The 101,568-nt window shown below is 41.0% G+C and overlaps 8 protein-coding genes across 13 annotated transcripts in view; 4 read left to right on the top strand and 4 right to left on the bottom strand.

Annotated features, from left to right (window-relative positions):
- Positions 1–10,317: 10,317 nt before the first annotated feature.
- Positions 10,318–15,850, bottom strand: LOC119723552 (E3 ubiquitin-protein ligase TRIM56-like). Its single transcript, XM_038194261.1, has 6 exons — positions 15,356–15,850; positions 13,779–14,899; positions 13,320–13,408; positions 12,280–12,774; positions 11,806–11,956; positions 10,318–10,845 (listed from the first exon to the last, which is right to left on the bottom strand). The coding sequence occupies exons 2-6, from the start codon at positions 14,884–14,886 to the stop codon at positions 10,673–10,675; spliced, it is 2,016 nt and encodes a 671-aa protein (XP_038050189.1). The 5' UTR covers positions 14,887–14,899; positions 15,356–15,850; the 3' UTR covers positions 10,318–10,672.
- A 3,691-nt stretch (positions 15,851–19,541) lies between these two features.
- LOC119723551 (E3 SUMO-protein ligase RanBP2-like) lies at positions 19,542–39,268 on the bottom strand. The gene is made up of 21 exons (XM_038194260.1): positions 39,028–39,268; positions 38,863–38,907; positions 37,876–37,926; positions 37,584–37,655; positions 36,441–36,620; positions 35,190–35,275; positions 34,560–34,712; positions 33,263–33,499; positions 32,585–32,776; positions 31,857–32,072; positions 30,923–30,989; positions 29,239–29,424; positions 28,555–28,716; positions 28,020–28,127; positions 27,610–27,695; positions 27,285–27,458; positions 26,289–26,630; positions 23,097–25,731; positions 21,623–21,867; positions 20,953–21,132; positions 19,542–20,297 (listed from the first exon to the last, which is right to left on the bottom strand). The coding sequence occupies exons 1-21, from the start codon at positions 39,263–39,265 to the stop codon at positions 20,082–20,084; spliced, it is 5,871 nt and encodes a 1,956-aa protein (XP_038050188.1). The 5' UTR covers positions 39,266–39,268; the 3' UTR covers positions 19,542–20,081.
- A 6,325-nt stretch (positions 39,269–45,593) lies between these two features.
- Positions 45,594–51,542, bottom strand: LOC119723549 (mucin-19-like). Of its 3 annotated transcripts, XM_038194257.1 has the most exons (4): positions 51,328–51,542; positions 49,615–49,682; positions 47,924–49,118; positions 45,594–47,742 (listed from the first exon to the last, which is right to left on the bottom strand). In XM_038194257.1, the coding sequence occupies exons 3-4, from the start codon at positions 49,092–49,094 to the stop codon at positions 45,767–45,769; spliced, it is 3,147 nt and encodes a 1,048-aa protein (XP_038050185.1). In that variant the 5' UTR covers positions 49,095–49,118; positions 49,615–49,682; positions 51,328–51,542; the 3' UTR covers positions 45,594–45,766. The 3 variants fall into 3 exon arrangements, with proteins under 3 accessions (XP_038050185.1, XP_038050187.1, XP_038050186.1); XM_038194259.1 differs by lacking the exon at positions 49,615–49,682; XM_038194258.1 differs by lacking the exon at positions 51,328–51,542 and having other exon boundaries at positions 49,610–49,620.
- A 2,158-nt stretch (positions 51,543–53,700) lies between these two features.
- LOC119723548 (monocarboxylate transporter 12-like) lies at positions 53,701–59,326 on the top strand. The gene is made up of 5 exons (XM_038194256.1): positions 53,701–53,817; positions 54,061–54,296; positions 55,289–55,429; positions 56,240–57,232; positions 58,161–59,326. Exons 2-5 carry the CDS (start codon positions 54,071–54,073, stop codon positions 58,319–58,321), a joined length of 1,521 nt encoding a protein of 506 aa, XP_038050184.1. The 5' UTR covers positions 53,701–53,817; positions 54,061–54,070; the 3' UTR covers positions 58,322–59,326.
- Positions 59,327–59,410: 84 nt separating this feature from the next.
- LOC119723547 (monocarboxylate transporter 13-like) lies at positions 59,411–65,795 on the top strand. The gene is made up of 4 exons (XM_038194255.1): positions 59,411–60,287; positions 61,011–61,151; positions 62,166–63,125; positions 64,686–65,795. The coding sequence occupies exons 1-4, from the start codon at positions 60,065–60,067 to the stop codon at positions 64,835–64,837; spliced, it is 1,476 nt and encodes a 491-aa protein (XP_038050183.1). The 5' UTR covers positions 59,411–60,064; the 3' UTR covers positions 64,838–65,795.
- A 50-nt stretch (positions 65,796–65,845) lies between these two features.
- Positions 65,846–70,996, top strand: LOC119723546 (monocarboxylate transporter 12-like). Its single transcript, XM_038194254.1, has 4 exons — positions 65,846–66,595; positions 66,957–67,097; positions 67,675–68,643; positions 69,473–70,996. The coding sequence occupies exons 1-4, from the start codon at positions 66,373–66,375 to the stop codon at positions 69,622–69,624; spliced, it is 1,485 nt and encodes a 494-aa protein (XP_038050182.1). The 5' UTR covers positions 65,846–66,372; the 3' UTR covers positions 69,625–70,996.
- A 1,848-nt stretch (positions 70,997–72,844) lies between these two features.
- LOC119723545 lies at positions 72,845–94,572 on the top strand. Of its 4 annotated transcripts, none has more exons than XM_038194251.1 (15): positions 72,847–73,161; positions 81,776–81,964; positions 83,039–83,191; positions 85,166–85,220; positions 85,678–85,816; positions 86,149–86,302; positions 86,555–86,621; positions 86,857–86,992; positions 87,448–87,601; positions 88,211–88,251; positions 88,383–89,101; positions 90,603–90,656; positions 91,440–91,525; positions 92,255–92,380; positions 92,988–94,572. In XM_038194251.1, exons 2-15 carry the CDS (start codon positions 81,794–81,796, stop codon positions 93,153–93,155), a joined length of 2,223 nt encoding a protein of 740 aa, XP_038050179.1. In that variant the 5' UTR covers positions 72,847–73,161; positions 81,776–81,793; the 3' UTR covers positions 93,156–94,572. The 4 variants fall into 4 exon arrangements, with proteins under 4 accessions (XP_038050181.1, XP_038050179.1, XP_038050177.1 ...); XM_038194249.1 differs by lacking the exon at positions 72,847–73,161 and adding an exon at positions 77,136–77,305 and having other exon boundaries at positions 92,988–93,181; XM_038194252.1 differs by lacking the exon at positions 72,847–73,161 and adding an exon at positions 78,751–78,814 and having other exon boundaries at positions 92,988–93,181.
- Positions 94,573–97,701: 3,129 nt separating this feature from the next.
- The window catches only part of LOC119723544, a 5,560-nt gene continuing 1,693 nt past the window's right edge, over positions 97,702–101,568 (bottom strand). Inside the window, exons 2-3 of the mRNA XM_038194248.1 lie at positions 98,917–99,251; positions 97,702–98,224 (exon numbers count right to left, since the gene is read on the bottom strand). Of these exons, the coding sequence (XP_038050176.1) occupies positions 97,934–98,224; positions 98,917–99,249 (624 nt within the window). The 5' untranslated portion in view covers positions 99,250–99,251 and the 3' untranslated portion in view covers positions 97,702–97,933. The remainder of the gene's footprint in view (positions 98,225–98,916; positions 99,252–101,568) is intronic.

Raw genomic sequence — 101,568 nt, 5'->3', positions numbered from 1 at the left:
GATAAAAAAAAAAAGTACAAGATATTTTTTATGGCAGAACAGAACTGTTATGATAATGATTATATTATTAATAATAATAAAGTATCTATTTTTGTTATATGTCTTTTTCTTGTATATTGATCATCTGCAAGGCAGAGTGGTAATTTGGAAATCAGTGTATCTTGATGTAGAATGCCTGTATTTACTTTTAGTGGGTAAAAACAAAATTAACACGTATGCTAATATACCCTGTAATTAAAGTGGAATTTTGGATTTGATCCATTCTCTGCACGGCCCGTTAAGGGTGCCTTTTTCTGTTAATGGTAGAATGGACCATTTGTCATCTGTGCATTTTTGTTTCTCGTTTGAAGCAACAAAAGTGCTCAAAATCTAAAGAGGGACCTTTAACAAGTAACCTGATGAAGTTTCAGCTCTGTGAATGCTGTGTATTTCGAGAAAACACCATATTCTGGATTGTGATTTCAGTTCAAAAGTTGCCATGTCATATTTTGAATTGCATCCTGTTGTGACACAATCCCAAAATCAGCATTCGGGACAGGATTCTCAATCAGCCGATTGTAGCTACTTGATGTCGCACACTGAAGCGACGAATAATATTCGAAAGAGGAATAATGTTGCATGTTTGTTTAACATACCAAACTGTTTGGCAGTACTAATATTGTCAGCAACTGCGCACGGCGTATTTTTGTAATTTTCAAACCCACACATATAACCACAAGCATCATCCAATGAAATGTGCTCTTATAATCATGTTCCTAAACTAATAGTACTGTTATAAACAACAACAGGCCTGATTGGACAAACTAAAAAAGGACCATTCCATCAAACATGAAGGGTAGACAGTGAACAGGACAGACAGTTGCAGAACAACTACATGTAGTTGCAAAGTTTGGTCCTAGTGTAAATAATGTTCTTGTAAAAAAAAAAAGTTTTACTGCATTGTAACTATAACCTATTATATAACATTCTTGCTATTTTTGTATTAACAATGCATTAACATACATACCTCCCTTCTCCCTCCTTAGGTGTACAGACTTTTTTTAATATTATTTTTTCTGGCACTGCTTAATAAGTTATCTGTTGTATGATTGGACGTTCAGACTGGTATATATGTTTTGATATGCCTTAATATGTGTCATGTTGAGAAAGCAGTGCAGAGCACACAAAAAAGCAGCTCCATTTTTAAAATACGTAGTGTTGGCTGGTGTGCAGAGTTTTGCATACTTGCAGTTTATATTTACAAATGCTCTTTGTTTACAAAGCGAACAAAAATTGAAATAAATGAATAAAATATAAAAAATGAATAAATAGTGTAACAGCTCAGTGTTATGGCATAGGTGCACATGCAGAATCTATTACATGTACATGTATTGTGACCCTGAGCAAGGCATTTTACCACGATCACTTGTTCCTGTAGGCCATGAGCAAGTGGGACAATAGGTGGCTACTTATTTATGTAGTATTGAATTTAATAATTCTATGCTGGGTTCTTAGAGAAAGGGTGCCTATGTGTGAAGAAAGAAAGAATGATTTCTTTCTGCGTCTTTTATCTTGTAATATACATGTAATATCCAGCTACTTTTTGTTCCAATGTATGATTTTTAATTCCATGAACAGTGTCTTACCATTTATTTTATGTATATTAGTGAGGAGCTGCACAGCATATTTTTTTTTGTCAAACTGTATGTTTGCTTTGTATCAGAAGTACTGGTTTTAAACTACTGGTTTTAGAGTAACCCCTTGATAAGATTATCAATGGATAATTGCTACTGTAGAGATTGTGTCACGACAAATCAGCCTTTGTTGTCACATGTGGTTTTTCACTACACTTTACTTCAAAGGATGTTACGTTGTAAAACATTGCACGTCTTTCATTTTGAAAAATCACACTTGTGTGCAAATACCTTGTCATAAACACAACTCTGGCAAGTTCTTTTCCTTTTTAGCCTATTTGTTTGCGTGAAGATCATTATGAAGTAGTTAACAGTAATTTCTTACATCATTATGGTGACTCTGTGGAAAGTAACATATACCTGTAACGGCCAGTTTTGCCATTAAGTATCGCACGTAATCCAAGGGTTGTAATTATCAATTGGTCTGTGGGTACCAGACCAAGATGGCTGTAGCAAATACTTTATTCAAATCAACATGTGCCTGTTTTTGTTTGTCTGTTTGTTGGTGTTTTTGTCTGTTTATTAGTGGCTTCCGAGTACTATCTAATGTGTGTGCACAAAACCTGCTACATTACTGAATAAAATGTACATTTGTAATAAAAAGTAATGCAAAGCGCTTGGGAGTCCATTATTTCTTATACTGTACACGTAGGGGAGTCAGGTTGGCGTAGCGGTACTTTCCTCGCCTTCCACTGCTGTGACCCGGGTTCGAATCCCGCCTGGGCCAATATGTGGATTGGGTTTCAGTCCCTACCTGATTCCGTGGGTTTTCCCCAGAATATTCTACTGGGCTTTTCCTCCCACCTCTAAAACTGTAACTTCTTCTCATTGTCTTCTCTCCACAGATTTCTTTAGGCTTGTGAGCTACAGTGCCTAGGGCGCTTTTGAGGAATCCTTGGTTTCATTACCAGAAATTATTAATAATAATAATAATAATATGGCAAACTACAACTGTAATTGGTAGTAATACTTTTTTGATAGCAAACTAACAAAACCAAGTCATTTTTTTTTGGGGGGGGGGTTATGTCAAGGTGAAAATTTTATTAGAGTTTCATCTAAAGCCATCATTCAGAGATCAAATTATTATACAAGTGCGAATTCCAAATCATCAACACACTTGTGCAAAACTTGGACAGGCCTAAAGCTAAACATTCATTTGCAGCCTATTCTGGCAACACACAATCGTTGGAATCGGCACAATGGACCCAAAAAATCACCAATAAATCATAAGTCGGTATAATATTGTGTTGTTGTCATGTAAGTATTCAGAGTTAAAATGGTACGTCACATCTGGAATGTCTACCCAATAGTCCCATTTAATCGAAGGAAATGCACTGTACTAATAACCTAAATGAAGAAAACAAAATTTGTGATGGACGAGCGGTCGATTTTCATATTCTTGGAGTTCAACTACTTGTGATTTTTGTAAATTTTCTGTGGGCACTTTTTCTGCACGTTTAGTGGTCCGGAAATGGAATTAAGGTCAAACATTGAATGCAATGGTCCATTCTTTCGATTTGACAGTCTGCTGTATGTACACGTGTATAGTGTGTTTGACTGCATGTCAACAGATGCCCCAATTTTTAGTTTTAACAGATAGAGGGCGCTGTTCACTTTTTACAGTATTTTGGCAGGCTGACTTCCAAAGGTGGCAAGGATCCAGAACATCGCATCGACGCATTGTTCCTGTCTAAGGGCACATCTGTCCAGAAATCGAGTTGGAATGTTTTGTAGGGTCCCTCTGACATCTTTCCTGTAAGTTTGGCGCAATTTCATTTTTTTGGCCAAAATTGAAAAAAATTACAAGGGGTTAGCCTTATTTTTTTCATCAAATTTTGCCAAAAAATGACTTTTCTCCAGACGATGCAGAAATGACTTTTGATGCAAGGAGAGTATCATAAAATATTCAGACTGCCATTATTTCTAAGATTTGGGCACAAATAATTGATTTATTGAGAAAAAAAAATCATATTTTTTCACTGATTTTGACCCAAATTCTCGACGCATTGTTCCTGTCTAAGGGCACATCTGTCCAGAAATCGAGTTGGAATGTCTTGTAAGGTCCCTTAGGCTTCTTTCCTTGAAGTTTGGCGCAATTTCATTTTTTGGCCAAAATTGAAGAAATTACAGGGGGTTAGCCTTACTTTTTTCATCAAATTTGGCCAAAAAATGACTTTTCTCCAGACGATGCCAAATTGACTTTTGATTCAAGGAGAGTATCATAGAATATTCAGACTACCATTATTTCTAAGATTTGGGCACAAATAATCGATTTATTGAGAAAAAAAATCATATTTTTCAATGATTTTGACCCAAATTCTAGACGCATTGTTCTTGTCTAAGGGCACATCTGTCCAGAAATCGAGTTGGAATGTCTTCTAGGGTCCCTTAGGCATCTTTCCTGGAAGTTTGGCGCAATTTCATTTTTTGGCCAAAATTGAAAAAATTGCAAGGGGTTAGCCTTACTTTTTTCATCAAATTTGGCCAAAAAATGACTTTTCTCCAGACGATGTAGAAATGACTTTTGATGCAAGGAGAGTATCATACAATATTCAGACGGCCATTATTTCAAAGATTTGGGCACAAATAATCGATTTATTGAGAAAAAAATCATATTTTTCACTGATTTTGACCCAAATTCTCGACGTATTGTTCCTGTCTAAGGGCACATCTGTCCAGAAATCGAGTTGGAATGTCTTCTAGGGTCCCTTAGGCATCTTTCCTGGAAGTTTGGCGCAATTTCATTTTTTGGCCAAAATTGAAAAAATTACAAGGGGTTAGCCTTACTTTTTTCATCAAATTTGGTCATAAAATGACTTTTCTCCAGACGATGCAGATATGACTTTTGATGCAAGGAGAGTATCTTACAATATTCATACTGCCATTATTTCTAAGATTTGGGCACAAATAATCGATTTATTGAGAAAAATAAATCATATTTTTTAATGATTTTGACCCAAATTCTCGACGCATTGTTCCTGTCTAAGGGCACATCTGTCCAGCAATCGAGTTGGAATGTCTTCTAGGGTCCCTTACGCATCTTTCTTGAAAGTTTGGAGCAATTTCATTTTTTGGCCAAAATTGAAAAATTTGCAAGGGGTTAGCCTTACTTTTTTCTTCAAATTTGGCTAAAAAATGACTTTTCTCCAGACGATGCAGAAATGACCATTGATGCAAGGAGAGTATCATAGAATATTCAGACTGCCATTTCTAAGATTTGTGCACAAATAATCGATTTATTGAGAAAAATAAATCATATTTTCACTGATTTTGACCCAAATTCTCGACGCATTGTTCCTGTCTAAGGGCACATCTGTCCAGAAATCGAGTTGGAATGTCTTCTAGGGTCCCTTCGGCATCTTTCCTGTAAGTTTGGCGCAATTTCATTTTTTGGCCAAAATTGAAAAAATTGCAAGGGGTTAGCCTTACTTTTTCATCAAATTTGGCCAAAAAATGACTTTTCTCCAGACGATGCAGATATGACTTTTGATGCAAGGAGAGTATCTTACAATATTCATACTGCCATTATTTCTAAGATTTGGGCACAAATAATCGATTTATTGAGAAAAATAAATCATATTTTTTAATGATTTTGACCCAAATTCTCGACGCATTGTTCCTGTCTAAGGGCACATCTGTCCAGCAATCGGGTTGGAATGTCTTCTAGGGTCCCTTACGCATCTTTCTTGAAAGTTTGGAGCAATTTCATTTTTTGGCCAAAATTGAAAAATTTGCAAGGGGTTAGCCTTACTTTTTTCTTCAAATTTGGCTAAAAAATGACTTTTCTCCAGACGATGCAGAAATGACCATTGATGCAAGGAGAGTATCATAGAATATTCAGACTGCCATTTCTAAGATTTGTGCACAAATAATCGATTTATTGAGAAAAATAAATCATATTTTTCACTGATTTTGACCCAAATTCTCGACGCATTGTTCCTGTCTAAGGGCACATCTGTCCAGAAATCGAGTTGGAATGTCTTCTAGGGTCCCTTCGGCATCTTTCCTGTAAGTTTGGCGCAATTTCATTTTTTGGCCAAAATTGAAAAAATTGCCTTACTTTTTCATCAAATTTGGCCAAAAAATGACTTTTCTCCAGACGATGCAGATATGACTTTTGATGCAAGGAGAGTATCTTACAATATCCATACTGCCATTATTTCTAAGATTTGGGCACAAATAATCGATTTATTGAGAAAAATAAATCATATTTTTCAATTATTTTGACCCAAATTCTCGACGCATTGTTCCTGTCTAAGGGCACATCTGTCCAGCAATCGGGTTGGAATGTCTTCTAGGGTCCCTTACGCATCTTTCTTGAAAGTTTGGAGCAATTTCATTTTTTGGCCAAAATTGAAAAATTTGCAAGGGGTTAGCCTTACTTTTTTCTTCAAATTTGGCTAAAAAATGACTTTTCTCCAGACGATGCAGAAATGACCATTGATGCAAGGAGAGTATCATAGAATATTCAGACTGCCATTTCTAAGATTTGTGCACAAATAATCGATTTATTGAGAAAAATAAATCATATTTTTCACTGATTTTGACCCAAATTCTCGACGCATTGTTCCTGTCTAAGGGCACATCTGTCCAGAAATCGAGTTGGAATGTCTTCTAGGGTCCCTTCGGCATCTTTCCTGTAAGTTTGGCGCAATTTCATTTTTTGGCCAAAATTGAAAAAATTGCAAGGGGTTAGCCTTACTTTTTCATCAAATTTGGCCAAAAAATGACTTTTCTCCAGACGATGCAGATATGACTTTTGATGCAAGGAGAGTATCTTACAATATTCATACTGCCATTATTTCTAAGATTTGGGCACAAATAATCGATTTATTGAGAAAAATAAATCATATTTTTCAATTATTTTGACCCAAATTCTCGACGCATTGTTCCTGTCTAAGGGCACATCTGTCCAGCAATCGAGTTGGAATGTCTTCTAGGGTCCCTTACGCATCTTTCTTGAAAGTTTGGAGCAATTTCATTTTTTGGCCAAAATTGAAAAATTTGCAAGGGGTTAGCCTTACTTTTTTCTTCAAATTTGGCTAAAAAATGACTTTTCTCCAGACGATGCAGAAATGACCATTGATGCAAGGAGAGTATCATAGAATATTCAGACTGCCATTTCTAAGATTTGTGCACAAATAATCGATTTATTGAGAAAAAAATCCCATATTTTTCACTGATTTTGACCCAAATTCTCGACGCATTGTTCCTGTGTAAGGGCACATCTGTCCAGAAAACGAGTTGGAATGTCTTCTAAGGTCCCTTAGACATCTTTCATGGAAGTTTGGCGCAATTTCATTTTTTGGCCAAAATTGAAAAAATTGCAAGGGGTTAGCCTTACTTTTTCATCAAATTTGGCCAAAAAATGACTTTTCTCCAGACGATGCAGATATGACTTTTGATGCAAGGAGAGTATCTTACAATATTCATACTGCCATTATTTCTAAGATTTGGGCACAAATAATCGATTTATTGAGAAAAATAAATCATATTTTTCAATTATTTTGACCCAAATTCTCGACGCATTGTTCCTGTCTAAGGGCACATCTGTCCAGCAATCGAGTTGGAATGTCTTCTAGGGTCCCTTACGCATCTTTCTTGAAAGTTTGGAGCAATTTCATTTTTTGGCCAAAATTGAAAAATTTGCAAGGGGTTAGCCTTACTTTTTTCTTCAAATTTGGCTAAAAAATGACTTTTCTCCAGACGATGCAGATATGACTTTTGATGCAAGGAGAGTATCATAGAATATTCAGACTGCCATTATTTCTAAGATTTGGGCACAAATAATCGATTTATTGAGGAAAAAACCCATATTTTGCACTGATTTTGACCCAAATTCTCGACGCATTGTTCCTGTCTAAGGGCACATCTGTCCAGAAATCGAGTTGGAATGTCTTCTAGGGTCCCTTCGGCATCTTTCCTGTAAGTTTGGCGCAATTTCATTTTTTGGCCAAAATTGAAAAAATTGCAAGGGGTTAGCCTTCCTTTTTTCATCAAATTTGGCCAAAAAATGACTTTTCTCCAGACGATGCAGAAATGACTTTTGATGCAAGGAGAGTATCATAGAATATTCAGACTGCCATTATTTCTAAGATTTGGGCACAAATAATCGATTTATTGAGAAAAAACCCATATTTTGCACTGATTTTGACCCAAATTCTCGACGCATTGTTCCTGTCTAAGGGCACATCTGTCCAGCAATCGAGTTGGAATGTCTTCTGGGGTCCCTTCGGCATCTTTCCTGGAAGTTTGGCGCAATTTCTTTTTTTGGCCCAAATTGAAAAAATTGCAAGGGGTTAGCCTTACTTTTTTTCATCAAATTTGGCCAAAAAATGACTTTTCTCCAGACGATGCAGATATGACTTTTGACGCAAGGAGAGTATCATACAATTTTCATACTGCCATTATTTCTAAGATTTGGGCACAAATAATCGATTTATTGAGAAAATCATCTTTTTCACTGATTTTGACCCAAATTCTCGACGCATTGTTCCTGTGTAAGGGCACATCTGTCCAGAAAACGAGTTGGAATGTCTTCTGGGCTCCCTTAAGCATCTTTCCTGTAAGTTTGGCGCAATTTCATTTTTTGGCCAAAATTGAAAAAATTGCAAGGGGTTAGCCTTACTTTTTTTCATCAAATTTGACCAAAAAATGACTTTTCTCCAGACGATGCAGAAATGACTTTTGATGCAAGAAGAGTATCATAAAATATTCAGACTGCCATTATTTCTAAGATTTGGGCACAAATAATCGATTCATTGAGAAAAAAACCCATATTTTCCACTGATTTTGACCCAAATTCTCGACGCATTGTTCCTGTGTAAGGGCACATCTGTCCAGAAATCGAGTTGGAATGTCTTCTAGGGTGCCTTAGGCATCTTTCCTGGAAGTTTGGCGCAATTTTATTTTTTGGCCAAAATTGAAAAAATTGCAAGGGGTTAGCCTTACTTTTTTCATCAAATTTGGCCAAAAAATGACTTTTCTCCAGACGATGCAGAAATGACTTTTGATGCAAGGAGAGTATCATAGAATATTCAGACTGCCATTACTTCTAAGATTTGGGCACAAATAATCGATTTATTCAGAAAAAACCCCCATATTTTTCACTGATTGTGACCCAAATTCTCGACGCATTGTTCCTGTGTAAGGGCACATCTGTCCAGAAAACGAGTTGGAATGTCTTCTGGGGTCACTTAGGCATCTTTCCTGTAAGTTTGGCGCAATTTCATTTTTTGGCCAAAATTGAAAAAATTGCAAGGGGTTAGCCTTACTTTTTTCATCAAATTTGGCCAAAAAATGACTTTTCTCCAGACGATGCAGAAATGACTTTTGATGCAAGGAGAGTATCATAAAATATTCAGACTGCCATTATTTCTAAGATTTGGGCACAAATAATCGATTTATTGAGAAAAAAACCCATATTTTTCACTGATTTTGAACCAAATTCTCGACGCATTGTTCCTGTCTAAGGGCACATCTGTCCAGAAATCGAGTTGGAATGTCTTCTAGGGTCCCTAATGCATCTTTCCTGGAAGTTTGGCGCAATTTCATTTTTTGGCCAAAATTGAAAAAATTGCAAGGGGTTAGCCTTACTTTTTTCATCAAATTTGGCCAAAAAATGACTTTTCTCCAGACGATGCAGAAATGACCATTGATGCAAGGAGAGTATCATAGAATATTCATACTGCCATTATTTCTAAGCTTTGGGCACAAATAATCGATTTATTGAGAAAAAAAAATTAATCTTTTTCACTGATTTTGAATCAAATTCTCGACGCATTGTTCCTGTCTAAGGGCACATCTGTCCAAAAATCGAGTTAGAATGTCTTCTAGGGTATCTAAGGCATCTTTCCTGGAAGTTTGGTGCAATTTCATTTTTTGGCCAAAATTGAAAAAATTGCAAGGGGTTAGCCTTACTTTTTTCATCAAATTTGGCCAAAAAAATGACTTTTCTCCAGACGATGCAGAAATGACTTTTGGTGCAAGGAGAGTATCATACAATATTCAGACTGCCATTATTTCTATAGTATTTTGGCAGGCAGACTATTGCAGACTTCCAAAGGTGGCAAGGATCCACAACATGGACCTGTTGTTTCAACTTGTCTCTAGAAACCAATTTTTTAAAACGACAGGATTTTTCTCTAAATATATTGCTAGAATTACAATGCACTGGTATGAAGCTATTATTTAAAAAAAAATCTATTTTTTTTCTTTTACTTTAAACAAAGTATTCAATTTTACAAGTCACATTTCTGAACGTTGAATAAAGGTATACAAATATAAGACTTTTTAATATAAAGGATAACAATAAGTGAAGTCTGTTATGAACACGTAATTATTCAAAATCACTGATCCAAAAATGAAAAAATGTACTGCTCCATTTTAGTTACCTGTTTCTTAAAACGTTAGTGGTATTAATTGCAAGATTTCAAAGTTCAAATATCTTCACACACACAAAATAGTCGAAACACACACTTCAAACATTTGGAACATAACTGCAAAATATACTACATGAAAGCATTTATACAATCCTACATTCAACCTGGCCAAAAACGCTAAAAAAAAGACTAATCAAATCTACTCTTAAGACATTTAGGGCTGCGGCACAAATCTTAGAGTACGTTGCTTAAGAACACAATATCCACAAATCCATTCAAAGTATAATTAAGAACACTGGAAGGGTATTACATCTTGCCTCACACCATATACATATAGGCAACTACATCACATAAAACTGTTGTAACAAAGCATATCTTTCCCACACACAATTAACCTCAGTAACATTTTACAAGCAAAACATATAATTACTGAATGAGTACATCTTATGTTTGAAGGATAAAGTCATAAACCATCCGACCCAATTTTGTTTCACTTTAATGCAATCAATAGTTGGTCCATTTTCTTTATTTGGAAGACATTGTTCCTTTCGTTCCTAAATGTATTCAAGTTGATTACTCATCACTGAACAAAGGGACATATTGTGCTTGTTGCCCTGGCTACAGATCTGAATCATCACTATCTGTATCATACTTGTTGGCAACACGTTGGATGTCCCCACGCTGAATGTTAGGCGACGTGATGAGAGGATAGTCCTGGTGTGATTGGACGCCATGAACAGTAGCTTCCTGTGCCCTATCACTATCAGGATGTGTGGGCTCCTCATCTTTTGCTACAATCAGGAAATGACAGTAATCAAAACATTACTCCCCTATTAATGACTAATGTTGTCAAGCATGCAACAAACCAATCGAAGCGGCCTAACAGCAGATAATTGACAAGCCAGCCAGCAAGCCATCCAGCCCGTAGCTTTCAGGGGAGTCAGCCAGCCAGCAAGCCGATCAGCTTACAAACAGGCCGCCACTAGCCAGCCATGCACCTTCCGACCAGCCAGACGACATGCTAGCCAGCCAGTCAGCAAGCCAGCCAGCAAGCCAATCAACCAGCCAGCCAACTAAGAGCCAGCCAGCCAGCTTTCCAGCAAGCCAGAGATGTGCAGTCAGCAAGTCAACCAATCGGGGAGCCAGCCAATTAGCCAGCCCTGGGAGCCCAATGGTTAGCCAGCAAGCCAATCAACCAACAAATACCAACTATAGCCAGCCAAGCAACCAGCAAGCCAGATAGGAAACTTTAAGCTCTAATTGAGCACTACCAAATCCATCTCCAAACAACATTAAATCAATTAAATTGACACAGTGGGGCTCATCACTTGTAATGTCACTAATTCCCATGCAAACTCCTTTAGCCTTCAATGCCGAACAAACAACTGAACTTACATTTTGTCATCACTTTCTCAATTCCCATTCATTTAGGGATTCAGGTTGGCGAAGTGATAAAATACTCTCCTCACCTTCCAACTCTATGGCCCGGGTTCGATTCCTTCCTGGACCACATGTGTATTGAGATTTCAGTGGGTTTCCCCAGAATATTCTTCTGGGGTTTTCCTCCCACCTCTAAAAGTGTGATTTCTTCTCATTGTCTCCTCTCTAAAGCTTTCATCAGGCTTTTAAGAAATCCTCGGTTTCGTCACCAGAAAAAAAAATCATAAAACCCTCTCCCATCTTTAAATTTGCATTCGATATCGGTTTGCATTGTGTTGAAATTGCTATCTGTTAGATCCACAGGGACTTACCGTGCTGTACTGATGAGGCAAATAATCCAGCAGCTGCAGCAAAGTTGGGATTGTAATTGAAGTCATTAGATGGTGCTGATGTGTACATTGTGGGTGCTTGCATTCGGTTCTGACGCTCTTGTTGACTCAGTCTTGTCGGAATCTGCTCAGGCTATAAAGGAAAGTAACAAATAATGTCAATTTTCATATCTTCAAATCAGAGATACAATTTGTGTTGTAAACTGTAATTTGAGCACCAGGAAACCTGACAGGATTACAGATCATTAAGTCGTAAGATGAGCTCCAGGATTTAAGTTTATGCAAAGTTTATTATATCTCAAAGAACATGGAAGAACAATGCAAGATAAGTTAATGTCTGTAATTAACAGTCGTACTACAACAGGCTCAATCCCAAACCAAGCCCGATGCCAACTTCTTTGCACCTGACCTGGGGTGGCAGTGTACATGTAGACATAATACAGATTACTAACTTACCTGAGTCATTTGGGATGGTTTTTTGGCCAATCCCGCTACACGCATCAAGCTAGGATTGATGCCATCTCTATGTAACGCCTGCCCACAATCAGGACTGTCTACTGCATCCTCAGTCAACTGGCCCAGCTCTGGGGCTACACTGATCCCGGCTTGCTGGCGATTGGCTGGTCTTGAAGACGCCTGATTTTGAGTTGCGTTGGCTTTCGAAGAGGACCTTAGAATCCTGTCTGAGGGTGGCGCAGCATCTTTGGGCTTTCGAGCTGGCTCAGAAGCAGGTTTCATCTTCGGAGCTGATGTGCCTGCTGGCTGTCTGCCAAGCTCTTTCCTATCTGCAGGTGTGTCACGGCCAATGGGTATTGGCTGCTTGGTCAAAGTGCTTGGCTTGTCTGACACGGACAAAGAGGAGGAACCCATCATCCCATCCTCAGGATCACTGCTATCTTCAGAATTGCTGCCATCTTCAGAATCGCTACAATCCTCGGATTCGGGAGGTGGCTGCATCAATTAGAAGACCAAAACACTTCTTTAAATTGTGCTGTAATTACTTGTGGGGAAATGGAATGGCACACGTTCATGTTCGCACGAACTACATGTCCACTGATCAATAAATGGTGTCGATATCAACAGAATAACAAAATAATGATCTCATTTACTCTTAAAATTTTTATTCCTAATATAGCTACTATAAAGCATAATATGAACACCGTTCTCTTGTGAAATTTTCCTTCGCACTTTTGTGATGGTGAGATATACTACAGGCAAAAGGACTTTAGCAGAGAGCATCTAGGACTGGTTTGAATGAAATAACTCCACACAAAATCTGGCCCCTCAAATCAAAATTCAAAATAGTTATCATGTTTGAGATATAATCTCTGATGAATTAAGTCTTCAAAATATATTGCCTTTCATTAAAACAACTATTTGGGGGCTTCGAGCTCAAAATATTTGGAAGGTTGCTCATTAAACCTCCTCGAAAAAGCCCTGAATTCGGCTTTTGGTCAGCTTGCTATAATGAAGAGAAGAAGTCTCGCAGTACTCACATTTTCTTTATTGGATGATACTGTAGGCTCTTTGGGACGTGAGGTGGAAGCTTTCTCAGTAACCCTCCTGGAAGTAGGCTTTTCTTTTCCTGCAATTACAAAAGTGACAGAAATATTGGTTTGTATTATTCTCGACATTGCAAGGTGGCAATGTCAGGACAAGCAGTGTCGTTACAACAATTCAGCTGCTTAGAAATTAAACCTGTGATTCAAGATCAAGTCAAGGTCAAGTCTGGGATGACAGTTCTTGAATGAAGTCTGTAAAATTTGCCACTAACGAATTACGATCAATGAGAAAGCATGAGATATGAAATAACATATGTAGGCACGGCACATCTCAACGACAGATTTTATTACTGTATATGCCTTGTGAATTCGGCTTTAATTTGATCGGTTTTTGGTTACCAGAAGTACACCAACAAAAGTAGTCTGAAAGATTGATGTATCAGGCAGGCCTACCTTTGGTTTTCTCCACAGCTGCCTTTACTGCCTCGGTGATATTCTCCTTAGTTAATACTCCCAGGGACATATCATCATCACTCTCTGTGAACGACAAAGCCAAGGGTTCGCCGGGCGCATCTTTAAGGACGAGACCCTCGAGATGCTTCACGAGAGTCGGGTGAAGCCAGAGAAGCTCGGTATCCGTGGACCTCTGGACAAAAAGCCTTGTGGATTTAAGGGACGAACGGGCGTTGTTGAGTGTGGCAGATACTTCGTTCTGGTTCTCCTTCAAAGCTTTCAGTTCTTTCTGGCTTTCCAAACGAATCTCTTTGAGCAGGCGTTTCTCTTCCTCCGCCAAGCTCTCCCTGATTTTGTTGGCCACCGCCTGCACCTTTGCCTTGGCCATATCGCTGCGTTTTTTCAGTGCCGGGCCCATTTCCTCAAGAACATGGAGAGAGGTTTCCAAGTCCGGCACTTTATTCTCCAGGCGAGACAGTAGGGCGTCGGCGGCATGCCTTTCCAAGGGGGCCGCGGCGGCCAAGCTGGTGTACTCGTGGGGCTCGCTGGAGGAGCGATCCAACACGGTGCAGTCACGGCAGATCAGCTTCCGGCAGGTCAAGCAGTAGAACCGGCATCTTTCCCCGGTGTGGTCGGGGCAATCCGGGGCGTCGAACCGGCCGGTCACACCGCCTGCTTTACCGGCCCGGCACTCCTCCAGAGTGTATACACCGTGCCCGCTCGTTGCTGGCAGTTGGCCGTGGTACGCCCGACAAACGACGCAGAGAAATACGGCGCACTCGGAGCACCGGCATGCTGCCTCGCGCTTCTTGCACACGTTGCAAGAAATCTCGGCGGCAGCAGACTTGCTCCTCGTCACGATCTCGGAAACGGCGGCATCCTCCACCAGTCGAGCCAGGAAAATGTTCGCCTTTGCACCGCAAACTCCGACCGGCGTTATCTGTCGGCAATCTGGACAGCGGATGTTATCCGTCCTTTGTTTGTTGGACTTTTGCATGTCTTGGAGACATTTCTCGCAGTAGCTATGCAGGCAATCCAGTATCTTGGGCCGCTTGAATGTCTTGTTGCACAGAAAGCACAACAGAGGATTGCTCTTCTGCTTTTCCATCGCGTGACAAAATCTAAAATGCAAGAGATAAAAACCGCAAGCGACAAATTTAAAGAGTGAGAACTTTAAAACGGTGGTTGTGTTCAAAATTCCGTAACTTGAAAATTACATGAGTGATTTGAATGGTTCTTGTACTAAAAGAAAGCTTATGAATTGAGCGTTCATATCCTACATTTTGAAAGTGCTGCATGGAGAACTTCACTTCAACAATAGTCCCGACATTATTTTGGGTGTCGTGTTTTTTTTTTACTCACCCTGTATAGCCCATTCACCTGTGCTACGGGGTAAAGAAAGCACCACCAAACTCACAAAATGACTGCGAGTAGATGACAACGCAGTCATTTTGCAATAGTTTCAGAATTCCTTCAGCTGAGAAATATCCACCCCTTGCATTGTTTGATATTTGCTAAAAAAAGGTACAAAAAGGTCAAAAGGCTGGCCCTCTGGGACCAGCCAAAAGTGATCTTACCTTCTCGGTTTACCGCTCTCCGGCAGAGTGTGAGCTCTCGAGTAGGCCTTCAAATGTCCTACCCGCCACTACAGTCTTGTATAAACTCCGGCTTGTCAACTTTAAACATGTCCAACAGTTGGCTGGCACATAATGACTTATCGTAATTCCTGTTAATTTCAACTTCCGTGTATCACAGAGCATAAATGCTAGTTTCTAAAGGCCTTGCAATAGTTTCGGAATTCCCTGAGATGAGAAATATCCACCCCCTCACATTATATACCCATTTTGATATTTGCTAAAATTAACCTCTCTGCCCTTTTACAGATTACCGCGTCACATCTTTCCCATGTTGTTTTGGCGATTTCGTGCTTTGGGATTTTCCCTTCAGCACGCATTTGGGCGTAATACATGTAGTACCAGCAGCTGTAGTATTGTTTAAGTTCTCGCACACATAGTGTGAGAAATAGTTTCCCCCGACACGCAATACTCATAATTATATGCATACATTGTTACAAGTCACGTACGCCACTATGCAGCCACATACACACGATTGGTAACATGACATCATTATTTTGTGTGCACTACAAGAATCGTCTGGTCGCTTGACTGATGCCTTTAAAATATCTTGTGTGGCCGTTTTGACAAATGATCTCGAAGCGCTTGACAATTAATAACCCTGTTCATCAGGTATGATACCATTTTTCTTTTGCAGCAGCTCCAGATCAGCGCAATCTGGTCTCGATCTTTGCAGGATATTCATTTACACCTGGGTGGAGAGAGGTTGTATAGTGAGCACATTACCCAAGAACACAATTACGCATGTTCCCCGTCAGGACTCTAGCCCACGCATGCATCACAGCAATGCTGTCGAACACCTAAGACCATAATGAGTGATCATAGACTGTTATTTTAATTAAAAGCAGACGAGTCAATACTATAATATAATCTTTCCCTTCCAAAATCTTTTATTCAAATCTTCCATTCAAATACACTCTTAAAGCATATATACATTTTGCATTATCATAATGTAACATTTTAACTGTGGTTGGAACAAATCTTACTTTGATTAATTTGTAATATTTGCTTCACAAGACGCATAAGGCAGAAGGGAGTTGGGTGGTCCTGATAATTAAAACAAGGGTCAAACATTATAATATCACACTTTTGATGAAAATAGAAAATCAAAGAACACAAAGCGCTCGTCCCCAGCCAGGGCTGTGTCAAACATAACAAATATATTCAATCGTCCAGCGAATAGCCGAATACCATTTATTTCTACCAAATACAATTATTCGAAAAATTCAAGCCGTTGTCACATGCAATTCGGACTCCAATGAAATCTGGTCTTTTACCTTATGTGGACTCTTACCCTCACACGCATGGGCGTCGCCAGGATTTTTTCTAGAGGGGGGCCAAATTTTTTTTTGCCAAAAAATGCTTGTATTTCTCAACACATTCTCGATTTATCAGTTTTACAGGGGGGCAGGGACATTTTGCCCCCCCCCCAACTCATTAAATTTACATCACTTTGTCTTCGCACCTCTTTTTTAAACAAATTTTTAAAATACTTTTCCAGGGGGGGGGGGCAAGTGCCACCCTTGCGGCGCCCATGCTCACACGTGACCTGTTATCCTACTTTTAAACCATTGCTATGACGTCACACTATTGTTAAAAGTGAAGATTCGGAACTACGCATCTGTTACACTGATCACAAAGTGTGGATTCGGAACGAAGAATCTTTAGTAAAGTGTGGATTCGGAATTACGAATCCACACTTTGAACACGTCGGACAATTGTTCTTCATAATGAGCATTAATAGGACCGTATGCGTGAACATTTCCTTCCGAAATTACCAATGCATCTTCACTGTCAGATTCTCCGCCGTCACTGCGAAACCTACTTCGAGTCAGAAAGAAATCATCGTCTGAACTATCCATATTATGTCGACGCGACGGAAGGAGCCGGGGAAAATGTTGCAACCTGACGCCACTTTTTTTCTTCATATATCATCTCAATGAAGGTCATTCATTGCAAAAATGATAAGACATGAATCTGGGACTGAGAAATATTTCCAATTTTGTTAGAATATACTTTAAAAAAAATCTTGACTCTCCATAGACTTTGTAAACAATCGCGGAAGTGGCGTCAGGTTGCAACATTTTTCCCAAGTCTTTTCATCTCCACTCACTGTTAATGCCAATACTTCTTTTTGGCGCAATGGTTTAAGTCGAAGAATACACTCGCAAGTGTGGATTCTGAATTTACGAATTCGCGCCTCGTGAATTCTTAAATTACGAATCCACACTTTCTCGTGTATTCTCATTAACTTCTTCACTGATGAGGCATGCACAATACAACAGATAACTAGACTCAGTACTTCATAGAGTCTACATTTCATATGACACCGTCTTGAGAAGATGCCGAAAAACGTCCGGGATGTAATTTTATTCGTGTGATTTGTGTGTGTGTCAAAACGCCACATATTGTGGACAGCCACTTTTCACGCAATATATGAGAGTTGTGATTAGTCTATAAATTGCATCTTTAAATTCTGTCAAATACCACCTAGTCATCTATCTTGAAAAAAAAATACATCGATACATACATGGTATTTATAAAACAAAGTTTTTACCTCAATAGCAATGCCGGAAAAAATCGACCAAATCCAAACTCCAATGTTCGAATATCAAATTAGTCGAAAATGAACTAGCTGCCAATCCCAAGATGACTTAATATCAGAACCAGCTTCACATGTATTTTTTTGCTGGATCTGACCTATTTTCATAAGTGACTGAGTCTCTGACTGCGGGACTGATGAGTGAGTTACGAGTACGACTATATTGTTCTAAAATGAGACTTTCAGACCAGGCAATAGGTAATTGAAAAGTATCATAAGTATGCCTAGCAAAATTGTACTGCTGAACATGATACATGTGGACAATATTGTCTACTGTGAATGTTATTATGTACCATCTGCTCAAGTTTCACAAAATGAAACTACGAGATCGAATTGATCAACCCTACAAAGATGGGAAATTGACACAAAGCAAAAGTAAATACAAGGCAAAGCTTGAAGCCCACAAATTCACTATGAACATCTTCATCCATTAAATTCGTTAAAGAGCCATTTCCCCTTGAAATTACAGTTAACATTATTTTCACGGATTTTTCAACATATTAATACAGATTAGGAGTCCATGAAAACACCCTTAAGAAAGTCCTTTGTTTACACATGGAGATAGACTCAGTGTACCGTTATGTATAACCCATGATAATCCTCAGTGGCCAAGGTCATTAAAAACCGTGAAAATACTCTTACAGGATTAGTCCTATATAAGCCCAATGTAAATGTCCGTGAAACATCTCTTAAAGATTCTTTTTCACGGAGAATTGGACTTTTAATGAAATTTGTATGAAAGGTTGAATCAAGGGGGAGAGCAGAGGGCTAAACCTTGTCAACTGATGATGATAATGTTAAAGGAGTTTGGGAAATAAAATATAAAATAATATATAAAATATTGATAAATAAACTATAAAGTATTGAGAGTGTAATGTTCAAAATTTCTTTAATTGTTGGCCCCGGAAATGGGTGTGACATTAAATTAGTCTTGGGCGTGCAATTCTAAAACCACACGAGAATTGAGTACACACTATTCTTAAACAAATAAGATTTAATGACTTGGAAAAATTCCAGACGAACAGATACATTTAAAATAAAATGTGCAAGTTCATCCTCAACGGTTAGTCAAAACATCTGCGTGTTGTTATATGTTGAAGAACTTAGCACATTGATTTTGATTTTATAACTACTTGCATGTAAATCTGTTACAGTTATGTCAATATAAAGCTTTATTTCAATCAATTTAACAAACATGTTTTAATGAGATTATAATCTATCCATTTAGACAAGCTCACATACCCAAGGACATGGGCGTCGCCAGGATTTTTTCTAGAAGGGGCAAAACATTTTTTTGCCAAAAAATGCTTGTATTTCTCAACACATTCTCGATTTATCAGTTTTAGAGGGGGGCAGGGACATTTTGCCCCCCCCCCCTCCCCAACTCATTAAATTTACACCACTTTGTCTTTGCGCCTCTTTTTCTTTTTTCTTTTTTTTCTTTCCTTTTTTTCTTTTTTTCGCTTTTCCAGGGGGGGGGGGGGGGGGGGCAAGTGTCCCCCCTTTCCCCCCCCCCCCCCTCACGACGCCCATGCCCAAGGATGTGGTACTGCATGCAGGGCCCCAAAGGAAACCAGTTTTAAACTGTTTGAGGACACCCTGGGGGAAGAAATGTAATAATTATCGATTTCTGGGTACTTATAATCAAAATAGCTTATTTACAAAATTTAATTATATGCCAAGACCTCAGTAGTTGAAGTTAAAAAATATAGAGCGATCAAATGCGGAGCAAGAACAACTCTATAGTGTCTTGTCTAGATGCATGTGATATTTTATTGAGTGGACTAATTGAGTGTTCTAAGTTGGTTTTGAGCGTTTCTTTTCAATGTCTTTTCGTCAAGCGGTAAAAACAAACATGAAACAGCCATCAAAATTGGTAGTTTTGATGTGTCTTACTTAAGATGGATTTAGTGAAATTGGTCTTGGGACACGTCTTTAGCTAGGATCAATCTTAGGGTGGGGACTCATCTTAAGTCCTAGCAAAATAAGACGTGTTTCATGAAATCGACCCCTAACTGTTGATTATGGAAGACAAAATTCAAATCCATTCTTGAAGCCAGACTAATACTAACTCTGTTGTGTTTGTTTTCTCAATACCGCCTGGCACTCTTCAAAGACGGCCTTGAAACGCTGGGTGGTTCCGGCCAGTTTGAACCGGACGGCTAGCTGCTCCATCTGTGGGTCACCGTCCGCCGCGTCCATGGCCTGCCACACCAGGGAGTTCTCTGACCCTGCGTTAGGTGCCAGACTCATTTCCTTGGTGATGTAGTGGTTAGCACAAACCTAAGGAAGCACACCACAAATGAAAACTTGAAATTTTTGGAATCAGTTTAAAATGATTATCTTTGGATTTTGTTCCCATAATGCAAGTAATGCAGCTTGTCCCTGACAAGTATGGTTTAGCAATTGGTAGGGGTATACTAGAGGAATCAAAATTCAAAGCTAACTAGCTTTAATATAGTGCGGTACGTGGGGACTTCTGCCAAAAGTTTGTAACAAGATTGGATAATCTTCTTGAAAGCACCCACTTTGGCCTCCATTGACAGATGGGCCTCACTTTCAAGATGCTCAAAAGGTAAAATTTGGTACATCCTTTTCAGCTCAACTCATACGGAAAGATTGAAAATTAAAAAAATGGATAGTTGACGTACGTCTTAGAATGAAAGCATCTATAGTCAATGGAAAATGATTAAATGAAGTGTGAGAATTATCTGGTTAGTGAAAAGTTTGACACTTAATTAAACAGTAAGGAGGGACTACACCAAAAGATCAGCAGTTGCAGAGATTCAGAATCACAAGAGTCTAGCAAATAGAAATTTCTACAATTTAAATGATTAAATAAAACATGCTCCACAGTGAGTCTCTCCTTATACTATTTGATACAGTGATGCTCTGGACTGTAAATCGGAAACGGTTGTTGTAAGATATTTAGACTCACCCTGAAGACCTGGTCCCTCCTCATGATGATCCTGTACTTTTTCCTCTGGGTGTTATGGAGAATCTTGATGTCTCCGATACCGCGGTCCTTCCACCGAGTTGTGGCCTTGTCATAGCGGTACAGCTTGGCCCTTGAGCAGAAGAGCTGGCTCTCATCTTCCTCTCCGGTAACTTTCTCCACCTACGGTAATTTAAAAGACCCTGAACTTGAAAGACAAACAGGTTCTGCACAAAAACTGTTTGCAGTAAAAGCAAAAAAGGCTGGTCGGGCTAAAGCCTTTGAAAAGCCTGGGCTGGCCTTGGAAAAACCCTCAGGCTTCTCTCATTAGTGAACAATATACTCCCACTAAAGGCCACTTTCAGCCAGCAATTCCTGTTGAACACTCAATTGTTTGACTTCTCAGTCAACCTCTGACTGAATTCTTTAATTACTGACTCTGACCTAGAGTAACAAAAAGAAGGTAGGTTTATAAAAGTCCATTAAACACCTTAAACTGAAATACACAATCAGTAAATAAGCATTTCGATTCACTCTATGCAAACAAATCATGCTTATGCGCTTCTAATTTTTTCCCCACTCTTGGCTGGTTGTGTTGCAACTCTCCAGTTAGCCAAAGAGATAAGATTCCATTGATTTAACACATTCTGTGGTTCAAAATATCACATCCCACCTGCTCTGGTAGATGGGCCACCGGTTCAAAGTGGATGTTGTCTCTCTCCTCTGAGACACTGTCAACTTTGCTACTTGCTGCTGTTGCATCCTCTTCCTTGCTAATGGAATCTGTTGTAGAAGTGGGCGCCGCCTCTTCTACTTTTGGCTTCTGGGCGTTGCTGGCATTGGCGCTGCGCAGGAGCTCCGAGAAGGCCTTGGAGATGTTTGGATCACAGGATTTGACAATGGGCAGGTCAGAATCTCCTGCTCAGATAATCCAAACAGAAAGATAATATGACAACTGCGCTTACAAGTTAAAGGTTCTATATAATAATAATAATAATAATAATAATTTGGGAGGCTAATCATCCTTACTGGCAGCTGGGATGCTGAATTGCAAAGGACGTGGTCAGGCCACTGGCACGTAAAGGCGCCTATGGCTGCCGGCCTCATCGACCCATATATGACCACGGAGCACAGCCCGAGATCGAAAGTGTTTGATTTTTCCGGAGGGAGGAAAACCGGAGGGCCCGGAGAAAAACCCTCGTGGCACAGGAGAGAACCAACGCACAACTCTACTCACATGTGATCCGCGGCCAGGATTCGAACCGTGGTCACCTTGGTGAGAGGCGAGCGCTTTACGCACAAGCCACCCATGCCACTATATGGACACCATTTGCAACAAAATGGTATTTGTCGATTTCAGGAACAGCAATACAATAAATTTGAAGCAGGCTATTATAAACACTAACCTGTCAAAGTTCAGCTCAGTAGATTATTGTTCGAGAAAACTTTCAAAATGCATCTTCATTTTTCTTGAAGCAATTAAAGTGTAGGTTTAATACCTTTCTAGTTAATGATGGTACTTCCCTCTTTTCTTAAAAATGACATTAACTTCTTCTGTCATTGTCAAGGAAAGAGGAAATTACCTTCATTTTACTTGCAATGGTGCAAAGATTTTGCAGGATGCATAATCCTGTTGTTTACAGTGCTTACAATCGAGTAGGATAAATCACAATATTTTGACAGTGTTATTTTACAATTTTTTGCGGAGGCTGGATCGAGTAAAAGAGGAAGTCAAGTAATTATTTATCCAGTTCTCAGGTGACGTCCACTGATTACAATAATATAATGAACAGGTCGCGGAATGGCTGATATATTTGACTGATTTCAAAGCAAACAAGCTCATAAGCCTATTCCTCTTGGAAGCTCTTAAATCATGCAGGCTAAAGTATTGCATTTGACAAACAATAACACCAAGCAATCCATTCAATTAAAATAACAATGTGGACATTTTCCATCCTCTCCTCGAGGTCACTCGACATTTTCAAATATTTGCACCAAAAAAAATGCTATGCAGACATCTGGTCGCCCGAACAAATATGGTATACACCGCACAGCCCCAAAGTGCAGGACCAGTAATAATAAGTTTAAAGCCTGTCCACTTATGATCAGGGAAAGCACAACCCGATACCTTAAGGCGTTGTCCTTACCTTCAGTTGATATCTCTTGCACTTCTTTGTCATCTTTGTCTTCATTTTGTTCACCTTTGTCTTTGACTTGTTCATCTTTGTCTTTGACTTGTTCATCTTTGTCTTCGACTTGTTCATCTTTGTCTTCGACTTGTTCATCTTTGTCTTCGACTTGTTCATCTTTGTCTTCGACTTGTTCATCTTTGTCTTCGGCGTGTTCATCTTTATCTTTGATTTGTTCATTTTTGTCTTCAACTTGTTCATCTTTGTCTTTGACTTGTTCATCTTTGTCTTCATCATCATCATCATCAACGCCATCCACATCATCAACGTCTTCATTATCCTCATCATTATCATCATTGCCAACATCCCCCTCAGCCTCCTGTTCATCTTGCATATTCGATACACCACTGTCATCTTGATCCTCTTCGCCATCGACTTCCTTTGTGGCATGACCACCAGCCTCCTCTTTGATGTTTTCGTTCTGCTTGCAATTTCTTCCTGCTTCCTCTTTTGTCTGTTCTTTCCCCTCTTTCTTAATGTCCTCCTTGGCTGCATCTACTGCCTTCTTGAACTCACGAGTTGTCTCTTCTTCTCTGAACCTCACGGCAAGCTGTTCCATTTGGACCTCATCCTCGGAGGCATCCATAGCCATCCAGACCCAGGATTTTGTTGAACCAGCGTAACACTGGAGATTGAGTTCAGGTGTGACATAGTGGTTGGCGCACACCTTCAAGACCTGTTCCCGACGCATGACAATGCGGTATTTCAGGTTGGCAGGATTGAATAGGAGCTTAATGTTCCCAAGTCCGCGCTCTTTCCACTGAGAGGAGTCTTTGTCAAAGCGGTAGAGCTTTGCTTGGTGGCTGAATTTAACTGTCTCATTCTCTTCCCCTGTCTTAAGGTCAGTGCATTCAGGCAGCTCAACAATAGGCTCAAAATAGATGTGATTGCCTGGCGAACTGACAATATCAGGGGACCTAAGCTTGATGGGTGACTTCTCAGAATTATTCACCTCAGGCGATTTAGTGATATCCAGATGAAAGGCGAACGTCGAGCCCTTGGACTTGGCCATGTCTGCAAAAGAGAAGCCCATGAGTGTTTCCTCTTTGGTAGTGGTTTGTGTGGATGTAGCTGGCTTGGCCTCATAGACAAACCCCGCTGATGGTTTGACTGGAGTTACATGAACTGCTGCGGAAGCAGAGGCCAGGACAATATTATGAACAACACCAGCTTTGCAATCATTATCTACATTTTTGGAATCATCATTGTTAACATCAGCTTCCTGTTCAACAAAAGCCTTCATTTCAGCATTGTTGCCTTGATCTTCTTCTCCTTCCTCTTCATTTGTGGCTTGACCCCCATCATCTATTTCTAAGTTGTTTTCCTTCTCTTTGTCAATTTCCAGTTCTTTCTCCTCTGTGGTTTGTTCTTTCCCTTCTTTCTTAATATCCTGCTTGGCTGCATCTACTGCCTTCTTGAACTCTAGAGCTGTCTCCTCTGTTTTGAACCTCACAGCTAGCTGTTCCATTTGGACCTGTTCCTCTGAAGCATCCATTGCCATCCAGACCCAGGATTTTGTTGAGCCGGCGTTGGACTGGAGATCGAGTTCAGATGTGACATAGTGGTTGGCGCACACTGTCAAGACCTGTTCCCGACGCATGACAATGCGGTATTTCCGATTGGCAGGACTGTATAGGAGCTTAATGTCCCCAAGTCCGCGCTCTTTCCACTGGGAGGTGTCTTTGTCAAAGCGGTAGAGCTTGGCCCGGTGGCTGAATTTGGCCATCTCATCCTCTTCGCCTGTCTTCACTTCAACGTTTTCTGGTAGCTCAAGGACGGGCTCAAAATGGACGTGATCACCTTTGTCATCTGTGTAGTACTCATTGTCATCGGAACTAACGTCTGGGGTTTTGCTGACATCCAGTCGGAAGGAGAAGGATGAACCCTTGGACTTGGCAATGTCTGCAAAAGAGAAGCCTCGGGGTGCTTCCTCTTTTGGTTTGGTGGTTGGGGTTGGGGTGGGCGTGGCTGGTTTGGATCCAAAGATAAACCCCACTGATGGTTTGACTGGAGTTACCTGAACTGCCAGAGAAGCAGAAGCCACAGTACAAGTGTCAGCGGCTCTGCCGGCTTTTGGAAGGGTCGATCCGTTGGCACTGAATGTGATACCCGTGCTGGGGTTCTGCACTGCTGCCATCGGCGATGCGGCCTCGTCACCTGCTCCTCTGAGATTGCACTTCTGGAAGCCGCCCCCGAACGTAAACTTGGTGGTAGTGAGGGCTGCCTGAGTGTTCTCTTTGACAGCCATCAGTGTGGTGTCGGATTTTGTAGCTCTGAATTTCACGGCTCCAGTCGACAGCGAGGATCCAGAGGTTGAGAGGGATGTTGTACTTGAAATTGTTAGAGGTACACCAAATTGAAATACTGGTTTGGCAGCGCTGTCACAGCTGCCAAATTTGAAACCTCCCCCTCCACCAAATGTGAGAATGCCGGGTAAAGAGCCAGAATCTCCAGTTTGCGGAGCTGCACCAGGTTTAGGCGTCATGCAGGCTGCACAGGTTGTGTCATCCTTACGATTGCTCAGCATGCACATTTTACACTGCCAGTCACCCGCCTGGCTCTTGAATTTGGCAAATACGTCCTCACTTCCTGCCTGAAAATAAGACAATAACCAAATATATACCACTACATCATGTGAAACATATAACCAATTAGCACTTGTATTACACTGTGTTTATTCCTAACGAATTCTTAAACACCCTACAGTACTAATTGACTTTACAAAGCATAGAACCACTTGGCCATTGCAACAACTCTTTTCAACTTAGCAGGCAGAAGTGCTGACAAATTGAAATGTCCATGACTACTTAATGACCATCAGCCTCATCATAACATCAGGGAAGGGAATGACTAATCTTTTCAATTTTCAGATAATCCTTCTGGCCACCCCTCTAGGGGTTTACCACCTAATTTAATGTCCCTCACTTTGTCCTTTCCCCTACCTCATCCCCACTATACACACTAAATGGCAGGCCAACCAAGGCTTGCCATTTTAAGACATGTGCTCAGATCACTTTCAACCATGCTTGCGTGTCTCTTGCTTGTTATGTTTAGGTCCCCAAGTCATTTTGCCTTGGAAAAAGGTCATGCTAGGATTGACATATTAGGATTGACATATTATTGGATACACTCTTTACATCAGCTGCTCACCTCTTGATCTGGTTCGTCACTAACTTCAGTAGCATCTTCCTCCTTTGATTCCTTCCCATCTTGTTGAGTATCTCCCACCGCCTCAGCCGCAGCCGCAGCTGCCTCTGTCTTCTGCTCCGCCTCTCTCTCCTCCTCTTCCCTCCTGGCCACCTGGAGTTCCTCCAGGCGGCGCTTGAACTCGTGGGCCAGCTCTGCGGTCTTGAACTTGATGGCCAGCTGCTCGTGGGAGGGTTCATCCTCAGAGTAGTCGATAGCGTGCCAGACCCAGGATCGGTCTGAGGACTGCAGGGGGTCCAGCTTCATGTCTGGGGTGATGCGGTGGTTGGCACACAGCTTCAAGACCTGTTGAAGCAGAAGTGAGAAGAGTTCATCTATGTACATATATATTCTCCACAACACATTGTTTCAAATCTGTTATCATTTGTTCAAAGCAGTAGATTTAACTGAAGAATCTGAGGTTCTTCATATTAAGTTTGTCAAAAAGCATGGTGTAAAGGACGCATATGTGTTTCTTGGCCTGCATGAGATGCTTCAACAATAGGTCAAGTCATGTATGCTCGAGTCATCAACCATTATGGGTGATGACTATACATTCAGCAGCGAGGGTAGAAACATTTCATTTGATCTCCGAAGTCGAACTTATATCTACTTATACCAACTGTGTTTTCCTAATAACAGATCCTGCAATAAATTAAACTGCCGTCAAGAGTCAAACTGCACCTTGTGAGTCACTGTAATCCACCCGACTACAAACCTGCCCTATAAGCCTACGAGTATTCAATGTTTAAACGTTTAACAGTTATATAAGTAACCATTTTGAGATTTATGGTTCAACATAGTCATTAAGCAACAACCAAAATATAAACACAGCTCCCACGTTTTCAATGTTCCAGGTGCATCTTAATTTTGTATTTCTTGCCACACATGTTAAGTAAAAAGTGATTACTGTTGAAATATTTGAATCGCCAAAATGTTACAACAGTCAAAGCCTCTGACCTGTTCCCGTCGCATGATCAGTCGCAGGGTACCGCTTTCTTTATGACGTAGCAGTTTGACGTCTCCAATCCCTCGCTCCATCCATTTAGCCAGGTCCTTGGCATAGCGATACAGACGGGCCCGCTGCTTGTACATCACCTCCTCATCCTCTTCACCGGTTTTGCATTCCACAAGCTGCGAGAAATTCAGAGCATCAATGCTCCCTTTTAGTGTCAGGATACATCATTCTACTATTTTTGGCCAGTAAATTTTGAGTAAATCAAAACGGAAACTATTTTTCTTTAAGAGGTAATAAATAAGACTATACACTAGGCAATTCTTGTACCTCTGGCAATAACACAGTTGGGTCCTCCTTAGATGCAACAAAGATGGGAGCCCCAGCTTTGGGGAACACAAAGCCTTTTGTGGATCCTGGTGAAGATAAAGAAAAGTTTGAAGTAAATGTTAGGCCTGTCTATTCCAACTGAAAATTTGTTGGATTATGCTTAACTATGATCTCTGTGGTTGGTCATGCAGAGAGGTCCTTCGTGCAGCTTTCAAAAGACCAAGTGAGTATGAAGACCTGAAAATGGTACTAGATCTATTTTCAATCAATGCCACATTGATTTGGTCCATTTCCAAGAAGTTTAAAAATGAAAAAAAAATAGCCAAATGCTCAAGGGCACCGCCTTTGGCATATACCAAAATAATATGACAAAATAATCTGATCGAACTCTGTTACTGGTAAATGTTCACCTTCAGAAATGGTCCCTTGTTTGTCTGTTTTGATATGAGCAAAACTAGTCAAAGTCAATGCTCCACTAGCGCTAGCACCAAATATAGTTGATGAGGGCTTGCTACCTTCTGTTTATGAGGAAGGAAAAAAAGTATCAAAAATACAACCAAGACTAAGTGTTAAGAAGCCAGAAACAGCAAAGAGAAAAAAAAACGACAAAAAAACCCTCTAAATGCCAATTAATAAAAGCAAAACGTTAGAACTTTGCAGATCGAGGGAACAAAACCTCAAATGCACTTAGGCCCTAAAATTCACCTCTTTAAGTCAAACAGGAATTTCATGCAAATGTTAAGAAGTTGCAAATATTTCTAAAATTCCCTACTCCTAGTAGTTTCCCCAATATTTTAGACATATTCAGACATATTTCCCATTGCTTGTGTTAACAAGAAAAAATACTTGGCTGCCTTTTGTTTGTCAAACATCCCAACATAGAGGTAGATCCCCATAGAGGCATGCTTCCCTCCAGTTGATCGCATGCATTGTGAACTACGATACCTTGGGTATCGAATGTGGTTGATGTGGTTGGTGTCTTCTTAGCGACAGATGTAGTAGCTGTCTTGGTGATAGCACCAAACGTCTGCTGTTCTGAGGTTGTGCTGAACACTGGAGCTTGTGAATGCGCGACAGAGGCAGCTGCTGGCTTGACGAATGTGGGTGCTAGGGGAAAAATCATATATTACACTGTCTGTCTGGATCAAGCATGGATCAAGCCCAAAAACTTTACGTGGAATGGCCAGGTGGAGAATTTTATCACCACATGTGTTTATAGGTCATTAAACCTGGCATGCCTGTACATGCACAAGATATAGGTCATTCACATGGCCAGGGATTGTTTACAACCTGTCTGAGCTCTGGGCGGCACGAGGGGTTGACACAAAGGGATCAGCAGCACTTTAGGGGTTGGCCACTAAGATCTCCTATTACTGCAAAAGGCATTAGGCGCCATCTTGGCTTCTGTCTTTCAACACTCCTTACTCCGGAGTGGCTATGATCTGGCCAATGGGAGTCTACAGGCTTGTGGTGTATAGTAGGGGTGAGGATTACATAGAAGCTTGGCCTAATTGGCCCATTGAAAAAAAAATATGCCCATATTTGGAAAATGTGGAGAATGTTATTGTCCGCTCGCTGCGTGAAGAGTCCTTAAGGGAAAAGATGTCAGAGACACCTATGAAAACCTACAACTCTTTCCTCTTGCAGCTAGATCCGCAGGATCACATCCCGGGCAGCCGGGACACGGAGGCTCATCCTCATAGAGGAAGAAGGTAGGTGGGAGGAGGAGTGCTTCAGCCCGGGCCCGCTGATCAGGGGTAGGTGTCTTCTCCGATATAAAGATCACATCATCTTCACCAACATCATGAACATCATCTGAACATCAGAAGCACATTGAGATAATGCATCCTTTGCAAAAGGTTTCAAAATTTGCAAGCAAAAGATATTTTGCACAAGACTGTGCTTATGAGCATGTGTTTATTTTCTTTCTGCAGACTCCCAGAGGGTTTGGAAGCACTGCCAAAACTAAATGTTGTTGACAACTGAACAAGCTGACAAGCAAGAATTTCACAGGGAAAAAAACGATGTACCACAATGTTTTTCAAACCAAGATACGTTTCTGAATAACAGATTTCCCCAACTGGTCTTTAATACAGCCATTTGTAAAAGATTGCAAAGAAATATGATATGAATTGGGCTAGAGTGGGCTGCACTAGCTGTGGCACTCTCTGACAGGTTGAAGTTTGACTGGTGCCGGCACTGCTTAGCCTACCCATGCCCATTGATGCTGTCATTTTGGAGCTAGATGGCTGACCAAAGATAAATGATGATGGCTTGGATGGGGAAAAGAAGGAAGGCGCCGGCTGGCTGATGCAGGGCTTAAAGGAGAAGTTGGAAAAAGCAGCAGGTGCAGAAGTGGAGGCAGAAGTGGCAGTAGGAGTTTTGCCAGAGGGCATGGCTGTTCCAAACAAAGAAGAGAAGTTTTTTGGGTTGGAGTCAAAGAACCCATGTTGAGATTCCTGGCTGCTAGCAAAAAGGCCCTGTGTTTTAATTAGCACCTAGTGATTTATAAAAGACATTAAAATAAAGTCCAAATTGCAGTGTTTTGCAAAGTACAGTGATTACATTTCATTTGCAATACACACATTTATACATCCCTATATCTTGCCCAATAAAAGAGACTGAAATCCTGAAGTGTTTGCCTTTATCTTTCTGCTGGCTCAACGTTGAGGGAGGGGAAATGCTTGAAGGGTGACTGTTGCTTGTGCTCAGGGTGCTGAATTCTGGCAGTGCTGAAGACCCATTGGAGGATTTATTCTGGCCAAAGGCGAATGCAGTCAGTAAGGTCTGTGTTTTTCTCATGCGCCTTGTTCTTCGAATCCTTTCCAGTGGAGATTTCTGACCGATGGAGAAACCACCCGGCGGATTTTCTGACAACCAACAGAATATAGGCCTTACTGCTGCAATCCTGTGCAAATTAGTTCTTCACAAGCCCTTTAACCCATGCCGCAACTGTATATGTACTACATTGTATTACACTGCACGTATTCACTAAAAAAATCCATGAATCCTTTGATGAGTGCTTCGGTGGTTTCGGGCGGTACAGGGAGTTAAAGGTAGGGCAGTTTGGGGTGGCATAAAAACAAATATGAGTAACCAATGCAAAGCAATTTCCAAAATGGAACAGTTTTCAAATTTCTCTTTTATAGTCCTCAAGAGGGCAAAAGGCAAGATTGCCAGGTGATCAGTACTTTTTTAGCATTAACCATTAAGAAAAAACAGACTCGGACATAAAACTGCCCGAGTAGATTATTTGATTTGATTTTAATGGTCCAAAAAAGCACTGCAACAAATTGTAAATGGTTGTACGTACCCGACCTGTCTGAAGACTGTGAACTGCCAAATGTCAAACTTTTCTGGAATTTTTTGGCAAATGCAGCCTGAAATAAACAAAACAGAATAACAAAATTAAGAAATAGCAAGATTGGAAATGCATCCAAAAACTTTTCCCTTAAAATTTAGAGAGTTTTTTATTTTAATAATAAAAAAAAAGATTGCCTAATGCCAGTTCTTGGTTCTTGGTTGGTTTCTCTCCTAAATACTCCACGTGGGAGTTTATACAGGAGGTCAGAAACACCGGGGCAAACCCCTTCTCTTAGCGATAAGTGTTTACTGGGTCGAAGTTTACGTGCATTTATACAACACACGGGACCTACGGCTTAACGTCCCATCCAAAGGACGAAGCAATAATGGTTAAGTGCCTTGCTTAAGAGCACAAGTGTCCGCCGGCGGGCTCGAACCCACGTAACTGTTGCCTCTGAAACACCAGAACGTTAGTCAGGTGTTCTTAACTGCTAGGCCATCACACTCCAGTTCATGGCCTTCATGCACTACGTGACTTCAGAAAGCAAAGCAAGTGTAAATTGTGCCTGCACCACAATCACAAATTTGCATTTTGACTCTTCTTCAAATTACAGGTTTGACAAATCGTGTTTTTGATAGGCTATTGCATCATACGGCAGTGATCATACTGTCCTTTAAAGCAACAATAAAAAAATATCATTGCTTAAGCATTCTATCCAGCATGATGTCAAACAACTTAGTGCACTTTGTGTTGTGGATTGGTCTTAAAGGATAGTCAAATTCGCACAGACAACTTGATTATAAATTGCATACTTTTTTTGTTGTTGGTGGTGCAAATGCAATAGTCGAGGATGTTAATGAGAATCCAAAATTAAGACTTTTCATATCAATCACTCAAATTAACTGTCTTGGGTTTGTCTTACTGCACTCTGTTTTAACTCTACCTCTTCCTCCACTTTCCTGATAGCCTGGAGTTCCTCCAGACGTCGCTTGAACTCTTTGGCGAGCTCCGAGGTTTTGAACTTGACTGACAAGTACCGGTACGAAACCTCCCCTGCTGATGGTGATAAGTCAAAGAAACGCCAGACCAACCTGTCAGAGGACTTCAGGTTTGTCGTCATGTGGGCGGAAATTGAGTGGCTCGAACATATTTTTGAGTCCTGCAATGAAAATTTTACATGAGTAAACGTTCTCACACACTGATTTGTGATCCATGATCTTCACTAATGGATATTAATAGATCTGATAATATATTTTTTCAACTGTGAAGTAATGTTAGTCCATTTCAGAATGAACGTGTTTTTCAAATTTTGTGCATTATCCTGATGCCACACTTCGCATGCCAACTTAAGTGTCATTTTTCCAAAATTACTTTTATTATAAACGTGTATTTTTGTACATTTTTGATTAACACTGGTGCCATTGTGAAACTTGTTGTTGATATTCGAATGAGCACTGGTATTTTGGGAAGTCACTGGCTAATCACTTTTGTTGTGTGTTAATTAAGATTGGTTTGCAGTTTGGAATAATTTAATACAGTACACAATACATATAAGCGTAGTACAATTAAGGGTTACAGAGTTCAATGCTATAATCCGGCAAACACATTTGCCTGTATAGCTTTGATGATAATTTGTGAAGTATTAGTCTGCAGGATTGAACAAAATATTACCTGTTCGTGTTGTACGATCAGTCGCAAGCTTCCACTGTCTTTGAGGCGTAGTATTTTGACGTCACCGTTCCCTTTTTCCATTACCTTCCAGACGCCTTGGTGTCTGGCAAAACAGCAGAATGCAGCTTGCTGCTTGTACATCAAATCTTCATCCTCCTCTCGTATTGTGGTGTTAAGAAAACTTGACCATACCTGCACATTTGAGAATGATGACATGTGCAACCACATGTATTTAATTATAGCCTGAATTCAACCCCCCTCCCCCCCCCAAAAAAAATATATTATTTCTCACGTATCAAAACATTTTGAAAAGAAAAAAATGATGTCCAAAATTCCCGATAAAAAAAGTATAAAATCCCGCTGGGGTACCGGTTGTGAATATTGTCCTGCCGGGAATCCGGGTTCTTCCGAGAAGAAGAAACTGCGATCCCGTCTGGATTTCTCCCGACCCAGTTCCATTTTCCATGGGATATATGATTTTAACATCATAGAGTACAGTGACTACTGTAAAATCTGCTTTCTGTTCTAGCAGATTGTGCCACAGCACAATGTCCAAGAGGATGACCCTCAAAGCAGAAGTTGGGATGCTCACTTTCTTCAGTTGACTTTGTTGAAAAGAACAAATCAAATAAGATGTTTCATAGTTATCAGCTTCAACATAATCTTGGATTGTCTTACAAGTGGCTGTTTTCTTTCTTCCTCCTCCTCCAATTTCCTGGCAGCCTGAAGTTCCTCCAGATGTCGCTTGAACTCGTTGGCAAGCTCTGAGGTCTTGAACTTGATGGCAAATTTACCATAGCCAGCAACTCCCTCAAAGAAATCGGTGGTGGTCCAGACCCATGACCGGTCTGAGGACTTCAGAGGGTTTAGTTTCAGGTCACTGGTGATGCTGTGGTTTGCAACCATTTTTGATTCCTGCAACAGGGAACAGCCATTAATAAAGTATTCATATACAGTTGATAAATACAGGCATGCAACTGGGAATTTAGAAAAAAAAACCAAGGAAATCCCGAACCACACAAGACTTTGTACAGTATTTTTCAGTTTGTAATTGCATTAGTGAAGAGTGAAAAATGAGGAAATCAGCAGATCCAACGAATAATTACATGCCTGTAAATACGTTGACTGTATTAGCTTTGTACGCAAACAAGAGAGGGTGTACTAGTTCACGCACATTACACACGACTTATTTTAATCCGAATGTACCCAAAACAACAGCATTGGCGTGAGCTTCAGGAATTGTCGCATTTCCGAAATAAACCTTGTACGTGTTCAGCCACGGACGTTCAATAATTAAATACGTTTCCCTTTCAGCTACATATATTTTGTAAGTATATGTTTTTCTGTCACAAAGTATGTATGTAATATGCGCGATCTTGCTTTCGGGACAAATTTACACTCGTTGCTGTGCATGCATCATCACATTTTTGCACTTCCTAGTCATTTTGCAGTCATGCCAAGATGCGCCGCGTCTATAGCAAAGCATGTTTTTTTTTTCCTTTGAGCAAGATAGCATATATGACAGTGAAAGTGCTCATTCAAATTTGTTAAAATCACAAATCTTGCTGTGAGATACTTGGCAAAGCCTGTGAGCGAGATGGCGCATATTACCGTAAAAGTACTTAATCTGTTTACGTTCACGGTAATTATGCACCATATGTTCCAGGGGCAAAAAAGAACATGTGTTGCTCGACGCCGGTGCATTTTGGAATGGACGCATTACTCTTGAAGTGCAAACGTTTTTGATTGACGATGCCTTCACCACAAGGCGTGTAAATTTGCCCCGTAAGCAAGATGGTGCAGATTACCGTGAAAGTACTTTTGATGACTTAAATGCAAACAAATATGCGACATAAGATTGACGTGCTTCGACAGATTTATGCATAAATGTTAAATGAAATATTGCAATTCAATAATTGCAATTGTTAATTGTGTTGATTTTTTTGGTTTCTTAAGCACAAACATGCAGACTTACCTGTTGCAGTTGCATGACTAGTCGCAAGGCACCAATATCTTTATGGCGAAGTAATTTTACATGACCAATCCCTCTTTCCTTCCAGATGCCCAATTTTCTTGCAAAGTGGTAGATATGGGCTCTCTGCTTGTACATCAACTCTTCGTCATCCTCCTGCATTAAAAAAATGCCGCGAGTAAAACTCCTGCTTAGTAACGAAGACAGTCTGAGAAGACAAAGTAATTATGAAAGCACAATGATGAGGATGCCTTAATTTATTGAGAAAGCAATATCAGGTGGAAACAAAATTCTAGTAATCTTTGAAAGTGACAATTTAAAAATGTCCCACAATAAGTTGATATTTACACAATAGCAGTTTGAGCGAGATCCAATGATATTGTTGAACTATTTCTGCACAGGCTTGGTAAGTTTAAACAAACTTCATTTTGTACAGACATTTCTGAAATCAAGTATGCTATTACAAAAAAATAATGTCATTTCTTTGGAGCAGTGAATGTTTGTTTACACCTTCATGTAAACTCACGCTTGAGAGCATTAATGAAATAAAAATTTCAGGAATGGCTAAGGACACTGAAAAAAAACATGGTTGTAGAAAGACAGGGGGATTTGTTTTCAAAACATTCAACTTACTGGTCCAGGCATTTCTGAGGGATCTAATGTAGCTGCTGTCACAAAAGTGGAAGAGAAGGATTTCTTTTTTGCCTGCAATGAGTTTCCTACAAAAACAAAAGCACACAATTATTCATCCAGTATATAAACAGACATCAAAACACACGTCGTGCCTATCAGGTTTATCAATTTAACTTGGTGACAAAGCGAAGATTTGCATGCTCTGCTGTGGTTGGGCTGGGAGTACATGAGCTGTTTTGTCTGATTCTAGTCTGACACTGTTTTAAAATATGAAAGACAATTTGAAGTTTACTCTTTCATAATTTAACGTTGCTGGAAAAAAATGACAAAACAGCAAAAAACTGCATATGACATTAATTTTTGTTTCAAAAATCTCAAATGGACATTTGAAGAAAAAGATCAGTTTCACAGTTATCAGCATTGGTTGGTTCAACCACTTATATTCCAACGACTTTGTCGAGAAAAAACACTGTCCATCGATGAGGAAGTAAAAGTTATATCTACGTTTGAATTTTACCGATATTTACTCAAAACAGGGACTACACACATAGGATTCTGATAGAAAGAAATTTGTGTGCTTTTACTGTTGTTTAGAACAGAATGAAACTCAACTTGAATAGTTTTGAGTTATTCACCAGCAGCCAATTTCACGACATTTTACGCAATATTTATGGCGGAATTCCACTTGCGCCACAATTTATTGATTAAGCTGCACGCAACATTCCAAGCTGCGCAACATTTCACTTAGCACATATCAGGAAAGTCTGATAAGTTTGAGACTTGCTTAATAAATTATGGCATAACTTGCGCAATCATCTTAGGTGGCGTAAGATGTGGTTACCTGCAAATCGTGATTGTTGTAGAGCCATTGCACAACTTATCGAGGTTGATACAAGACACTCACATCTGCTTGTTTGAAGTAAATGAATTTCTGTTTTACTGGGAACAGAATAGTTAGAGTTGCCACACTATTCCGAAGAAAGACGGACAATATAATTTTCAAAATGGCGGGCCGAGATGATCCAACAACTGTTTCATGATCAAACAAATTCATACACCAGCAGCCGTCGTAAATGCTGTTATTATCCTCGTCCAAGATGTTTAAATTATTCAAAACGTTGCGCAGCTACGCTAAGTTTCGTGAAATAGATCGTAAGTTTACCGCGCAACAAATTTGTTGCGTAAGTCTTACGCATGGCGCAAGCTGCGCACTTTTTCGTGAATTGGCTGCAGGTAGTTTTAATGCTTTACCTTTGATTCCACTTGACGCCTGATGTTGAGAACTGCCGATATCTCCAGAAGGTGGGGGTGGTAGTTGTTCCATGAAGTCCTCAGAGGCAACTTTCACTGTAACCGCAGCTGGTTGAACTTGTGCACTGTGTTGTGTTCCTCCAAAATATGAGCTTTTTTTTTTTTTTCTGGGACGAGAGACTGATACAGAATATTTAAAAAAAAAGAAAATTAATTTTTGGCCTCAATTAAATGGTAAACTAATGTATCAATCAGATATTATTCTTTCAAAAATATATGACATTTGACCGACCACATACAGAAATGACAGTAGTGTTTAAGTTATTTGTAAATCACACCCCGTTCTTGTAAACAATGAAACAGGAGTGAAAAAAAATGGCAAAACTACGGGAACATGTAAAGAGATACTTCACTTGTACTGCAGTTCTAAAGATGAGTATAAGTTCAGGGAATGACAAGAAGCTGATCTCTTACATTTAGTAAGAATAATGATATCACAGTGCTAAACCACTTGGAAGAACAAAGCCTAAATGAAATAAGTCTGCACCCCCCCATGGGAGGAATGTTATCGGAAGGTGAAATCTGGACTCCCTTCAGATTTTACCAAGCGATAATATTCCTCCCATTTCACAATTTAAAGCCACTCAATATTTGTTTTATATAACTGATATATATAGATCCTTGTCATATTTTGATATATATTTGAACTTGTACTTCAACGTGAAATTATTGGAAAATGTATTTCTCTCTTCAAAACCACCCCTTCACAAAAATGATTAATTGAACCCAACCCTGTAGCATTGGCTCTTATTTGGAACAATACGCGCAACGCGCAACGCTGAACGCGCACACCAGCATGCATTTGCACACAAATACCGCGTCATGGAACTACAATGATCCAAACTGCTGAAAAGTATCCCATTCCCCATGGGCGAATGGGACTTTTTGAGCCCCTGCGTGAATGGGAGCAATAATGAATGTCATGTGATGCGAGTTCCACCAATCAAATGACAAACATCTGTATGTCAGTTATATAATAACTAAAATAACTATATAATAAGTTTAGTTCTAAGAGTGACAATGGTTATATAGGGTTTAACAAAAATTGGGCGCTCCCTGCATTTAATTGCAAACTATACGTACTTGAACTACCAGATAGCCGGCATGGCGCGTCCTGATCACACCGTGACTGAACAGTACCAAATAATGATGACCCTGTATGAAAAGAGGACAGTTAAATGTCTGTGGGAAATTGTTTTTATTTAAATTGCATGGTTTCAAAAACAGTTGTGTCCATCCAAAATATGATGAAAATTCCCCCAAACAATTTGTACTATTCATTAAAATTTATCACGGCATACAGTTGTCAATAAAACAGCAAATATGATGAGGCGTTGATTATATAATACAGCCATCAATAAAAATGCGTACGTACTTGAACTACCAAATAGTCCACTTGCTTGCTTTGGTTTACCAAAGGATGAGCCTGTATGAAAGAGTACAGTTAAAATTGCATGGTTCCAAAAACAGTTGTGTCCATAAGAAATATGATAAAAATCCCCAAACTATTCATTAAAATTTATCAAGGCAGCACAGTTGTCAACAAAGCAGAAAATATGATGAGGTGTTGATTAGGCCAAAAAAAAAAAAAAAGTCTCCGGTTTTTGGTATGGAGCTTTCCCCAAAAGTGGTGCGACGGCGTGGGTTTTTGTTTTTTTACCCTACTTTTTTCTTCTTCAAATGTCGGCTGATGTTGCAGATGACGCTTCGATCCCCTTGAAACTCTCAAAAATGTCCTTCAGAGTGGAGCTTGAGCTTGTGAGATGACCTCAGTAAGGCCATAAGGCTCAAGGACTCTGCACCCACTTACGATCTCGACCGACACGAACATTCTTCGGGAAATTTGGATACTAGTCAAGACAAAAATCACTAAATCAGAGAAAACGGTAACGTAGGATCTTAGTGTCAGACCACCGCGACATCTACATCGTGCATGTGCTGCCAGGCTGGTCATTAGTCTGTTCCCTGCCTTACATATCATGTTAACTAAAAAGCGTTTACAGGTTTCAGTAATTGCACGACCATCGCTCCCTCAGTCTGGCTTTCAGACGCACAATTACAAAATTACATCCCCGCTTGCAAATGGTGCCCGACTAAATTTAGTGCACAATATATGGGAGCCGCGAGAGGCCACATAAAGCCTATACTCGATCGTAACCCCATCTAAAATCACGTTAAAATTGTGCAGCAGCAGGATTTCAATCAAACCAGTGAGTTTGGCGGTCTTGAGACATCATCTTACATTGAAAAAAAAAACTGTTTTAATTTTGCCGAAGTGCACGGCTCGGCGAGCGCGCGCATACCAGAAACTGGAGAATTTTTATTTGGCCTTATATAATAATGCCATCAATGAAATACGTACGTAGTTCACTTGCTTGCGTTGCTGGCTGATTACCAAAGGATGAGCCTGTATGAAAGAGAACAGTAAAAAGTCTGGGATAATGAAAATTATAATCACACCATGATAAAGTTCCAAGTATTAAAACTTATTGACTCAAGCATGGGGATAATAAATAGCAAAATATACCTTGTCCATAACTGTAGCCTGAAGAATCTCGCAATGATCCTAGTGTTGCCGATGTGTTTTCTTGAAATGTCCAGTGGGGTAACCCTTGAAAAATATCTTCAGGCCTCATGTTCATGTGACTGTCCAAGCCTTTTTCAATTAGAGGACACAACATAAGGAAATCACCATCTTCTGAACTGTCCACAATCTCCTGCGCTGCTTCAGTGGCATCAAGCATGCATTCGATCGCAGTGTTCATCTTTGCCCCACAGCTGTCCAAGATTTTTGCTTGGTCCCGACGTATTTTGGATATGGTCTGGAGGAGACTTGCTTCCTCTGCGCAAATGTCCACACGGACCTTGTTGGCAAATCTCTTGACCTGTTGCTCTAGTTGGAAAGTGTGATTGTCAAATTCGGAGCCTTTGGTCACCATGCTTTGGGCAGCAGATTTGAACTCGGATAGTCTTTGATTCCCAAGTTGGGATATCATTTGTCTCACTGCCGATCTCTTCTTGGTAGCAGCGGATTCTACTCTGCTGGACTGATGGTTCGGATGACAATCTTGAACATTCCTGGTTCCGCTTCTTTCAAGTTTAAGAGTTACACACTCTTTGCACAGTAACTCCTTGCAAGTTTCACAGTAAATACTGCTTCGCTCTCTGCAACCAGGGTGTTTGCTGCATCCTGCCAGGCCTTGCTGCTTCTTGACAGCCTGGGCTTTCTTGCCGCAAGTCAGGTCATCCAATGCAGCAACTCTGTGCTGCGAACATGCAGGAATGCGGCGGTGAGCTGTCTGACAGTGCTTGCAAAGGAACATGCTGCAGTCAAGGCATCGTGACACTGCTCTGTTCTTTTGGTCACAAGCCTCACAAACCAAAGCCTTTCTTTGAGAAGTATTTTGCAACACTTCCTCTTGGACTCGGGCATCTTCAATCAAGCCAACAAGGTGAAAATTGGTTTTCAGGTTGGCAACGTTGTTATCAGGGATGTCAGTTTCTTCTTCGCAGATGGGGCACTCAATACACGTACGTCGCTGAGAAAAACCTGTTTGAGGTTTAAACTTCTCAGCCAGGCATTTTTGACAGAAGCTGTGCAAGCACAGCAAGAGTTTGGGCTCCTTGTATCTCCCATTGCAGATGGAGCACACAAGGGATGTCTTACTAATGCTTATTAACTGAGTGGTTGCTACATCTGCCATCGTGTTTCAAAATGGGAAAGTCCCTGTCGCAATACACAAATACCTGGAAATAAAAAACAAAAAAAGAAGAACATGTATGCATCGCCCATGTGACACATTAAGTTTGATGCAGACAATAACTGACTTGAGTAACTTGTTCCGATCCACCCACTGGCAGATCCAAGGGGGGGGGGGGGGGGGGGCAACCAACAGGAGGGGGCCCAAATGGATTTTTTTTTTTACATTTCTGTCTTAAATTTCAGGAAATGTATTGCATATCCCTATCAACTGCCATCATAGGCCTTCACATACCTTTTAGTATAATAACAATGTGGAAATAGCACACGATCTATAAGTATAATCCTCTTCCCCCATGTACGTATACGTAGGCGTACCACGTACATATAGGTCGACGTCTAACGTCGGCTTCATAGGTTAATAGTTATATGCAGAGTTCATCTAGTGCACATGATGCCCTCTTTCCACAAAATTCTAGCTGATATTCAACATGGAATTAGCGAACTAAGTTAGATGATTCCAATTACATAAAGTGCCTTTTCCTGCTTGTATTGTAGTCAAATGTTCAGGTAGGCGAAGTTATCCATATTTATTAGCTTGAGTAACTGCAGTGCAGCTTAACACGCTCATCATGTTTTTGGACTTACAATTCCATGTATTATTACTTTTAGCTGGAATTAAGCTCATCAGAAATTCAATCATCAGAAATTCACATTTAACAAAACGTGAATTTCTGATGCATCAGAAATTCACATGTTTTGTTAAATGTGAATTTCTGATGATTGATTTACTGATGAGCTTAATTCCAGCTAAAAGTAATACTACATGGAATTGTAAGTCCAAAAACATCAAAGTGCCTTTTCGTTCTCTGTGAACAGGGTCCTTATGTCCTAAACTCGACGATTACCGAAAAGACGACGAACATTTAAATAACATTCTGATCTGTTTAAAAAAGTCGATCTTACCTTTTCAAAATCAATCGAAAGGGAAACTGTCCCACACCGATTCAGTATAAAAATCGTTATGCATCACGTGCCGGGCTAGGATAGGGTACAATCAATCATGGAGCTATATGTGTAGTAACTTGTATGTAACGTATGGTACAAGTAGTGAAGTACATGACAAAACTTAGTTTGTGTGCCTGCACGGACACACCGGTCATCCGATCTAAATGTATGGAGGCAAACGCCCTTTGAACCTGGGCTATAGGCGTTTCCATGTCGTGCACGTAATTGCGCGGCCAGGGGAAATCCCCAGCCACGCAATACCATTAAATACTAGACTGGCTTCACAGTCCTCCACGCTTCAAGTTGCACGGCACCGGCGCGAAGTCAAACTGGATGATGATGCGCATAGCGGCGAATGTCCAGTCAACATTCCGAGATTCATGGGAACCACCCGTCCCCCCCCCCCAAGATATCGTGTTTTTTCCCGCCAGGTTCCTCCATTTTCTAATAATCTTTGGAACTTAAAAATATTTGGACAGGTGGGATGGGGGGGGGGAGCACTCTTTTTTTTTTACCTTCTCCGTATGTCCTGCATGTCGGTGGGATGGGGGTTAATTGAACAGGGCACCCTCGTTTCAGCACGGACCCGAACACATTTTGCGCCAACAATTGTTTGGATCTCAGGAATGGAGCCTGAAAGTAAAAGGTCACGCAGCGAGCTTCTTTTTTTTTTTAAACGTACATCCTAAAAGACATGTTAATATGTCTCCTATTTTAAGCTTCAGTTTTCACCGAATTACCGCCACAAAATTATTTCATAAACGTTCATCTTTGTGCAAGTACACCGAGTTCCTCTCGTCCACATGTAATTTAGATTTTCGGAAGTGTGAGGTCGATTTTCGACACGATACAAATTTATCTTTCACGTCAGAGGCCTTTTTTCGAGGGTGATTTTCTTAAGAAATCAATGTACCAAAAGCAATTGCAAATTTTGTAGATTTTTTGCAAGTTAATTTTCCCATTCAAGGGTTCCGGAAGCGCGCCACCAAGGCCGGGTAAACTTTCAGGCTCTGTGCTGATTGGTCAAAAGTAATAACAGCAGCGTACGCGTGGCTAGAGCACATGCTGCGCTGGCGCGGCGCGCACATATTCACACGTGTGCTGCTTTTGCTAACTTGTGCATCCAGCAACTACTTTTGTACACATGTATTTGTAAATATTATGCAGGAAAAGCAAATTGGAGGTACATGTATGTAGTCTCAAGTTCCTTTTTATTTCCTTTGAAGAATAACATTATATAACAGATAACATTATGCAGAAGTATAACATTTATTGTCAGCCATTTATCGCAAGGTTACACATTGTGATCTGAAGATGCAACCAGGACAGGTTGTAAAACTGTTCCCTTGATCCTAGTAAAGCACGTTTCCAGTTCGAGTTGATTAAATTCGATTTTTGTAAGCTATTATTTCATTCATGGATGCCTCAAAATCTACATTAATATAAATTACAAATGTCTACTTCCAACTGAAAACAGCGACAAGTTTTACAAGACAAAGCCAGAATCTAGGAAATTGTAAATTTTCAGATATATTATAAGAGACTGCTCACTTGTTTTACTTGCAGTTTGCTAAACCAACATCAAATGTGTTCAGGCATTTTCTGTCATGAATTGAAATGGTTGCTGGAGAGGATATTTGGGAGGCTATTTTCTTAAAACTTATTCATAAAACCTCCTTCCTATAATAATATTTTGGAGCTTAAAAATTAGAAGCACTCTGTACCCTGAAGGCTACTCTCAACTTTCTAGAAAGAAAAGAATTTCGACTGAAGTCTCTAGAGTGTTATATGTCACAAAAAACCTTTGATAGAAAGCTGATGGAATCCACTTTAACCCCACTAAAAATAATTGAGATCCTGCTGCAGTTTAAGCAGAACATATTAATATTCAGAGTTTTTTTGTTTAATCCACATCAAGTTTGGCTGTGGTGTTGCAATTCAGGACAAATGATTCAGACCAGAATTTGTAATGACTCGAGTCAATGACTCGACTAAAGTCCGACTAATTGAGTCACAATTTTTGGTGACTCGACTCGAGTCACTGGGAGCAAATGACTTGACTCAACTCGAGTCTTTTATCAGAAGACTTGACTCGACTTGGGCGAAGGCTAATAAGACTCGAGTCCTAAAAATAAAAACAAAACCTTGCGAAAAATATTTGCAATGGCTTATGCCGTACGGTGCAAATTTTATATTCACGTCACTTTTCAAATACAGTACGGCAGAGCGACCGCTTGTCATTTACAAATAGTGTGTGATGTGTCATGTCTCAGACTCTCACCTCATGATTCTGAACACATAAAATACTATCCAGGAACTGGATTTTAAAAACATTTTCAAATTCTTTGTTTCATCATTGACTTAATTGGGAAATTTCTTTTAATTGCTCTTCGTTTCCAACACCAGCTAAATAGTAAATTTATGCCCTTCCTTTTAAAAATTTAATACATGTAGGTACATGCTTACTTTTAAATAATCAGAAACAGTTTCGTATTTAAATGCAATTTGGTTTTGATGTCAGCGATCGGCAATAAGAAATCTAGACCCAAAGCCAAACCATGAGTTTCAATTCTTGTTAAATATTTGTTATACAAATGACTTTCTCTCTTGTCTTTATTTGTTTTATAGCGTTCAAATATTTGTGACTAAAATTGACTCAAGCTAAATATTTGACTTGACTCGACTCGACCTTCTTGACCTAATGACTCGACTCAACTTGAGTCACTTCTTTAAAATGAATCGACCTGACTCGAGTCACTTCTATTAAATGACTCAACTCAACTCGAGTCACAAAAATCAGTGACTCGTTACAACTCGGAGTCAGACGTCGAAGGGCTCTCCGCTTCAGCCACAGAAGGTGATGATGTTGCCTGATTACAAAAAAGAAAAGGAATTAAGTATTAGACTTGAAGAAGTGCTAGGTGGTCTTATAATGCAGTAAAGAAAGTGCATGACCCTATACACCTGGCACAAAAAGAAACTAAGCAGTTTTTATAATCATCCCTGTTACTTTTCTCGGTGAATGAAAAATCTGTCACGGAAACTTTACGGTTCCATTTGATATGTCACTTGTGAACACTGTGTAACAAATAATGAGAGCGCAAGCACTGAAGCTCCTGAAACTCCAAAACTAAAAGTGTGTGTTGGCATGCCTTTTTATACAACAAAAAATCGACAAGAATCGATCATCTGAAAGCTCCAAATCTTTTTCCTAATTTTAATGAAGCAAATGCTTTGAATATACGTCAGTATTCAAGACAGTCATATCACCTGCTCGGAAATGTGGGCGACTGGTTCAAATTGGATGTTGTCCTGCTCCACTGAGGTACTGTCATCTTTGCTACCTACTGCTGTATCCTCCTCTTCGCTAGATGAGTTTGTCATAAAACTAGCCATATCCTCTGACTTCTGCTTCTGGGCATGGCTGGCGTTGTTGCTACCCGGAGGCTCAGAAAATGCTTTTGAGATATTAGGATCCCAGGATTTGACAAGGTTGTCAGGATGTTCTCCTGCATTAACGAAACAGAGAAGCAACACTACATGTTCAATAAATTGTAACAACTTCCTTTGCAATTTTTAGGGTCAACAATTGTTCATTATTTTACCAAAGGGAATTGTATGTACCGTTTATATTAACATGTACACTATAAAAAAAATACATTGGATTCTCAGCAAATTTCTACAGAAAAACTAATGCTAAGGCCAAAAAAAAAAGTCTCCGGTTTCTGGTATGCGCGCGCGTCGCCGTAGCCATGCGCATCGGCAAAATGAAAAAGTTTTTTTTTCAATGAAAGATGATGTCTCAAAACCGTCAAACTCACTGGTTTGACTGGGATCCTGCTGCTGCACAATTTTAACGTGTTTTTAGATGGGTTTATGATCGAGAATAAGCTTTATGTGGCCTCTCTGGTCTCCCATAATATTTGCACTAAGTTTAGTCGGGCACCATTTGCAGTCATCAGCCGACATTTGAAGCAAAAAAAACAGTGGTGCGTCGCCGCACCACTTTTTGGGCAAGCTCCATACCAGAAACCGGAGACTTTTTTTTTTGGGCCTAATGAAAGATTTCATCTTGAACACAATTTACCTGATTTCTTGTCCAACACAGGTTTTGGTTTGCTAGTCTCTGTTGCTAGTGGTGGGAGACCAAAGCCTGCTGATCCAGATGTGGTTGTTGTCCCTGTTGCTGCAATCTGGGCAGTGGATGTCCTGCATATCTCTGGCTTGAATGGTTTGAAGACAAATGGGCAGTATGAATCTGGCGCCCCCTTTTTCGAGTCAAATTCTAATGAGTTTGATGTGGTTTTGGTGGTCGCCCGTGCAGTTGTTTTGGGTCTTGCTCCACCAAATGTGGAAGAGCCAACTGCAGAAGAGATGTTCCTTGGTAGTGATGACACAACTGTGGTTAGGTCATTTGTTCCGTAAGTAGATTGTTTGAAGGCAAGTCCTGCAGACTGAGTGCCACTGGAGCTTGTCCCAACGGTGGACAGTTTGAAGTTGAATCCTGATGCAGACTGAGCTTCACATGAGCTGGTCCCAGGAGCCGAAACTCCAAAGTTCAATCCGGAAAATATGGCTGGGGTTGAGCAGGTTCCAGAGGCAAAGAGGATTCTCCGGAAGACTGCTTTGTAGTTTCGCTACTTCCCACTGGAGTCTGCCCCAAACCAAATCCTTTACTTTTGGTAATGGTTAATGGGGTCTCTAATTCTGGCTGTCCTGAGAAGGATCCTGAAGACAGAGGTGTGGTTCGACCAGTACAGGAAGCAGATACTGTTGTGGTGGTCTTGGCGCCAAGTGAGGACTGTCCTAAGCCATGTTCCGAGGTACATGTAGAAGCAGCTATGGATGAGCTGATTTGGGGTGGTAGCAGCCCGAAACTGAATCCTGAAGCAGGGCTGGTTTTGGTTATGTTCATAGCAGGCGCAGACTGTCCAAAGTTAACTTCTTGAAAAGACTGGGTAACGGCGTGGCTGGTTGCAGGAAATGGTTGTCCAAACCCGAATTGTGAAGTAGAGGTTGCTGTTGTTGTGTTAGTTCCTGATGTGCTCTGTCCAGAACCAAATCGAGAAGTAAAGGTGGCTGTGGTTGTGTTGGTGACAGCTGCAGACCCTCCAAAGCTAAATCCTCCATAAGACTTGGTTGTGGCTTGGCTGGTTGCAAGTGGTGGCTGTCCAAAGCAAAATCCTGAAGCAGTGCATGCTGTAGTTGTACCGGCTCCTGGTTTGGTCTGGCCAGAATCAAATCCTAAAGTAGAGGTCACCGAAGTTGTTTTGGTGACAGCTGCAGTCTGCCCAAAGCCAAACCCTCCAAATGACTGAGCTGTTGGTTTGCTGCTTGCAAGTTGTTCCTGTCCCATACTGAATCCTGAGTTAGCTAAGGTTGGGATGGTTTCTGAAGGGGTCTGTGCAAAGCCCAATTCCGAAGTTCTTGTGGCTGTGGTTGTGTTAGTGGCAGGTGCAGGCTGTCCAAAGAATGGACCTCCAAAAGTCTTGGTTGTATCTTTGCTGGATAGAAGTGGCTGGCCAAAGAAAAATCCTGAGGTACAGCTCGTAGTGGTTGTTCCTGATGTGATCTGTCCGGAACCCGATCCTGAAGTAGAGGTCACTGTGACTGTGTGGCTTAATCCTCCAAATGACTTCGTTGTTACTTTGCTGGTTGCAAGTAACTGATGCCCAAAGCCAAATCCTAATGACGAAGTTCCTCTCGTGGTACTGGTACCTGTTGGCATCTCTTTATTGGAACCATTAAATCCTACAGCACCTGTGGCTTCAGTTGTGTTGGAGACGGGAGTAGGTTGTCCAAAGCTAAATCCTCTAAAAGGACTGGTTGCAGGTTTGCTGGTTGTATCTGGTGCATGTCCAAAGCTGAATCCTGATGTGCAGGTGGGGGTGGCCATGTTGGTTGTTGATTTGGCCTGTACACGGCCAAATCCAAAATGAGAGTTTGTTGTGGCTGGTTGTGTGAAAGATGCAGACTGTCCAAAGCTAAATCCCCTGGTTGACTGGGCTGTGCCTTTGGAGGCTACATCTCCAAAGCTGAATCCTGATGAAGGGGTGGCTGTGGTTGTGCTGGTTCCTGATTTAGTCTGTCCAGTACCAAATCCCAATATAGAGGGGACTGTGGTGGAGTTAGTGACAGGTGCAGACTGTCCAAAGCTCAATCCTCCAAAAGACCTACTTGTGATTTTGGCACGGTTTGAAGTTGCAGACTGTCCGAAACCAAATCCTGAAGATTTGGTTACTGTGTTTCTCTCAGCCCCAGCCAACTGGTGAAAGCTAGTTACCTCACTTGTGTTTGCCCTGGTCCCTATGCCAAACCCAGAAGGCGTGGTGGTTTTGGTTGCACTGGTTCCTGATGCAGCTTGTCCAAAGCTACATCCTGTAGACCAAGCAGCACTTGTGCTGGTCACTGAACTGGGATTCTTTTTTTTATTCCTACTTTTTGTTGTGAGTGCCATCTTTGTCTGTTGAGAAGTCATGTTCCAAGAGCTGCCACATTTGCCCATATTCGCCTGTTGTCCGAATGCGGATGAAGCTTTGTAAAAGAGAAGAAAAATTATATTATAAAAGACTCGCCAGGTTTGAGAAGTTTGACGAGTTTGGTTGAGTGTATGTGCGATAGAAAGATTGAATGGACAGGGAAAACTTAACAGTACCGGTATGTCTGGACATGCACGTATGCATCTTAAACATTATGCGGTATTCTGGATACTTACATTCCTCAGGTAAGAATTTCTTGATTTCCTCAAGTGGCTGAAACAGTTGCGTCTCTCTATTTACCAAAGTACCAATGCGCGGCAATCCATGTCTTTCTTTGAATTCCCAGTTTGGTAATTTATTGTCGTATGGCTTCTTGCTTGAATGGCTTTCCAAGGCTTTTTTGATTAGAGGATATATTGCCAGGAAATCACAGTCTTCTGAAGTTTTACAAATGGCGTCTGCCGCTTCCAGGGTGTCTGTCATCTGCTCTATGGACGACTTGATGGTTTTATGTCTGTCGCTCATTTTTTCCTTTTGCTTTTTAGAAATTTGTGAAATCTGAAAGAGGAGTTGTGCTTCTTGAAAAGAAACATCATCACGGACTTTGCTAGAAAATTCCTGTACATGCTTCCTCATACTATCAAGGTTATCATCAAATTTTTGACTCGTCAATCCAATGGTGTCTAAAGAGGATATAAAGTCAGAGCGACTTAGCTGGAGCTTGGCCAGTACCTCTTCGGTAGACTTCCTCCTGTTTGAAGCTGCTGATTCCAAGTCAAGTATCGGATGAGGAGTGTTGCTTGCATCTTTTCTCTCATGATCAGCAGAACAATCTTTGCACATCAGTTCCTCGCATGTTTCACAATAAAATAGTTTCTTGTTACCCGGGTGCTTTGGGCATTCTGGCATTCCCCTCTGCTTCCTAACACTGTCGGCAATCTTACCGCAACTGAGTTCCTCCAGCGAAGCGACAGTGTGCTGTGCCAATACAGCAGCCATGTGGCGGGGAACCATCTGGCAGTTGAGGCAAAGATCCATACTACAGTCGATGCATCTAGACACAGCCCTCTTCTCTTGTTCACAGGACCCGCAGATCTTCATGTTGCTGACCTGAGCTGCCCTCTCTTGAACAGTGATCTCTTCAAGCAGGCCGACTAGATGAAAGTTGGTCTTCAACTTTGCCACACCCTCCCTGGGCAAATCAGATTTTTGATTGCAGATGGGGCACTGAATGGAGGTATTGGCAAAACTCCCGTGTGACGCATATTCATGTAATGTTACGAGGCACGCTTGGCAGAAAGTGTGCAGGCAGTTGAGTGCTTTTGGCTGCTGGTATCTCCCATGGCATATGGGGCACTCCAGAAACTTCCTGCTGATGCTACCAAGAACTGAATTTACATCTGCCATTTTGACTGTCAGGTTCCAGTGCACCTATTGAACAAACAACAAATGATGTTTTATTTAATCATTAGATAACTATGATTTGATAAGAGAGGGACGTTAAATAACAGTGGCCTCTGACTTGCTAATAAGACTCCAGGCAGTTTATTTGAGGATGTCAAAATCCCACAACAGATCAAATGTTGAAATCTGGAATCATTTCATTAAGGATGACTCAGCCTTGTTTGGAAGTTGTAGACCTGCATAAAACATGTTTGTGCATAAAACCTTCTTTGAACACCATGTGAACCAGATTTGCTGTGGGTTTTTTTTTTGTAGCTCAAAAACATTTCATTTATTTCTTGTTTATTTACTTTTTAAAATTGCCTTTCTTTTTTCCATTTTTTTGAAATCAATTAATGTATGCATTGTTTGTGGGGCCGGGGATGCATAAATGGTTTGACAAAATCATCTGCTTTCAAGTTCTGCAAAAAAGGTTTAAATTGCAGATTTAAGACAAGATTGGATGCAAATGACCATACCTTACAAATCTTGAGACAAATCCTGCGGCTCCTAATCTCTCTCCTTTGGATCCCAAGTCATCAGCTGAAAGTTCTTTAAGAGTCAATAAATAAGGAATAAGAAGGAATCTGACCGTAAATTTTTTTCACAGATACCACCCTCTTTGTGATTACGTGGTAATTTTTGTTTATGGGCTAATCCTCAGCGTAACAGGACTATGTTCACTGAAATGACCCAAAAAATTAGGCCAAAAAAAAAAAATTTGTTCTGCTTCTGATTACCCTACCTACCCATTTTGAAAGCCCCTACCCCAATTTTTTTATGTTTTATTTTTTTTTGGGGGGGGGGGGGGCAAAATGAGCACAAAACCAGAAAATTATTAATGACCGCCCTTGACTACATGCAGACACCTCCATATGACCGCACAAAACAAATTTGCCCCCCCCCTCAAAAAAAACCCTCCCTACCCCATTTTCAAATAAATCAGAATCAGAACTGATTAATGTTTTGGCCTTACCACGTTAATCACAAAGATGGCAGTTTCCCTGAAATGATCTATGGAGAATTAAGACACGTTTTCTCTGCATACATGTATGACTATAGTATGAGCGGGAAGTAAACACATGAACATGACGAGAGTGGATAACCCAATAAATGTGGCCAATTTACTGGACTACCTCCGTAAATGAGGCCACACTGCCACCATCTTAACTTGACAAGGGAGGGCATTGTTTTTTTGTAATTTTCCTTCTAGTTAGATATTTACATTTTGCAAGCCCACTCAAATATTAGCCTTCTCAAATATTAGCAATGAAAACACATCTATAGGCAGTTCCGCAGACGTCTACTTAACTTTGCATGTACTTTCCAGAGGAAATGTGTAGGCTTGCTCGTTGTACACGTTTGAGTGTACTAAATTCCAACATGGTGATGCTAACGTGCAAAAGCATGCTGGTACGTGACCTGCAGCATGTCATTACAAATATTGAGTGGCTCAGCGTGGAATGGGATGAATATTATCCCAAGGTAAAATCTGGACTTTTCCATTTCACGAGGCGAAGCCGAGTGAACTGGAAAAGTCCAGATTTTACTAGGTATGTGAACCTAACCAGTAACCACCACCATTTGTATTTCCAATTCCCACTGAAGCCTACAGGGGCGCATAAGGCAGTTTGAAGACTGTTTTTGTGGTGAAATCTGACGATTTTGATTTGGGGTACGAGTGAAAATGGTCATGAAAAACACGTTAATGGTTACCATATACGGCCACATACTTAGGACTACTATCATGACTATCGCCCGACCATGTCCAAATGTTAAAAAAGCAATCCGTAGAGTCCTAGTTACTCGGACTAGGTCAGGCTATCACTATATCAGGCATGCCACCATAATCAGTGTACAACAGTGCCAGCGTCAATCTATTCGGCACGGCATCAATCATCAAGACTAGTGTCTTGAGCCCCGCTTTCAACATGTTCAACGACGGATTCAGCACAGCATTCGCCACTGTGGTCAGACGGTGCTTGTGTTGGATTGTTATACCGTTCTTATTCCTCCATGGTTATACTCACTTTGTACTAAGTGGAGCGTTGAACTACGGTAGTTCAACGCTCCACTCAGTAGAGCTAGCAGTAGCACTACATGCTAGCAGTGGAAGAGCGAGGAAGGTTACCGGGAAACGTACCTGCCTGCCTGCATGGGTTTAATACAATTACAAGCCTTCTGAGCTCTGACTTACTTTTATCCGCACAATGCTCGTTTTTCACTCCAGTCCAAGTATATCCCGTGACAGTTCATCTACTACTAGTACTCTAGTAGTAGATAGTACACTACACGTATGCATGTAATTAACCATATGAAGCATTCCTCAGCAGATAATGGAAAGGGCGTTCTCATCAATGGTTATTGCACATTTGTTGAGCGGGAATTCCCCATGTCGGCACTTTCGGACAATAGGTGGCGCTGTCACGCCCCAACTATCGCATCGGTCCCAACTATAGTTGGGACTGTCCCAACTATAGTGCGGCAGTTGGGTCGGCCCAACTATAGTTAGGACTGGAGTTGCGCCGGATGCTTCATGCTTGATAGATCTTGTTGGATTAAATGTTCCGCGGCGCTAGCACCGTGTATTCGTCGTGCATGCATGCCGCAAGGCTGGCCGGTCACGTGGTACTGCCTAGTTGGATGAGTTGTCCAGCTGTTGGGTTGATTGTCCAGCAACATTTTGCAAAATTCAAAGATTGCCATGGCCGGCCAACTATAGATGGGCCCCACCCATAGCTAATGTCAAAGGTCCCAAGTAAAGTCGGACAGTATGTAACAGAGCTGTAGGGAATGTTTTATAGTCGTCGTACATCAATGTAAACTATAGTTGGGACCGCCAAATAAAAATATTGCGGTGGCCCATCAACTACAGATGGTCCCCACCCATAGATAATTTCATTGGTCCCAAGTAAATTCAGATGTGTATAGAGTTGTAGGGAATGTTTTGTAATCGTACAACAATGTACACTATAGTTGGGACCGCAAAATAAAAAGATTGGAGTGGCCCAACTATAGATTCGCCCCATCAATAACTAATTTCAGTGGTCCCCAGTAAAGTCAGACGTGTATCAGAGCTGTAGGGAACGTTTTACAGACTTTGTACATCAATGTAAACTATAGTTGGGACACCGCAAAATAAAAAGATCGGAGTGGCCCAACTATAGATGGGCCAGCCCAACAGTGGAACTTACAGTTGGGACCGTCCCAACTATAGTTGGGACAGGCCCAACTATAGTTGGGCCAGCCCAACTGTGGAACTACAGTTGGGACCGTCCCAACTATAGTTAGGACAGGCCCAACTATAGTTGGGACCGATGCGATAGTTGGGGCGTGACAGCGCTATTCGTCGTGTCATAGATGGTTATTTTGCACTATGATGATTACGCATCGCCAAAAAAGTGTCATTATGAAAAAGACCGCCCTGGGGGCTTGTACGGTTCCCCCTTATGGTTTTTTTTACAAACCCTGCCTGAAGTTCATGGCCCACATCACAATAGCAAAAAAAAATGAGGGCAAGCAAGTCGTGAATTGGCCGGCAAGGGCAATTTCGGGCCTATTTACTGACCCGCAACGACATTGCAGTGTATGTAGTGAGTATACGACAGACCGCGGTCGTACAATAAATGGTCGCCGCAATATTAAACGTTCATGTCGTCATATATTGCAGGATTCCTTTGACGACCCGACGCAGATTCACGCATGGCCTTTGGACGCCTGGGTTGCTTCGTTGCCGATGACGGTGTCCATGAAGCGGGCTGGCCGCTGACGGGTGCGCCGTAGCTCTTCCCCGCCCCCGTTCATGTTAGATGACGGCGACTAACGTTAACGGAAATGAAGCGATGAATCACAACCAGATAAACTTAAAATTTGTAAAATATTCCAGATGAATCCAGAATGTTCGGCACAAGTTGAGATGAGACAGTGCACAAATAAATAAAAAAAAAATGGCCGAACAGAAAAGTTTTCATTGGTATCACTTTTTGTCCTACTTGATTTAGTGAATATTTACTTAATTACATGTAATTTGTTCAATTTTGATTACTTTGACTAATATATTTTGGTTCATTATTTTTGATCAAATTTGGCTGTTGTATACGTGAAGTGGACTTAATTAGCCATGATGTTTTGTACCCCCCCAAAAAAAATAACACGACACCCGTGTCAAATGCAATCAAACAGAGGAATTAAACATTAATGTTCTCCAAAAAGTTAGATATTAGGTGGATTTTCTTTGACCCACACCTATAGGTAAACACTAAGCAGGCTGCAGACGAACGTCACCTTTAATAGATGGCGCGCACCAGTCCTGTAGTTCCCTTTAATAATCAACAGATCATCAAACTCTTTACTGTCCGCTCACCCATAGCATTATTATAATTTAACTTTGTTACAAGGTCCTATTGATGTACGTATTGTGGCCATTGCATTGGTAGATCAGTGTTATTTGCATAATTGCGTCCAAGGGGCAACTGCTGCATAAAAATTGGCCTTACACAGAGCTATTTAGACTGTATAGACGTGTGATTGTTTGGTTTAGACTGTATATTATAACTGTTCAGATACAATCGTGCAATATTGCGTTTCCTATACATAGTTGCCATTGTTGAGAGCAGCTGGCTGACGAATATTGCATTGGAGGACAGGACAACTGCAACATTGAACCAACTTGGAATCAGAAAATAAGGTAAGTTTGATATACAGGCCGACCCCAAATAAATGCAAGCCTACAACATTTGCCTTTAAAAAAAGAGGGATCGGTGGATTTTTATGTTCTGAGTATGGGATTAAAGGTGTGAGCTTTTTCTTTCAAATACTGAAAACAATCATGAAAATAGCACTTTGGGTTGCTGGGAAAATGCCAATTATGTAAAACTAGTCATTTTTTCATCCTGTACAAGCATGTCATGTCTATTCCCTTGAATCCCAGAAATATCGGAATGGCAACAGGCAAAAAGGCATCATCGCAACCCCTTGGACTGGAGCAGACTAACAACAGATGGGGGGTTATTGTCGTTATTGCTGCCCATTTAAACCTAACCATTCAGGAATGCGGCGCGAGGAGTTGTGATGTCTTCTTTCTGAGCTGGAGAGATGAGTTCGACACGAACGCTCAGGAGACTGCAGCCGTCCAAAGTATCTTGGCATCCGTCGCCAATTTCAGCAGTAAGTATACGAACGGGCCACTTTTCGGTGAATGAGGCCGCTGCAACAACGTACGTCATATTATTTTTACAAACAGATGTGAATACTAATTCTATAATTCAAAAATCCATTTTGACAATCTTTGATTTCTTTACCTGGAAGCAAAGTTCATAGATCGCTTAAATAATCTCATATTGCTGTTGGTGGCCATGCACAACATGTTCCAGCGCTCTTATTCTGTCAATCATACATCTACACCGTAGAGGTGTGAGTTATTGTGGAGTCATGGCCGAGCGGCAGCGGCGGCGGAACGGGTTTGAAACTGGGGGGGGGGGGGGGGGCATCACCAAAAAGGGGCACTTGCAAACCCGTGCTGAAATGTCGACACGTTTTTTTCACCGGACACTTGGCCTTTCATTTCGAGGGGGCACTTTAATACTCGAGGGGGCACATTTATGGTCGCAAAAGGGGCACTTGGGAAAAATTTTTTTTTGGGGGGGGGGGGGCAAATGCCCCCCCCCCCGGTTCCGCCTCCCCTGCCGAGCGGTTACTGGACTGCACCGGACTCAAACTCCGTGGTGTTTCTAATCAGCAGAGTGTGGGTTCGAGTCCCGGTCTTGACACTTGTGTCCTTAAGCAAGACATTGAACCATGATTGCTTCGTCCTTCGGACGGGACGTAAAGCCGTAGGACCCGTGTGCTGTATAATGCTCCCTAAAGAATCCAGTAACAAAGAGAAGGGGTTCGCCCCGGTGTTTTAGTGGCAGTGCGTTTATCTTAAGCCATAAGTCTGCACTTGTAAGGAAGAAGAAGAGTACAATTTTGCGGGGTCTACCCGATGTTCCCCAATACCTATGTTCCCCAGTAGGGTAGAGGTGGGGGCATTCATTTTCTTGACGGGACATAAATAGGTTTCAAACAATGAAGAAGCGCTTCTTTTTTTTATCATCGTGCGTCCCTTATTTACGCCACTGCATGTACACTGACCGAGTTTGGTTTTCCTGCCTGTTTAGATCTGATTGGCGGGTTTTTGAACAAACGCTTCGGCTGCAAATTGACCGGAGTCATTGGGGGTTTGCTGGCAGTGACCGGTACCTTCGGAAGCGTTTGGGTGCGAGACATATCTCAGCTGTACGTCACGGCTGCAATCGCAGGTATTTCAAATTCGGTTTCAGATATTTACACAACTTTCAGATATTCACACAAAGTCCCAGGTCAAAGTTGATCCGGAATTCGTTTCCTATGCGCCTGACACTTTCCTGGGTCAATGAATGACACTTTTCCGATGAGATTTGAAGGTTTGCATGGTGAAAGGGTAAGGCTTTCAGGCACCATATAACCCCACTTCACCGTTGGAATCCCTCAGTATCCTGACGACGGGCAGAACATACTGTCCGAAACGTTGAGTACCCTCCGGTTCTTTTTAGAACTCACAAAAGAGATTTTGCCATTTTACACTTTTCCGGTTCAAATGACCCGGAAAATGAGTCAAAGAAGTGTAATTATGACCCGGAAAAGTGTCATTTTGACTTGGAAAAGTATCAGGCCCAAGACCGGATTCCTGGTCAAGTCTGACGCGGGATATTTTTTTAGAGTGTAAGTTCCACTAGAAGCAATAAAGTCATCAATATAATAATTCAGCATGGAGGCATGACTCTCAAAAGTCAAATAATATTGTGTCTTTATAAACGGTGTAGCCTCTTTTAACCATAGTGTTAGGCTGCATCCGAATCAGTTGTCTAGAGCTAGGGTCTTGGTCTGTGCCCATTGAAAATACGCGGGGACATGCTGACAATAGACGTAGCCGTAGCTCTGGAAGCCCGTTTCGGACACGGCCTGAGTTAGCCCTTTGAAAAGCCTGAATTCCATTGGCGTTTGTAGTCTCTGCTCAATTCGCGCCGTGGCTTCACCCCCCAATTTCCTGTCAAAAGACTATCCTGCCTGTGTTTCCGTTTATACTGCAGGTGCTGGCCTGGGAATTACTGTCAACACCGCTGTGGTTGCGGTCGCGTTAAACTTCAAAAAGAGATACAAGACCGCCAACGCTTTGGCATACGCTGGCTGCGGCACAGGGAAAATGGCCATGCCGCCACTCATCCAACTCCTCCTGATGAGTTATGGCTGGAGAGGGGCGATGCTTATTATCTCGGCCATTGCTGCAAACATCGTGGTATTCGCGACACTTTTCCGGCCACCTCGCAAGCGCGTAAAAGAAGAACCGGATATCAATATCATCAATATCAGTGACAACCTCACTGAGGAAACGAAGGAAGATTTGTTGAACAGGCAGCTTCAACCCGTAATCGGAAATGATGACGTAGTTGAGATGGAATCAGCAACCGATGCTTCGTCTGGTGGTCTGGATATCACGTCAAGCTCCTCTGTGAAATACACCAATGCTGAAGACAGGAAATCAGGCGGCTACGAGTCTCTGCAAACCGGCCCCAGCGAGCCCAAACCGAAAGTCAGTTTCATCAATAAAGTGTCATCAGAGCTTGGACTGACTGTTTTTCGCAAAAGCTACCGCTACAGCCTGCTGTGTCCTCTTGCACTCACGGCCAGCATTTCTTACTTTGGTACCCCGCTGTTCATCATTCCACGCGCGCAGAGTATCGGTGTGGCGCCCTCTAGTGCCGCCCTTATACTCAGTATGAACGGCGTCGGTGGCCTGCTGGGTCGTCTTGCCAACGGACTGCTCATCAGTTGCAAGTTGTCCGCTGAGATCGTCTGCTCCATCTGTGCGGCTGTGGCCGGTGCGTCCTTGCTCCTCCTGAACCTTGACAACTACATTTGTTTGTTCGTCGCTTCTTTCCTCCAGGGCTTCTTTTCTGGTGTGATGTTTTCCATTCTCATTGTCCTGATCCGGCGTTACATTGGCTGCAAACAATTCTCTGTTTGTGTCGGCTTCTATTACTTCTGTCTCGGCATCGGCAGTTTGGTTGGACCTCTATTTGCAGGTATACAGTCAAAAGCTTGATTTTCTTATCAAACACCAGAGCGCCTTCAATGTGACATGCTTTGTTATTTTAATGTGTCGACTCACGCGTATCACAGGGTGGGTTCGAGTAGCTTGCTCGGAGCATAAAGACAGACGGGTTATCCATGACAGCCAGGCTAATCGAACGCTCAACATTGGGCCAACACGATCCTCACGTGACGCCCGTCGTAGCCACTGACAAAACGCCCGTTTCGTCCTGAGTTTTAGTTTGAAATTGACTGCTTTTCAGTCAATTGCAAAACTCAAAAAGTTGGGCTGGAACTATAGCCTCAAAAGTTGCAATGAACTCAACAAAATTGATTACCTTTAGACTTATACTTTTTAAGTCCACTTGAGATTTCCGCTGTCCGGCCGCCATTATTGTCCATTGCTTGGAATGAACAACACATGCGTGTGACGTATTTGCACCACTGACCGAGTCCACGAGCAGGGGTGTGGTGGCCTCCCCCAATTTAGGCACATAATAAAAACAGCGAAAATTTAGTTATAAAGTGCATGGAAAGTGCACCTTTAATCCGGATTGGTCAATATTGTGCATTTTTATTTTCTCATAGGTTGGCTGTTTGATAAATGGTCTCCCCAAATGGTCTTCCGAACTCTCCCTTTATTACCGTTGAGGGGGTACTTTTGCACAGAGCGGATAGAGGCGCAAAAATAACTCAAATGAGCGGTTGTTTTTGCAGTGGGTCGGACACGGGGAGGATGAATGGGATTTGAAATTAGCAAAAAACAAAAAACAAAAAAAAATAGCCAATTGTGCTATGCGTTCAACCATATCGGGCAAGGGTCATTGAAAGCTAGTTTGGCCGCGCGAAAATATAATTTGTTGAAAAGTACATCTTTAATCCGGATTTGCCGATAACTGTTAATTTTGTTCTCTGCCATAGGTTGGCTGTTTGATATCACCGAGAGCTATGAGACGATTTTCTACATACAGGCAGGAGTTTTCTTTGTCTGTTGCATCGGGATATGTCTCATACCTGTGCTGAAGCGATTAGAGCCGGGCATCGGTGTTGATTCATCAGATAAAAATGAACTTGCGAAATAAACTACACCTTCTCGGGAGAGTTTACTTCTGGTGGGTCTGGAAGTGCTGTAAACAGTATTATAAGAACCTTGAGACACAGGTAGGGCTGTTGAACATAATGAGCTTCAAGGGGCGTGGTTTGTCTCAGCCTGCATCTTTTATTTCTTTTAGACTAAGTAAGGGAGTTGAACACTATTGTTGATTGATCATTAAAGCATAATAATATAGTGTAATTTAATATAAAGGTTTAACAATGTATTATAGTATCAATCGATATAAAGTATAACAGAAGTCATTTACTCGCTTCGGTTACATGGGAAAAACACTCGAGAACTTGGACATGCATAACTTGCAGACTCTACAGCACATTCCGGAGAGGGGGGTCGACCAGTTAAACGTAAGGAAAAGTGGCTATTCGGTCTGGCAAATGTGGCTGTAACACAGAAACAAGTCAATGAGGATGAGAGTGGTCCATTACCTTTCAAAATAGGCCCATTTTGATCTTATCCTATTCCACTGCAGTTGGACACATGTATTTCACTCACCAAGTCTGAGGTAGAACCTCGGTTGCACTGAATCCTGCAAGGCTACCCTCCATATGTGGAACTGCAGTGTGTCCCCTCTCAGTACCTGCAGTGCTGAGGAAACGATGGAACATGTCCTAAAGGAATGCCGGCCCTCTTCAACGGTTCCATTATCCAAGGCACCATCTCAACTCCCCCCCCCCCCCCCCCCCCCCCCCGCAGACGGCCGGGCGGTGACATGGCTTTGAGAAGCACTATTCCTGAAAAACAAATAAAATATAAGTATAGGTATTTCAGAATATATATTGAAATTATCCTTGAGGCGATAATTGAGTAATGGAGTGGTTATGACCAATAAAATGTAGATAAAAAAACCTTGTATTTATGTAATGATGTGCTGTGTATATACAGCATATATATTATGCAACATTTATATCCATATATACACTTATAATCTCATACGGTGACCGGTTGTGCTTACTTTTGCCGCATTAGGGCGACCACCCTATTAACGCAAAAGTATTAGATAGCCAAATAATTAGGGCGACCACCCTATTAACACAAAATTACTAGATAGCCAAATAATTAGGGCGACACGGCATAACGCAAAAGAACTAGCTAGCCAAATAATTTTAGCGTCGCAAATTGGCTTAATCGATTGCTTTTGGTCCAATACGTAAAAATGCCAAAATTTGTTTGGGTCGGATAAGATAAAATTGGGTTAGGTCACATTAAAGTTTTGTACACATGTCTATGGCATGTCGTTCACCATCGACCATCGCACGACAGGTCTGACGATTTGAAAGGAAATCAACGGCAGCGCCGTCTGACGATGAGCCTGGCCCGCCCTTCCTCGACTTTCTGATATTCTACGCCGCAACTATAAAGATATACACATTTACAGTGTTTTTTTGTCTCTATATCCACGAAACGGCCAATACGTTAGTGCGAGTAGGCCCACAGGTCTAATTGTTGTGCTAATAGAGGGGCACTATGCACCATCCACTATCGATCACTATCGTCTTGGGCCAATATTATGAAAAGGTCAAACAATCGAATTATTTATATGAATTTCACTCTGAACCACTCAATATTGTACACAATTGCCTTGGACAATGACTATTTACATTTCCTGAACAGAGTCCACAGCAAAGATAAATTATCATGATTGCAATGAACCAAAATATAAAAAAAGTAATGCATATAATGATCGGCTCCCATATGCCACCAACGAACCAGTATGGCAGGAAGTGGCAGGACCTCAGTTGGGGCCCGTGTGCAGGACCAGCCGAGCCGATGGGGCATTATTGTCGTCGTTGCCGCCCACATGAACTTGGCGCTGATGGAAGGTTGTCTGCGTACTTGCAGTGTCTTCTATCTGAACTGGAGGAGCGAGTTTGACACAAACGCCAAGGAGACTGCGGCCATCTCCAGTATCATGACCTCTGTCTCCTGCTTCAGTAGTAAGTGCAAACTCGGTGTTTCATCATTGTGTTGAAACTGTTGATGGTATACAGTAATTTGCCGGCTAACATGAATATGTATGTCTCGGGTCAAAGTTAACGGACTTTGATTGGAGATCGTGTTATATACGAATCAGAAATTCTCGGCCGAAAATGTAAAGAAACACTTAAGAAATTCGCCACGGTTGCGTCAAGGCTGTCATCCGCCTCGACTTACCGTGCGGATGTTTACGGATGTGAGTGGGGTGTACGTACGTACGTGCAGACCAATCACAAGCAACAGTTGTTGAGGCTAACGGTAGTACAGCCACTGATCTCTGTGCGCGGCGCTGTACGTGTGCGGTAGCGGGAATAAGCTCGTTTGGGGAACAAGCTTGACAGCCTTGATCAAGGCTAAAGTCCACCCAATGTAAGCCCCAGAGCCGTATATAGAGAGAGTTGCGACATATAAGGGTCGCACTGTTTTGGAACCAAAATGTTTTTTTTCTTGCGAGCTCTTGGCCTCGGTCATCATACATACAGTGGTCATGATATTACATATTGAAAAGGCAAAAGCCTAGATCGGAGTCTGTTGAATCTTTTCGGTTTTATATATTTTTTAAGGTAAATCGTGGGCCGTTTATATATTTTTTAAGGTAAATCGTGGGCCGTTACTGTATAACCTGTATAATATAATTTGACTGCCTTTTAGTTCTGTTTTCTCATGTGATTATTTTATTGCAGTGTTTTTTGCCGGTGTGTTGATCCAACGCTGTGGTTGCAAGCTGGTCGGTATTATAGGAGGAGTGTTGGCAACGCTCGGTATGTTATGCAGCGTCTGGGTGCACAACATCTCCCAGTTGTACCTCACAGCCATTGTAGCAGGTATGATCCAGATGTTTGACAAAATAGGATGATCAACTATTGATCAAGCAACCTTTATTAAGGGAATAATGGTTGAAGGACCCATTCATCACTGCGTGATAATGACCGGGTTTGGGATGGCCGTTGTGAAAGGACCTTCGGCTACGTCCTTTAACCTCGGCCATTCCCCAGCTCGGTCATTATCATGCAGTGAAGAATGGGTCCTCACAATGTTATTCCATAAGTTTCGGCGAAATAAAAAATGCACGCATTTTGTGATTTTTCTTTCGGCGATATTTCCAGGGTATGCACTTCCTCTGTCATAGCGAAACAAATTACAACAATTGTTTTTCATATTTTCACCTTACAGAGGAAGCTGGAATTTCGTTTACATATTCCTTGCGTGTAGAATTACAAGATGCTTGGTTAAGAAAAAGTAAATATGTCCGTGGGCGACGTGTTTACAGGAAATATATCGCCGATCCACGTTTTCGTCGTAAACATCCGCAGTACGAACATGTTGTGTGAAGACTTATTTCACGCACCCATGGCAACTGTGTTGCATACGCGCGCGTATATATAACTCTTCACACCGTGGTTGAGCGCATGTGCACTGCTGTATACTGTTACAAGCTACCATAGGACTGTTGAACATTTGGACAACCATTGGCTTGCATGATGCTCGTTTTTGAAGCCAGTCTTTATATCACATTTTAATGCACCCCACGTGATCCAGTCTCAATCAGAAGCTATCAACTCTCCAAGGTATTTATTATATTGACATTCATTGATTCATAAGAGCGATTTAGAGTCAACCTGACCTATCTATCCATAGCTCGATTCATGTGTGCTGAATCGATTCCAAAGCTTTCAAAATGAATACTCCATTCATTATATTATACCCTGTGTTAACAGAAGATATCCAGAGAAATAGGTTCTTTAAAAGACCTTATGATCTAGCCTTCAGTTTTTGGTGGTGCAGGAGGAGGTTATTGACACTGGCAAACATGTACTGTTTCCGTCTACTCTATACAGGTGTTGGTCTTGGAATCACTACGAACACCGCCCTGGTCGCAGTTGCCCTGCACTTCAAGAAGGGATACAAGACAGCCAACGCTCTTGCTTACTCTGGTTGCGGTACGGGGAAGATGGCAGCGCCGCCATTAATCCAGCTTGTCTTGGACAGTTTCGGCTTAAGAGGGGCGGTGCTGATTGTCTCCGCAATCATGGCAAACATCGTAGTATTCAGCGCACTTTTTCGGAAACCTCGCACAGATTGGAAATCAGGACCGGATCACAGAGCAATTATTGATCAACTCACGGAGAGGCAGGAGGCGGATTTTCAAACCGTACATGCAAATGGTTTAGCTGAGATGGCTTCGGAAAGCGATGGTACATCGGACGATTCGGATGCTACGGTGAACCATGAGACACATGCCGAAGAAGGCCAATCAAATGTCTACACTACTCACAATATCAGCCGCCATGCATCGAAATTCAAACTCAATCCCATTCGGAAAATGTGGTCGCGGCTGGGACTCAGCGTTTTTCGGAAGAGCTACCGCTTTAGCCTGCTGTGTCTTCTTGCATTCATATCCACGATTCCTTATTTTGGAGCCGATCTGTTCATCATTCCCCGCGCGGAGAGTATTGGCGTGGCGCTCTCTAGTGCCGCCTTTTTGCTCAGTCTGAACGGCATCGGTGGCTTGCTGGGTCGTCTTGTCAACGGACTGTTCATCAGTTGCAAGTTGTCTGCTGAGATCGTCTGCTCCATCTGTGCGGCTGGGGCAGGTGTCTCAGTACTCCTCCTCAACGCTGATAACTACGTTTGTTTGTCTGTCGCTTCCTTCCTCCTGGGCTTGTTTACTGGTGTCTTTTACGCGGTTGCAATTGTCCTGATACGACGCTATGTTGGTTGCAAACGATTTTCCGTTTGTCTAGGTATCTACTACGCCTTTGTTGGCGCTGGAGGATTGTTTGGACCAGTAGCAGCAGGTAAAAAAGGACCTCAGAGATGATATTTGAATGGGGTTTAGAGAAATATCTGCTGAAGTTCAAGCGGCGCAGAGAGTTTTTGACAAGGCCATCTTGACTATAGGTTTTTGACAAGGCCATCCTGGCAGAGCGCCAGGCATTTCGACTGACCAGCGAAGCCACGGCGCGAATTAAGCGAAAAACTCTCGAAATGAGTGACCATTGTACCGATGTCTTTCTCAGTTGGTCATAATTTCTCCCAGGCCCCATTTTAAATATTTTTTTTCACGTCTTCGTTGGGAAACTATGTCAGCACTAAAGAAGCAAAAAAGTCTGAAGTCAAGATGGCCTTTCAGCTGTGTGACAGGTGCGATATTACATTGCTGGTCAAGTTTTATTACATTTACTGGTCGATATTACATTATTGTTCAATTATTACATTACTGGTCATAACACCTGTGCGCGCGGTCAAAACTAAAGGCGACGCGATGTGTGCGCAGTGACGTGCATTTTTTTAATCATTCTACGCTCCCATTGCTGATTTTATGCTTGCAGTCAGTTTCCCCTGGCAAAGCCGCCAAGTGTTTTGTTAGCGCACATGCACATATTTCTTGTGGGCAAACTATTTGCATGATATTTAAAGTATACATAATTTCCAGCGCGTCCCAAAATACCCGCAACTTATATTTGCGAGGCTCTAGCGTCGGCGCGGAAACACGTACCGCCAATATTTGTATATAATTTTAAGCTGCAATCTCAACTGCATCCCTGGCGAGTATTGGTTTCATATTTAAAAGCCTTTTAAAATTATTCGTGTTCAAATAAAGGTATTTTAAGGGCAATCGATGATGCGGTACAGCAGATGCAAACTCGAGTCAACAAGCTGTTGAAATAACAACAAAAATAACTTCATTTATATTACAAATACTTTGAACTTTAAACGAAGAACAATATTGTGTATTTATTCATTGTGTATTCTTCTTGAAAGTAAAAGGAAACACATGACTGTAGAAGACGAGATCGTCACATCGTGAACATGATGAAGCATTTCCACATAGTAGAAAAAATGCGCACGATTGATTTTCCTTGAAACCGGTTGAGTTTATTTTTGATATGCCTTTATTTCAACACGGATAATTTTAAAACCCTTTTGAAAATCAAACCAATACTTACCATGAATAAAGATACGATTCCAAGCTTTAACAATTATATACAAACAATAGCGGTACGTGTTTCCACGGCGACGCTACAGCCTCGCAAAAAAAGTTGCTGGTATTTTGGGGCGCGCTGTATATGGCATTGCATTTTATGAATCAACAACGACCTAGATAAATCGAAATCAAAACACCTCGTGACTTCTTCACACGGCCTGCATGTTTAGTCTTTGCTCAATGCATTCCAAGGCTTTGCAGCTTTGTGTCTCCAGTTCAAATCCTATATAGCACTTTTCCAAATGATTTTTACGGTGATTTGTTTGATCAAAATTGAGGCGCGAAACTCCTTTGGGAGATGAGTTTGATGGAAAACCTTGCAACAGTGGTTTACTGCTCAAATTGATGTTTTCCTCATTCTCACATACAGGTTGGGTGTTTGATATTTCATACAGCTACAAGACGGTCTTCTACGTGTTGGCAGGTGTTGACTTCATCTGCTGCATTCTGATGTTTCTCTTTCCTGTACTGAAGCGAGTCGAGCCAGGAATTGATGATCATCAAACCAATGAAGTGAACTAACTGAATTGTATGGAGTGCTAAAAAAAAGTGTAATCAATTAGACAGCTTTGTATGCGAGAACTATATACCGCAATATCACTATTTTTACCAAAGGTCAATGAGTTCCATGATGCCAGAAATTTCCGGCTTCACTAACGCAGAGTTCGAGATGATTTGTGGAGAAAAGATGGGTTCCCAGTTTAGAATGCTGAGCTGGAATGATGAATATAAAAACCACTTTTGAATGGATTCCACTTTTGGTGACCATTGAAGAGCACTATTGACAAAGAGAGCATTTTTGTGTGTGTTGAATCTGCAGGGATATCAGCCTTTGTAATACTAGCGGTGGCGAGTCATGTTTGTTTAGTCTTTACATGTAAAAAAAAAAAATAAATCATGAGTGGCCATAATTTGTTAACAAAATACATGAACAAATTAACTATGACATTGTTTCAGTCGATCCCCTGTGGTGAAATTTATAAGGACAAGAGTATTCAGAGACGGGAAAGTTTGTGGTGCTCTAATGAAAGCCACTTAACTTTTAAAGTGGAGTCGAGTCATTAGTTTGGTTTACACGTGTTTTTATTAATGTGTTGTCGACTCGAGTTGACTGCAAATAGGTCATAATTGAGACTTTTAGATGAGACTGAGATTCCGGATCAGATGCGTTCGAAATACTTTTCTTTCAATTCTTTCAATGTGAATACTGACTTCAGTTTCTTTCATTCACCTAATTTGAGAAAAAAATAGGATAACCAGGACGCCCTTATTTGCAGACTTGTAAAGGTCATCAATTCCTATAGCTTACTCATCATTGTCCAAATTTAATTCTTTTAGGCCTATATTAAAAACGTTGTGGATGCATGTTTTTTTCCTCAATAGTTTGTACCTTGAAATGAACTGCCCATAACTACTCATATTTAGACACATGGATAAATCTAACGTGAGATACAAGAACATCGAGTAATAACAATATGGTGCTAGCAATCACGTGAGAGCGTACGTGTTGTTCAATTAAACAGAGAGTTCTGCAACGACGGCCCTTGATACCTGAAGCTAAAGGACCTTCCCCATGCTTGGAACTAATTTGGTCGTGAAATCATCATGACTGTAAAACGAGATGAATTGTGATTAGGAATTGGAATATTAGAAGAAAATAAAACGAATAACACCAGCCAAGGGGAAACAGCTTACTCACTTTTCAACAAATAAATCCAACTGCTCGCGAATTTAATGACCATTTAATCTGGTCACATTAGGCAGAGTATGTCCTCTAGACATCAACAAAGAACGCAACAATTACGCAACAATGAGATATGATAAGACGGCAAGCATGGACATTTGCTATCGGCACCAAACCAATGTTTCCCCGTGAGTATAATGGTTTTATCATTTACGTGATAAAATGTCTTTTAAATACACATTGGGCCATGACTGATTACATCTCGTGAACACCGTCCATAGCAAACATATGAATGATAATGAGTGTAAAAGAACAATAATATAAAAAAGTCATGAATACAATCATCGGCTCCATATCCTTCCAGTGAACCAGTATGGTAGGAAGTGGCAAGACCTCAGTTGCTGCCCGTGTGCAGGATCAGCCGAGCCGATGGGGCATTGTTGTCGTCGTTGCCGCCCACATGAGCCTGGCGCTGATTGCATTTTGTCAGAGCTCTGGCAGTGTCTTCTATCTGAGCTGGAGGAGCGAATTTGACACGAACGCCAAGGAGACTGCGGCCATCTCCAGTATCATGACCTGTGTCTGCAGCTTCAGTAGTAAGTGCTTATAATCAGTGTTGATCATTGTGTTGCATCATTGTGTTGAAACCATTGATGACTATTGTTCCCCGGATACATCCGGATACCGGATATATCAGATTCGAACCGGCTGGCCGCGGCAAACCAAGCAAGCTCGGTGTAAGCCTATGAATGTTTTTTGGTCTTGACCTCGGTAAGCATTGCGTTTTTACAGTGGTCATGAGATTGCATCATTGAAAGGCAAACCCTTGATTGAGTCTGTTGATTTCTCCCCGTTTTATAAATTTGTTAAATAAATCGTCGGCCGTTACTGTATGACCTGCATCATATAATTTGACTGCCTTTTAGTTATGTTTTCTCATGTGATATTTTGTTTCAGTGTTTGTTGGCGGTGTTATGATCCAACGCTGTGGTTGCAAGCTGGTCGGTATTATAGGGGGAGTGTTGACAACGCTTGGTATGTTAGGCAGCGTCTGGGTGCAAACTATCTCCCAGTTGTACCTCACAGCCGTCGTAGCAGGTATGATAAAGATGTTTGACGAAATATATAATAGGATGATCAAGCATTGAGCAAACGGCCTTGTACCTTGTACCTTGTAGATTAAAATCCTGAACGGTCCAACAGGGACTAAACTGGAAGTTGATGAGAGTGGATTGATGCCTATAATGCCTTTTTGCCATTTCTTGAGCAATAAGAGCGCTTTGAAGCAAACCTGATCTATCCATCCAGCTCGGTTCACGTGTGCCAAATACAACCGAATACCAGTGTTGTAGTCTAGTCCATAATGATCTCCTGACAAGTCCCCAATCCAAATTCAATGCATTAACTTAACATGAATTGTTACAAAGGCGTTCCTTTGAAATTGCCCATCCCTTGTTACTTGTGCCGGACCCGTTATTGGACCTGGGAATCCTTGTGACCGCACTTTGTGATGGATTTACTACAACATAAACCCCTGCCACTCAATAGATCCCAGTCATGTATCCTGTGTTATCAAACGATATCCTGTGAACTAGGTTCTTGAAAACGACCTTATATTTTCGTGAGGGATGCCACTGACCATTGTAAACATGTAATGTTTCCGTCTACTCTACAGGCGTTGGTCTTGGAATGGCTAAGAACACTGCGTTGGTCGCTGTCGCTCTACACTTCAAGAACGGATACACTACAGCCAACGCCCTGGCGTGCTCTGGTAGTGGTACAGGGAAAATGGCAGCGCCGCCATTAATCCAGCTTCTCCTTGACTATTTTGGCTTAAGAGGGGCGTTGCTAGTTACCTCCGCAATTGTGGCAAACATGGTAGTATTCGGCACACTCTTTCGGAAACCTCGAACAGATCGGAAATCAGGACTGGATCACAGATCAATTGATAAACTCACAGAGATGACAGACGTGGATTTTCAAATCGTACACGCAAATGATGCAGTTGAGATGGCTTTGGAAAGCGATAGTTCGTCGGACGATTCAGATGCTACAATGAACCATTCAGAGACACACACAAATATAGAAGAAGGCCAATCAAATGTCTCATCTACTACTCACAATACCAGCTTCCGTGCATGGAAATTGAAACTCAATCCCATTCGGAAAATGTGGTCGGGACTGGGACTCGGCGTTTTTCGGAAGAGCTACCGCTTTAGCCTGCTGTGTCTTCTAGCATTCATATCCGCGATTCCTTATTATGGAGCCGGTCTGTTCATCATTCCTCGCGCGGAGAGTATCGGCGTGGCGCTTTCTAGTGCCGCCTTTTTGCTCAGTCTGAACGGCATCGGTAGCTTGCTGGGTCGTCTTGTCAACGGACTGCTCATTAGTTACAACTTGTCCGCTGAGATCGTCTGCTCCATCTGTGCGGCTGGGGCCGGTGCCTCAGTACTCCTCCTCAACGCTGATAACTACGTTTGTTTGTCTGTTGCTTCCTTCCTCCTGGGCCTGTTTACTGGTGTCTTTTACGCGGTTGCCATTGTCCTGGTACGACGCTATGTTGGTTGCAGACGATTTTCCGTGTGTCTAGGTATCTACTATATCTGTGTTGGCCTTGGAGGACTGTTTGGACCAGTAGCGGCAGGTAATACAAGTTCCTCAGCTTAGCTATTTGAATGGGGCATAGAGGATTATCTGCTGAGGTTTATTGCCCCAGAGAGATAGGCTTTTGACAAGGCTATCGTGACTGGGCCAAGGCATTTTGACTGACCAGCGAAGCCACGGCGCGAATTCAGCGAACAATTCTCTTAACGAGTGAGCAAGTCACGACGCCTTTTGCATTTGGTCAGAATTACCTCCCCTTTTAAAATATAATTTTTCTACAGTTTTTGGTTGGGAAATTACGTCAACATTAAAGATGTAAGAGAGAAAGCTGAAGTCAAAATTGCCTTTCAGCTGTGACAGGTTGAGCAGGCTCCCCTTCGCGCGGTAAAAACTTGGTAAAGTGCGATAATGCCTACTCGATGTTTGCAGGCCGAGTGACGCTCCACGTGGCTGCTTTTATTCTTGCAATAAGTTTCCCCTGGCAAAGCGCCAAGTGTTTTGCTAGCGCGCAATCCCGCGCATGCACAGATTTTTTTCTAGGGAAATGTTTTGCATCATATGTTTAAAATAATCTATGGCATTGCATATTTATGAATAATAATTCAACAACGACCGTGCTAAATCGAACTTCAAAAGGCCTTGGGACTTCGTCACTCGGCCTGCACTGTGCTGTCTTTGCTCAATACGTTTCACGGCTTTAATTTGTCGCTCAGTGTCTTTAGTTCAAAATCTCAACACATGTAGCACTTTTCCAAACGATTTGTACGGGCATTTTGCTGGCCAGAGTATTTGGGCGATTAGTTTGACGGAAAAGCTTACAGCAGTGATTTACTACAGCCATTGATTTTTTTTCCTCTTCACTCTCGCAGGTTGGGTGTTTGATATTTCAAACAGCTACAAGACGGTGTTCTACGCGTTGGCAGGTGTTGACTTCATCTGCTGCATTCTGATGTTTCTCTTTCCTGTACTGAAGCGAGTCGAGCCAGGCATTAAGGATCATCAAACCAATGAAGTGAACTAACTGATGGAGTGCTAAAGCATAATCAATTAAGACTTTTTTATGCGAGATCTATATACATGTACCTGAAGGTCAATGTGTTTGTCAAGTCTGTCTCTAAAAATACTTCAAGACTACAGAACTGCATATTCACATTTTTGGTAAACTTGAACTGGAAAACGAAATGTAATGTGATTACGAATTGTAGTAGAAACAAAACGAATAACACAAGCCAACGAGAAACATCTTACTCAAATATTATTTAACAAATAATTCCAACTCGGACCATTTAATGACCATTTAAGCTGGTCATGCTTTAGGCATATTTAGAACTTGTCGAAAAAAATGTCAGCGTCCTCTTTAACGAATCAGAATTCATGACTTGTTTTAATCACAGGCCGCTTAAACGTCGAACTTGTACTTTTTCTATAATTCATTTGGTAAGCATTCGACACAATTACTTTACACGTCAATCTCGTGTCGAATGTAATCCACTCGTACCGTGCAAGATGGCGACTAGGAGTTTGGGAGTCCCCGAAGAAACGTTACCTTGCTCTTGCGCATTGTGAAACACTACATGAGGCACAAATACATGTGGTTGGAATCGGTCCGTAGTAAGTTGTGTTAGACACGGCAGAAGTTCATCGTGCCAGAAGATCGGCAGAGTCTGTCGAACTTCTGGTAGAAATCCGCTGGGCAGTTACCTCAAAGGTCGAATCAAACTGCTAGACACTGCAGAAATTGGATCTGTAAAGTGGACTTCCCGTTACTTGGGCCAATCTATGAAATATCCCCTTGCAATGCCCCTTGCACAGCAAGGGTCTATAATATGCGAGCAGATTCGGCGATTAATTATACAACTGCGTCTTAAGCTTGACCTCGAAATTTTGACCATCAGTGTGCGCTTTCTATATCGGGTCTTCAGTAACCCGTTGTATTACAAGAACATGGCACCCAAATCGACCAGTCATCAGCTTAGTCCACATTTCTGATCGAAATGTCTAAATTCGGCTCCGACTGGCTGGCGCGCTGGGTCGCATACAATTTTCAATGTTATATCAGGATATAATGGGATATTATCAGACGTTCGACCGTGGTTTTCTGCACACTAATGCCTCATGCCATTCCTCATCAGGCGCGGATCAAGAGGGGGGGGGTGTCCAAAACAAAATCCCAGCTAATTGTCAATTTTTTTCATAGAAATTCCTTAAAAATAAATCGAAACCCCCACCCCCTGCTCTGACACCAAAATAAATTATATTTGTAATAACGTCCGCCTGTGCACAAAATACGGTTAGAGCCACCTTGGTTAGGGGGGTATATGTACAGCATTCTGTAATAATAGCGTTAATAATCGTCGGATTTGAACAGCGCCCCCATTGAAAGTATGGCTCGAGCCTTCCCCCCCCCCCCCCCCCCCCCCCCCCCCCCCCCACCTATTGATTTCCGAAGGCCAAGTGTCCGGAGAAAAAAACCTGTCTGCATTTGAGAAAGTTTTGCAGGCTGATGAAACCTCCCCCCCCCCTGCAAAAATTCCTGGATCCGCCCCTGGTCATAATACCTACTCAGTGAGTGGCGTATAAATTCCAATCTATAGGGGGACATATACATGCTCTGAAGTAGGGGGACTCCAATGATTAATAAAAAGCACCCGTAAGTTCCTGAGGACAGGGTTAGCCACAGGTCTCGAGGCCGGGGGAGGGAAGACCCCATGCCCCGCCCCTTAGTTACACCACTGGGTTTACTCCGTCAGCGAAGCTTTATTGTGTAAAATAAACAATTTAAAAAGATCTATTAAGAAATGTAAGATTTATATTTTTATTTTTAAATGACTGGTGTAATTGGAAAGACCCATTGGTGCCAATGTAATAAGCTGGATCGATATCGATTGCGTTTTATGGTTTTCATGCTCGGCCTTGAATACAATTGTATGTACATGTTGGTATCTTGCGTAGCCCCCGAGGTCAAAGGTGTCTTATCCGATTATTGGTGTTACCCGCTATATGCCGGGCCAGAAACATGGCCGGGACTTTCCCGAAAAGAACAGACGGCTGTTTATTGATGATTTATTTTATCATTTTCTCCCTAACCAACGAAGTATGGAAATAAACGGAAACTTTGCTTTTACAAAGAAAAAGGCGTTCACTGAAATCTGTCCTCAATTTCATCTGGTGAGAATGTTTATTTCGTCAAGTAATCAATTTGTTGAAGACAGCAACTTGTTGTAAAAAAGTGTAACTAATGCAGATTTGATTGACCTCTAATAATCAGAGGCTGAATTTTCAACGCATAGATAAACTTGAACTTTTCTAAGATTTCTACAAGTTAAAACCGATTAAAATTGTGTTTGTATGCCCGAAATTTCGTGCCAGGCCATTAATTTCGTGCAAGTCAAAATTCCATTTTGCCGCAAATTTAGTCGTCACTGTTTATTTTGGCTAACCTTGGAACAGTGTTTTGCCCATTATTTTTACAGTGTATGGATTTACGAAGTGAATGATTTGTTATTAAAAATGTTCATTTCTCAAAGGTAGCTCTGATCTTGCTACTTGTGACGCCTTTTGTTGGATGAACGGGAGGTTTGCTGTAAAACCATGTGAATGAAAGATATCTCTAGTCTTAGTGAGGTGTGTGGTTCTGGGAAGAACCATGTTAGTTTAACTCAACGTTTCGAACAGTACTCTGCTCGTCATCAGGAGGCTGTCTCCTGATGATGAGCAGAGCATACTGTTCGAAACGTTGAGTTAAACCAACTGGTTCTTCTCAGAACCACACTGCGAGATATCTTTCATTCTCATGGTGTTAGCGCAAGCCTCCCATTCATTGATCATGTCCACCATGCAAACCCTCAAGTCTCATTTTGTTGAGTTGAGTCACATAATGTGCAAACAAAAGTTCAGGATCTCATGATTAGTTCGCACATGAACTGTTCAATTAATTTTTTTTCCAGCTAGATTTTTTTCTGACTTTGCTGGGCTGAACTGTAATCCGGTGTGGGTTTATTTAGATTAGTGTGGCCTTATTCCACACGGAGTTCATAACACCTTTCTCATGGTCTGGTGGCATGAAAAGCGCTTTCACTGACTGCCTGCATGCCTTTCAGATCTTGCCAGTTTATACTTGTGCGATCTCTTTCACAAAAGAACCCGTTTTTCTTCAAGTGAACAAATAGAGCCTACCGGGTAAGCGATTATGTATTATCAATGAGGCAGTCTGTCCCACCGCGATTTTTTAGAAACATTGTGTGTACCCTCCACGAGTGTGTGCTTGCTTTTGTGATTGTCTCGCTGTGTACACTGACTGCGCTACTTGACAACGGTACATTTGCACCCGGAACTGCATGGTTCAGTGCGAACGTATGTATACGTGCGTAGCCTATATTTCTACGTTGACAACCAGGTTCGGTGATGGAAGTATTTTGGCTATTTCTGGTATAGCTGATGTTGAAGTTACGATGCCTGTGCTGTCACTGCTGTGAGTCAGTGTGGTGGGACGAATTGATTTATTGTCGGTATACACGGAAGATAGCAAGCAACTGGTCCATAGCATCAAGCCTTCAAGGTAAGTTTGTTTTAGCGTGTCCACTATCCTAGTTGGGGCCATATATCACGACTATAGTTACGGACTATATAGTGTCTCAAACTCGGATCGATTTAATATTGTGTATAGGTTGTGATAATTGCTGTGCAATTGCGTACAAATGTATCCACAAACTTTCTCAATTTTTACTACCCACCATATTGTAATACTTCAAATCACGTTCTTCTCTTTTGGCCACAATAAATAACGCTTAATTATGGAATAATTCTTGTTACGAGCGAATTGAAGTCCATGGGGTTACGACCAAAGATAGAAATTGCATGTATGAGCTTGATTCGTGGATTTTGCCTGGAGAAAAAAAAGTACATCAAGTTTAGTCGTGAGGAAGTTCTGAAATCCTGGAATAGATAAACTTAAATCCTCTTGAAAATGAACGTTCTTCAGCCTTGCTGAGTATGTCGGAGATATGCAGATTTACAACGCAGGGGGCCGGGTTGAACACTCTAAATGGTGCGGGGAGGGCTTTTTCTAGAAGGCATACAAGTGAATGTTCTTTGCACAGTCTCGTTAGTGTTTCAAATTCCATTGCTGAAACCCCAGGGAAATACTGAATGCTGAAATGAAGTTAGGAATAATTCTTATGCCGATCTTTAATGCCCTGCATGTAATCAACTTTAATCCGCATAAGAATAGGATCAATTTACTTTGCCGCGTGAGTCTATTGTGTAGCCTTATATAGCGGTGCACGGTTACAGCAGTCATATAACCAGAAATATCCGTTTGCAGTAAATTTAGAAGCGGTATCAGAGTTAGAAAGTACTTTTCACTATGTAAATTCTCGAAAAGTGCATGTAGTCCTACACTTTTAGCTCAGTTTCTAATTTATACACTTGAGAGAGAAAAAAACACTTTTTTCTTTTACTTCTCAGAAAATCCAGCATATTCTGCTATGGTTCTGTCTCATTTTGAACGGAGGTGTTTCGACTTAACGCGTAGATTATACGTGCACATACAGACATATAATAGATTATGTGTGAAATATAATAGATTATGTGTGAAATATAATAGATTATGTGTGAAAATACTGACAGATAAATACGACCATCTTAAAAATTCATGTTGCTATTGACGGATTAATGAAGTGATATTGAAGATACCTGTATCATATTAATTTCGTATAGTGCAATATCATCTGGCCTCACAGCGAAATCCTAAAACCTGAAAACCTTTAAAAACCAGTATTTAACTTGGAAGCCTACTTAATGTAGGCCTAACTATAACCCATAAAAACCTGCATTTTGTAATTCTGCCATGTCATTTAAACACTCTTTAATCTTTTTTTTATTCAATTTGACCCACAGTTTAGTTTAATATCATAATGCCAAAAATAACCACATTGTCAATATACCTCTAGGCCTATAAGATTTTCATTACAAGTGTTCCAGAATTGAGCAGTTTGCATGACGTCTAGGCGGTCTGACCTAACCGTATGCACATTATAGCAGTCAGCTAACAACACAATTTGCAGTATTTCTGCTACTAAGTGCATCCTATAAAAACAATAAATGCTTATATTTTGGCACTTGGAAAACATTAAAATACAAAACTATGTTATGATTTTTAAACCCTATTAAAAACATATTGATGAAGAGCGGCACTCTGAGGCCTGCATCATTTTAAAAGAGGGAACTAACTACGAACCTAATACATTTGAAAAATTGCTTTTGAAAAACTCACAATTAGCAACATGATATACAACTCAATTTCGTGAGGTGATCACTGTAGTTATAATTGTGCATCTTTAAATCCATAATGTTCAGACGTCGTCTCAGAAATATTCAACTTGTGTTTCTTTCCCTCGTAATTTTTTTTCACCCGACCAATTTTCAATTGGCAGACATTACGCATGCGTAATGTACAAGTGCACCACGTTAGGGGCCGCGCCACGTCAGGGTACATCAACAATATATTACCCACAGATACAAATTTACCCACAGATTCAAATTTGTCACAAATAAGCATCGACACACCACACTACTGAATCATGATGCTGCGTTGTCGTCTGTCCATCAAACCTCACTGCCTTGTTCAACTGTTCTAGATCAGATATAAATAAAATCAACGACACGAGAAGATACACGAGACAGAATTGTGTATGTGCTTGTACAATGTCAAATCTGATTAGTGTGGGTTTGTTCTGCAAGTTTGCCCTTTGAATCCAGGTCGGTTTGGTGACAAGTGTAAACAGGGATCTTTAAACAGTGAACATACGAAAAAATAACACTCCAAAGATAAGGTCGATACTGATGCTTACCCAATGCAAACTGTACCGCGGTTCCCATTTCGTAAAGAAATATGTAATCCAACAATGGTGGCTGACATGCACGTGTTATTAAAATTGATGTATACACTTTTAGTTGTAATTCATTTCGCTTTGGCAGAACAAAAAAAAATAAAAAAAAATTGGAAGAAAAGGGATGATTCACTAATTCTTTCACAGCAAATAAGAAATTGTTTTAATATTCTTAGGAGCTGTTTTGTTTATTTAATATCTGGAAGTTTAATTGCGATGTTAGATCTTGCGTGGATGTGGACATTGCAGTTACCAAGTACAAACACAGCTGCTTCAATGATAATATCCAAACCCGTGCAATTTAAGGTTGAAGCTAATGGGCCATTATTCGTCCTACACAGCCGCGTTCCCATTATGGCTCTGTGACGTTAACCAATGACTTATAAATCATTGTCTTTAGCCTTTGGCTTTTGGACAGTCGTTCGGAGTTGTGCAATTGTACTCGCGAATGATAAAAATCATGTTAACCCATCGTTTTCTGATTAACCCAACTTTGGGTGCGACGCTTTTATAATGGGTGTCGAGTATCCCCATTAGCTGCGTCGTATCACCGCCAGTGAATATAGCTGTATTCCCAAACGGTCGTTGCACGTGAGCACCATGCAGAGATTTCATACGGTATGATTCTAAAGTTACTCTTTTACTATTAACCTATCGCGGTAGAATCGCGTCAACGCAGCTCGTGAAATATTGTTCAATTACATGATAGATCAATGGACGCGGAACGCGCAAAATCTGAGACAAATAAAAACTTAACGTACAAAACTCCATAGGGTTGTCTGAGGCGCGTGGCTAACTCGCAAACGCCGATAGGTCAATTATGTTGATGTTACAATTATATGCACGTGTTCTATAAAATCGTGAGTCGCTGTCATACTTGCATCACGCAAATAACAAGCTGACTTGCTGACTTGGTTCTAATTGCACAGTTCGTGCGCGCAGGCTATATGAAACGTCCTTATTTTGATGTTGGAAAGGTAAGGTTGCACCTTTGCAAAATTGTAGTTGTTCACACACGTTTCTATTTCAAAGACTCGATATATATTAGGATTTGCTTCTAAGTTTATGTTAATATTTTGGTCGATTGATGTTCTTTTGGCCGCCTTGTTGGTATTATTGTGCCCTGGCAGCAATTCGTTTTAGTTATGATCTTTCAATTTAGGTTTTGCCCTTCACCGATGTATTTTTATAAACACTGTATACTCGGTGTTGCCCCCGACTGAATAAATTTTCTCACAATCACTCAAGGGAAGACTAGGTACAGTGTTTAGAAAAAAATTCGGTTTAAAGACATTAATACCCCTATGCCATTCCCATCTTCAATTGCGTTTTAGTCCTTTAATTAGCCGAGGATCATCTTGTTATTGGGATTGTCGAACCGAAATGTTTGTCCTATTATCCATCTGACTCGACATGTTCTCCAATATTCCCAATTCAACACTCACACCCAATAGCTACAATCCTGTACACGACTCCTGCCAAAAGTCACTGCTAGATACTTAAATAGGCGCAGTGGCTGGCAACGGCCATTCAATGGCCCATCCTCAATTGCTGTTTCGCTTTTGTTGCAGTGAATTTGAATCATTGTCCGCTTCCGCGGTAAAATCGATAATACTATATAGAAGCTTTGTATCGCGTGTATCGGCATGTGAGGTCGATCAGAGTGCTGTACGCTGTGCACCTTGTCGGTGATATGTGGACGTTCACGCACCTGTGAAAGAAATGGTGTGTCGAAACAGTCGATGGATATTACATATACCCTTGAAGACAAAATGTAACCACCAGTGCATTATATGAACTATCAATTCACAGGTAAGGATGATGAAATTGTGGTGAACTATTGGGGTTACACTCGATTGGGCATCCACTATGCTTGCGCGGTGTAGGCCTACTCCACACGGAGGAGCTCTACAGTATGGTTGTAAAGAAAATTGTGTGGTTGTAAAATTGATTGAAAGTGTCACAGAAATGTGTAGTATTGTCACTGCCAAGCGGAGAATGCAAACGATTGTAATCAGCCTACCGAACAACATAAACATTATTGTGCCCATTTTGTTCAAGTCGCGAAGATGTTTCGTTGTGTGCGAAGATTCTCTGATACATTTGGGGGCTGAAGTTGTCTAGCGAAACAAAGCTCACTTTGACAACACCATCCGTTCGATATTTGCTTTCTGGATGATTTCACATCAAATTGATGTGGTATTTCATTGTGTGGAAGGCTTTTGTTGAAGTATTTTTTTTACCTAAATACTGTAGTGCCTTTGTTCTCCCATAGTTGTTGAAAGGGTAGTTACGTGTATAATTTCATGGTATCGTATATGAATATTGCCAAGCAGAATATAATTGTTACTATTTTTGCTTTGATGTGATATACGGATACCAGAAACTGAAATAGTTTAGCGTAAGACGAATAGTAAATTCTTTGGTTTTTTTTTACTTGAATTCTTGAAATTGAGTTCCAGTTTCCAACATCTGAGTTCTAGTTTCCAACATTTGGGTTCTAGTTTCCAACATTAGGTGTTGCATACTGTGTGTGTTTCCATTTGGAAGATAGAGGTTTTTTTTGGGGGGGGGGGGAATTAATATCGTAACTTAATTAATAGTGTGCATGGTTTGTTGATATTTTCTGAGTAAATTTAATATTAAATGAATTAAAGTGTTGGGTTGATACGGTGATTACATCGATGGACGTCACATCTATTACAGCCCTTTCATGATTTTCATGTAGCTATGATTTTGACTGCAAGTACAACTTGGCACAGAATGTATGTTTGCATAGGAAGGTTAATGCTTTTCTATTCCTACATCCATGCTCATACACACTAGTATTGAGAGTCCCAAATGTTCAGACTAGGTCAAATCATAAGGGCTGGAACGCTAATATCTCATTATTTCATATATTAAAAAATAATAGCCGGTTGTCAGTATAGAAAGCTGCTCTTTAAATTAAACGAAGGGGAGGCGTTGGTATCGTCTACCCGTGCTTTCGCTTGTTCCTTTTCTATGAAACTAGGTTGCTTTATTATTTGTTTCCATGTTATGATCTGTGTAAATAGCAACAGGTGTAAATGAACGGATTCTGAGTTTCTGTCCTGGTGGTGACCTTCCATAAAAGTTGCTCCTTGGTGCGTATAATTCGTCGCCTCGTTGATCCCGGAACTAAAGTAATCTATATCCCTCAGCATTTAGACAGCTCGTATCAGGTGTATCCGTATTTGACTAAGAATTATTGAATTACATATAGGGGGTATCATCTCTAATAAGAGCATTCAGTCAGTTTGCTGTTTTCAGTTGCGCTGGCAAATTGGAGTCTTTGAGATCGTAAGTACACGCCAAAAATTCATCATCTTAAATTCTATTAACCGTCTATAAACTTTGCGGTTGATAAAATGTTTCATTAATATTATTTCCTAAGATTAAAATGGGTCACTGTATTTGAGTGAAAAGTCACTCCATCCGACGAAAACTAGGAGAAAGACGAGTGAATTTTTGTTCCAATTGAAAATATCGAGTTTTCACTCGAGTTCGGCTGAAGTGGTTCTTTTTGTGAAGTATTTTCTGCCGTAAATTTAGAGTAATATTTATTCTAAACAGTCAGGATTTTTAAGCTCTGGCAGGAACTTCTACATGTGACTTGGTGGTCGGTCTGTCTGTCTGTCTGTCTGCCTATTTGTCGGGCTGTCTATCTGTCTGTCCCGAAAAATGACTATATGGTGTTCCATATGTAACATCGGCGTCGCAGTTTTAAGCTCTGGCAGGAATCATTTTGACTGATTTCATGCAAGACTTCTCGCAACTCGCTTGAGTCTAACACGGCCAGAGCTTATTGTGCACCCGCACTTGATTTTTAGACAACAGACTCTGGTTCTTTTGGGAACCTCCATTCTTTTATCAAAATAATTGTCTCGACTATTAAAGCAATAGAGTTGGATTTGAACCACGACCTCCAACATGTATAGACATTTACACCATGCAGCAGATTTTGAAATTCGAGTCTCTCCCGAGTATTGTTTGAGAAGGTTTTTCCCTTTAAAGCCCAAAAAAGGAAATGGACAGATTATTTTTTTACATTACGTCAATGAGGGATAACAATTTAATTTAAAAACAAAATCTAATTGTGTTTTTAGTACGCATATGCTCAGTCCTGAACAGTTTGCTAAGAAATGTCGTCATCTTCACCTCTTTCTGGTCACGTGATCGATATGCTGATAGATGATGATGATTGACGGCCCTCCATGCGTGATAACGCAATCAGATATCTGTGTGCAGTTACGTAAATCCGTGTCAGCAAGAGGGGGGTGGGGGGGGGGGGGGGTTGACCAAAATCCCCCGGCTGTGGAAATTTGAAAATCGGGGAAGGGGGGAGGGAAACTCGATGAAAACAGGGAGCGCTGTTCTTGATACAAATGATCATCTAATGCAAACTTCCGCGCATACCTCCTTAAACTTTACATCAAACGGTGCTTTTGTACTGTTTGTCCTCCGTTTTTATTAATTTTGACTTTTGAAAAGTTACAAGATAACCTCAACATCTGTTGTTTTTTGTTTCTCGCCACAAAATTCTGAGGGAGAGGGATGATCCAGTGGCCCACCCCTGGGGGGTATATCCTCTCCATCCCACTGGGTTTACGCACATTATACTATATAGGCCTATGTCTGAGTGTGGAATGCCAGTTAGCCTATATATATAAATTTGAAAAATGTACCGAATTCAGGAACCCTGGACTTCGCCATTGTTTAGTCCTCATAAACGTCAGATCTAATCATGTTGGTTTGACGGAGCTGTTTGATTTGGCAAACATCCCTCTTTTGTGTTTCTCTCGTAATTCACAAATTGAGTGTTTGATGAACCCCCGGCCTAGTTTCTGTAGATATCTCGTATACAGGCCTACATTTATGTTCTTAGTTTACGTGAATTGAATAGGCCGAGGAATGCAAACACATTAGTCATGCGTCCCCCAGTAAAGAAAATCTCCCCGGATTGACAAGGCGACTTTTGTCTGCTTATCTCCAAATTATAAATGTACAAGAGAACAAAAGCGACCTAGAAATGACTGACCGTTATGATAGATTGTTTATCGGAATTGATAAATTCCATGTTTTTGCGCAACCAGGGTCGTTTTTAAGCGCATGTACTTTGCCAAATCTCGTCGACTCGTCACAAGAACTTCGTCCTGATTTTTGCCTACCCTGCCCTTCTTGCCGAAACTTTGTTTGAAAAGCGGACAAATAGCTACAATTTGTTCAGAGGTAAACGCCGCACTTCCGTCAATTCCTTGCCAGAGCTTTGTACCGATCACTCTGCCTTTCCCGTCGGAGTTCACCTCCAGCCTCGCAGTTGTAGCAGATTGAGATTTGATTGAATGGAATAATTTTAAAACTTTGTGAAGCCACTAGCAGGGACTCGGTCTCGGCATTTCTGGACTAGGACATTTCTAGGAAGAGGTAACAGAAGGCTATTATACCTTTAATATGGATTTATAGTCGCAACCAAATGCAACGGTTGTCGAATGTGGACGACGATGAGAGTTGTTGATGAGTGAGGAAAAGTAGACACTTAGTTGAAAACTAATCACGATATTAACGACGAAGGCGGTAATATTAGTATTTAAGCCGGTGACAACTGGGGCACGATAGAGTGCATTCGATGCAACAAGATACAATGTAGTTGATGAAGACACAACGACGAGAATTAATTTAGACGATCAAATGTAATCTGGGATGTCACGCCTATCGACTGTTGCAGGGAAAACAGACCGAAGCGTCTCTCTTGCGATTTACCCATTATCTCACACCGTCACTTACCCCTACCCATATTTCAAGTGTGAGGGGGTGTGTGGCCAAGTGGTTAGGGTTCATGAATCATGATCAGAGGGTCAGGGGTTCGAATCCAGCTGCTGGCCATATGTTGTGTCCTGGGCAAGCCACCTCACCCCCACTTGCCACTCTCTACCAGGAGTATTAATGGGTACCGGTATTAGCTGGGGAGTAACATGGGATGGACTGGCATCCCATCTAGGGGGATAGAAATATTCCCAGTCGTTTCATGCCAAGGAAACTGGAGATAAACGCCGGCCTGATGGGCCATATTGGCTCGTGATAAACTGTACTTTAAAAACAAACTATATTTCAAGTGTAATTTTTCTCCTTGCAAAGCTTCAAATCGTTCAACTTGTGACATGGTTAAGCTTTCAATGGTTGTGCTCGTCATAGCTAAAGATAGGTTTAATCTTATGAACATTTTGAGCGATATGACCCTTTTCTTCTCTTTGTAAATTGCAGCAGCGATCCGTTGGTAGAATGGAAGCGGCGGACCGGGCCGCATCCCTGCTGGTGTTCCACAGGGATCGTCTCAACAAGCTCCGGAACGGCATCTCGCGCGTCCTGGAGGCCTTCGCCGATGTGCTGGACGACAAAGGAGGAATTTCCGGTAACGAGCATGCCGAGGTTAAAAAGAAACTTCAAGAAATTGTAAGGCATCCACTATTTAAAATCTGTGCTATCAGTTTCACAAACTGTTCTAGTTATTTCAAGCAGAAGAATGGAACGTTTGCATGGTTGGGAAAACAGCTAGGTAGAAGTTTGCGGAGACACCATGTGAAATAAATCTCTTTTGTGAGTTTGTGATTGTTCCTCTCACAACCGGTTCTTCTCAGAACCATCACAAACTCGCAAAAGAGATTAACTTCACCTGGTGTTTCCGCAAACTTACCTTGTTGTTATTTCAATCAGTTTGTTGTTACGTATATGAAACAATAGTGTGTTGTCTTATATTGTGAAGTTTGCAGACGTTATTACAAATTTATCAAATGAAAACTTTAAAGTAGTCACTTTAAAGTTTCAATATAGGAATTAATTTTTATAATCAAGGCGTTAAATTGGCAATTGCATGATCTAATCTGAACTGTACATTCTTCCCAAACTATTTCCCCCTTCGTTAAATTCTGTGCGGCTACGTCAATGTGAAAAAAATACCGAATTGATGCAAGGGCGGATCCGGGGGGGGGGGGGGGCCAAAGGGGGCCATGCCCCCCCCCCCCAAAACGAAACCAATTTTTTTTTTTTTTTATGTGACATCGCAATAAAGGCAGGCAATGAGTACACCACCATCTTTTTCTCCAAAAAAAAACATTGGTTAAAGTGGTCAGAAATTGCCTCAGATCGCACCACAGAGCATCTAGAATCAAAAAAAAATTTCGGGGCCCTTAAGCGGGCCCCGAACCCCACGCCGTAATTTTTTGGACCCATTTTGGGAGGGACCAAATCTTTTTTTGCCCCCCCCCCCAAAATTGTGTTCTGGATCCGCCCTTGAATTGATGTGTACCGCTTTTACTGAAGCAAAATATTAAACAGTTTTCTTTAAACCCCTTATGTGTATAAAACATTGCTCTTGTAGTTGAAGTTACGAAAGCTTTTGCAAGGTTTTGCCTGTAACAGGTATAAGTGCTACGATTGAAATCTACTTGTATCTGCCTTGACAACTCGGTTGCCAATCACTGTCTTGAGAAATATGTAACCGTATACTTCGCTTTCTTGGGCTGTTAGGAGGACACTTCTTGGAGCCGCATCCGCGAGCATTTCTTGGACAGCCACGAACCGTCTGACGAACCTCGGGAAGGGCGGAACATTGCCAGAATCCTCCTGGACTTTACGGACAAATTGGATGATGTGAAGGATGCGCTTGACGACAGACTACGGGTGAGTAACTGCAGTCACAGAGTTTTAGTCTCATGACGACGAGCACGCCATACTGCTTGAAACGTTGACATTGTGCAGCTTCCTCCAAGAACCTAAAATCTTTCACAAAAGATTCTTTGGCACTAACCTATTACGTACCGCACAAACCTACGGACTTATCCTTGCTCGATAGAAGAAAATGAAATCCCCCCCCCCACAAAAAGGTCTCAGGGAATTTGGCAGGATAAGGTTGTTATTAGACCCTCTCTCGAAACCCTTGATGCGGTTTACAAAGCACCTCCAAAAGTTCACAAAGTGTCTTTCAGAGTTGTTTCAATATCAGTTGTCGGATGAGACTTGTATTTTGCCAGCATTTTTGTTTGAAGTTTATGGTAATGACAGTTCAAGAACAGTGCCGTATAACCAGGGTTTATGAGGGGGCACCTGTGGATGCACAGATTTTTTTTTTTTTTTTTTGGGGGGGGGCACTGAAGGCAAATTATGCATATATTCTTTTGTTCAATTCTTAAATGGGGAGGGGGACATCCGGGGGCACGGACATCCCCTGGGAGAACGTGCCCCCTCCCCCTCCCCCATGCCCCTCGTGGTTATTCCTCTGCTCAGGAATGAGGTGGAATTGGGTATCTTTACAAACACTTTCAACATCCATCAATCATTAATAGTAAAAAAAAAAAAATTCACCAAACGAACGTGCAATCCTATTTGTCCCGTGACTTGTGAGGCGAAAACGATCGATACCAAACTCAACTGACCGAAAGAACCCATTGGCAGTTTTACATTGAATCGCAGTTCGATAGTGTAAGAAGGAGGACTTGGAGAAGATAAAGTCTTTAAGGCATTCAACAGGAGGTTGAAGTAGTTCTGTTGTCGATGGCTGGAAGACTGTAATTCTAACCGCTTGCGTCATTTTTTGATTACAATCAAACGACATCCCACCGCCATAATTCGGCCGTTTGTGCCGCACGCTGATTGGCTACACGATTGCGATTGGTTTCCGCCCGTCAGAAACACTTCGCAGAAGTTGAAATGTTTCTACTCTTGCGACTGTTGATTATTTTGAGCGCCGACCGATGCCGATCGTCTTCATATTGTCGCTGTTACATTCAGTTAGCAAAAAAAAAATCAGCGACTAGTTTGTTTCCGATTGTCGTAGCTCAGGCGAAGATTCAGATACTGAAAAGTCAGTCGCCGACTGATCTGTGTCATCACGAGATCGACCAGAGGGCAGATTACAATCATCTGTCACTTTGCGGTCTATAACATCTGTTTCATGCACTTGTTGCCGTGTCATACACTATTGATGAGTTACATGTATGTGCCAATCAATAAATGTATTGCGGTTAACCAGCTGTTCTGTTTAGTCACATCATGCTGTTATGTTTAGTATTAAATTGAATGAGGATTGAATGAGGTTGCCAATCATTTAATGTATTGCGGTTCACCAGCTGTTCTATTTAGTCACATCCTGCTGTTATGTTTAGTATTGAATTGAATGAGGATTGAATGAGAAGTGTAATAGTGTCAAACGCACGTATAGAGCGACATATGGAAAAGGTGAAATTTGGATACATTAGCATTGATTGGCACACGATTCGTCCTTTGTCAACATTGATTGACATTTTCTCGGCCTCTAAATTGGATATTTAAGACCATTGATGATGGCTTTTTGTCCTTTACATGTACATGTATACAATGTGGAAATAGGTTTCGATCGGATAAGACCAATGCATCTCCAAATCGGGGCATCTGCATTTTGTTGTATAATCGTATCGGTAAACGCACTGATATAATCAGGGTTGGAGCGGTATGGCCGTGAAATACTCATATTCATGCGCTTAATTGTTCAGCCTCGGCCAGTTTATATCACCGCTGGCTGCCGTACGATATATTTCATGTTGTGGAGCATCATATTCTCTTCTCGTGTTTTTTTTAGAGTTATGTCTTATATTTAACTGTGTTCTTTTTCTTATTAAGGAATTAGCCCAGAAGAAGGAATCGAAACTCCAGCTGGATGTAAAAGATTTACAGAGTACGTTTATCAAATATCACTTAATTAATCGTTTTCTTCAATAGTTGTTTTTTTTTCATCTTCAGCGACCTTAAATAAAACAAAAATAAAACAAAAACAAAATTGAATTTACTTCTCGATGCAAATTATTATCATAATGTGCTATTTTCTTTACTCGAAATGGTTTTAAACACCACCATTTATGTGCTTAACTATTCTACGAAAAGTGGGAATGTTAAAAAAAAAGGTCATAAAAGACAACAGCAAACTCTTCTTGTCGCATTGGGATTAAATAGCTGTAACATGTTGCACTTTACAACTGCATAATGCGTTAATATTTCTTTTTTTACATGATTTGGCCTCGAAATCTATGGTCGGGGTTTTGTGCTCCTTTAACTATTTTCGTATTATTTCCAGACTTGCTGATCACATTCAGGAAAATAATGAGTGTAATATGTATTTTGTTTGTTTTCAACAGAAAAGTTAGCGGAGGAGAAGACAAAGACTGCCGACCTGCGATGGAAACACCAGGAGCTTGCCGAGTCGTCTAGCTCCGAGAAACACTTCAAAGGAGTGCTGCAACAGCAGCTGAAGGAAAAACAAGACATCATAGCTCAGTAAGTACTGTGAGCTCAGAGTAGGTGTGTATAGGAATTTCGCTGCGGCTTAGAAACTGCTGATCCCAAAGCACGGCCAAAGACCCAGGAAGGTTTTTGGAAACTTGCAGCAAATCCTCAGATATTTATTTTTTAAATTTCACCATTCACGATTACTTCACCATTTTTCTTTATCTTCAGAGACAAAATTCAGAGTTTAGAGTTTTCTATTCATAGTTTCAATTGTCTTTAACCACATGTAAAGACTCAAATAGAGTGCCTGCCTAAAGTTCGTATATATACAGCCGTCATAACTGTTTGGTAAATATCTTGATAACTCCTTCCTCGGACAGGTTACAAAGAAATGGAACAGTCCAGCTCTGGGAGAAAGAGAAGGCTAAGCTGCTGGAGGGCAGCAGACAGCGAGAGGAGAACCTCACACGAGAATTGACGCAGCTACGGGCGGCTCACGAGGATATGAAAGATCGCCTCAATCGACGAATCAAAGTTAGTCAACTATGGTTGGCAATTGGGAAAAAAATACTTAACTAACTGAATGCTTTCAACAATATCGATACTGTACTGCTTTGTCTTGCTTTCACTTCGCGCGCAGTTACAGTTGGCCCTATTCTCTTTTGTTAGTCATAGTAAATTGTATTGTTTTTATTTAATTTAAGACCGCGCCGCAGACGAGACTTGTAATATTTTTCTTTGTAATTGTTTTTGTAATAAAAGTATTTTTGTCAATCTTTTTTAAAGGACCTTGAGGAGAAAGTAAGATTAGAACGAATGAAGGACATCGTCAGCAAACTTGCTTCCAAGGACGGTACGAATTGTAAAGTTTCACATTTTGAAATTTCTTCAAGTAGGATTAAATCACTGCATCGCTTTAAATTTGCATGACTAAGAATCGTTAGTGTTGACCCTTCAAAAGTCTGAAGGGATTTGTAATATACACAATTTGAAGGGTATAAAAACAATTTTGACTTGACAATATGCATCAGAATTAAATATTTTTATAACTTTTTCGGATCTCATTTAATTTGTCTAATTGTTTTCAGAGATGGAAGCCGATGTGGAATCTCTGAAGCGACAGCTTTACACCAAGGAAGTCGACCTGGCTAGGTTGGACCAGGAACTGATCAATCAACAGAGGCTCATTGTGGGGTGCATCAAAGGAATTCAGAGGGACTTTAGGTTAGTGTACATACGTAGTGGTTTCCAACTTTACAAATGTTCGCGAAGTTTTCAGTAAAGCATGCATGGGAAAAACCTAGTAGATCAATAATGTTGCACACAAACTAACAAGGGTCATGCGGGTCCGTTGCATTTGTGATTGACTGTACTTCTTGACTTTTTCCAGAATTTCCTTCTTTAGTTTTTTTCAGTCTTTCTGTATAAGTCGCTCTTCTAAGAACTCTGAGTAGAAATGTCTGCACTTGTAAATTTATTCAACACATAATTCCTAATCTACAGACATAGACCTACAAAATAAATAATGTCCTCCTGTCCCCCAAAGAAACTAAATACATTTTGCTCTTGATCTGTGCTTCGTTTGTTTACAATTTGTCAATGACATTCCAGCACAAATTGTTTTATTGGTTTTTTTATTATTATTATGTGATTAAAGACTCCTTTGTTGATTTGTTCAGGGTGATGGGAGAGAGGCAGGAAGGACGGAGACTGAGGAAGGATGACATGCAGAAGATGAACTTGATACTGGACGCCATCTTGACAGGGGCTAAAGAGGCACGGTTAGACATCACCAAAGCAGACCTGCCGCTTCATTACATTGCTCTCCCAGAGGTAAAAGCTGCGTGATTTTGCTAGACAAAATGAAGGCGGTGTATAACCAACAACTTTGAGCAAGCCTTGCGAACTATATAATAGACTAACTTCTGTCGAACTAAAGCTAGTCAACCGTTGTTCGACTATATTGTGGTCGAACATTCAGTACTGGCCTGCCGAGGCCAGTGGCATCGCTGGTTAATGATGTCATAATGTGACGTGATGTCGTTTAAACAAATAACGCTCGCACGTTTCTGTTGATGCACATGCGTAGATCATGGCATGAAAATCTTCCTGTTTAAGCAGGAATTCCTTTTTTTTTTTTGCTCAAATGTCCGCGTTTTTATTTATTTTGAGCCTGTTTTGGGGTATTTTTTTGCCTGATTTCACATCTTTTTTCCTGCTTTTTTTCCCCACCAGTTTCCTGTTCTTTTTATTGAAATTCATTCTCATGCCTGGTAGATCACGAATCAAACACTAGTCGACGAAAAAGTCCTCGATCGAAACGTCCCATACAGACAAGACACTGAAACCACTAAGAGATAAACAAGGCCTATGAATGTACTGTGGAGTTTCGCTGTAGCTTTAATAATGTAATTGAATGAACAATTTTATCTTTTTTGGCAGGATATCGTGGCACATCCAGTCAAACGAATGACAAGGCCGAGGTAAGGGTTCAAAAATGTGTTAAAAAGCCAGTTTAATTCCTTTTTAATTAACATACGTACATCTGTTTTCAACTTTTTATTTTGTTCGGGCGATCTAATGTAATGGTATTTTCTTTAAATTAATGTCCAAGCATACTTGCTCCTGTCGTCAATCGCCATCTTGAAACAATAGGAGATTCCCCCAGTACGTCACCAACCTCCAGTCCCCCGGATAGCCCCTCCCAACCCCAACGTCGCGTCCCGTCCCTTGAGCTCCCCCACCCGAGCTCCAGCCCCGCCCTATCATCCCTGGGCCGGGCCTCGACGGTGCCGCTCATCGAGACCCCGCCAGCCAACGGACAGTCATCAGCAACGGGAGCAGCCAACAGGAGGGCGCCGTCCGGCAGGGCCAAGATCTCTGTAGATGAGGTCGGTCTCATCACCAAGTCCCCGCGTGGTGGCTCCCAGAAAGCCCCGAACCCTAACACGAACACCTCCGCACGTAGCCCGAACGTCGCCCGAAAGCTCCGAACCACTTCGGTCTCGGAGTCCTCGCGGAGTCCGTCGTTACGACGGCGGGCAGTATCATCGCCCGTGCCACCAGACCTGGCCGCCCTTGTCAAACCTCCTGCTTCCCTGAGTCCCAGGGAAACGTCTGGGTCCACACTCGTCCCTCGTCAGCCGTCAAGGAGTCCGAGTCCCGGAGGACGGAACGGCATGGCGTCTGCGAGGAAACCACGGGGGTCGGGTAAGCTTCAGGCCAGTAACGGGAACAAGGACATCTCTAAGGAAAATGACAACCCTGCCCAAGACAGCAAGCCCAAGCCGAAGAGTACCCTGACTGGGCATGGGGAATTAAATCTCGAGAAAGGTATCCGACTAAGCTTCCACTTTTTTGTTTAGATTTCAGTGTTTCTAATTGCTCATATATTTACTCTCTCGATTGCAGTGTGTTTAAAAAAAAATCAGCAGCCGCATTAAAAAATGCAATTCATCCTTAACACCGCTTAATATTGATGTTATTGTTCAGTGGATTTGTTGGTTTTCATAACATACATTGTATTGTATTGCTCGTTGCTTGTTTGAGGCACAACTTTTTTTTTAAATTTGCGATCTTTTGCTATGAGCCGTACAATTAGATACATGTACTTTCAAAAAAATATCCACCAAAACAAAAAACAAATCACTGACAGAACCGTGCCATTTCAAAGATCACATTCATGGGTTTGGGCCCTATCGCTCAGCATGAAATAACATAAAGGGCATATGTTGAAATAATTGGTTTCGTGTCTGAAGTGACATGACTGTCTTTACCAAAAATATATCAATTGAATTTAACCGCAGCTTTTTGTACATTCCAATTGATAGGACAAATAGACAGAAGCCATTTCTCATTTTATTCCATCTGGTTACGCTATCCTCGCTTTCATGATCGCAGTTCTCCGATACTTCCACATACTGCAGTATGGTCGTTTGATTCCATAACTCCTCGGAAATACCAATTTAAATATTCATTGGGAAACCTGATTTGATTATAGTGCCACTTGCCTCCGTTTGCTGAGTGCAGTATTGTATCATATTCACATCGGTGACCCTAACGTATTTACTGGGATGATACGATTGTAGTTTATGCATCGCAATGGCAAGCAGTGCGGTAAATCTGAAATACTCTTATGTGTACATGTTTGTGTGTATACTGCATCGCTTGAAAAGCAGCTATAATGGTTATAAAGATCTAAGCTTATGTTTTACTTTCAAGTTTTGAAAAGCACATACAAATTCTGGGTTCTTAACACAAAAACTGATTTGTTTTATCATTGCAAACTTGGCTGTTGGTTGCGATGACGATCAGCAGGTGTTAAACATTTTCACCAGACAAATTATATTGGCGATGTAGTATTATTTATAGTACAACCTTACCCTTTAAAGGAAAGTACAAATACGCAAACGTGTTTCCCACAAAAGTAATGATTACATTTTCTATGCAACTGTGTCCAGAGCAAATTGCTTTTGACAAATGAGCCTTTCCATCAGATGAAATTACAGCGTGTTGACAAATGATGAAGATTTTTTTTTTTCAGAACGGCAAGATTGACTCGAAATGTAGTGCTAAACGTTGGTTGCTTTGCTTATTGTCATCAATGCGCATGAACGGTGCATGTCTAGCAAAGTGTGTTTTTGTAATGTTTTTATGTGATGTCTAACATTTAAAATATGTGCATCATCATCTTTGTTTTCTCATTGCTCGTGCTCTATGGTGAGCTTATTTATTGTTGCTTGGTATTTTATGTTTCTAATGTTACCTCTCCCCATGTTGCTTTTGTGGTGTCGTTGCTGCGTACTCACGTCAATTTGAAAAAAAAAACCCGCAGGAAACCAGCGAGGGACCCCTTTCAGCTTGAATGCCGCTCATTTTTTCAGGAAAGGTTTGGAGCTTTGCTTTTTCATCCAAAGTTGTGGTCACGTCATATGTTAATCACAAGTGACCGTCTCAAGTCCAGAGACATTCTATTCGAGTGAACTGTGGCATAAACATTAATTTTCTGTTACCTCTAGCCAGACTTGTGATTAAAAAATGTTGCTGACTTGTGATTGACTTGCGATTGGCTTGTGATTAACTTGTAACTAAACTTGTAACTGACTTGTGATTGACTTGTTAGTGCCTTGTGATTGACTTGTCATGACCTGATATTTACTTGTTAGTGACTCGATTACACTTTTGTCTATTTTGTAACTGTAATATAATTCAATAGCATTTCAAGCATGAAAGCAATATAGATTCCATGCTTATCATTGCAAGTGAGTGTTCGTGTTTCTTGCGTACGTTGTAACAATGTATGTCAATGATACATAAAGAGTTTCTAATCAACAACATGCAAGCAATATGATGCTATGAAAAGTCCCCCGACTTTATTGTTTTTTCGACATTAATAAAGGCATATTAGAGACTCTACATAGCAGTATTCTGACTAGTTTGTGCTCATTTGAAAGAAAACACTGAAGTCTTGATTTCGGTACAAATACATGATAACATGTTGAATATTGTCCATTTCTTATAAACATTAAAACTCGAGCGCTCTCTTTTGTTGAGATGATTAGAAAAAGTCCTCACTTCATAAAATGGTTTACCAATGAGGGCCTCGGTTTTAATGCTAACTTGAAATTCCTCTATTGACTGCAGTTAAAAGCATGTTCCTTTTATTCAACAGACCATCCAGCACTAATCGACAAAGAGACGGGGATGCTGGACGCCGCGACAGCACGCACCTGCTTCCCACACATCTCGGAAGAGCAGGTAAAAGGGCCAGAAATCGTGAGAAATTCTGTCTGTTAAAGATGCACTGCCGATATCTTTGCATTGCGAAGCGGTGCTGTGGTTTTCATAAATGAGTTGTTGACAGATTATCTTTAAAAATGTCCATGCACTGTTTACGATAGGAAGAGGTTCTCTGAGTGCAGGAATTCAAATATTTCAGGCTTAGTTTTCAAACATACAAAACATAAATAGTATACAGCAGATTGGTGATTTGATTGTTCAGTTTGATGATAAAAGCATGAAATTAGGCACACATTCAGAGTATGTCACGGGAAACATATTTGGCTAAAGGGCTATCGCAAGCAATTTCCAAAATTTTCAAAATGGCGGCCATTGCATGTTATTCTTTGATATTTTTTTTTTCAAAGGACAAATCTGAGATGGCCCTATGGCAAAATATATTTCTCATGACATATTCTGACTGTGTGCCAAATTTCATGCTTTTATCATCAAATGAACAATTCCATCATATTGTGCACCAATCTGCCTGACTGAAACGCATGATTACATCTAAAGTGTGAGGCTTAATGCCATTTCTTTTGCAAATGTATGCCCCGTAGTTATAAATAATCACCGTTTTCAAGATTTTGATTGGAACCAGTTTCGTCTTATACAATATTTTCATGCAACACGCTTCCGTATTTATTAGTGTTGGTACAGAGATAAATCAGTCGTCAATTACGATAATATCTCTTTTATTTCTCCAAGATACGGGAACACTACCAGCAGTTCAAGAAGTACGACACGAATGGAGACTACAGTCTTGATTTTATGGAGATGACACAGGCGATCCAGTCTACGGTAGCCGATTACTACAAGCCAAGACAAATTAAGGTAAACTTTGCTAACGTTTAAAGGAAAGCTTAAACTTATACAGGTTGAGTAAAACAGGAAACCCTAATGGCAGGACCTATTTGACAATGAAGTTCTGCATGTAGCACTTTCAAAATCTGGGATATGAAAGCCCAAGAAATAAGATTTCTTTTATAGTACACGAATCATTCAAATCACTCATGTACTTTTCAAGTTACGAAATTTTAAACGCAAACACCGTTTTAAAGTTCTGTCCAGGGATAACAAAAAAGGTAACTGTTCTTTCAGCAAAACGAAAACGGTTCACATAGGGATGTATGTGACAATCTGATGCACTGATATCACTTACTGAGTAAATCCCATTGGAATTGGTGAAACCCAATAGCCTTTTACAATCTATTATATCTCTGGTTTGCATGAACGAATTTCCATGGCATTTTCACTGATTATACACAAGAGTATAATTAATATGCTCCATCAAGATGGAATACTCATGTTAAGTTGTTTTTGAGAAATTAAAGGATATCTACTTGCACAACCTTGCTTGAGACACCCTTGTTTTTTATCAGCTGTGGGCAACTGGTGAATTATGTACGGTAATAAGTTTAATGTGTTTTCGGTTGCACAGGAGGCAATGGTGGAAGTCGACGTGGATCAGTCTGGCTCCGTGGACTTCTACGAGTACCTAGGCGTCTCCACCATGCTGATGATGAAGATAGGCAAATCGGAAATCTTCCGCAGCAGCATGGTCAAACACGCCGGGGGATCCATATCAAAAGTCTGCTCAATACAGTGAAGATGATGACTCTGCCAGAATAGAACAGCATTACAATAAGCCTTTTCGGAGTTCCAACTGCGCATTCATAACCTGTGACAACGCGCATTGTTTGTCTCAAATGGCCTTTGACATCATCGCGCCACTGACTTTACAAAAAGGCTGTTTGTGCATTGTGGGTACTGTCAAAGGGCATTTGAGACAAATAATGTGCGTTGTCACAGGTTACGAATGCGCGCAGTTGGAACTCCGAAAAGGCTTATACCCCTTTAGACAAATTCCCAATAAGCATTGGAACCGAGGCAACAGTGCTATCTTGTGTTGAGAGGACTAAAAAAAGAAGAGGCCCTCAATGCATACAGTGACTTAGCACTGAGAGCCGCGGTTTCCATGCTAATTTGAAATTCGTCTATAGACCATGTGCAACTTGAATTGAGCTGCTCAGCACAGGAATCTGCTAATCACGGAAACATGCTTAGAAAGGCAGGTTACCAACGAAACAATCGTGTAATTTGTATTACATGTACTGGTTCTCGGGTATTTTCTGCTTATTAACTCCATCAATTTATTGGCCCATATATATTTCACATTCATGAAAAATAGTGTTTAGCAAATTTATACATATACGCTGAGCAAAAATCAGCTGATAACCAATTACCGTGCAACTATTCCTAAGATGGAACTTTTGCGTCGGGGTGATGTAAATCAATGTTGGGTTTTGCCCTTCACCGACGTATAAACACTGATTACTCAGTGTGTTACCTCCCGAGAGAAAATTGTGTAAGCTCGGTGGTCGAGTGGTAAGACGTCTGCACTAGAAAGCAGGAGGTCGTGGATTCGAGTCCCACCCGAGTGGACATCAAGCCGCGGGATAATCCGGTTAAAGGAAATGGCATATCTGTTGTGGTGTTATCAAGATTATACTGTATTTTTAAAGGCGTGCCAATGTTTATTAATGGTTGAACTGCATTTCCGGTGTTGGTTATTTTGTTTTGTCTTGATCGAGTATTGTTCTGTTTTCTACTATGCTCACCATACAAGAAATGTTTTCAATCAGCTTATGGTAAATTTTATACACAGATTGAATAGTATTAGTGTAAATGAGTGGCTACGTAAAGATTGTGTTATTTTACACAAAGTGTTCCCCTCATTTTGGCTGAGAAGTCTGTCAGAGCATTTTTTACACACTCAGGCAGAATGTTTTTGTGTGTGTCATGATCCAGATGTAATTGAACAATCAAATCTTATGTTTGCGATAACCCAAATATTTTTTTTTGTAATGAATTAGGTGAAGTGTGTCTCTTAGAGTGTCATTTCTAAACCTGAATTTCTCTTTGCGGATGGAAAAAAAACTTTACTCTATCATGCACATCTACCGAACGCATTTGCTCCATTTTCATTATTAAAAGAGCGTTCCCTTCGTAGTACTGAAACTAAATTCGTGATGGTTGCTTGTAACCAGTTCACTGAGTGTTGAGTATTGTTTTTCCCCCAAAAGTGAAGCATGTAAATATATATTAAATTCAAGCACATCTCATTGCAATTTGCGATCCCGTTGAAATGAAGGGGTTGGTGTGAAACCTCCTTAATGATGAATGGTGCACAATTTAGAAACACATTTTAAGGAAAATGCTATTTTGAGGCGGTGAAAAAAAATACGGTTAAATATTGTGTCCATGTATGAAACGAGGGCAGAGATTTAAAAAAAATACTTCATGTTTATTTTGTGAAGCAGATTTTAATTTCTTTTGATAAACTTAATTTTGTATTAAAAAGTATCAAAGATTTCTTTGAAGCAGCATATCATACACACGGCCTGAGTGATCGAAAACAAAGCTTGGTGTCCGGGGCAGCATTATATCTGTTCACAGCATTATTTGGCAAGCTAAAGACTGTTGAGTGTGTATTTATTAGGTTCGAACGCTGGAGTAAAAGAATAATACTATGATACAGTTACAACTTCAAATACCATTCGTATCATTATTAGTTGTGTGTACCGGTAGGTTGATTTTACCGGTTCACCAGATCATCGGGCCATCGTACCGAGTTGTGTGCTGAACATTCGGGCCGATCTGACCGTAAAACGGGCGACCGAATGAAACCATACATCATTGATTGTTTGCGTCCGATTTCACCGGATCCAAATGCACCGGACGCAACTTTTTAACCAATCAGATTCATGAAGGAAGTCACATGGTTGTCATCATATGACTGGTCATCTGTGACTGATCATCATGTGACCCATCGGAATTGGGCATGCGCAATGGTAACGTAGCGGTCTAACCGTGTACCGGTGATGGAGTGATCCGGGAAACCGGTAAAATCGGGAATGTGTGTGCGGGCTTTAGTGTTTGATTGAACAAAATGTCTGCCTGCTAGCTCGCACCAGCACTTTGGAGTTCGTTCAGAATATACTACCAGTATAATTCCTTCTCATTTTGGTCATTGTCTCTGGTCATCCATGCGTTTGATGACCCTGTTCAGGGTAGTTAGTTAACTACAATGTGCTGGTATCTAATCAGCAATGTTTTTATGCTGCTCTTAAGCTTTTGCTTGTAAAACAAACAAACATTGACTTAAGTTTTGAAAAGTGAGGTTCACATTGCTCGGCAAGGTCATTTCGTTGTCACGAGGAAATTGTCCAATAAACCACTCTGAGAGCAAACAACAAAGCAATACTCAGAAAGTGAAATGTCGAACTAAAAATGTATTTCATATTTCAATTTAAAATGACATTTGTTATATATAACTGTATTGTTTAAAGTATAAACATTATATATATATTACAATTCAGAAACGTGACATCTTGGAATGTATACGATATATTACTCAAAACGTGACAAGGGGCATATGTGTCGGTCAACTAAAATACTGTCCTCTTTTTGTGCAGTGATGCGTGACTGAAATGAAATAAAACACATTAGGTGTTTAGGTGTTTAGGCCAAAGAAATGGAGTATTTGCAAAATTCAAACATTTTCAAAATTGACTTCATGGTTTTGTAATTATTTAAAAAATAGACCGATTTTTTTTTTTTTTTTGGGGGGGGGGGACATACTGTATGTACGCATCTTTCATGACAGTGCATAGTAGGCTACTGGCACTGTCAGTGGTTTAATTACATTACATATTAGAAGCAGTATGCACGTATAACACAACCTGAAAAAGATAATATAACACAACATGAAATAGATGTTTATTCGTAAATATATATACACAATACTATTTAAATACATGCACCTTTACGATACTGCTCCCACGTAATACCAGTGCAAAGTAGCTCATATGTATCCCTTGAAATGTACACAATATTTTTCAGATCTAGGTCTATATGCATTGCACGGTCTGTGTCTGCCATCCTTGATGCCATTAACATAAAACAGAATCGCAAAATCCAATGGGGAGGCCCAGATGTCACATCGACGGATAATAATGAGCTCCGCACACACAGCTGTGCACTTGTGTGTGAATTTCCTATTATAGTTACACCTGTTAAGTTTAGGCAAAGGGATTATGTGTGGCTTGTGTGATGACCGTGACTTTGGTTGGAAGCACCCGATCTCATCATCATTCAATATGCCGATTGATTGTGGCGAATTAGCTTTCCTACAGACAAAGGCCGTGGATTATTTTAATTAAAATTAATTGTAGTCGATATATTTGGAGGCAGTGCATATGCCGACGTTGAATAGGCAAGATATAATCAACCATTAGACCACACGTCTGAATCACATTGTGGCTGAGTTTAAAACATCTGATCGGTGCGTATGAAACAACATGAATAAGATATTACATTTGTAAACTTAGAGAATATATCAGAAAGAGGTTAAGATTATTGGTTTTTTTTTTGCAATTTCCCCATGATGTCCATTACAGTAAGATTATTTTAACCAGGCTTTAAGAAGCAAAACCAGTTGTTCTTAGTTCTGCTAACAAAGGATATGTACGCCCATGCTCACAATTCTGGAATAGTAATCATCATGTACGAAAGTGCACAATCCAAAATTCCTTGTAAAACGTGAAAACGCTCGTTGTAATCACAATATTGCAATATTTAAAAACAAATGAAAAAATGCTTATGGCGAGCTAGGTCGTGAAATTGGACTTACATCTGGCCTTCGGTATATCAAAACTCTTTTTGCTTATTGCACAATTTCATAAGGCGTAATTTCTCGTCCGTGACGACTACAACTGCAACCTGATCGCTTCCCGAGACTGAGGTTTCAGCAATGCTGGTTTGATATTCGATATTCGATACTACATACGTTTCTACAGTGAATGTGAGAGTTTTAGCTTGATATTCGGTATCGTACATTCGAATATGACTGTTTTCATCCTCCCATGGACTTAATACACGGTTAATCTGCCTGCACCGTGAAGTTAAAATAGCTCATAATGTAAACGGGAAAATATTTGGGGGAATTGTACCTTTGATGATACAAACATGGCATTTGGCACAAAGAGTATGTCATGAGAAAGATATTTGGCTACAGGGCCATCGCATATTTGTCCTTTGAAAAAAGGTAGAGATCGAAACAAGCAATTTTCCTTTTTTTTTTTTAAATGGCAGCCATTGCTTGTTATTCTACCTATAATTTTTCAAAGGACAAATCTGTGATGGCCCTATAGCCAAATATCTATCTCATACTAATACTATGATTGTGTGCCAAGTACGCCATGCTTGCATCATCAAAGGTACAATCCCATCACCTATCTTCTCTACTAATTCGTGTATACAAAGACGAAAAAAAAACTCACATAGAAAATGCGTCCAATATCAAAGAAAGTTTTATGTCATATTTCATGGCGTGGATTTCTCGCTCAGTCGACCGAAGTCTAGCGGGTACCGCTCCGGTAGGCTCTCCCGCACGGACTGGACGGCGCACCAGTCCACGCGTAACTGGTCCACGATGTCTGCCATCTTGTTGTCGAGTCGGCCTGGGCTTTGGTACTGCGCGTCTCGCACCGTCTGGAAGGCGTCCGCTATCCGCTCCACGGAATCCCTGAGGTGGTTGAGGTTGGCTTCCATGGTGTATCGGTCCTCCTTGGCCACTGAGAAGTCGCTGGAGATTTTCAGGATGGCCCTCGATTCCTAGATCGAAAGACATGATTTATTGAATGAGGTTTGTTGGTACGAAGGTACGAAGAGCAGAAAATAGTGCATAAACAAATCAGCTTGGAATCACCCACGAGAAATACAGATCGCATGATTACTTTGCTCGTGGTAACCCGGTTGGCTAGCACAATTCCTTGCTAGGCACGTAAAAGTGTGGGGGAACTATCACTATAAAAAGACTCGTCATATAGACACACATAGGTGATGGGTTGTGCCTTTGATGATGCAAGGGAGGCATTTGCACACGGTCAGAGAATGTTATGAGAAAATATTGGCTATTTTGACAGTTTTGAAAATTGCTTGTTATTCTACCTACATCTTTTTTCAAAGGACAAATCTGCGATGATCCTACAGCAACTATACCTTTTTTGAGACATACTCTGACTGTGTGCCAAATGCCATATCATCAAAGGCACAATTCCCCTAATATTTCTCCTATATGCCCCACTAGTATGGTTTTGGAAAGTGGAAGTTATAGAGTGGTTTGTCAGTATGGGCACACAGTGAAAAACGACTCTACTCCTTATGAAATCAGGCAATGTTACCACCAATCTGTAGGCCTATTTGAGTTGGCTTTGAGAGATACATGTAAGTGAATTTTATATTCAACGAACCGTTAGAATTGGCGTATAGTGAGACTTTATTGCCAACTGTGACAGCACACTTACATTTTCCATAATCTGAAACAACTCTGGGAAGGTCTTCTTCACCGCGGCGTCAGTATCTGGTCTCTTTTCAAGACGCCGATACAGCCGCTCCTGAAGAACGATCAGTGGGGCAATGGCTCTGAGCAGCCTTCCAAGCCTGTAGTGCCGAGTAACGGCTGCAAGGGTGGGCTTGGTCTCCACAGCCTCTTCGCAACTGTTGCTGTTGGTCTCTGTCTTGGTGGCACATGTTGCTTCCTGGTGGTTCTTTAGGCAGATGGCCAAGGATACCGAAGACTCGTACAGACGCTTGGGGGCGGGTCTCAGGGACTGCACGAAGGCTCCGTTTTGTGACATCTCTACACAGAAAGAAAGTAACAAAGTATTCACGTTAAGACTTGAAGGTGAGAAGTGAGGTTTGAAATAAAAAAGGAAGCTTGTTTTGACGCTTGTATTTGAGTTAAGAACGTTTCGTTGGAAGCTTTGACGTCACTGCGACCCGAAATGTTGACTAAGCTGTTGATTGATCAATATGGATGCCGAGTTTTTGTAATACCACAGCGGGTTACCGAAGACCCGATAGAAGGCGCCTGCTGAATGGTCAGAATCTTGAGGTCAAGACGCAGTCTTGGTTTGCATAATTAATCGCCGAATCTGCGCGAATATCATAGACGCTTGTCTGCAAGCCGATATTCCATAGACTAGCCGATGGCCAAATCAAAACATGCACAGCGATCGATGGATAGTACATTGGCGCTTTTATCGTGTCAGCGAGTGACCTTGGCGACAAAACTACCCGCATCTACTGCCTGGTTACCAACCGAAACGGCGTTAAAACTGCAGTAAAAACCACACTAATGGTTCACCAGACGTGTTATGTTTAATCTGGTTGTAGCTTTTCGAATAGCTTTACAAGAGTAAAAGTGTGTACTTTTTGCTTCTCAACTTTGCGTCACACAGTGCATAACATAATGGTTTCACGTAATGTTTACTAAAACTGCAAAGTACTTTTGCAGTGTGCACATAGTTATTGTTCCTTAACACCAATAAAAAAAACAGCTGAGGAAATTCAGTGCAATATCACTCTGTTACTTCAACTCTTAAAGCTAGTTATCTTTGATTTTGTTATCCTTTTTGTTAATATGTTTAGAGGGTTGCCCCCCCCCTTCCGATGGGGAGCAGTGAGTTAGAACGCGTTGATAAGACAAACTTTGGAGTGTGTCCGCCACTTGAAAGCCTTTGAAATTGCCGTTGAAATATTTTATGTTAAACGTTGACACAAACACAAAATCCTGGTATTCATTATGCATATTTTGCTCATTTTTTTTTATGTAGGTCTATTTGGTACTGGGTTGTAAATTTTAACTGCATGAAAACAAAAAAAGAACGAAAGAACATGTTCTTTTTATCATATGGAAATCTCTTTACTGAAATGATCCATGCTATCAGAAGAAATGAATGTTTAGTAAAATAACTTATTTTTAAAGCTGTCCATGGAATGCTCATTAGAAGCTATTGAGCCGAGTGAGTATTACAGATTATGCACATGGGCATTCAAATACAATTGATATTTAATCATTTGAGACAAGACTGAAACACTGTTTTTACTGTCAGATTGTGCGTTTTGAATATGAGGAACAAGTCAAACCTTTTTCCCCCTGAAATATTAATGGCGATTTTTGTCTGTTTTACTTTGCAAGCTTTCGTTCGTTCATGGAGGTGGGAAAACGTTCATGTTTCATTGTATTTAAAGGGTATTCACCAGCTTGTAGAACGGTAAATGATCAGTGGTGGACAGCCAAATTTCGTGATCTTCGTTTAAAATTAGAATAGACATAACGTCTTTTAAAATTAAAATAGACATATAACTTGGGAACAGAGTATGCAAATTACGTAACGTTTTCACAGTTATATAGCCAAAAACATGTACTTGATCACAATGTTATTTTTATGACATGGAGAGAACTACATATTTTTCAAAACATTCTTCTTCTAATTCAGTCGCTTTCGTTGTGGACTCACCATATCCCAAAATGGCGTCGTCGCTGCGACTATATTCACTTAATATATGGCCTATTTGGTAGACTTAGTACCAGGAACGATTGTGCGAGGCTAATGTGTATCTATGGTCCAGGTAACATGTAGAAACTACTATTTAAAAAAAATGCACTTTGTTCCCGATAATGCAATAACAAAGTTTCCTATAAAACGAGGCCACTGCATATTTGGTAATCTGTTGCACTTTGTTCCTGATAATGCAACAATTGACTGAAAGACACGAAAGACACGAAAAAAAGACAATACGTCTCGATGTATCTAAACAAAATGCACAGTCAGACACTATCTCAACTAAATACACTCGAGAAAAAGTAAGAAGAAAACAAACAAACAGCCGTTTCGTTTATCCATTTCAACTGCACAGTTAAAACCAGATGTGCTTTTGTGTAGTTGACTTTATTTTTTGCCAAAACCAAAAGTGTGTTTACGCGTTTTGAAAACAAACAGACAGCCGTGATTTTTTTTCTTCTCCCGCTTCACATGAATCGATAGACAGATCGACATAACATGAATTAATATGACATTACAGGACCTTTCAAAACATGAGTAACTATGTTCCGTTAAATGCATCTGTTGTGCTTACTGACGTTTGTCGCTGCAGGGTGAATCGCAGTGTTT

The sequence above is a fragment of the Patiria miniata genome, unplaced genomic scaffold, assembly GCF_015706575.1.
Source record: "Patiria miniata isolate m_02_andy unplaced genomic scaffold, ASM1570657v1 HiC_scaffold_17, whole genome shotgun sequence".
Lineage (NCBI taxonomy): Eukaryota > Metazoa > Echinodermata > Asteroidea > Valvatida > Asterinidae > Patiria > Patiria miniata.
Note: the sequence above shows the minus strand (reverse complement) of the source record. Positions and strands in the feature narration are given on the sequence as shown.

Coding starts and splice junctions, on each gene's coding strand:
- LOC119723547 (XM_038194255.1), top strand. CDS start 60,065: ATGGCAGGAAGTGGCAGGACCTCAGTTGGGGCCCGTGTGCAGGACCAG. Junction 60,288..61,010: donor CTCTGTCTCCTGCTTCAGTA/GTAAGTGCAAAC, acceptor ATTTTATTGCAG/TGTTTTTTGCCGGTGTGTTG. Junction 63,126..64,685: donor GTTTGGACCAGTAGCAGCAG/GTAAAAAAGGAC, acceptor TCTCACATACAG/GTTGGGTGTTTGATATTTCA.
- LOC119723548 (XM_038194256.1), top strand. CDS start 54,071: ATGGCAACAGGCAAAAAGGCATCATCGCAACCCCTTGGACTGGAGCAG. Junction 54,297..55,288: donor ATCCGTCGCCAATTTCAGCA/GTAAGTATACGA, acceptor CTGCCTGTTTAG/ATCTGATTGGCGGGTTTTTG. Junction 55,430..56,239: donor CGTCACGGCTGCAATCGCAG/GTATTTCAAATT, acceptor TTTATACTGCAG/GTGCTGGCCTGGGAATTACT.
- LOC119723551 (XM_038194260.1), bottom strand. CDS start 39,265: ATGAACACTGCGATCGAATGCATGCTTGATGCCACTGAAGCAGCGCAG. Junction 32,777..33,262: donor AAGAAAGAAAACAGCCACTT/GTAAGACAATCC, acceptor TCAAATGTGCAG/GTATGGTCAAGTTTTCTTAA. Junction 29,425..30,922: donor ACAGTCTTCAGACAGGTCGG/GTACGTACAACC, acceptor TCTGATGTTCAG/ATGATGTTCATGATGTTGGT.
- LOC119723546 (XM_038194254.1), top strand. CDS start 66,373: ATGGTAGGAAGTGGCAAGACCTCAGTTGCTGCCCGTGTGCAGGATCAG. Junction 66,596..66,956: donor CTGTGTCTGCAGCTTCAGTA/GTAAGTGCTTAT, acceptor ATTTTGTTTCAG/TGTTTGTTGGCGGTGTTATG. Junction 68,644..69,472: donor GTTTGGACCAGTAGCGGCAG/GTAATACAAGTT, acceptor TCACTCTCGCAG/GTTGGGTGTTTGATATTTCA.
- LOC119723549 (XM_038194257.1), bottom strand. CDS start 49,094: ATGGCAGATGTAAATTCAGTTCTTGGTAGCATCAGCAGGAAGTTTCTG. Junction 47,743..47,923: donor GAAATTCTTACCTGAGGAAT/GTAAGTATCCAG, acceptor TCTTTTACAAAG/CTTCATCCGCATTCGGACAA.
- LOC119723552 (XM_038194261.1), bottom strand. CDS start 14,886: ATGGAAAAGCAGAAGAGCAATCCTCTGTTGTGCTTTCTGTGCAACAAG. Junction 12,775..13,319: donor TATCATCCAATAAAGAAAAT/GTGAGTACTGCG, acceptor TAATTGATGCAG/CCACCTCCCGAATCCGAGGA. Junction 11,957..12,279: donor AACCATCCCAAATGACTCAG/GTAAGTTAGTAA, acceptor TTTCCTTTATAG/CCTGAGCAGATTCCGACAAG.
- LOC119723545 (XM_038194251.1), top strand. CDS start 81,794: ATGGAAGCGGCGGACCGGGCCGCATCCCTGCTGGTGTTCCACAGGGAT. Junction 85,221..85,677: donor GGATGTAAAAGATTTACAGA/GTACGTTTATCA, acceptor TGTTTTCAACAG/AAAAGTTAGCGGAGGAGAAG. Junction 90,657..91,439: donor CGCTCATTTTTTCAGGAAAG/GTTTGGAGCTTT, acceptor TTTATTCAACAG/ACCATCCAGCACTAATCGAC.